Source organism: Sander lucioperca, chromosome 2 (genome assembly GCF_008315115.2).
Source record: "Sander lucioperca isolate FBNREF2018 chromosome 2, SLUC_FBN_1.2, whole genome shotgun sequence".
NCBI classification, from domain to species: Eukaryota; Metazoa; Chordata; class Actinopteri; order Perciformes; family Percidae; genus Sander; species Sander lucioperca.
Genome location: NC_050174.1, coordinates 7,284,365 through 7,425,569, shown reverse-complemented (window position 1 = coordinate 7,425,569; position 141,205 = coordinate 7,284,365). Strand labels below are relative to the sequence as shown.

Here is a 141,205-nt window from a genome sequence, read left to right as displayed (position 1 = left end):
TAGTTAAGAAAGCGAATCAGTTTACTGCCAGATTATGATGCCGTACATGAAAGGTATGTCACGCTGGCTGTCAGTGATATTCAAAAGGTACCTCTATACATTGATAACAAACACACATAAACTACAAACATATAGCAGTGACAACATACAGCAAACAGTAGTTTCTTCTATCTATTGCAATAGGTTTCACAGGGTAAACAAGAGCATCAGTGCAGGTTTGAGGAGTGCATAGCACCCTAAAATGAGATGAGAGAATGAGATGAGTGTGTACATACATTTGAGTATAAAGACTAGTGTGCGCACACACACACACACACACACACACACACACACACACACACACACACACACACACACACATACTAGCTACTGCAGAGTAAATATGCTGTATACACAACAATTTCACTAATACACATATGTGCATTAAAAACTAAGGTAGTAAAACAACAAAGCTAATTTACTATAAAATGACCAGTTCTGAAGAATGGTGGACTTTAGGCCCAGTTTGTGCATCTTACATGATGTTTTACTCTTGAGACTCTGTATGTATGTATATATGTTGACTTTCTTTTATGTATGTATGTTGACTTTAATTACTTTCTTATATTATTGCAATCAATTAAACATGAAAAACTACTTTAAGTCACAATCAACACACAGCACTTCAAATAATAAGCCTTTTAACTCCATGTTGTAATTGTAATAATTGTTTGTACATTTGAAATGTTTTCACTGAACTACACACTGCATATATATATATATATATATATATATATATACACATATACTGCTGCCTAATTTAAACTTAAAGTGCTCATATTATGCTCATTTTCAGTTATATATATATATATATATATATATAAATATGCCATGCAGTTGCTGAATCTGTCTTCATTTCAGATCAACAAAGGTCAGTTTAAAAGATTTTCGTCAGATTTTGAGAGGCGTCAGTCAGGCTCATCCCGCTCGTCATTTCCGGGTTAGCGCTCCACCAATCAGATTGGCCATTGAGTCCGACTGCCCACCTTCCGATTCAACATGTCAAATCGGCCCAAATGAAGGCCGATGGCCCCTCCAACGGACGACGGCACGGAACACACCGAACACACTTGAGTCACTGACCTCGCCAGACTGTCCGACGGCCGATTATTGGGTTGGTGTGTCAGGGCCTTTAGGGCGTGCCACGCTAGCAGCTAGGCGAGCATTATAACGTGTTACAAAGTGACGCACGTTTGTCACGGAAGTAAAGGCTGGACTACAATTGAGCTGTTTGGAGCAGTTTGTGAACAGTGTTTTCTCTGGAAGATGGTAAGTGCCTTTGGGGTGGACTTTGGGCTTTTTCACTTTGTAAACCTATAACGTGAACAAAAAGATATATAGGCCTAACAAAATAAAGGAAAGGGAAAAAGCCAAAAAGCATAATATGAGCACTTTAAAACAATGCATCATTACATTAAATTGGAAAAACCTTGTTCTGCAAAGTAAGTTGTGAACTTGAAATTTACCCTTTTGATATTTCCCTCTGATATGCTGTGGTCTTACTAAAAGACATGTCTCAAGGCGAATGCATGTATCGCAAAGTTTTACAGCAGTAACGTTACTAAAATATAGCTACTTCACTAATATCCACCTTGCTCCCAAAAAACACAAATCATGTAAATGTAAAAAATCTGATAAAGACGCAGTTTCATGATGAAAGTAGTAACATAAATCATCCCCAAACTAGTGTAACGTGTTTGCTAGTGTCCATTTATGCACCAAATCCCAATATTGATACATTTAAGCATGTCTTCCTGTCTCTGGATTAGGCTACAGGTATCTTAACGTTACGCTACTGAAATGATTATTTGTCTCTGAATTGAAAAAAGCCCACCTTTGTGTTTCTTTTATAAAAGAAGCCATTGTTGTCTGTCGCTTTCTGCAGATATTAAAATCCAGAGTTGAAAAGTGTCAAAGCAGCAGCAGCATCCTTACACTGTTGCCATTCCTTCTTCCTGTTGTCACGAGACGACTCACGTGACAGTCAATGCTGCGCGAGAATGTGCAGTCAAAGAATTTCGAATATGGGCTTTGGTGCAGTGAAGTACAGGACAGAGAAAATAAATAAACCGTAGAGATAAATAAGTAAAAGTGTGTCACTGATGTATTCTAATACAACAACGGTCAAGACAAAAAAAATCCTTAACAACGCGCAACTCTGGTTGAATAGTAGTTTGCGTAAAAGCTGCGCATAAAGTGTGTGCTACAAGGGTCACTACGGAATAAGCGATGGACAAACAGAGCCGGTGATTTGCCCTCCGCGGGTGCGCGCGCATAAGCATCGGTCGCCCAGCTTATATACATTCTAGTTGCTTTTATTGCGTTTTTTTGTAGATATCTTTAGAGCACCAACCCAATAAGGGATTGCCGCATCAACCTTGTCACCAAAAGGTTATGTATGCCTCAAAATGACTTCATTTCATTTGGGTTATATACAGTGGTGGAATGTAATGAAGTAGCCTACATTTACTCAAGTACTGTAATTAAGTACAAATTTGAAGTAGGCTACTTGTACTTTACTTGAGTCTTTTCTTTTCATGTTACTTTCTTCTACTCCACTACCTTTCAGAGAGAAATATTGTACTTTGTACTCCACTACCTTATTCTGACAGCTTTAGTAACTAGTTACTTTCCAAATTAAGACTGTTGCACACAAAACAAATAGTTTATAAAATAAAATGTTTTATTATACATTAAACTACCCAACAAAGGCATACAAGTACAGCTGAAATGATTAGCCGATTAAACACTTAGTTGATTAACAGAACTGTTCTGTTCGTTTCCAGTTTCTAAAATGTGAGGATTTTTCTGCATTGAGTACTTTTACTTTTAATACTTTGGTAACATTTTTCAGATGTTACTTACATACTTTTACTTATGTAACATTTTACAGTGTGGTATTAGTACTTTTACTTAAGTAGAGGATCTGAATACTTCCTCCACCACTGGTTGTATAGCCCACCCAGTACTTTTAAACACACAAAAAATGCCATGTAATCAGAATCAGAAAAGGTTTTATTGCCACAATAATACACTTATGTGGAATTGGGCTGGGTGAAAGGTGCATATACTGCACATAAACAAACAAACAAATATATTAAACGTGAATATAAAATAAATAATAAAGAAATATGTAATGTAATAACACTACCCAAAAAGTGAGTGTCTATGGTATGCCTCCAAATGAAATGATTTATGGTGATTTATGATCCTGCCAACTAGTTTTTTTTTTTGTCTGTACAAACATGTAATTTAATTTTATATTTATATATTTTGTATTTGCATCAACTTGATATCATTTTTAGTTGTTTTAGGTTTTAGAGGTGACACACCAACATACATTTTAAATGATGTGTTATATGGTAATGGAAATGATCAGTGCCCAAAGGAAGGTGGGCAAAAAAATGCAGTTTTTCTCATCTTATGTATTGTATTTTAACAATAAATTGCCATATGTTTAATAACATTTTGCATGCAGATGAAATAGCTCAAAAGGACATCAGTTAAATGAAGTAGTCCCCATCCCTAATTGAAAGCGGGAAGAAAAAAATAACTTAACTCCGCTGTTGGAACTTTACAGTGTGACATCCAGCAGAAGTAAACAACACAAGCGCTAGTAGCGTTATCAGCTGTATTATCTGCAAAATGTACTTAAAGAATCAAAAGGCAAGAGGTTACCACTTTTAATATGGCTGTATGACCATGGCTGTGGCCATCACAACATGTAAGAGCATTTTATTGTTGTAGTTTGTCAGTGTGGTAGATAAGTAATATAGTACTGCATTATGTATAAGCATATATGTCTTTATATACTGTATAAAAAGTAACTATAAGTGTCGAATAAATGTAGTGGAGTAAAAAGTACAATATTTCCTCTGAAATGTAAAAGTTGTAGTAGAAGTAGAAAGAAGCATAAAATGGAAATACTGGAAGTACCAGTATGTCAAATTGTACTGTTAAACAGTATTTGACTAAATGTACTTTGTTACATTCCATCACTGCTTACTAGTAGCCTACCACTCTCTGATAAGGCACCCTTTATAAAGAGCTTAAAGTCTAAACTAATGCTTTTGTTAAAATTGTCAGTGGAGGAAATAATAAGAACAAGGTTATTACAAAATCCCACTGGCAGGTGCTTAGTCTTTCTTTTTAGTAATGAGTTATATGTTGGTAATCCAATACTAAATGCTTATGGGTTTCTCACTTTCTAATAAGTCATCATTAAGCTATCTGCAGTCATTAATAAATCAAGTTTGCAACTGTAAGTATTTTAGCGTGTTAAACGGATCATCTGCAGCCCCTATCTACAAATAAGTGTTCAAATGGCAAAACAAGGCAAGGAGTTTTCACAACCCAAAATGTTCTTATCAACGGCTTATAAGTGATCTATAAAGCATTAGTGATGGATTTATTAAAATTTACAGTAATCATTTACATTGTGTAAACTGTTAATAAAAGCCACCTTAGAAAGTGGTACGATTTACTAATGCTATGTTTCACTACATGTCCCTCACCTAAAGTGATGACCGGACACACGCTTTTAGTATTGTAAAACATAACAATATAATATACATATATATGTATTTAAAGCAGCCATATTATGGTCATTTTCAGGTTCATAATTGTATTTTAAGGTTGTACCAGAATAGGTTTACATGGTTTAATTTTCAAAAAACACCATATTTTTGTTGTACTGCAGTGCTCTCTCTCACTGCTGCAGCTCTTCTTTTCAGCTGGTCTCTGTTTTAGCTACAGAGTGAGACCTCTTTTCTTCTTCTTCTTCTTCTGTACTATCTTTGATTGCACATGTGCAGTAGCTCAGATGTAGATCATGTCAGCTAGCTAGCTTCATAGACAGTAAAAGAAAGGCTGTTTCTCCAACTTCGGTCAGTTACAAGGCAGGATTAGCTGGGAGACTTCTAAATGAGGGTGCACATGTAAGTAGTTGTTTTGTAGATTATGGTGAACTTGTGTGTGTTGTAGCAGTGCTTTGCTATTGAGAACGAGGTAGCATGCTAGCGTTAGCATGCTAGCGTTAGCATTAGCGTTAGCATGCTAACGCTACGAGCTAATGGTTGCGGTTAGCCTGCTCGTTTCGGCTTGTGACGTCACAAGCCGTGCTGATTTTGAACAGCTCACCCAGAGACTGAAGGCAGGACACATTCAGAAACCGTATCTCACTCTAAACAGCATAGATGGATTTTTTTCAATGTTTGTATGTGTGTGGAAGCACCAGAGACACAAAATAACACCCCCAAATCCCAGAAAAAGTGATTTTTTTTTCATAATATGGGCACTTTAACACATATTAATAATATAAGATAATACAATAAATTAAGGCCAACACAAAGGTTGAGTTTCGACAGTTTATTATGTTGAAAAAGAAGAGAAAAAATCATGCACAGATTAAAATTAAGATAATTTTTTGATAAGACATGATAAATCATTTAAAAATATTTTGCATACAAATAAGAAAAGAGAAAATTATGTCAGCATATATATCCATATTTCTGTCACACAGCATAATATAATATTCTATGCACTGATTTTACAAACGAGCTTGTATGACTTTCAATACTGTAGCAGACCTGTTCCAATTTGGTATTCAAAATAGTTTCATGCTCTTTCCTCCATTGATTGATTTCTCTTGCCTGGAATAACCAAACCAATAAGACTGTCCAAAAACGTCCCAATCTGCCGTGCCTTTTCTTTTAAGTAAACACTGGAGCCAGTGAAATTATTTCCGCTACAGACTGACACAGATCTGTACTGTAGCAGCTGAACGTCAAGGGTTAACCTCCAGCGAGGCAGAAGGAATGTACGACAAATAAATAAATACTTCATTTTTCCTTCAAACAGAAATTCAAAGCACGTAAAACATTCTTTTCTCTAATAGGAAAAACAAAGAGATAACACCAAAACCAGGAGTGTCAAAGCACACAGTACCTTCAAGATGTATATTTTTGATAAACGTTTTTGTAAAGGTTTTGGTAAACAGATTGCATCACGGTAAACACTGGCTGACATCTGCAGCTTCAGGATCTCGCTGCCACTATTTGAAGGAGGGTAAATTTGGCACTTTTATGCTGATGTCACCAATGTTGATGTTTCTGGGCATTTCCGGGAGGTTCATGTTCTTTACAGCTGATACGGCACGAGCAGGCGCTCCTGCAATACCGGCCTATATACACACACACAAAAAAAACACACACATGGAAGGTTGATAAGATATAAATCAGCAAATCAAAAAAACACCTTGTACACGACAACACACTGAACAGTGACATTAGACACACAAACACACACACACACACACACACTGCTAAACAGAGTAATAGACAAAAACAGTCAACTGCTGACAAAATGCAAAAGCACTGACAGCTACGAAGACAGACATGTGCAAATGTACATTCAGATGCCTTCATAGCTTCATATGCACATGCATTATTTTGTTCTATAATGATTTACATCACAACCAGAGCCAATTATGAATCAACTGTGAGGACACACTGTACTAGAACATTCACTGATTTTGATGTACTGAGCAGTACTGAACGTTCATCAAATGGACAAAAGGCAGCATTGCTTGGAAAGTGAACCCACCGGACTCTTGAGGACCGATAAGGGTAAAAATGCAAGGAGAGAATTGGGTAAAGCAGAAAAAAATGGATTTGGATATGAAGACGGAAATTATGTTTTGGATAGATATGTATGGATGTATAGAATATGTGCGTTAAATTAAAAAAAACAAATAAAAAAAAAAAAAAACATGTCAACATAATATTAGCCATAATACAGATGACACTGTGCTTCTAGTGGGTTAAATTACTTCTGGAAAGACTACACATGACTGCAGCTATCTAAATACATATTTGTGAACAGAGGACCGAGAGTATCTACCAATAGTGTTAACTACTAATGAAATGAGGAGGTCCTAGTAGTACTAAACTACAATGGTAAATCTACTCTCAGGGACAGACGAGGCACTTCACTCTAACACAATGAATCTCAATGTGAAACTGTATAAGAGCAGTTCAGCATTTTTAAGGAAAGCATCAATGTAGTTTAGCTTTTTGGAGCAATAAAACACATCTATGAAGAGTGAATGATTTGATGTTTTGGTCTCAAGTGTGAGCAGACATTTGAGAATCACTGCAGTTAGAGATCCCCCAACTGAATCTTCAGAAGACAGACCCAAAAATGACCAATAGGCTTAAACTGCAGAGAACTGTATGTTCTCATTGCCTCATTGTTGTCTCTCACATTCAAACAAGTAGCCTTGAGTGATATGACACACATAGAGTATGTCTGGAATGTAGATTTATCTACTTCACTTATTTTCACAAGGTTAGTTCAACAGACTGTTTGTGTTATGGGGCATTCCTCCCTCTGCCAAAAATCAAGGAGACTTGTGTTAGAAGGAAATATGACCGTGGTGTTAACCGAGAGGAATGCTGATCCAGCACATGGGCTAAGTATTCAGGAGTCAGACTCCAGATATTTCTTTCCTCACAGTGGGTAGCCTGGAGACCCACTGTGCATGTCCATAATAGTGGGTTGTTAATCAAATGCTGGGTGACTAATAAGTCCAGAAATAGTAACAGCAGCTGTGTAATGCAAGACAATGGCTTGATTCTCTGCTTCCATGTAAGAGAGTTAGATGAGAAACTTGATACCACTCTCGTGGCTGTATGGTAAATATGTAGTTAGCACAAAGACTGGAAACAGGAGGGAACAGCTAGTCTGGCTCTGTCCAAGCTAGCTCTTCTAAAGCTCACTACTGTAATTGTTTGACCTGTACAAAAATCTAAGTGTGAAAGTAACAATAGCCATTTTACCTGGGGTTATGTGTCCACAATTTCTTTGCCAGGACCAGTAACTTCCTGGCTCCACTGGTAGCCTGGCAACTTGTCCCGGCCAACAAATAGTCTGGCATATAACCCCCCAAAATACAAGATATAAACTGTTAATAGGCAAGCTTTAGAAGAGCTTGTAGTTCCCTTTGGACAGGGCCTGGCTAGCGGTTTCCTTCAGTTTTCAGTTGTTATGCTAAGCTTAGCTAACTAGCTGTAGCTACATATACCATACAGATATTTAAGTGGTATCAATCCTCTCATCTAACTCTCAGCAAGAAAGTGGATTAGCATATTTCCCAAAATATCAAACTATTCCTTGAATACAGTGCACCACTTTAGGCCAGAGAAGTTTTGATAGTATCACAGTTACATGTGATTATAACACAAAAAGACAAATCTCATTAAATAATTAACATTTTCTAAAAACGGGTAAAAGAACTCAGAAGATTATAAATAAAAGGCCTTTCAAGAAACATCTAAAACAAGAGATACAAAGAGTTATGTAGCCTCTCTAACCCGTAGATTCATATATCTTTAAACTACAGTGGGTTGACAATATAATACGTACACCTTACATGTATAATGCACCGCCACAAACTACAGAACTAACAACCACCACGAACAACCACCTCTCTGACACAGTCCCAACAGCAGTTCAACATTACAAACTTAACAAAGATAGTATTTATTATCTATTTTAATAGATTCGCCAGTGGCAACATTTTTGGGTCTGCCATGAAAGATTCCTACTGTATGTTAGTGACATCCGTTTGCTATTACATGGAGGGCCATATGGTGAGACTCGGGGAGTGAAGTAAACTTCAGTTAAGGTTACAGCACTTGGTTGTAAATTTAGCAGTACCTGTGTCTACCTGTCCTGCCTGGTAGACTGAAAGATAAACGTCTGTAAAGAGAGAGAAGAATGGAAAGAACTAGACAGGGTCAGGAAAAAGAGGAATGAGGAATGTTAAAGCAGATTAAAGTAATTACAGTTTATCTCCATAGTAGAGAATGATAGGACCTATCATAGACCACATATTTAATGCCAGAAGTGATCTAAAGCTTTGCCCACAATTCTTCTTTATAGCAAAAAATAAATTAAAATATTAATTGAGAAAGTTTGTTGAAAAAACACTATTGCCACTTCATTAGTCTTTAGCCAATCTGGGAGGAGAACAGCTCGTTCCTTGCTCCCGAGACACTGACCTATAAATGGACAATGTCATTTTGAATTAGCATTGGTTTGAAAAACACACTGCAGTCTAGGGTAGGTCCAAGAGGAAAGGACAGAGCAGCTCTGATGATTGTAAAACGGTAAAAGACTGCTTGCAGAACATCAATCAAAAAGAAGATTCTGTCTCATTAAAGCACACAATGCAGGTCAGATTATTAGAGAAAGTGTACTTTGTTAACACTTAAATACAAATGATGAACACACAATTGCTGTCAGCCAGTTAAAACCCTGGCAATGTAACCCTTCACTTCATCCTGTAAGCAACAATATGCAGCAAATTTGTACAAACTTTGTGTCAGCATTTCTCATTGCAAACGTAGAAAAAGGAATACCTAAAAACATTGCCTCAATGTTAAGACATCATTGCAGGGCGTTGTAAGTAATTTAAACACAAGGCCAAATCCTTAGTGCAGTTAAGATTTAGGACTAGCAGAGGCTAAAATCCACATTATGCAAAACAGAAGTGATTTCATGAAATTGTCTCTGGCTGTCTGTCTGATTAAAAGTTTCCAATAAGTAAATTAATGTTTATCTGCTAGCAAGAGGCTGTAGGGCAAGCAAAGCAATGTCCTTGCATAGAGCAAATATCTAAGCAAGGACACTGGCTTATAGATGTAACAAAAACACATTTTCTCCAACAATAAATAACAATTCACATTCTCCTCTAGAATAATAGGACTGTAAAACACAGCCTACAACCAGCCTGTTTTCATGAATATATGTCAAATCTACATGACATAAATATCACATGAGTGAGTGAGAGATTCAATGGGCACAGATTCTGGAGATGCACTGGAAAATGGTACAGTTAAGTCTCCATAATAATAACAATAGTGATGACTATGATGCTGTATTTCATACTGAGGGATACGGGAGAGGATATGTTGATTGTTGACCTGTGTTGAGAGCAGTGCAGCAGCAAGAGGAGAGGGCGAACACAAAAGCACAAACACTCAAGAGTAGGTGGGGAGCATCCACATGGTCACTGGAGAGTAGCATGCAGGGTGCAGCATACACACATGCCTGCATACTGTATATGATACCGCAGAGTATTGGAAGTAGGGTCAAGTCATACATACAGTGGACGGGCAGGGTCAGGCTTACCTCAGACTTCTCCATCTTGTTCTGGGCATCCACCTGTGTGATGATTTCGTTCATGTTGGTCTCCAGGACCATCCCACCCATCACCATCTCTGCCAGAATGTTGTGGACCTGAGATAAATAAGATGTGAATCATGTTTTAATATCATTACACAAATATGAGTTTGCATGTGCTTTAAATCCCCTTATTTAGCATTTAGAAGAAGTAAACAAACATTTAATAATAACATACTATAATGTAGTTACAAGCAGATATAAGGACATTTTTACGTGTTTATCAATATAAAGTATTCACCAATTATAATGTCTCCTCTGCAGATACATTGAATACTATTACAATTGTGTTTTACTATATTGTCATTCATTATCTGTTTATAAACCAGCCTCCACTTACCAGTGCCCACAGGAGGAGTTGACAAATACATTAATAAACACATATATCTGCTTACATTGTAATGTGGTAGGAACCATTGTATAATATACTGCTTAATGCTACTGGACAACATTCACATTGGAGGTGTGGTACTCCAAAAAGACTTGGGCCAACCCTGCTACAAGACCATAACAGCTGAAATCAAAATGGCAATAAGGCTGCAACTAATGATTATTTTCATTATCGATCAATTGGCAGATTATTTTCTCAATTGAGATTTTTCTTTCTATTTCTATAAAATGTCAGAAATAGTACAAAATGTACACAAATTACAAGAACATTGTGTGGCATTTCAATTGCTTATTTTGTCCAAGCAGCAGCCTAAAACCCAAAGATTTTGACTTCACATAAGATCATAGAAGACAAAGCAAAGCAGTAAACCCTCCTGAAGATGAGTGTTTGGCATTTTTGCTTGAAAAATTACTAAAACGATGAATCAATTAACAAAATAGTTGCTGATTAACTAATTGATTAAACCAATTAATGGACTAACCATTTCAGCTCTAAATTGCAGCATACAAGTTGCTTTTAACACATAATACAGTATGTGTAATCAATTGACAAACTCAACTTGCTCAACTACAAAATCTGGGAAGTCACTGAAAATCCGTTACAGCACAAGACACATGTCATCAGATGGGTGTTGAGACAATAATAACTCGGGCTGAATGGTACAACTCATTTCTACTTTCTAGGATTAAACATTCAAGCTGTTTTATAAATATGTAACATCACAAAGAGGCAAACAGATTAAAAGTACTTCCTACCTTGTCTACATGGAAAATTAAGTCGAGCTCACAGACATTCTCAAAGCATTTGTCCAGCGTTTCCACAAATACCTGATAGTAGAAGAAATGTACAATGTTAAAAAAAAAAAACAGACTTGGCATCTATTGTACCTCAAAAACAAACTAAGAAAGACACATGGTAACAGATACACTATGGTTTACCTGGATTAAGTCTAAAATTCCTAGTTCACTCTCTGAGGAGTCCACACAAAACACAAAGTACAGTGTGGCGTAGTGTCTGTAGATCAGCTTGTAGTCTGATCCTCCAATCAACCTGAAACACACGGGACAAGGAAACATTACGCCAATACCTGTCCTGAGTGAATACATTACATGCTAAAACATAAAATACAATGATCATTACCTAATCACTGACTACAGCACATTTACAAAAGATCTTTGTTTCATTACATGCTGTAAACAGGTTATGAAACAGGAGGAACATCGGGAGAGAAACAACAGGATGTTTTTACTCATGAATCAACATATGTCAAGATAGGACATGCTAACATGAGAAGATATGAAAGTTAATGATTATTCAGTCATCCTGACATGTTGGTTGATGTGATAACACTCAGTTGTCTGACGCTTAATGAACACTATAATACAATGTTTGTTTTGACCATGTTTTGGCTCATGGCTTTGGTGTCACACAATTTAAGGCAACGGAGAGGGGAAAAAAAGTAAGTGCACGCGGGGAAGATTCACAAGGTAAAACAACAACTACTTTGTTCCTCATTCATGAATGATAGATGAACTTCAAACAAACGTTACAATTGATTGGCATTCATAAAGCCCTCTGAGCTTTCCTTGGGTGAAATTAATTCCCATGCTGCTGCGTCAGAGTAAATGATTCTACTTTTATGTATTTACTTACTCTTGCATTTAGACACAGTCACTTGCTTATGCACTAGTAGGCCGAGCTAATGCACTTTCACAACTTACATTCCCCCTTCTAGGAAATTACAGACGTTCTCATCTCTTTTCGAGACCAAGTGGAAGGTTTCCCTGATGATCTGTTGCTCTGTGTCTTCATTCTGCAGGAAGGATGAGGAAACAGAGATTGTCAAACGAAGAGAAGATGGTAAATAATGTGTTGTTTGTGCACCTAATTGCTTCCAGTGAACCGTTTCATTACTTCTATCCAGAAGACTGGGTTGATGGGTAAATAAATGGTTCCCCTCACCTCTCTTTTTCTAAAATATATGTATTAGTTCTGAGTGAAAAATCATGATTTACATACTAATAATTCTTTTTGTCATATCTAAACATAACCTAGTGCCCACAGGCTACACAGGCGATGATGTCATTGTACAAGCTGAATCAAGGCAGGCTCATCTTATCGCTTGTTAATGGATGAGATTCTGTTTAAAACCTCAAATATCCTTGGGCATGTTTGCAAGCACTAAAAGGCTTGAAGTTTGGACTCACAGTTGAAGATTCCCTGAATTAATAGGGGGTCCCAAAGTCCCATGGCACAAAAAACAGATCCAAGTTTCATGCGGTTTCTAAATATCAGACTTTTGTGTTACATTATTTTGGGGATTTTTACATAATTTAGTTGATAAACATGCCAATGAAAATGCACAATCAAGGTCCAGGAGAAAGCATCCAAAAACTTATGGTCTGACGTAGGGCTGGGCAATATATCGGTATTCCATCGATATCGGTATTTGAGGCTAGATATCGTCTTTAATTTTGGATATTGTAATATCGCAATATGATAAAAGTGTTGTCTTTTCCTGGTTTTAAAGGCTACAATATAGTAACGTAATGTAATTTTTTGAACTTACCAGACTGTTGTAGCTTATCTATTATTTGCCTTTATCTACTTAGTCATTATATCCACATTAATGATGATCATTTATCAAAAATCTCATTGTGTAAATATTTTGTGAAAGCACCAATTGTCAACCCTAAAATATCGCCGCAATATCGACATTGATGTATTTGGTCAAAAAGATTGTGATGTTTGATTTTCTCCATATTGCCCAGCTCCAGTCTAACGTTTTTAATCTAACCTTAAAATCCTCAATCAAAAGTCAATGGTGATTAAAACCTTGTTGTGTGCCTCTCTAACACTGAGCCAGCCTCACCAAAGGGTGCTAATGTCCTCTTGGGGTGCATAAGGTCAGTGAGCACAAGGAGAGAAGAGGCTGTCCAGTATGCAGCTGACTAGAAGGCTGTATCGGTCATGTGGCTTGTAGCATGACTTGTAGCAGGGTTACAGTACTCACAGTTTAATGATACAGCTGTAAGACTGAAAAGTCTTAAGCAGCATCTTTTAAAATTCTCATCAATATGTTTCTGGTGTTAAGGGTTTATGTTATTTGGTTTTAATGGACTGTGGTTCCCATGCCTATGGACCACATTTGGCCTTCTGAACCCGCAACTTTCCTCTAAATGTTGGCAAAGTTTAAACAGCCAGTACCACCCGTCTTCCCTGATTTCATTGTGGAAGAGTTATATTCAAAAGGCATGCAGTAGGGCTGCACGATATGACCTAAAATCAAAATCACGATTAATTTCACATTTTACCTCGATAACAATAAATGAATGATAATTAATCACGCTGTTCTAAATCATCTTTTCTGAAGCCAAAATGTTTCCAGGCGACGGACACTGCGTTTTTTTGGGGTACAAGTTGCTCTGTTGACTCGGACTCTGTGTTTGAGTTATCCTCCATTATGCTTTCCATGCGGCTGACTGGTCCGGGCAAAGTCACGTCACTTCACACGCAGTAGAATGTTTTTAAGGAGAAAGTAGGCCTATCAATAGGAATAAATTATCGAAATTATCGTTATGGGAAAAATACGTCGATAACAGCTTCAGAATTTCGATGTCAATACATTTTCGATTAATCGTCCAGCCCTAGCATGCAGTACAGGTGGCCTAATGGTTAAGATGCGCACTATATAACGGCAACATCGCCACTTTGTTACATGTCATACCCCTCTCTCTCCCCGCTGTTTCCTGTCTGTATCTTGACTGTAAACTGTCCAATAAAGGCCAGAACATTAATCTTATAAATACTTTATAACACACTAATATAGTTATAAGCACATATAAGGACATTTTTAAGTGTTTTTATCTGTTCATTCATACACTATCCTCCACTAACAGATGACCAGAGGAGGAGTTATAGTTGCTTACAACTACATTATAGTGTGTCATAAACCATGTATTCAATGTTTATATACTGCTTATGCATACTAAAAAGGGGGGGTTAAAGTAAAGTGTAACCACAAATTCTAAGCTTGTGATGGCTAACAAAGATTTGCAGCTCTAACATTGTCACTTTCTGTATATATTAGATTTCTTTATACAATAAAGCACTGGAGCCTACACAGCACTACAAGTTCATAACGTAACTGGTAACTCAAATAAAGTGACTGCTAAAAACAGTAACACAGCTAGCCATATGTATGAAATGTTATATCCTGCCAGCCAGTAAGCCGACACCTCGGCTTTTAATATAACAGATGGTGTCTACGTAGCCTTTTTATAATCCGATCAATTACAATGTATCAAATACACCATGTGCATCTTAATATATAGATACTGGGACATGCTTAATGCAGCAACTGTGTTCTTCCTTGTGTTTTTAAGTGAAGACTGTAGGCCTGTACCTTTTTCAATTAATGGTTTCATCTTTGAAATATTCCAATCACTGTTTCCCAGAGCCGAAGGGGACATCTTTAAATGTATAATGTTAAATGTACCCGATCTACTGTCCAAATTCTAGATCTGAAACAACTTGTCAATAATCAATTAATTGTTTGAATGATTGATCAAGCAACAATGTCAAACTCATATCTGACATTGCTGCTTGTCTTTGTCTTAAAGCCTAATGATAGTAAACTAAATCATTTTGAGTTTGGTACTGATGGTCGGACAAAAAACAGCAATTTGAAAATGTTACCTTGAGCTCTGGGAAATCTTTTGTAGGCTTTTTCACAGTTTTCTGACATTTTATAGACCTACTGATGAATCGGTTAGGAAAAAACCAGAGATATTCAGTGTACTAACCTACAGTGGTGAAAGAAGCACTCATATATTGTACGTGAGTAAAAGTAGCAACACCACAGTGTAGAACTACTCAGTTACAAGTAAAAGTCCTGCTTTAGCATTTTACTTGAGTACAAAAGTATTGGCATCAAAATGTAGCCTATCAAAGTACCAAAAGTAAAAGTACTCATGTAGAATGGCCCATTTCAGAATAATTTACATTATATTATTGTATTATAGGCTAAGTAATGCATTAATGTGTACAACACTTTAATGTTGCAGCTGGTAAAGGTAGGACTAATTTCAATTAATTTATATACTGCTGGGTAGCTTGAAATATAACATAATTTATTTGTTGATTATATTTTGTATCAGAAAACGGATATACTCAGTAGAAAACGGAAATACTCAAAAATGTACTGAAATACAGTACTTGAGCAAATGTTTTACAGCATCTGTGCATGAAAAATGACTATGATTAACTGCTTGCTAAGTCAACTTGCTATTGTAGCACCAACATGGCATGCAGCCAACCTTGACATTAAAATCCAATTATATAAACAAGCCCACACAGCATGACCAACAAAGCATATTACATAACCTGTTAGTTGCTATACCTGCATGGAGCTTATTTGTTGAGTTTCCCGACAGTGCAGGTAGGTAAGGACAGAACCAGTGAAAGTCTGGAGGGAGCACGAGACACTCACAAGGGCGTTATTAAAGAAGGCATGTGACACAAACAGAGGGAACTCACTCCACTGTGCTCATCACCAACAGCTGGATTTAACATGACAAGTGGGCACAATCCTGTTCATACAGGCTCGGCCCGGGAATCCGATAGCCTCGCTTCGGCTTGCACACGTTTAATTATTCATATTCTTAAAAGGACAGTGGTTCAGAATGACATCTTCTAACGTTACACCAGGGTCAGTCTGAAACAACAGCACATCACGGGGCGGTTGTAAAGTCCACACACCTTCCCATTCAAACAGTTTGCAACAACATGAATGCATCTTTAAGGTATAGCTACGTCTGCCTTGGTTTGCATTAAGAAAACAAAGTATCTCAACAGCCATTGCTTGAGGTTTTTAATTCGCTGCTTTCATCTTGGCTTATCACAACCTTTATGAACAATGAAACATGTAAATACATAACATGTTACTCACATAATGCTCGTAGAATTTAGAAAGCCTTGGTTTCCCATGGTTGTTGAATATTAAAATGGCTTTTATCATGATTGTAGCTGAGCGGAGGGAGGCGGGGGAACAGAAAGGGGTCAGTCTGTGAAAGACTGTTGCCTGTCAACTCCCGTGAACCCAGATACGAGTGGGATTCAGGGCTAAATCCCGTTTCGATTTGAGGTTAATACGGGATAGCTTGGAGCTACACGCTACTCTTCCATCGTCTCTTTACGGAAATATTCCACGTCAAAGGATCTATTGACCAGTCATTGCTCTCCTCCTCCTCCTGCTACAGCAGCCGCGATGGTTCAAACCTCTGCCGTGCGAACCGCAGAGGGAACACGTGATTATTTCTAGAGTGATACTCAGATCATCCATGCGGAGGCGTAAAACCGAAAAATAATTTCAAATATGTCAAGCCTTGTCTCAATTTCTGGTGTTTTGAAAAATATTCAGTGTTTTATTTATTTCTACATTTATTTAAATTATTTAATTTTAAGTGGAAACTTGTTTTGACCCCTACAATGTAAACCTATTTGGTTCATTAATAAGCAAATAAGTTGACAATAAACACATAGTAACTAGAATTGTACTTAATAACGCATTTAAAAAAATATATATATGTGAAGTGTGACAATTTTTCGTGCTTTAATGTCACACAGATGGTTTAGAGATGCATAAATGTTCCCATAAATTGAGAAAAGTCTAAAGTTATGGATATGCCATTTCCCCAAGATGAAAATAAAACCATGCATTCAGAAAAGTAAACTACTTTATTAAAAAAATTAACAAAGAAACACATGTGTCCAAATTGTGGGTGTAATATTGCTTCTATTTCAGATATACAAACCCATGGGGATTCCTGGATCTTGCAGACATAAAATGTGACGTTGTCAGAGCAGTATGAGACTAAATAATTTACTTGTATTGCATAAAATGGCTCATATAGAGTGGATTTAAGTAATCTAGAAACCCTTGCTCATTTTCAGCTAAACAAACATCATATAAAAGCTGCATTCTTTTTTTGAGATCTACAAAACCATTAAACTAGTTTAAATCTCATTTCCCATTAGGCCAATTATTATGTATTGATGTCCTAAAAGAGTGTCAGTTTAGTATCTCCCGTCACCGGTGTGGGCCTTTTTAGATGGGTAAAGTCGGTTTAAGTTTTGGCCACAAGGTGGAGCAACAGTACATCTGGAATTGATGATGTGGCAGCTCAGAAGAAAATTTGCCACAACATCTGATTTAAAGAGCAGTCTCCCCATTTTGTCTGTAAACATGAAGCCCTGAATAACTTCCTCAGCCAGAGAAGATTTCCCTTTGACAGACTGACACATGTTGAGATTTGCTGCTGGAATATCCCAGCTCAACTGTGGTCCTGACCCTTCTCTGTGGTAACCAGTAATATGTAGACAATTTTAACTTATCCATTTCTGGAAAATGTGAGAAGTGTGCTCTTCCTACTGAAGCATTGTCCTTTAATTTCTCCAATATTCCTGGCAAAGTGTTCTTCAGCAAGACTTGTACATAAAGTTCCAACTGAGCACTCTGACATTTGCAGTGGTATTTGATATGTTGTTTTTCTGAGCAACCACTGCTCAACAGCATGCAACAACAAAGACTTTGTACATTTATCTGAACCATTCAGTATATGACCTACAATAACTGAAACTACTGCATGAGGTTCCACTAAGATGTTGTTTTTCTTCATAGTGAGTCTCCTCCTTTTTAAATGGGCGGAGTACCTTAAAGTGTGAATGACTTGTATGTTTACGTGAAGGAATGCTTATTCAGAATGATTTATGGTTTACTGCTGTTGCAAGAGCTAGACTGGCATACGGTGCCAAGGACATGTCCATAACAAGATGTTGGATGTGATATCAAAATCATGGAAAGGAGCATCTCTCCCTGTATCTGTCCGTCCGTCTGATTTTGTACATAAGTCCATCTAAAAGTTTTTTTTTCTTCTTAAAAATACACGCACAATCGCACACAGATGCACACATGCACAGGCAGCTGGCAAGTCAAAGAATTTACTCAATGTGCCTCCTGAACTGAAACTTCAAATTTCAGATGGAACTGACACAAATTAGACCACAACCCCCATCTGATAAGACTTTGTCCCAGGGTCCCCTACCTGATAGAATTTTTGCTTTTAGATGTTTTATTACAGAAAGTGAATGAAACCCATGAGGAAAATGATCATACATTCTGCCATAAATTCTTCCCCTTTTTGTTGGGGACCCCCTGGAACCCATGGGACCCCACTTTGAGAACCACTGCTTTAAGGGATGATCAAATGATCTTGTTTGGTTTGACAATGTTCCTGTGTGAAGTGACAAGGACATGAGTTTAAGTAGCCTAAACCATTATGAATTTCTAGTGTTGAATCACTTTCCCTGTGTTCTGTTCTTCCCTTTAGATATTTTAATAGTTAGCATTTTCATCCTTTTGAACATTGTTCATGATCTAGAGTTCGGTTGACTACTTAGTGTATCCAATAAACCTTATTTAACCAGACAGGCTACATGACAGCAAACAAGACTTTGTGTTTCTCAAAATATTTCTTCATACCATTCAATCTTATGCTCTCCACATGGGTGGAGAAATGCCTCAGTGAGAAAGAGAGAGGGAAAGGGGGAGGTTGTGTGACAACGTGGTGGAATTGGACTGAAAGAGGATTAGTCCAAGTTCTTAATGTGTGGAATGAGTGCATATTTTGATGAAAACATGCATAATAAAAAACAGAAGTTATATATTTTCTATAGAATAAATGTGGTAAGATCCAGCCACATATTTTAGCAATAGTTCCTTATGTGCTAATAACAAATGTATTTAAATTAGACTATGTGCTGTGGGAGTTCCTTGTTCCATAATGGTACAGTCCAACACCAGCTTGCTCCCAAATTGCGGCGCTAGCCTATAAAAAGTAAGCCACTGCAGAAAGTTGGTAAGAGAAACCTTTTGTTTTAACTGAACAGAAATATCTGCGAAATTACCTTCTGCCGAGAGATGGAGCACACCGAGGTGGTGAAGCCAGAAACTCTGGATGACCTGATCAAGATCTTGCATAAAATCTTCGAGAGTGACAGCATCAATGTTGAGGAGGTCCAAGGCATAATGGAAGCATATGACAGCAATCCTCAGGACTGGGTGAAATATGCAAAGTTTGATCAGTACAGGTAAAAACAAGTTTGCTTGATAATGCTTCTGATTTTTTACAGCAACTTATTAATCAAATATAACTCATTTATTATGTTGATGCACTTTGCACTCTGTAGCCTTGCCTATCACCTTGGCCTAATGTGTTGTTTTAACTCGTTTGTTTTCAATCACATGTTTACTTCTGTGCACATGGTGTCTGAATTGTATGTCTGCTGCTCTTACTTTTTTATTACAAAAAGCACCTTTGATGGCTGCTCTAAAAAGTCAAACTGCACTTGGAAAAACAGGTGAATATAATGAATGTAGGATAGGTTGTTTATAAAGTTTACAAACTGAATGCATTTATAAAATCCATACAATCAGTTGTTAAATGTCTATAATTTAAAAAGCATCGTTCTTATATTTGAATGAAAACCAGCTGTTGTTTTCATACAGAATAGCTCTTTTCTTCTTCTTTCTTCTTTTTTATCCGAATAAAATGTTTGTTTAAATATATGCGAAGAAAAACTCGACTTGTCTGCAGAATTCACATGAATGCAGTCTATTTAAAGCGGCACTTATACTTTGAGCTAATAACCTCATACAACAGCTTGTGGTAGGCTAAATGCTTAACTCTGCAGTGGGGGGTGGGGGGACGACTTCTCACAACAAATTTTGGGAGCTCTATTCAAAGGTTCTCAATAGCTCCAGTGTTTTGATTAGTGAGGGATCAATGGAGGGAGGGTGAGTGGGCCATCCAATCAACACTGAGAACGGACACACACCCGACTGGCTGGCACTGTCTGCTGTCTACCGGCGGGCGGGCTGCAGCTGCCTCCAACATATTTGGAGACTGAGTATCGACAATATTTAAAGACCAAGCAATGACGCAGACTGGCCTATATGATATGAGTAGGTTATCTGTATGGGAAATAAACTGAACATACACTTTATTGGTATCAGTGACCCCTTGTCCATCTGGATTTTAGTGCGGGGGACACATATATATATATATATATATATATATATATATATATATATATATATATATATATATATATATATATATAGAGAGAGAGAGAGAGAGAGAGAGAGAGAGAGAGAGAGAGAGAGAGAGAGAGAGAGAGCGTATAATATAATTAGGCTATATTTTTAACAATAAGTAGAGCATTGTAAGTAATCAAACAATAGGGTTACTGTGTCGAAACTGGAATTAGCCATATAAATGGAAATCAAATGGGCGTAATTTGACATAAACTTTATAATGCTTGAATATTGGTGCTCGCATTGAGATTTAGGTTTTTCTTAAAATGATTGGAATTAATTATTCAATGTAAAGCAGCACGTTTCTACTGGTTTGTTTCATGTCTCAACTTTAACTAAACATTTTCATTTAATTTACAATTTTTGACAAAAAGCTCTCCTCTGTACTCCTTTGAGACTTGTTCAATGCCTGTATGTCTCCCTGTGTGTTAAAGGAATCGTCCTCTTTTGCAGGTACACAAGGAACTTGGTTGATGAGGGTAACGGAAAGTTCAACCTCATGATTCTGTGCTGGGGAGAAGGCCACGGCAGGTGAGATGCTTCCACATGCATAAGTATAATTAACATGGCAAAAATAACTTTAACATGGTCATTGGGGTGGTGATGGCGCAGTGGATATAACACATGCCTTTGGTGTGGGAGATCTGGGTTTGATTCCCACTGCGATACATCAACCAATGTGTCCCTGAGCAAGACACTTAACCTCTAGTTGCTCCAGAGGCGTGCAACCTCTGACATATATAGCAATTGTAAGTCGCTTTGGATAAAAGTGTCAGCTAAATGTAATGTAATGTTGTTGCTTATTGATTGCAAAATACAATATTATCAGATTGAGGTTTTGCTCATTTTAAGTTTGTATCAAGGTATTAGAGATTACAGCACATTTAAACCTATTACACCAGTTGCTTAAACTCTATTGCAAATTCAAGTGATTTTCTCTGGCAATTATTGTGTCACGTTAATAGAGATAAGAGAGTCCAATGTTCTACAGACAGACGGAAAGGTTGTGTAAATAGACTTTATTTGATGATATCTATCGCATGTAGCACTTTGTCAGCAAATGTCACCTGAACACCTGAAGTATAGAAATGGAAAGATTCCTTTCAATCAAGTTTGTTATGAGTTGATAATATCAATGTCTTAATAATATTGATTACATGTTATTTGACAAGCAGCTGGCACAAACATACATTAAGAACTAATGGTTACAAACATGACTATTCTAGTGGTAGGACAACCATATTTCACAAGAGCGGCTTCCACATTTTATGTAATTGTTATGGTTTATTACTTACAAGATTGTAATTGCATTACGTTATATTATGCATGGATCTGGTATCTGCCAGTCTGAAGGAACAGTCAGAATTTTATAACACAAGAAGAAGAGATCCAGAGTTTTGAAAACTGTCTCACCTTTTGACCAAATCCCAGAAATTCAGGACAGATTTGGAATGTTGCTTTTGGTCCGAGGGTCATGAAGATGACATATTCTGACACTGTATGCTTTTTTGTTTCTTTACAATTTGCAGTAGCATCCACGACCACACAGACTCCCATTGTTTCATGAAGCTGCTGCAGGGTCAGCTAAAGGAGACGCTGTTTGAGTGGCCGGACAGTAAATCACAAGGAGAAATGGTCCAGAAGTCACAGAGAATTCTCCAAGAAAACAAGGTTGCTTACATAAACGGTGAGAAACCAGACAATTGTTTCTTTTCTTTTCTTTTCTTTTTTTTTATTAGAGTTGGCCATTCAGTATTAAAATGTCTTGATACTATTAATACTTGTTTGTGTGTGTGGGGGTAAGGTGAGAAACTGCTTCTAAATATGGTGAAACATTAACATTATTATGCTGTGTTCAGTGCAATAGAACAACCATCCTCTATATGTTCTGTCCCACATGAGATATGTATTATCTCTGAAACTCTGACTGGCTTCAGTCAGGAGTCTTTGCAACTGTGTAATAAGTGTGTCACTTTTTACAGCGTAAAGTAATACCAAAGTTCCAACCTCTGTAATTATGTAATGCCAAACTGGTCTCACGGGAAGTAATGGCCAGTTGTAACTTTACAATGAATAGTATTCAGGTCTCCTCCCCCCAAATGTCTGCAGACTGAGTATTTCCCCAAAGCCAGCAGAGCCCTGGTGTAATGTTTGGTCTCAGTTGTTGGTTACAGCACTGTCAGGAATGGCCTGTGAGCCCCATTTCACAGCATTCAAGTTGCAAACGCTGTCTAAATGAATGTTTTTTATGTGTGTTTGTGCATATTCTAGACTCCATTGGCCTGCATCGTGTGGAAAATGGCAGCCACACAGAGTGTGCAGCCAGTTTGCACCTGTACAGTCCCCCTTTCCAGTCCTGCCAGACCTTTGACCAGCGGACAGGGCACAGGAACACTGTCAAGATGACCTTCTGGAGCAAAAAGGGCGAGAGGACTCCATTTGTAAGGGAGTTTTTATGGCTTTAATACATACATATTTATTACAATTTATGGTAACCAAGGAGTATTTCTTGTTCTTTGGACGCCCAAAACTTTGCAAAATCAAATTCTGTAGGAGGAATTCATGAAACTGTAAATGTGGGAAGTTAAAACCCAGAGATATGTGATGGTATGGCAATATGCACAGTACAAAAAAAAACTTTTGCATTTTATGCAAAACACTAACATCCTAAAGTAATGTCACCGTAGATGTTAACAACTGAACGGAGAAAGACAAAGACTCGGTACTATAGAGGCCAGAAATATTTTTTTCATATTAATACATAACTGCAAGTACACGTCTGTTAATGTAATCATTCTTACTTTAGATATTATCACATATTACCACCACACATAGGATTACTACAAACAGTTAATTGAACACACATACTTCCTAACCCCCTGCCTTAGGAGCAGGAAATGCCAGGTTTTTATAGCATTTAGCTACTCTCATTAAGCACAGTCTATAAGCAATTAAAGCAGTACCCCTTAAGGTTTCAGGGATTTAATAGACATGTTCCATTTCTTTACCATTACATGTGTTTCCAGTTACTGCTGCTCAACAAAAAAGTTCCTTTAGCATGCAAGAAATGTTAGTTTTTTATGTTCAGGGAGAGTAAAATGCAATTAAGTCCAATTAACAATTTAGATATAATGTTTCCTTTAAAATTGTAATCCAAAGACCCGCACATAATTAAAAAAAAAATTACAGACAATGAAAGTAACACAAAGAAGTAAAAACAAGAGCACGTACAGTATAGGAATGTTTCTGGCACCCGTTCAACAACAGTGGTCTTATCTGAAATCTACAAGTTGTATAAGCATACCTTGTCCATAACACTGTCAAATCAGTGCATTGGATTGCAACACCAAACAGAGGAGATAAGATAGTAAAAGTGCGTAAGTGAGCGTAAGTACACAACGAACTTAACTTACTATATGCCCCCAGCTCTCAACAGTTGTTGTGGTCTCAGGTTAGGTTTTTTTGGACCGATGACCAATTAGGTGCTGTATGACATTGGAAAACGTAATTTAAATCTAAATTTGAACCCTGACTTTGAACAATCCTGATTTAGCTTTGGGCAAGACTTGCTTAAAGGACAAGTTACTGTATATGTTTAATTCAGTGATTAATGACCTGACCCCACAGGCTAACTTGTTCTGTTTTCTACTCTTTTTTTAGGAAACCACATTCTCACAAGAGAACAACTAATAGTCACCAAAGGAAGCTCCAGATGAGGAAGACAGTTGTGTTGAAAATGACAATGTTGTTATTCAAGGGAAACTGCTGGGCAAGTGAAATGTGGACCTACTATGACTAAGCAACCCATTTAAAAAATCAGGAGCGGTCCAGTTCAAAAGGACAACCCAGTAATTAGAATGGCTTTATCGCTGCCCAGTGTGAGCTTGGCAAATACTGATGAGCACAGGACGAATGCATGAATAGGCTTGGACATGGATTGAATCTGCCTTTTGTTTGCTAGGCCTGAGGAGACCCTTTTCCAATAACAACATTCCTGTCCATCCACGACCTGTGTAACAACACTTTTGTAAAATTATGGCCCATAGTCAAAGAGCTGAGCTTTGGCATTTTCAAAAAGGTGGGATATATTGTAATAGTGTTTAAATTTCATATCTCAAGAAAAGGAAAATAGTAAACGATGGAGCATTTTTATAGCTGTATTTACTGTCAATTTAGACCACTCAAAATTGTCTTAACACCTGTTGAAAATTGTGATGATGTAACATTGTTTGTATAATCTAATTAACAAAAAGTTTGTACCATTTGCATTGGGAAAAAAGAAATGTAAAGCTTTAGAGTTGTGTTGTTTTTAAAAGTGCTATGGTTGTAATTTATTTACAGGGAAGAGAGTGTTGGAATCAGCAAGCTTCCGTGTTACTCCTTAATGTATTCGTACTTAAGTTTTGACCAAGAAAGTCTTTTGTATTATTAGCAGACAATATGTTCAGTTAAAACACATACCTTTTCTCAGGATTCTGGCATATTTTTAATTGTAGCTGTATTTATATAGTGTGTAGTTTTTACAGCATAGCATAGCACTGTCAAATGCATAAGTGATTTCCGTGATGCAGTAAATGATAAATCTGGCCATAACTGTAGACCATTAAACACCATTACCCTTTCACAGAACTTGATTTTCTGTTGTCTTCATTTTTCGTGTTATGTGTTTTTGTAATAGATTATATGTGTCTCATACTGTACAGTATGCAACAAGCACATGAAATGCACAGAGCTTGTTTGGTAGACCTGTAAAACCTGCAAACCTGCAAAAGCGTCAGTGTCAAACACCAAAATAACAACTGATACATGTGTGCCTTTTGGTGTGGGATGCAGTGTAAACGCTTACATTTGTTATCTTTAGTACCTCTTACATATAGTTAATGTTGGCTAGCAACTTCTAAATGTTCATTAATAGTCACATAAAAGTACATTATAGCAGAGATATTCAACAGGGGGTCTGTGACCCCTAGGGGGTCCTTAGAGTAAGTGCAGGGGGGCCGCCATATTATTTCTAAAATGTTTTTGAAAGTTTCTTTTTTCAAAAATTCAAATATGTCTGAAAATATACAATAATATGAATCCTACCTATTATTAGAAAAGATAATTTGGCCTATTTGTGAAAAAAACCCCATTTAATTTACACATTGAAGATAAGCTTACAATAGGTAAAGTAGCCACTATGGTAGCCATACAGTTTACCACTTAAGGATTCACTGTGCCTTCCACATATATGTTTAACATTAAAACATGATGTATAAATAATATATATCTATTCATTTTCATCCACCCGGCCCAGTTTAACATGCAACTCAATTTTATACAATATATGTACAGTAGTAGGGGGTCCCTACTCCGTCTCTCTTTCAGCTAAGGGGTCCTTGGCCTAAAAAACATTGAAGACCCCTGCATTAGAGTAATTCTGGAAATTGTTTAACAGATAAGCTCTGCCTGGCAAGCAAACTAATGTGTGCATTACCCTCTGTACTTTGATACAAAGCAAATATTGATTGCTCAACTTTTTATTAACTTGACCAATAAATATTACATTAACAAACATTAATCTATTCCTTAAGTATTGTAGGGTGTCGACTTTATAAACCAATGGCCTCTGGCCTCTTCAATGGCATTTCTTTCTTTTTTATATTGTCTTTTTGAATAATTATGTGAAAAAAGGGTAAATGCACTGTGTAGTCGTGATTTTTAAATGAGCTTACATAAGTAGCCGTATGTGGACAGGAAAGTCAGTAAAAATGGTTGCTCAACAGATCTCCGTGCATCGTTTGCAGCAATATAAAATAAAGTCTGCAGTGACCGCAAGACAATGAAATTGAGTCAGCCCAGCTAAAAGTAGACAACAGGAATAACTACTCATCCAAACTGAATTGTGGATGCATGCATTTGTGTGGCTTTTAAAATGTAAATTCTGTACAACCCTGGATTTCACTGCCTTTATTCATGTCCCTTCTTAGTAAATTTCAGAACATCTTGTTCACTCATGCCACGAATGGGCAGTTTGGTCAAACAACAAACAATGTCATTAGTTACATTTCATCATTATTTGCATTTGCTGGAAGCACAAAGTGTATAGGGGGAGGTGAGTTTGATAAATAAATATCCTCAGGCTTTCTGTGTACATGGTCAACCATGGGATGGCCTACAGCCAGCTTTACGTAATAATAAAGCAACAGCCTTGAATGCCCTGTCAAGGCACCTGTTTTATAAGAGGACGTGATGATTACCATGTGCCAAGCTGGATGGAAGCTGATCCAGAAGACCTTTATCTTGAATTGATGATAAATTCTGATATTTGGCTCATTAATTTAGTGATAACGGTGAATCCTATCAGAAGATTAATTCTTCAGTAAAACAGGAACAATCAAGTGTCAGCTGGGTGTGGACTCATCAACATGAATAACATACAGGGGGGTGTTGAGCTTTTTGTGTTGAGACAAGGCCCGTTTTCACAGATTGTGAACGCAACAGCAGAGCACCTGCCGTTAGCATTCCATTGACTGCCATTCATTTTGGAGTCACTTTGACAGCAAATAACTTTACATCTGAAGCGTTTAAAGACTTTATTTGTCCATTGTTTATTTCTAAAGAAACACGACAATGTATAAAAGGCTCCATTACCTTGTACCTCATGTTATGGTTCCGTAGCAGGCGTTTTTGTAAAAATAGACTAACGATTGTGTCATAACCACGTGACTTTCTGTCGCAGAGTAGACAAATTACCGTACAGTCAGGAGAAGCTCGCAAGCAGTTTCGACTTACATTAGCTGTTTAAGTTTAATTACTAATGTTAACTAGCATTTTAGTTAGCAATAATTAGCCTGTGCTTATGTTATCTCCTAACATATACCTATGCTCTCCGTCTCTGCAAGATTTGGAATGATTGAGATTTCTTTTGGCACAGCTACCCATAGACTGTATATAAGAATGGACCAACAGATCCCGTTGCTCTGGACGGAGACCAGTGAAGGCCGTTAGAAGCACTTTTCCGGTGAGCGCTGAGCGTTACTGCGCAGCCTCCAACTGAGAGAGACTACGTAAATGTGCCGTGAGCAACATGTCTGAAAGTTGGAAGTCTTCTGGTAGCTGTGCCAAGAGAAATCTCAATCATTCCCAATCTTGCAGAGACGGAGAGCGTAGGTATATGTGAGGAGATAACATAGGCACAGGCTAATCACTGCTAACTAAAATGCTAGTTAACATTAGTAATTACACTTAAACAGCTAATGTGAGACGAAACTGCCTGCACGCTTCTCCTGTACTATACGGTAATTCCTCTACTATGCGACAGTAAGTCGCGTGGTTATGACACAATTGTTAGCCTATTTTTACAAAAACGTCTGCTACGGAGCCATAACGTGAGGTACAAGGTAATGGAGCCTTTTATACATTGTCGTGTTTCTTTAGAAATAAACAATGGACAAATATAGTCTTTAAACGTTTCAGATGTAAAGTTATTCGCTGTCAAAGTGGCGCCAAAATGAATGGCAGTCAATGGAATGCTAACGGGGGGTGATCGCTTTGTAGCATTAAAATGGCGCCATAGGAGGTTCGCGGTCCGAGGAGAAGCTTACTCCCTTGCAGCTACCAGAAGACTTACAACTTTCAGGCAGGTTGCTCACGTCACATCTACGTCGTCTCTCTCAGTTTGAGGCTGCGCAGTAACGCTAGCCGTCACCGGAAAAGTGCTTCTAATAGACTTCAGTGGTCTCACGCCGCCTTCACACTGGCAGTTGAAATCAACTCCGATACGGCTTTGAAACGACCGGAAGTCATTCATTTCCTATGGAGATTCGCAGACTGCATGCGAATGGGTCCGAACTGGGTCCGAACGAGTGCTCTTGCGAAAGGTTACGGACGGTTTCTATCCGACAATTCCAGCGTTGCTATGGTACTGATAAACAAATCTGCTAATGCTAATTAGTTAGCTAGCAACAGACATCGACCTGTTGACATAATACCGCTATATCACATTTAACCGACGTGACATGTCAACGTCCTGGGCAACTTTTCTCCACGCAGCAGCCTCTGTCATAGAGAATCGTACATTCAGACACTTATCAGTTGTTATAGTCTCTCTGCCATTTTTGTGAGGCGCTTCCGAAGCTTTTCCACGGTGTAGTACGACGTCCGCTGGGGGCGTATTGCGTATTACGGAGCTGATTTCAACTGCCAGTGTGAAGGCGGCATCAGTGGAAGTCTATGGCGTCGCTTTGTCCTATTCTTTAACTGTCTATGTTTGGTGGCTGTCATGTTGAATGTAAACAAAAAACTGCTTGCCGCTGCGCTATCGTCACCGTGTAAAGGCCGCCTCAACGGTTGTGATTGGTTCCTCGATTTGGAAAAATTGGAAATGGGCTTGAATGGGCTCTTGGCATAGGCTCTTGGCCATACTGTCTATGCTCTTGGCCAGACTGACTTGCAGAGCAAATCTCAAATTTGCCGGAAGTTCGTCAGGGTTTTCCCAGGCTACAGAGTTACTGTAGCTTCAGAGCACTTGCTTTATTTACATTTGCAAACCTGCCCTCTTTTAATGACTATTTAAAGTCAATAACTTGATTTTGTTTGTCAGTGTTTCAACTGACATGAGCAAATACAATTTTCATATGTGAGTGACCTATTCCTTTTAATTATTTGACCAATACCCATGCACTTATCATTTGGCGCCATTGGAGCTCACAAAGTGAGCAGATGCAGTCAGACATACTGCTAATATAATCACAAGTTGCATTTTTAAAGGTTAATTTTTTGGGGCATTTTAGGCCTTTATTTCCACAGGACAGATGAAGACATGAAAGGGGAGAGAGAGAGGGGAATGACATGCAGCAAAGGGCTGCAGGTCGGAGTCGAACCCGCGGCCACCGCGTCAAGGAGTAAACCTCTATATATGTGCGCCTGCTCTACCAACTCAGCTAACCCAGCCACACAAGTTGCATTTTTATGTTACTTTTCATGTGGTGGTTCCTTTATATTTATTTTATCTAGCTGTTGTGCATACAGAGTTTGAATGCACTTACTGTAAGACACTTTGGACAACAAGAATGCAGAATGAATGTAATTTTCTCAGTGTAGATGTTGACCTTGGATGATATCTCTTGCTGGCACAGAGAGAAGAAGGTTTGGCAAGAAGGCTAGCAACAATGGTTTACTGATTTTGTCTTACTGAAATATTTGGTTAGTGTGTCAGTTTTCACGTTGGGTTTCTTTTGTTGTTTGTTGACAGCTTTGTCACACCACCTCCACTTTGATTTTTTTTTTCTCTTTGTCCTCTTTTCCTCACACACTGTTATCTGTTAGCGCTGCTACAGTAGGCGCCATATCTGTGGAGCAGCTATAGTTAGGGTAAAGATAATAAAACATGACAGCAATTTTCACAGTTTTTCTAACCCCTTACTTAGTTATGGCGGTGCTGAGATTGAAAGTGCAAAGTAGAGTCTGGGATTGTTTCCTGTGATGATAACAATAACCCAGTGTTGTAGAATCTCCTAGGAAACCGAAAGAAGCGCAAGAGCTTTGATTATTTACTTATCGAAGCAGCCTCAGTACATTGATAGTGAAACACTCATTCATCCAGCAAATAGTACTATCAACACTGTGTGGCATGACAGTCCATTGTTTTATTACATGATTGATAAAGCCCTTGCTCTGTACCTTCAAGGCATTTCAGATTTCCAATTCTATTTAAATTCTGAGCTGTTTCGATTTTTCAAATACTTCCATTTGTGGCTTTTTCAAAATGGTGAATCAATCCAACTTTAGGGTTAAAGGGTCAGAACGCTCATAAAGACAGAGTTAACTGAACTGACCATTTTCATTAGTCATTTCACCTTAAAAGGAGGAACTTCCCTTAATGCTCTATGGCAGGGGTTCCCAACCCTTTTTGTGCCAGGGACCGGTATATGCATAAAACTTTTTTCAGGGAACCAATGAGACGCTAAGCGATTACAAGGCTGCCGCTCAAAGAAACACATTTTGATCTAGGCTATTTATTGTTTATGTTTTGGATGAAATAACATGACTGTTATAGCACTTGAAGCATTTTCAAGGCCCGGACCGGTACTAACGGGTCCACAGACCGGTCCGGGGACCAGGGGTTGGGAATCGCTGCTCTACGGAATGACAGACTAGGAACACCACACCCCAGGTTTGCAAACCAGAAAACAACAACTTCAGCTTCCTGTTTCCATAAACAAGCCTGGGCCTGCCACCTTTTCTAAAACTCATAATTTCAGTTTTTTTCTGAATTGAGAGTAATTAGAGTCAGATATCTCAGCCTTCGGGCCTGTGTCTTTTTTGCCAAAATTCCCTTTCTCCACATGACTTGCAGTTGTATGTAAACTTACACATAAACAACCAAATTAAGAGTGTGACAAATGACAGCATTTCCATCTAAAAATATCAGTCTTAAAAATATCAGAACATTATTTGCCAAGCTCTTTGAGGAAAAAGTACCACAAAAAAACAAGAACCGTAACAAGAATAGAAGATTACGTAACACTGAGAAGACATTAAAAATGAAATACTTGATGCACTCCTAGTGACATTTGCAGAGCTGTACTGTTGGCTTTTACTGCTGTTTGGTGCTCACTTGTAATGAATAACACGCATACTCCAAAAGAACAGTGTGTCCTGCTGTAACCCACAGAAATCATGCTTTGGTCCCATTTCTTCATCTCTCAGGACACAGGTCCAAAAGAGACCGTAAACAGCAAAATGTAAACAGATTTTGGTCCTGTTAAGGGAACTTGTGTACATTTTCCACAAAAAAAGTTGTTGCATCTAGAAAGTTAGTAGATGCAGGTCCAAAACGTTTCCTGGCACGATTCTAGCAACACGCAGGAATGAGTTTTTCAGGGTTTGTGTCACAACACATTGATTTTATTAGTGAACATTTACTTCAGTATTAGTTGTTAGTGTTGCATGTGTTAATGGCATAAACAGGGTATATCAGGGTCAATTTTGAAACTCTTCGGAATGTGAAATTCACAGGTAAATTAGGGCAATATACCAGTTTCATAATGCACTTTGATGGTGCATTTCTAACATTTCCAACTTTGAAGTGACAGACAGCTTTTTCAATTTAGAAGCTCAGAAACACATTTTGAAACTGCTAAGACGTTTATTTAAAAATATAGACTTTATGGAAGTGCAGAATATCCTAACATGAACAACCAATGAAACAATCAGAATTCACCTTTTATTAAAAAAAAAAAAAAAAAAAAAGATAAGGCATAAAAAGAGTAATGGTACACATACAGAATCACAGGATCAAATTGGGAGGAACTTGATTTGCTGATTTGAAAAAGGGACTTGATTGAGGTGGGGTTAGCTTGAAAACCCAAATATCTACTATCACAATTTACTGAATTAAAGTGTTTTACTGTACATACCCCCTGAGTGCAAAATGGGTAAAATGTAAATACAAAAATATACATAGCATTTTTTTTCCACACATTTGTCTCAATCCGTAACTAAAATTTGGTAGGACATTCAACTCTGTGATTTGGCTTCAATGCAACAAGATGATGCGCTCTCCCTTAAATGAAATAAGTAAGATTGAAGATGTACAAATTCTCTTGCTTCTTCCAAAGATTTAAAAACAAATCTATACTTGAAATGTATACAATCTACATCATACATAAGAAATAACAGAAAGAACTTAAAGGAGAATGCACTGAGATCAGACACAGAGAGACAAATTGTTTTATATTTCTCGAGTCAGTGGGTCAGAAGGATTCATCGTCTGACTGCCCTGCCAGAGCGCCCAGAGACCTGATCTGAGACTCCCTTCCAGGAAAGGCTTTTCCCTCGGACCCTTCTGACCCTGACTGACCAACTGTCACTAACCTTCTCATTCTCCTGTTCCCTGACTCCAATGATCCCACAGACTCTGCCCTGTCACTGATAATGTCACTAACACTTGATCTTACTGACAATCCACCATTAGACCCGTTGCTATGGGAAGAAAGACTGCGAGCATAGCTGTTGTTGAAGCTGTATCCATGGGAACCGTTGCTTCTGCGAGAGTTGCTGTTGCTCTTGGGGTGGCTTGGCTGAGTCTGAAAAGCTTGACTAAGGGAAACCTTATCAAAGGATTTTTGGCTACGTAAACTGTGCTCAGAACCGGAGTCATGTTGGGTATCAGGCTTTGAATGTGTATCTGGTTCTCCACCTACACCAGGGTCTTCTACAGGTCCAGAAGCCTGAATGAAGGTCACATCTAGTGGCCTGTCTTCATGCAAAAACTCCCTGACAGAGGATGGAGTTCTGGGAGTGGTGGTCTCAGTCGGTCTACCAGGGGGAGCAGGCAGGACACGGCCTACCTGAAGACAGAAATTGGAGGTTTGAAGAGAAAAAGGGAACAGACACATTATTAAATTAACCTCTTCATTAATTGGATACAGCCTATGAGACACTTAGGAACTCCAGTATAACAAATCAACAGAAGACACGATAATATAGGCAATCCTCAAAACTCAGGTTAATAACCAAGGTTATTTGTTATTTGTGATTATTGGAGATAATTTGGCCTATTTGTAAAAAAAAAACACCATTTAATTTACACATTGAAGATAAGCTTACTATAGGTAAAGTAGCCACTATGGTAGCCATACAGTTAGGCTTAAGGATTCACTGTGCCTTCCACATAAATACAAAATAATATATATCTATTCGTTTTCATCCATCCGGCCCAGTTTAACATGCAACTCAATTTTATACAATATATGTACAGTAGTAGGGGGTCCCTACTCCGTCTCTCTTTCAGCTAAGGGGTCCTTGGCCTAAAAAACGTTGAAGACCCCTGCATTAGAGTAATTGTGGAAATTAATTGCCAACTATTTTGATAATCGATTAATCAGTTTGAGTAATTTTGTTTATAAAAAAAAAGTAAGATTCCAGCTTGTTAAATGTGAATATTTTCTAGTTTCTTCTCTCCTCTGTGACAGTAAACTGAATATCTTTGAGTTGTAGACAAAACAAGACATTTGAGGATGTCATCTTAGGCTTTGGGAAACACTGATCCACATTTTCACCATGTTTTGACATTTTATAGATCAAACAACTAATCGATTAATCGAGAAAATAATCAACTGATTAATCGACTATGAAAATAATCGTTAGTTTACAGACACAGTATGCAACAAGCACATGAAATGCACAGAGCTTGTTTGGTAGACCTGTAAAACCTGCAAACCTGCAAAAGCGTCAGTGTCAAACACCAAAAAAACAACCGATACATGTGTGCCTTTTGGTGTGGGATGCAGTGTAAATGCTTACATTTGTTATCTTTAGTACCTCTTACTGATATATAGTTAATGTTGGCTAGCAACTTCTAAAGGTTCATTAATACCGGTAGTCACATAAAAGTATATTAGAGTAATTGTGGAAACTGTTTAACAGATAAGCTCTGCCTGGCGTCAGCCTGGCAAGCAAACTAATGTGTGCATTGCCCTCTGTACTTTGATACAAAGCACAAAAGTATTGATTGCTCATTAACTTGACAAATAAATAAATCCTCAACAAACAATCTATTCCTTAAGTATTGTAGGGTGTTGCCTTTATAAACCAATGGCCTCTGGCCTCTTCAATGGCATTTCTTTTTTATATTGTCTTTTTGAATATGTGAAAAAGGGTAAATGCACTGTGTAGTCTATGATTTTTAAATGAGCTTACATAAGTAGCCGTATGTGGACAGGAAAGTCAGTAAAAATGGTTGCTCATCAGATCTCCGTGCATCGTTTTCAGCAATATAAAATAAAGTCTGCAGTGACCGCAAGACAATGAAATTGAGTCAGCCCAGCTAAAAGTAGACAACAGGAATATCTACTCATCCAAACTGAATTGTGGATGCATGCATTTGTGTGGCATTTAAAATGTAAATTCTGTACAACCCTGGATTTCACTGCCTTTATTCATGTCCCTTCTTAGTGAATTTCAGAACATCCAACCTCTTGTTCACTCATGCCACGAATGGGCAGTTTGGTCAAACAACAAACAACGTCATTAGTCACATTTCATCATTATTTGCCTTTGCTGGAAGCACAAAGTGTATAGGGGGAGGTACGGAGCCCCCCTGGTCCCACTTTGTCAAAAAAAATTAATTATAACTATCTCGTGGCCTCAGGATACTATCTTGTGGCCTCAAGATAGCTATCTCGTGGCCTCAAGATACTATCTCGTCGAACACCGGCATTAAGCCGGCTGGCGGGGGCCCTCCGATGGCGGGTCACGTTTGCAAATCGGTCAGTGGAAAGTGTTGGAGAACCGCAGTTGCGTTATGGTAAAAGCTGTCAAAAGTGTCCGGCCGTGGTCTCCAGAGGTCGGTTCTCTGGAGGCCTATGTTTTCAAAAACTGGGTTTCCGAAATCGTGCAGAAGGTGGCTGGGAGAGTGAGCCGGGCTTCTTACCCATTTAAAGTTTGAAAATAGGTTGAGATCGTTTCGGCCCCAAGACCTCTAATCATTCGCTTTACCAGATAAAACTGCGAGACTCTGAGCGCCAGCTATCCTGAGGGAAACTTCGGAGGGAACCAGCTAGGGGGAAGTGTCAGACGTGAAGTGGTGCACCTTCCCTGGGGTAAATGGAAGGGTGCTTCGGTGGGAATTCCTTCCAAGTTTTTGGACCGGAGAAGGGTAGGGGAAAGCGGCAGACCTCTGCCCGCTTATGGTGCACCTTCCCTGGGGTAAATTGAAGGGTGCTTCGGTGGGATTTTCTTCCAAGTTTTTGGACCGGGGAAGGTCCTCCCTGAGCTCGCCTTAGGACACCTGCGTTACCGTTTGACAGGTGTACCGCCCCAGTCAAACTCCCCATCTGCCACTGTCCCCGGAGCGGGTCACGCCCAGCAGGGCTGGGCGCTTGACACCAGAAGAAATCTTGTAGGCTGCATATCCATAGTCCATTATAATTCTTCTTCATATTTTATAGCCTATATTTATACTTTTTACATGTATATACTTGTTTATTTACCAACTTCTATTATTATTTATATTCCTTTAAATGTCTTGATGTGCACATCAACTGTGACACAAGAATTGTCCCCCGGGTTATCAATAGCATCAATAAAGATCAATAAAGTATTTCTGTTTCTGATTTTAAGTTGGCCACGAGATAGCTATCTTGAGGCCACGAGTTACTATCTTGAGGCCACGAGATAGTTATAATTAATTTTTTTGACAAAGTGGGACCAGGGGGGCTCCGTAGGGAGGTGATTTTGATAAATAAATATCCTCAGGATATCGCACTTGCTATTGTTTCCCAAACATTGCTTTGCATACCCTTACCAAAGATGAAGCATCAGTCTTCGCCCGAACATCCCGATACTCTCCTCCAGCCAGTGATGCACCACCTAAGTGTGGTCCTACTGTCGAGGAGAGCTGAGGTCTTCCTGGAGGGTGGAAGTCTGACTTGTCAATTCCAGCCATTGAAGCTAATTGACCAAGGCTAAAAAAAAAAAAAAAAAAAAGATGGAATCAATTAAAGTTAAGGGCACATTCATTCACTACTGAAGTGTATGCTAAAAGAATCTGAGATAGTGAATTGGTTAATGTAAAAAATGCTACTTTACATACAGGTTGCCTTATTTCCACTGCAAATGTAAATTAAAAGCCACACCCATTTAGATTACTTCAAGATGTAATTAGAGAGGTTTATTACTAGTAGTAGATGCACTGGTCAAAACACTGAATGGCATCAGCAGCAACAAGAGTCTTTGCGCATATGGCTTGCTCATACTGTGATCTTCCAGTCATATAAAGCAATATTTTACTAACAAAATGATTAAAAAAAGATTTCTGTTGTGTGGACCCCCTCCTTTAAGATGTTTTCAAAGAGTAGCCACAACAAGGTAACAATGGAGATATGGGTAAATGGAGACAATAAGTGCTGCAGAGTAAAGGGCTGTAAAGTATACTGGTGTGATTCTGTTAACTGGGTAAAAGGATAAAATTGTGGGGAACATGAGGAACCAATGAGTCAAAATAAAAGAATATACGACTGTCGGGTGTTTTTATCAATGCAGGAAACCCAGTAAATGCAGCTGTTCACTGTTGATGAAGGTAACAATGATGGCAGCACAGTAAGACATGGCCATGTTTAAGGACAATACTGGGTACATCCTGGTCCCCACCCATTTACTGCACCTTATGGTTTTAGAACAACTCAGCACCCTGAGAAATGGCCCTTGAGGATGAATCAAGGTAAATAATCAAGGAAATAAATTCAAATCAAGAGAAGGTATTTATGACCAAACAAAAGGCTCAAATAAACAAAAGAAAAACTGGTGATACTGTCACAGTGAAACCCATCCTGTCAGAGAGAAACTCATTTGAACAGGGCTCAGTAACAGGTTTCTAAATAAAGGAAGTAAACAGAACCAGAACAAATAGCCCAGTGTTATTAAAGGGCATCTCAAAATGAAACCGAAATCCAACATCACATCTATGGTAAAGAGTCAATTTACAAAAAGTAGCCCAGCCTTTTGCCATCTTACCCTCAGTCACATGAGAAGATGTCCTTTTCATCATTATGAAAACACAAAAAGTCTTAAAAGACTTGACAGTTCCACATTGACTTCTGATTATCATGCATTTCCAGTATAATAGACATTAACTACACAGCAAATTTCATGATGTATCAAAATCAGGTCTTCTTTTTCTATTATATATATATTTTGGAATGAATATTACAAAATACATCTATTGTTACATTATCAAAACAATTTGAACTATGATAAATGATAAAGTTGATTAATCAAGTAGTTGATCAACGAATATTACAGCTGCATGAAGAGATGTTTGTCTCGCAACAAAGCCTTGATAGACAGTATTATGGGCTTATGGCTGACATGTTAGCCAACTTAAAAAAACTAGCAGACAAGGAGCAACACCAGTATCCCATTGGAGTTATGCCATTGGTGGTGATGGCGCAGTGGATATGATACATGCCTTTGGTGTGGGAGACCTGTGTTTGATTCCCACTGCGATACATCAACCAATGTGTCCCTGAGCAAGACACTTAACCTCTAGTTGCTCCAGAGGCGAGCAACCGCTGACATACATAGCAATTGTAAGTCGATTTGGATAAAAGCGTCAGCTAAATGACATGTAATGTAAAGTAATGTAAAATGTCCACTAATGTGCAGATGATGTTTAACTCTCATCCGTCACTAACTTTAGCTATCCCTCATTTTGTGCTGAGCAGGTAGTGCACACTTGGCTTGTCTGAGCTTATTTACTTTACACAACTGCCTATGGTTTTCTATTGGGAGTTTAGGGTGATCTGTTGGGAGTCAACAATACAATCTTTGTGATACTTTGTAAAAAAATAAATATCAAACATTGGCTACTTCTTTCATGCAACATTTTTTTTTTTTTAAAGATACATTTTTTATTGTTTTTTTTATCATTAGACATACAGAGAAACACAAAGCACAGCCAGCGCTGAGCTATCATTTTCTTGGTTGCAGTTGAGCCGGCTAGCCAAATCTTCCTCTGTCTCCCAAGCAGGTGTAATTTAGAGTCGTCATTAAGTAACAAAACAATCGGGTCAGCAGGAATTCAACATCCTATCCCATCAGATATTATTGTTGTTTTATTCCAGAACTCATGCACCTGTTCACACTCGCAGACCATATGCAGGAAAGTTCCAGTTTGTTCAGGTTGACAGAACGTGCAATAGGTAGTAGGAATGACTTTAGAGACATATCTTTTCTGGGGAGTCCAGTATGTCCTATGACATATGTTGAAGTGGATATACTGGTGATTTGGGTTTTATATAACATTTAATATGTACATGACCATCAGCAGTTTTCTAATGTTGGTTGACAAAATAAGCAATTCTAAGGCATCACTTTGGCTTCTAGTACCTTGAAGATTGTTTGATAACAACAATTGTTATTGTGGTCCTAAAAGAACTACATTCAAAACAAAATTAGAAGATAACGGAACATATGACAAGGGAAGTAGTGATTCAATAGTTTAATCAAATTGAAACAACTTTATATGGGGATTCTGTCAGAATGAAACTCTATTTTGAACCAGGGTGTCACCAAGTGGGAAAAGCCAACGTGACCCAAATGATGGAAAAACTGAATGCCCAGAGATGCATAATGAAACTGAAAGTTGTGAAGTTAAATAAAGACATTCTTTAAACCACCTAGACCCAGAACTAAATTGGCCGTCAAAGTAAAAAGAGAAATGCTGTACTGGCCAGGTTTAAGAATACTCACCCAGCATCCTTAAGGAGATCCAGGAAAGCATGGAACTTGGTAAATGAGCTCTCGATGCTCTCGAGGACAACCTCGTCTTCAAGAGCACCGAGAGCAGGTGGTGCTGATGCAGAGCCAGTGGCTGCCAGCGCCTCTGACAGGGAGAGGTTGGTGTCACGCAGACGGGCATTCTCCAGCTCATACTGAATAGAACCAAGAAAAAGACAGAATAAAAGGGCATCTTGAAGCCAGTCTCTTGTTTGTTAATTTACAAAACCATTTATATGAGCGTACAGTACTGTATCTCAGACCCTGGGACTGTCTGTTGGTTTTGAGACATGACAACATTGGGGGAAGTAGCCCTTTCTACATACCATCAAAGGAACTTTCTCACAATTTCAGATTGAATTGAATTTTGAGTTATAACGACCATAATTATCCAAAACCTACTTCAGTTTGGCTGACCAATCCTCAATTTATATAATGTAAACGTGTCATAACAAAGTTTGCTACTGACAAGATCTCGAAAACTAAGGCTATAACAATGTCCACAAGCTGCAAGAAAAGGCAAACTGATGACTGCTGCACAAACATTTTTTTTTTTGCAGTAGAGGGAAACAGAATAAAAATAAATAACAGACAAAATCATGTTAGTACTTTTTGAGATTACCATTACCTCCATGAGCCTTGACTCAGCTTTCAGTCTGGCTCTGCGCTCCTCTGCCAGCCTCAGACGACACTCTTTTAGCTCCATCTGCAGGGCATGCATCACAACACACACACAAATACACAGCCTGCTCCAAGTTCTTCAAAGTAAACTAATGAAGTCCAAAAGCTTTCCTGTTGTCCTGTCTACAAAACTTAAAAAGTTCCAGAAAGTTTTAAGTTGGTAGGCAGCCTGATGTGACTAACCTGCATATATTCAAACTTCCGTCCAGTGATCCTGTCCTGGAGACTGAGAGAAGATGGTCTCTCCTCCACTTCCACTTCTTCATCCTCCTCTCCCTCTGAATCAGACTCCACAGTAACCTTCACGGTGGCTGCACCCTAATGAAAACCATGTATTTCAACAAATGATGATACAATGAAAATACAATTGGATTACACTTGGCAGGGTTCTGATCCCTTTTCAAATTTCAGTCATTTCTACAGTAATACACTTTACTTAACAAAAGAAAATTTACCTGGAAGCTTTGATCTATCACACAAACTCCAGGAGGCATACCTCTGCAACAAAGGCATCCAACATAATATTAGTCTTTGATTCACTGAGCGCCATCACAGCAATACCTGGTGAATGTTTTGTGGTTGGTTGACGAAACATGTTCCATAAATGTAGCCAAAAACTGTTCAATCAATGTGGCAATTAAAATAATACATGTAATACATGTGAATACAGTGTTTTATTTTGAACTAAAAGTAAATTGGTTGGTTGGTTTGCCAACATGTCCTCACCTCTGGCGTCCAGCTCGTGCAGCAGCACGCCAAGGCACACAACCGGAGTGGGAATAGGGCTTCTGTGTCAGAGCAACACCTGAAGGAGAAGTTCCTTTACGAGGGGCTGCACCAGAAAGAGAGCCATGTAAAGAACTGGAAATTCACAAACGGAAAACTTTAAGCCACACAGAGTTTTTCTGGGAACACTGGCTATTGGCCTCTGTTTTAGAACACACAGACAGGTGGTAAGGAAGTGATATGCTGTGTTGATCCATTGGGTGCTTTACATCTGGAAAAAGCAGGTTCTAAACATCACAGGCAAAAGAGAATTAAGGCTGACGAGTCCAGCAGAAAATTATTTTAGTTACTGCATCAGTTACAAGACATCCTGGCACTCGTCATCTTTTGCTTTTGATATTTACTAGAGGGTATCGAAACCCAAAGTATCTAAAAGTGTTGGCTTTGGTGTCAGGCGAAGACCTACAAAATGTTGTCATATAAATAATTCTATTGAAGACATCTAAACCATATCAAACACTTGTTTGCACCAGTCGGCGGAGCTGTCTGGAGTAACAAAGGGAGAACAGGATAAAGTTCTTACCATGTCTCCAGATGACTAAAAAAGCCAAAAGGTGAGAAGTCAGAAAAAGACAATATGGGTATGAGATAATAGACGCTATATAAAACAGAACCAAAGAAATCCAACACTTAAGATTGTTCTTGCTTTTGCACAGGCTGGGGACTTGCAGATTTGCATTCCAACTAAATACTAAATACCAAGTTGGCAGTTTGGGAGTCTGAAAATGTTAAGATTGTTTGACGCTAGACAGTTTATGTCACTTACAGCAACAAAACTAGATCTATTTATGAGCCTGATGAAGTGCTGAAGTAAAACCTTTCCCAATGTTAATAAAAAAGAAAAGATTAAATATATTTGTGTGGGCTGATTGTGTGGCCACCACCACAAATATCTGTAGTACTGTATGCTTTGTCTGACTAGGGATACAATAACCTCGACTGTTTGAAATCACAGACTGGTGCCTATAATTAATGTAGCATTGTGAGAAACAAGAAAAATATATACATATACCTATCCTAAATGTAGTTTTTCCTCTGGCTGTACTGGGTTGTGCTCGCCTCTTTGGACCAGAAGTTCTCTGTGGCTCTGAGGCTGCAGGCTTGATCCAGCAGTACTACAGTACAACATTAGGAAGACAAAAGCCATGGGCACAACTTTGTAACAAATACGAAGCAAGCATGCAAAAAACCACCATCATTCATTTAGACTTTGAATGAAGAAATTAGCTAAGGACACTCACCTCTGGTGACTGTCCATGAGCATTCATCAGAACTTTCTCTAGTATAGTTTTAATTAGGACCTTGTCTGTAAAAGAATAATAAAAAAAAAGCATTCACCTTGAAAAAATATTTGTTGAGATTTATATATTTGTTTTTTTTTTTAGATATGTTCCAAACAATTATAGTACTAAATTAAGTATAGTATTAGAGAGCAATTATGGAATTTTTTTCCGGTATGAAAACACAACATACTCGAAAACTGGTTAGGATTAGTACAATGCAATACGCTAAATAAAAATCTAACAGTGCACTAGCTGCGCCTAGAGGCTGCAATGTTTATTACACCCACAATACAAAAGTGATGTGTGGAACAAACATACCAATAATTCCAAATCATATTGTTCTATGCAGTGTGAAAAAAAATCTAGAAAATGTTAAGACTTTGGCTGAGGTTGCTTCTTACCAATTAAAGGGTTACTACGAATATCCAGTACACAAAGAGCGGAATTTGTTTTCAAGGCTTCTAGCAAACGACGAGCTCCTTCGTTGGACAGACCACACCTCTGTAGGTCAACAGCTGTTCAACAAGTCACAAAACAGAAACAGAAAACCTGAACAAAATTCCTACAAAAAGGAAAACAGCCGCTAAAAACAAACTTCTCTTTGTCTCATTGCATTTCTCTCAAATCCACACACCTACTAACCTTTAACCCAAAGGTCCTCTGCCAGTTCATGCGCAAGAGCAGCAGCACCCCGGTCCCCAATCAAAGTGTTACAGTTCAGGGTGACACGGCGGAGACCTCCCATTCCCTCAAACTGTGGCTGTCGATACCTCAGAGACTCTGCCCATGCAGTGCCATGCCTCTGCATTCCCTGATGCTGAGAAAAACTTGCACTCTTATACAAATATGTATTTGTTTATTTTTTAATACAGGCCATTTTTGAAATAGGGTCTGGGTTTACAATTAATGATAAATTACACAAATTGGCACAAAATAGTATGCCAGGAAAAGTCTTCTTAAATTACATATTGCACCTTGATGATGTTGGCCATATGCTCTGCCCCTCTCCAGGTGAGATTGCATCCTGTGAAATCTACCGCCCTGATGCTTGTAGAATACTTCACACTTTGGCAAATGACTGAAACGTGAAAATGAAAATCACAAAGACAACATGCTCACGTACACTACAATCCTGAGAAGGCTTTCCGGACAATAAAAGGAAATAATACTGTAAATATACATACCCTCTAAGCCCTCATCAGAGATTGGACAGTTAGCCAAAGATAGGTTTTCCAAGGAAACACTTTTTGAAAAACCCTGGAATTAAACAAAACATATAATAGTTTTTACCAAATTCCACTCTTAAACAGAGCGTCCGTTTAAACCAATATTCACCCAGGTTGTATATTCACTACAGTTTATCGTTAGTTAATTCTCAACACTCACAGCTAAGAAATTGTCCCCACTGCACTGTGTAAAGAAAAGAAGTGAGGGAGTAAATGCTAATGAGCTTATGATTCTGTGCCAGTCTCGCTGAATAAGTAACAAAACAGCAATAGAATGATTTAAACATGACCGTTTCCACTGCAAAATATATTCTCAGGCAATTGTTTACCTTTGTCAGGGTGATGAGGTCCCTCTCTCTCAGTGGAAGTCCATTAAGCTGCAGAGTCTTGAGGTTGGGAGAGACAGTCATACACTCTCTCAGGGCCTTGCACAACTTAAATGTCATGTCCTTAGAGCGAATGGCTGGGATCCTCTTCCTGAAGCTAGACTTATAGTACTTTCTATCTGAAATTGGTGGTCATATGATTAATGTTTAAATGCAAAATTGGTAAGTCATTTAAGTTTCAAATGTAACTATCTTGTACATGTTTCAATAACATTGGGTATTAATTAATTAGTAACAAGTAATTAAGAGGGTATACATTTTTTGTTTAAACTCCCCCCCCCCCCACTATTTATTGATGTACCAGGTTCACATTCTGCCTTACCTGCGTCTCCAGATGCAAGACTGGCTTGGTATGCGCTACTTATTGCAATGTGGTGCAGGTGTTTGTTAATGCAGATAGAGTTGAGAATGGGTGGCCAGTCTGTGAGTTTGACCCTGTCTCCATTAAAGTCCAGCATCCCTTTGTCAAGGTTCATCTTAACAGCGGGGAGAGGAACTGATTCCTGTCTGGCACAGGCAAAGTCATAGTATGCCATAAAGTCCTGGGCACCATGCCGCCGAATGTGAGCACTGTCTTGAACCATCTTTGACCTAGGAAAAAAAAAAAAGTCAAGTTTTTAAAGTCATTAGGCAAACGTTTCACTAGTCAGAATTATTCAAGATTAATAATACCATGAGATTAAATACTGCTGTGGTGCTGGTGGGAAGACTGTATTAAAACGTGATTAGACATTTCTTCCAGTGTGTGTGAAGTGTTTCTGGTCGTATTAGTAAATATTTTGATAGCTGTTACCAAAAATAGTTGTTAGGGAAAAACTCAGGAGCAGCACAACTCATTTCACATACTGTATGTGAAGAATGTTTCGGGAGACTTTGATGATTTACACAAAAGCATTTAATGGAATCTCAATTGAGGAGAAAATGTAGGCAGGCAGTACAGTTTAACCACGATGTGTTATCATGTCGTGCTGTCCCAACTCTCTCTGAAGTTCCTGTCTTCCTGAAAGTGTATTTAAACTCATGCTGGAGGCGTTAAGTTTAGCTGAACCTTCAATGTAAACAAAGATATTGCGGGCACTGTAAACTCAAATGCTTAACCCAAATACCTCAGCACAGACAGAATGTGTTATGTGTACACTTTCTCCATGACCTGGGCAGGATGGGAGCGCTTGAGGCAGCACTGTTATCATACAGCTGTTACGTCTCCTGTCTTCTATGGAGACACAGCGTTGAACTACTCCTCTGCCTAAGAAAGGTTATGCGATTATGTTGGACACTGACCTGAATGAGACCTGGGGTACCACTGTCTCAACATACATAGCTTAGTTCGTAAGCTGGAAATTCCACCACAATGGTGGTCCCATATGCATATAGGGTAACACAATTTGATTGGTTTTAACTAAAACGGTAGGGAAACGTAGGAGTACATATTTTGGGTATACGTGCAGTTTAGTGTCCCAAATTCCCCACACAATGTCCTAAATTATGAACCTGCTAAACCACCTGTTTAACAGGTGTTTGGGTTATGGTTATGGTTAGCTAGGGTTAGGGCAACCTGTCTCAAATAAGACCCTCATCATTTGGGACACTCAGTTTTTGGAAAACAATTTGTGACACTAAACTGCACGTATACCCATATGTTGATAGCTTTGATATTACAAAACGATGGCCAGTAGTAAATAGTTCTGTCTAGCCAACACCTCTCCAGTCACTATTTGGTCAACTTTCCTCTAGCTGAGATAACGGGGGTCACATATCTCAATGTAACGCATGAAAGTCAACGTTAAACCTTACAGTAACTTAAAAGCGGACAGATAGTTTGGTTGGCTAGCATTAATTAGAAACTAAGTTGAAATGTACAGTGTAGCTTAGCTAGTTAGCTAGTAGTCAGTGGTAGTTCCGACAGTGGCGTTAGCAAGCTAAGCTCCTAGCAACCGTTGGCAATGAAGGAGACTTCGTTAGTACTATTAACGAGCCGCGGCGATCGTTTTTAGCTGTACTTTCATGCATTATTAAATAACATTTAATCGAACTAAAACAATGTAATATACCTTTCACGTGAAGATTATATTGTCGTGGCACTGTTCTCTCGGTTGTCCTTGACCACTGTCTACTTGTATTATTGTTGAAGATGTGGACAGTGGACAAGCGCTCAAAAGTGGCGCTGTTGTGCCAGCAAAGCCTCGCCCACCTCTCTTCCTCACTGTGTTCTGTGTGAGTCCATCCAGAGCACTGCTGCCACCTATCGGAGCTGAGACACATGGGAATAGGCGGTATGCACACACCCTGGTATCTTCAATTATTATAGATGGCTGTAAACTGTGTGACAATGCCAAAAAAAGGGAAGGCAGAAGGGAAGGCTCCATTATTTCCATGCTGTGTTTAAAACTTATATAAATGTATTTATAGATGACAAGTAAGTGTACAATAAATTGTGTATGCTAAATCCATCTTTAAGTCATTCAAACAGTACAAGCATCAGTCAGAATTAATTTGATGGAGATAGTTTCTTAAAAAACAAAAAAAGAAAACACTTACTAAGTGATATTGATAAATCTATAACCCTGATTATTGGGGAAAGCTGACTTATATCAATAAAATCAGAATTGTTTTATTGGCCAAATGTACAATGTAGCCTACACAGGAAATTGACTTGGTGGTACAGTGCAATAAAACAAGAAAATTAAAAGTTGAAAGGTTAAGTTAAGGAGTTAAAGAAAGTTGAATAGAAAAATTATATAAAGTTAAGAATGATAAAACAAATTTTATTTAGGATACTTTTTGGCATTGTATGCAAGTTAATAATAAATATGCTGCATAATGCTACATTTGCACATATTGCACAGTACTGGCAATATATTGCAAATATTGCACATTTTGCACAACCCATAGGGGTTCTTCTGAAACCATACTGTTAATTAACTTTCGGTAGAATCATATGATATTTTACATCATCATTATTTATGGCATGCACTACGTACACATATATTTGCACAATGCATGTAAAGTATTGTAGGCTATATATGTGCATAGTACATCTTTTTGTAATTTCATTTCTCTAATTTATCATTCAATTTAATGTATTATATATATTTTATTAGTTCGTTGTCACAATCACGCAGCACGACAACGCCCTCTCCCCTGTGAAAAACAGTTAAGTGTATGCCTATTGGTTAGTGCAAGTGTCAATCAAACGCCTGGTTCGCTCTATTCCAGTAATCCCAACCTACTCTCATTGGGAATGGTCTAACTACTCAGCACGGCGGCAGGTTTTTTAGGACTGGATTATTGGATATATTTAGCAGATACCTTTTTAACAGCTCTGAAAAGAATTTCTTGCTGCATCAGAGGTAATGTTGTCGTTATTTGAACTTATAATAAACGCTTAACGTAGTTTGTAGATGACAGCTAACGTTACTGTAACGTTAACGTTAGCTAGCTGTTTTTTTTTCCAAACAACAGTGGCCTCTTCTGCGTGTGTGTGGTGTGGTGGGGTGCTGGCTGCTAAGTGAATTTAGAATTACATTTAACTAATCTTTTCCAATTGTGTCTCCCTTGATAAAATGTTTTTTACCAAAGCTACCTAAATGGATGAAGTGTATTCACCGTCTATCAGTTGTTTATGATAAGACTTTATACTCATTCACGTGCTCATTCTCATGCTGCCCAGTTGCTAATGCTAATGATGCAAAACGTCCTGTGATGATGCAGTTTGGGATACCTGCTGTATTAGCCACCTTTTCTGTAGGATCAGAATAAAAAAAAAGCTATTACACATGAACGCCTACTTTGTGTTTGTGTTGTAGCAGATGATTATTATTATTTGTATGTAGTTGGGACCCCAAATGTGTGATATGACAGTATGATAATGTATAATTCGTCATCATGGTTGTTTTGTTCACAAATTGAATAGTCAGATCAACTAATCTTTTATGATCATTTCGTAATATTTAGATTACCCAGCCAGTGTGCTCCAGTATGGATCATAGGCTGTTTTGTAGGACCATGTAACACTATATTGTGATCAAATCAGAATCAAAAAAATGATTTATTGCCAAGTAGGAATTTGCTTTGGTGGATGGTGCGTACATAAATAAACACATTAAAGGAAATGAATGTGAAAGAAACTTTAAAAGAAAATTTAGTGTGTTGCTTAAATATGGTATGCATGCACAGAAGAAGAGTTTTTTTTTTTTTTGTTGCTGTAAACATAGTATCTTCTCACAGAAAACTGGGTGGGGCGATTTTGTCATTAAAAAAAGAAAATGTAATAAATAGGGATGTCACGATACCAATACCAGTGGAATTTCGCGATTCTCGATAACCAATTAAATACCACAGTAAAAAACAAAACAATAAATCCAATGTACTCCCTTTATAATGTGTATTTCAGTGTAAGGATTTCAGTTCACCTGGAACTTCAAAACAGCAAGTTAAGTCTGTTAGCACAAGCACTAATGTTAGCTAATGTTAACATTAGGCTCTGTGCGATAAATAACGGCACAGAGAAACAGACTTACCTGAGGTTTTGGAGTTTCAGGTGAACTTGTGAAAGCCGTTGCTGTAGATGTACAGTACTGCAGTCAAAGATGCCCTCTGCAGTGGTCAAGCCGTCATTGTGCACCGTGGTGTGTGAACCATGGATGTATAAAAAAAACCTAGCTACAGCGCTCAAAGCGCAGCCTTGTTCATTCCTGATTCACTCATGAAGCCAAAAAAGTTCAACTGCCCCATATATTATTACCTGGATAATCAGCGCTGCTTCTGCACTATCTGCACTAAAGACCTCCGCCGGCTGAGCCTGCTACTTCCAGTTTACACTAACTTGAATCATGATTCAATTATTTAATCGTGCGTCTCTTCTAGACTTTATCAGACCAAATGGATCAAATTCTGATAGCAAATTGAGTCATTTCGTGGGGGTTGTGACGCTCAGAAATATGTATCCATTGATTTACAGATGTCTCTTTTGCCATGTAAGTCTATAGGAATACGTATTTTTGGGCCCCATGGCATCACATGAAGATAAGATAAAACTGTTGGTGTGCTTTCCTTGGTACCAGTCACTTGGTTGTCTGTGCTAAACAAGATCAAACTAGTTTGTATATTTCATTCAGGGTTGGACTGGCATGCTTTTGACTCTCACTATGTGTATTTATTTATCTTAAGATAGTAATTTAGAAGCAAAAATCTAAAAGCAAATTGTGTATTTATAAAGGGATTTTTTTATTCACTGTTGCTTCAAAGATTTAAATTTACATTCATGAAGGCTTACAGGGAAAGGGAAGGAAGGAAACGGATGTTTGGTTGAGGTCCAAAACCTACACACACAGGACTGAATGTCCCTTCGCCACTGAGGTCAGAGCACCGACATTTCACACAAACACACTCATCTGTTAACTCTCTCTGTTTTTTTCACTTATTCTCTTCCGGTCTTCCTCTCGTCCCACTCAAAGGTCAAACATAATTAGCAGCAACTTTAGCTCATGTTTCAAAATGTCACCACACTTACATCAGTACACAGAAGAGGCACTGTGTGCTTATTTTATTCGGTGGTCATCGTATGACAGCGTAATGACAGCGTTGCTGAGTGTAGGCTGAGAACAGCCACACTTAGGTTTATCCTGAGTTTGGCTTCAGCTGCCATCCTACACAGTTTTAGTAGAGAAAATAGTATCAGAGGTTTTGTTCTTTGTTTTTTAAAATGTGGTTTTGATAGTAAGGTGCTTTAAGGTTGGTGGTTGTTCTGTAAAAATGGATGAAGATTTTTAAAAAAACCACTTGGACCATATCTACTACTGCCTGGGGCAAAATACATATGGAAAAACAATACAGCTCCCATATAAAAGGTTTCATCACAATCTGATGTCTAAGCTTGTTGTAGTGTTTTCCATGAGTAGTCTTTCTCTCTCCAAGATGTGGAGTAATTGTGTACTTAGAGTAATTGTGGCTGTTGTTGGTGGCTGTGTTTCCAGTTCACTTATATTTTTGTCCTGGTTTTGGCTCGAGCGGGGATAACTTTACACTTTATACATAAGATGTCTTTTAGACTGAAACTAGCGTTGAAATAGTTGCTAGATCAAGAAGTAGGTTGACTAAATGTTCAATCAGTGACTTTTTCTCTCTCAAAAATATCAATAGATTAATAAATAATGAACCATTAATTCCGAGGCAGCTGTAGCTGAAACACAAAAAAAGGCTAGTTATTATGGGAAGTAACGTGCCGCAGCCAACACAAACACACACCTACACACTCAAAACAAACATATTGCATAATTTTGCATAGGCCAGTAACTGTGCATATTTTCTGACTTGCACGATAAATAAGTCTCTGAATTAATAATGGAAATGGGTATGGTGTGTTGTGCATTTCCTGACTGAGTTTGTTCAATATTTTACTACCACCTTGTGTTTAGCTACTGTGGAATTAGTGGGGACAAAGAAGGTCTTTTGCATTCAGCAAATTTGGATTCCGAGAAATGATTGCATCACAGGGTAGTCAGTCCTGCACAGTATTTTTTTCATGCGAGTATACCTGGATAAAGGCTGCCTTACACAGTTGAGTAGTCAAACAGAACAGTGGCAAAGTCCAGTGTGGAGAGAGGCAGTGTTTTTTAGGTAAGTCCTTTCTTTCCTAAAATAGGACTACTGCAGGCATACAGATGAGGTTTAGACTGGTTTTTAAGTAACATCAGTATCCCTGTGGTTTTTGTTTGTGGTCACACTTATTACTGCTACAAGGACAAGGACCAGAGCCCAGCATAGAAGTATTGATTTGTGTGATGGTGTGCATTTGTAGCTATCAGTTTCTTGGTTAGATTTCCCAGAATCAAGGGCTGTTTTTACCACTTCCCATCAGTGCACTATGTTGTTGTTTTTTCATGCCTCAGATGGTCTTAGGAGATATTGAAGGTTGTCAAATGTTTCAGCCTGGTGCTGAAGTTGTGAAAAAAATATTTAGGATCCAGGACCCTTTAAACATATAACTGCTCTTTTCATGCGGGGACCTGCACCAGGCTCAGAATCCATTTTGGTTTAGGCACAGAAGTGTGTGAAACATTGACTCCACACAGCTGTATTTATGTTGAGCCATGCCTCTGAATTTCATCTAGAGGTGATGTTTTTAAAGCCAGGAATACACTAGAAGAAGTTTAAAATCCTAGCCAACTGTGGAAAGACCCATCAGCACATTTGGGTTAATAAAAGCCCAAGTGTTCAGATGTCCTTGTTAACCAAGTCAAACTAAAGAAATCACACTAAGAGTAGTGAATGTTTAGCGTGTTTTTTGGCTGCAGAAAAACAGTAGTTGCTGGATAGAGGCTCTGCATTATCTACATAGTAGTATTAATAGCAGCAGCAGACCAACTTTTACACTACCATAAAAATGCACAGTCAAATCTATTTTTGTGCATTCAAAACCAACAACTGGATGGATGTGACCATTAAGTTCATCCATGTAGGTTTCATGTCTGAATAGGAACTCGTTTAAAACCATATGTGAAACCACTTCAGGAACCAGCAGTAAAAAACACATCCCAGATTTGAAATTCTTCTTTTACTCTTGCTTCTGCAAAATTATCTAAAGGAAAGGAAATGTTATAGTGTACCACATAATGATTGTCAAGATGTTCTGTATAGATTCCTTTAGGCTTCATGATGGACATGCTGTGTTTTGCTGTCATTTAATGGTGTTAGTTCATTTGATGGTAGTTCAATGGTGGTTTTTTTTTTATATTTGTTTTTTTACTTTAGTTCTTTTTGTTTACTTGTTTATAACATTTGTCTTCCTGTACTAAAAAGGTTTTCAAAAGCCCCTTGGAATATGTTTTATTTGACCTACACACGTTTTATTTTGTCCAGTATCCTCTTGTTTTTAGTGTTGCATTTTATTCCTGTGTTTTCGTTCTATCTCATTAGATAGAGTCTAGATAAAAATGAAACTAAACTAACTGGCGATTTGGAATAAAACGTTGAGCACTGTGATGGCCACAGCCATCTTAAAAAGTTGTAACCTTGTGCACTTTATTTCCTTTGGCTTATGTTTTCTTAAAGGTGCAATATGTAATACTGACAGCTAGTGTTTAAAATAGTTACTGCAGTACAAATTCAAAATACTAGAGAGAGTCGTCTCCCCCGCCCCCTCCTCCCCAGACTCGAAGTTCACGGAGGTTGCCAGGCTGAGACCGCAGCATCCACAACAATGTTGCTAGACGCTTGTCTCACATAGCCAGACATTACTTCACAGCACAGCGGAGTAGCTAATGTTAGATGCTGGCTATATTGACAGTCATAGAAGCCCGTGCTCACGTGGAGCTCTGTACCCAACTGACAGACACACTTTTTCGGCTTAGAATTACGATAGGAACCGCTAAAAACACAACAACCTCGCCGTCCTCTCCACCCGACGGACAGACATACTTCCTAGGCTTAGAATTACGATAGGAAATGCTAATCAAATGGTCCTCTCTTTCCGATTTACAGCCCCCCTCTCTTGGCTTAAAATAACTCACCGTTGTCGGCTACAGCCGCTGAACAGGCTACACGTTGTAAACAGCTGTGGCCCGTTTACCTGGTCCTCCGGTAACGTTAGCAGGGTTAGCATAGCGGCGTTAGCCAGGACCAGTAGGGATCATTTTACTGACTCAATTGTTTTTGCGAGTAACCAACTCGGGTACTCTAGCTATATAATTCAGTGTGAGTACTACACAAATGTTGAAATGACATAAAATGCCCGTCCCTTGTAGCCGTGATAAATTAGCCTGAAGCTAATGCTTACCCGTTCAGGAGGAAATTAGCCAACTCGGCGTTCTTTTGGGCTCTAAGCTGTCTCCATCTTTCAAATACATCTCCAATTTTTACCCGGGTTTGCAACGTCTCTGGTCACGCAACTGTTAGAAACATGCCGGGGTTTTTTATAGGTCGGGTAGAATCTATCTCCGTTGATCCTGTTCATTTGTTTGCTGCTTTCATGGCTGTACTAACGTTACAGCTGTAGCGCGCTGAGTTTACGTGTTTACAGGTATATCTGGCAACCCAGCCTGGCTGACAAACTGGGCTGTTGATAACAGAAATTCCGTCACGGAACGGAAATTTCAGAAGGAGAAAATACTCGAGCAATACTGTCAGAAACAACAATGCTATTACAGTTTTATTACAGTAAATTTACATGTTGGACCTTTAAGATTGGTTCATATCATTTTCCAGATACATACACATGCTTTTGTTTCATTCAAACATGTATCAATTACAAATAATTTACAGGACACATGGTTTTGTTTCACATACATATACTTTATTTAGTTGACAGTACAAGGTATCTTGTTGGTAGTTAGATAAGCAGGCTACAAAATGTGTTCCTGTCCTCAATTCCCATAATGTAAGCTTTCTCTTCTCTGAAATGGAAGTATTTGGAACCTGTAGCAGCTTGATTTGCTCACTGCGTTCATTGTGAAATGAATAGGGATGACACCTCTTAGTCGATTAGTCGACTAATCGGTCGTTTTGGTCTTAGTCGACTAAGATTTCTTTAGTTGATGATTAATTTTTTATGTTTATTCATGCTTAATTACTCATTTCCAAGAAACTTATGAGCACATTTCTGGTAAACACAAGATTTAAAGTGGTGCTTTTGCAGGATTAATTGTGGAGAAAGTCAGTTTTACAGATGGTTCATAAACTACATTTATATTGTGCTTTTCTACTCTTAACCACCTCTCAAAGAGCACAGCTTTGTCGATTACATCAACTAATCGATTAATCGACAAAATCATATAAGTGTTAGTCGACTAAGAATTTCTTTAGTCGAGGACAGCCCTAGAAATGAAAACAACTGTATATCATCCACCATGTTGTGGGAAAAAAGATTGTAAGGCTGCAAGGATTTGAGACCAGGTTTGTGTTTTATTCTTGCATCATGATTTCATACCGCTTTTAGGATGAAAAGATAGCTTTTTTTTTTTTTTTTTTTTTCAACCTCTCTATTAGCAAACACTGAGTTATGAAACCAGATGCAGAAAACATATCTCCTCATTTGCATAATGTTTGCAGTGACCATATTATAAATGAAATGAAATAACCTGCTACGATTATATTAGAGTCATACTGTACTGTCTGACTGTCTGCAATGCATACTCTTGCGTTGTCTTGTCTGTTTGACAAAGATGCTTCAGGTTAGGGTTAGACTCTTTTGTTCAGGTATCTTAATCGGGTTTTGCTTGGGTGTTGTCTCTGTGTATTTTGCATTCAGGTCCTATTGTTGCAGTACTAGGCTTGGCAATACAAGAGCATTGTTTTATCAAGCTACCAAACAGTTTGATGCCTGTCCCAGCCTGTCCCAAGGGAAACCAGAATAACTGCACTGCAGCTTCTCTGTCACGGTTAAACACACAATAGCAGTGATTACATACACAAACGTGCACATGCAGGTTCATCAAAGCCAAGGCTCAGAACAAAATTGCAACATCTCCTTTTTTTGATGGAACAACAATCGCATGAATTACAGGCTGGGCCTTGACCTTGTGTCCCCACCTAGATGTGTTTTTAGAAAAGCAACTTGAAACACTTTGTATCTAGTTCTAGTCCCTTTGTATCGCCATTATTACATTAGTGTTGCAGTATTATTAATGTGGTTTTGTTGAATCAATCCTTACACAATTATTGCATTGCAGGTATTTGGTCATATTCTTAATTAGGACTGCAACAAATAATTTTGTTTCCATTGTAGAATAATCTTCTGATTATTTTTGAGTCATACTTTGGTCTAGCTATAAAATGTCAGAAAATAGTGAAAAATGCAAAAAGCCCTAAAACCCAAGGTAATGTCTTTGAATTGATTTTTTTGTCAGGCCAACAACCAAAACCAAAATATATTTAGTTTATTATCGCATACTGTAAGACAAAGAAAAGCAGTAAATCCTCACAATTAGGAAGCTGGAACCACTTGATTTTTACCTGAAGGGGAAAAAAAGTATGCGGTTGTAGTGGGCCGCCAGCTACAGCCAGTGAAGTTGTGGCAGTGTTACTTTCTGGCTGTCTGTGAAATGAGATGTGTTGACATTAGAAATTAAAACACTGTGAACTTTTAATTCAGTATAAATCAGGTAGTGCTGGTGGATGAATATTTCCCTGTAAAAATGTAGTTCTTAATGTATCTACAACTGTATCCTCATTGCTTCCAGCTGCCTTTAAATAGGCGTGTTTGTGTCTGTCATGCATGTAGTACAAAGACAAGCTTCTATATATTTAGAATGTAGCTGGTGATTGAAGAGTTTGTTAAGTGTACTTTTTTATTCGTGTAGTATCTTTTGTCTTGCAGTACAGTGTACATTTACTTCCAATTCCAAAGGCTTTACGTAAGGCATCATGCATGGGTTCGTCGTCATGCTGAACCCACAGCTGTCATCTGTCTTTGTCCTTAGCTTTACTATCCCTGTCTGACTGGTCTCCATCTGGCTATTCACAATACTAGTAGATAGTAGCATTGTTAGTAGATAAGCAGCAAAATGGAGCGTACAACATTAAAAAACTACACAAGTTGAGATTAGTACACGTGAACTGGATAAGGACAGGGGCGAGATTTATAAAAACAGCATTTTCTGACTAGAGCAAACTAGCCAAACCTTGAGAGACATTTTATGAAATTACTGTGTGCATGCCAGAATATTCCATGAATAAGAACATTATGTTTGCATGACTCCAACTTTACAGTTTCCCAACAGCTGCCCTCATCTCAACACCACCTAAATAGTATAAAACAGCACTGAGGTCTTCAGGACAAGAGTTTTATTTAAACATTTTTTTTCAAATTAGCAACTTTATTACCATGAGTTTTGTTGAATGTCCTTGCAGCTTACTTGGTACCTTTCTCTTTGGCAGCTGCAACAGCAACGCGGGTATTGTTTTCACCTAAGGACGCTAATAGTAAGAGTTCTGTCTCAACACTAACAAAAAAACAAAAACAAAATTACATTCACTGAACCTAACGTCCTGAACTAAAGAACAACATTAGAAAACATGGTTAAACGAAAATGGCGATTCAACCCTACTGCTCAGAGCTATCTGTATAAAGTATTTTATTTATTTACAGAGTATTCACAGTTTGTTTGCAGTACACTTAACATTAAAGCTAAGTTAACTGGCTAACACCAGCACAGGACTGAACAACAGTAATGTTAGCGTTACAGCCACAGCTATTAACTGACTAACACTCAGAGGTTAACATTATCACAGCTCATGTATCTCATCACACAATAATCACAGAACTAACAAAGTCTAAGCACGGAGTTTGAATATAAATACGGCTCGGGCCGTAACACCCCCATTTTACCACTAACACAGAGGCAGACACTAACAGAGGCAGTTTTGAGTACTTTGCCAGGTGTTTATATTTCTGTCTGTGGACAGATTTCTTCACTGCGATAGCTTCATAAGTTACGAAACTTCACAAATGTGTAGTGAAGAGTGTAGTTGAGATCAAAATGAAGGCCGAGTTGAAGATGGGTGTGGCCAGAGCAAGGGTGCTGGAAGTACCCACACACTTTACACCCCTGGCCCGGTTTGATGTCGCGGCTGGTGTTATCCAATCGCAAGATGGTCTCTAGTTAATGTGTGTGTTTTACCAGATCTCTATTGTATTCATTGTACATTTACCGTTTGATTCTCTCTTCTGCTGTCTTTTTCCACAGGGAAACCTGTACTGTCTTGCTCTCAGGATGTCTAGAATGGTGTTGCTGTAGTGGAGAGGACCACCACCTTAGCATCTGCAGAAAGTGACCCGGCCAGTTAAACACCATGCCTCGCTTAAGTGTCAGTCCCAGTTCAAAGCCTAACTGTAGCCCTGTCTGGCTCATCTCTGTTCTCCTGGGCCTCTTGGCTATACACACTAATGCCAAAGATGGTAAGAACCAAACTGCATTAAGGGCAAATTCCACCCTCGACATTTTGATGAATCAATAATCTGCAATGCTCAATGCACAGGCTGTTAAAAGTGTTGACTATTGATGAAATATAGCAGGTCCATATGGGAAGGTTTGCTCTTTTGTTCTATGGGGTTGATACTAAAACCATGTTTGCTGATTTAAACTTACACTGTGTGTCTGTGTACTTTGCCATTTAACTCATTTAATCCTGTCCTGTCTTTTTTTTTTCAGTCCTTACTGTACCCCAGCAGGTGAGCCTGTCAGCCAACATGTATACACAGCATCTAACCATATCCTGGCTGGGGGGAGCAGCCACAACCTTTGACCTCATGATTCTAAGAACTGAACTCAATGAGACTGTCTTCTATGTAAGAGCATTTCTTTCTTTTTTTCATGCTTTTCTTAACGTACGGTTATGCCACACGTTGGTTAGATTCTCATGTAAAAGGAGCTCTAGCCTAACCAACACAGTTTTGCGCAATTGTATAAATAATTTTGGATAAGGTTCCCTTATATTTGTTTTTGTCTTTTAAACAATTGCAACCAAGAAATGTACTCTGTAAAACATTTTACAGTTGGAAAGTACACTTAAGAAACAAATCAAAGTGTGACACTGTTTCTAAACATATCTTTGGCATTTCTGTACTTCAGTTTCTTGTCATTTATTGGCTGATATACGCTGATACTGCAGATATGTCTGCAATGAGCTAATATTAGCCGATATTAATGGTCGGACTCTAAAAGGAGCTCTCAAAGCCATAGTTAGTTTATTTGCCTCTGCAGGGCATTCAGTTATGACAGTTTATTTATTTGATATTATACATCAGTACAATAATAATTGTTTATTTTCCTGCTTAAGCTATGACTGTCATCACCAACAATAATTTACCATTTGTTCTTTCCCTCACTGTGTTTTCTGTGTATTATCTGTAGGAGACGGTGTCTGTGACGATGAATCAGGTGAGTGGTCGGCACCAGTGGAACTGGACCTCAGTTGAACCTCTTCAGTGTACCTCGCTGTCGATCAAAATCCGCTCACGAGATGGACAGACAACAAGTGAATGGAGCAACACTCAGATACTTCAAGGTCAGAGGGGCAGTAATTACACCCATATATAATATATTATAGGACACCAATAACTAGAGAAACATAAATTGCTGCTTTACCTGACCTGACAATTTGGGATCAACATAATGCATTTGTTCATTTAAGGCAGTGGTTCTCAACCTTTTTTGGACCAGCGCCCCCCTATCTATTATCCAGGTCCCTTGCCCTGAATATTAATGATTAGGTCCTATTATTGTTATGATAATTGTTGTTATTAGTCCTATTATTGTTTTTACTATTGTTATCAAAAATCATCAAAAAATCATATCATTGAATGAAAAATGTTCGACAGCTATGTTCATAGACTTATTAAAGATAAATAAATAAAATGTTTAATATAGACTATAAAGTTCATGACAAGACCGATTCATAAAGCTGCAGTACGGCGTTTATATAAGATAATACTCTGATGTCCCGTTCCCATGAAGGCAGCACGGATCTGCACCACACAAAGCCTAAAGAAACACTAAAGAGAAGAAGAGTTACGATCCACCGTGTCGCCCAGTCGCAGTGGCGTAAACTGGCAGGTTTTAAAGGGGTGATAGAATGCAAAACCGATTTTACCTTGTCATAGTTGAATAACGACAGTTCGGTGGGTAAATAAGACATACATAGAAGCTCTAAATCCCATTGATACCCCTATCCTCTGCAAATCTCACATTTTGAAACTGCCGCTGAAAACGGGCGAATCTCAACAAAGCTAGATGTTGACGTCATGATCTCAAGTCACGCCCCAACATTTGCATAGGCTACACCACTGATCTGAGGTCAGCTTAGTCTTCTGAATCTAGCTAGGTCATGCAGATCTCCAGAGGTACGCTATTTAATTACTAAATTCACTTCTGAGACTTTTTTATGAGAGAAATCAACTACAAAAATTGATGGCTAATTGCAAATTTTGTCCGACTGTGTGTCACAGTTCAGCAGGAGCTCAGCAGGCTACGTGACAGCGGCCGGTGCTACATCGCCGCCCGGCGTGTCCTACTTCATAGACTTGCTGTGAGCTAGCTGGATCTCCGTCACGGAGGGAAGCCCACGGCGATCCATACCGCGTAAAGTCACCGGTTCTGGGTTACTGGACTACAAAATACCGAGGCCCTGATGGAGCTCCAGGGCCTGCAGCTAGTCGCGATCTTTAGCTACCCATAGGATGAAGGGACAGTAGCAGCTAACGAAATCCCTAATGTTCACAAAAATGCATTAAATTGAAATCCGACACCATAGTTAGCTTTATAAGACATTGGGGTATATGGTCTATAAGTGGCATGATGAAATTCAAACTGTAAATAGACTTTAATTATGCTGAAAGTGAAGCTAACTAGCTAGCTGCGATCTGTACACATAGCTAGGATTGAAGGGACAGTAGCAGCTAACGAAATCCCTAATGTTCACAAAAATACATTAAATTGAAATCGGACACCATAGTTAGCTTTATAAGACTTTGGGGTATATGTTATATAAGTGGCGTGACGAAATACCAAACTAAATATACTCTAGTTATGCCGGCAGCTGGCAGCCAGCCAGCTCCGCGGAGCTCCATATTTGAGCTTTATATAGTTGATTTCTCGCATAAAAACGTATCAGAAGTGAATTTAATAACGAAATAGCCCGACAAACAACGTATAACTTTGCAGTGTCTGAAATATGAGACCTGCTGTCTCGTCTCCAATGTGTTTCTATGGGGTTCGCTCAAACCAATCAGCGCACAGCTCATCTAAATATTCATGAGCATACCATATTTGGAAGAAAAGCTCTTGTTCCAAATAGAGCCATATTCACAGGGTAGTTAAGGGCCTAATAAAATAGCATTCGGGCAATTTTCAGCCCAACCAATGTTACATACCCTATTAGGAGACCTTAAGGAACAGTGTGAAATACCCTATATAATCATTCTATCACCCCTTTAATGTTGCACACCACTGTTTTTTGCAAGTAGTTTAAAGTGTAAACTCGTATTGTTGTGAACCTTTGGTGTAAACTCGCCTTAAAACAAATGCCCCCCAAAGGCACCTCAACGCCCCCCTTTCCACAATATTGCTTCCAGTGCCCCCCCCGTCATCCGCTGAACGCCCCCTGGGGGGCTGTACAACCCCTGTTGAGAAACACTGATTTAGGGGGAGCTGAAGCCATTTCAATTTAAAGAGTTTTTCCTCTCTAAAATATCTCTCTTAAGCCAAACAGATGTCTATCTTTGTACCTAAATATACTGTAGATCTCTATTTATTTGTCTCTTATTTCAATCTCCTCTTTTGGCTATCATTTGACAATTCTAAACACTCTGCTCTCTTCTTTCTCCCTCACTCTTACCAGGAAGCGATCTCCCGAGCAATGAGGAATTGCAGATGTACCCCCAGGACAGAATTGTACCTGTGGGGGCCAACACCACCTTCTGTTGCATTGTGGAAGAAGGGAAGCTATTTGGTACCATCCGCTACGGCAACACAGTCATGAACACAACACGGCTAAGTAGGCGAAGTTTTGCCGCTACAGTGGTTAATCAGGAACTGTCCGGCAAGACGGGAACCAACGTCGTCTGTTTTGACAACCCGAAGACAAAGCTGACTGGAGCAGTGGTGTTTGTTGGATGTAAGATGAATAAGTGGATGGAAAAGAAAGAACTGAATTGTGAATGATTGTCATATTTAAGATGGGTGAATATGCTTGCAGTGGCAGAGAAAGGCAGTTAAGAATTATTTATGTCTATGTTAACCTTTATTTATATATGTATGTGATGAAGCATCTAAGTTTCTGCTTGTTGTCCCCTTCCCCAGATCCACCACTGCCCACTGATTTTGTGTGCGAGACTCGTGACTTAACCTCAGCTGTGTGCCAGTGGAACGAAAAACGAGACACAAACTTATATAGAAAACGAGGAACACGCTACTCGCTGAACAAGAGGTTGTTAACTTGCAAACCTTATTTGGACTTACACATGTACCCAACAAAATGGCTGTAACCCGACCTGAAACCTTATGCTGTGTTGAAAACCGTAGGGCTCAGGTCTGGTAGCAGAACTGTACACACGTGCTCATTCACAAAAGGCTACAGATTCTAAAATACAGTATATGGAGTAGGACACAAGCTTGACACATCTATGATTTGGAGATCAGTTTCTTAACATTTTGCAATCAGCAAAATGATTTAATATGAGCGTAGCTTATAATATGCATGCTTAAATTACATATCTGCTGTCTCAAAATGCTGTGGTTGATCTGGTTTGCTTCCACACTTCAAACCAACAGCACCATAGTTAGTTGGAACCAGATGCACCTTTTCAGTACGGGTGGGAATCAGCAGGGGCCTCACGATACGATATAATCACGATACTTACGTCACGATATGATATTATTGCGATTTTAAACACATTGCAATATTCTGCGATATATTGCAATTTATTACCTTTTTTCCAACTTTAAATTTTTCTGAATTTCAAATGATGTCCCCAAAAGGAAACTTTGTCAACATCTGTTTTATCTAAAAAGATACATTTCTCTGTTTGTTCATCTCACTTCAATTTTATTGCTGCAAAATGGGATTGTCAAGCAGACAAACTGACCAACACATATATAATAAAAGATCGATACTCGGCGTCTGTGTATCGATACAGTATTGCCACGGAAAATATCACGATACTATGCTGTATCGATTTTTTTCCCCCACCCCTACTTTTCAGGCAGTCTCAGTTCAGTGTTCACATCACCTAATCACCACCTAAACAAACCAACAATTGAACTGCTTTCGTTTGAAAACACCTAAAGATATTATCACCATAAGTAAAAAAAAACAACAAAAAAAACAACTCAATAATACAATGGTATCTGTATCTGACAGTATATTGGAAACTCACAGTGGAAAGTCATAATTGTCTGGGACAGAGGAGGCAATAATGGACAAGCCAGGATGTGGTACAATGTGACTGTTTTTGAAAAATCATCCTTGCATTATTTATGATTGTTACCCCTGCCTTTCTCTAAAAATCATTTTCTGCCCAGAAATAAAATCAAACAACAGTGAGAGGATGACAAGAAATATAAAGCACTTAGTCTTAGTAGCCGCTGGTTGTCTGCCAGACCTTTTACAGGAATTGTCTGTAGGCTGGCTTGAAGAGAAGTTACATTATGCATGTGTTTGGGCCTGTGTCTGCATCTATAGGTTAGATCTAGTATCGGAAGTCATATTTTTATTTAATTTGGTTGTTTTTATTTTCACATTCTTAGCAAATCTGCTGTTTATTTTTTATGTTGTTTATGTTATTTTTTCTTTAAAGGAACTGTACCTTCAGCAGCCCAGAGGAGAAGCAGAAAGAGTGTAGCGTGGCCCAGTGGGAGGGTAACTTTACACTGGTAGCTGTAAACCCTCTCGGCCAGTACAGCCTCACTGACTCTGCTGAGATCAATCACAGAGGTAGGTGTAAAGTCAAAGTCAAAGTCTCTTTATTAGTCTCCCTAAGGAGAAATTCGCCTTGGACAGAGAGAACTTGCCTTGCAAGAGTAACAACATAGACACACATCACAAGGTTAAAAAAGAAGTTAGAGAAACAAATGAACATGAAGCATCTAGGCTTCTCAAATAGCTGTGCAAATTACAAATTACCATATTATAAAAGCTGCTGTATGACCCTTACCTTCTCAAAATCAATGGATGGATTTATGATGGATCAATCTGTCAAAGTAACGGTAAACATAGACATGAAATACACCAATAAAAGTTGTTTTTTTAGTTTACTGATTGTTGTTTCAACTTTCTCCTCAGTGCACCCAGTTGCACCAGTAAACCTAACCTTTGTTGTCCATGCCTGGAATGCCTCTGTGTTGTGGCAATGGGAGTACAACAGCTATTCCTCTCTGGCTCTTGACTGCCAGGTAGAGCTTGCCTCCCAAGGGTACAAAACAAAGGTGAGTTGTGTGTGTGTGTGTGTGTGTGTGTGTGTGTGTGTGTGTGTGTGTGTGTGTGTGTGTGTGTGTGTGTGTGTGTGTGTGTGTGTTTTGCAGGGGAGGACCACTTTTCTTATTTGTTTGCTCTGTCTCAATGTACAGAACCTTCTTTCTGTTTTTTGGTCCATCTTAAATGGGTTGTGTATATGCAATATCAGTCAGACATATCTTCCACTTCCTTCCTTCTACCACATTTCCATTACACATGATAACATACTAATGACCTACCACATTACTTTCTGCAAATGCAAGCTTGTACTGGCATGCTCTCTCCATTTGTGTGACCATCACTGTACCAAACAGTAATATATTCTCATGCATGTGTGTCTGTCCAGCGTACCTTCTCTGGTGTGGGTCTGCGGTCGGTGGTTCTATCAGACCTGTATCCTGATGAGGATTACAGTGTTCAAGTCTGCTGCGGTGCCCAGCAGAATTTCTGGAAGTGGGGAAGCTGGAGCAAATCATTTTCCTTTAAAACCAACAATTATGGTAAATGGTTTATTTGAGGTATCTCTTTATTTTAGCAGATATTTCAGTGATTTAGGGCTGAAACTAATGACCATTTTCATCAGCATCAATCTTGTTCTTATCGTCGGTGAGTGGTTTAGTCTATATAAGCTATACAAATAGTGAAAATGCATATTACAAGTTGTCCCAAAGTGATTGTTTTTGTTTTGTCTGAGAACAGTCCAAATCCCAAAATAGATTTTTTTTAAAGTAGCAAATTCTCACATTTTAGAAGCTGGAACTAGTTCATGTTTGGCATTTGTGCCTGATAAAAAAAAAAACTAAAAAAAAACTTAAATGATCAATTAATCATCAATTGTTGACAACAACAGATCGACTGGTTGTTTTAGCCCTACCATAAATGGGCATCAATCAAGTGCCTTACCAGGATTCCCTGAGCCGTTTATGTTTAATGACATAGCAAATCATTAATGTTGCTACATGCTGACTTAATCTTAACTATATATATATATATATATATATATATATATATATATAATCTTAGAACAATTTAGCAATTTTTACTAATTGTTCTAAGGTATAACTACATTTTTTCTCACTTCTAAAATGTCAGTTATAAAAGACGGTTGGGTAGACATTTTATTACTGTTAAAGCTGTGTAGGTTTCTAAGATCAATAATGAACTTTTCATGTAATCTTTTTATTGGTCTGTTTCAGTAGAATTGTCACTTAATTGTAATTACAAAACAGCAGTAGTAGTGCCATTTTTCTTTTTCATTTTTCTTTTTTTTTTGCTTCACTCAGTTCCAGATGCTCCTGATGTGTGGATGTGGATGAACAAAGACTACACTGGGCAGGTCATTTGGAAGGTATTTTTTGTTTTTCACCTTGAATTGAATTGTTATAGATTTTGATTGTGATTGCTTTTACTGCAGAGAGCAGCGGATTTACAGCATCCTCACATAAGCCACAATCAGATGACGCAAGTGCATTGCCTGTCAGTGTTCTTCTGTTTTAGTCTTTATTCTTCATCTGTGGCTTTCTTCCTCCTTTCTCATTTTACTCTCTTTCTCCATTTTGACATGACGCTTAACATGTTGTGAATATACATCATACAAATGTCTGAAATTGTAAGTAAAAGGGGACTTAAAATTGTCCCTGTCTTTCTTTCTCCCTCCTTCCTTCCCTTTCACTTGATTTCTTCTAGCCTCTGACACAAAGACAGAGCCATGGTCTGATCACAGGTTATGAAGTTACTCTCTGGAGCCCTGAAGTAAATTTCCAGCACACAGAATTTTTTTCACCGGATACTTATGCTGTACCAGTCAACCTCACACAGATCGCTACCCGCAGCAGTGACAACAAGGTCATGGCAACCGTCATTGCAAAGAATGCTGCTGGGGTGTCTCAACCTGCAAGTGTACTTATACCTTTACGTCTGACAGGTATGTGGAAACAGTGTTTGGGAGGTTTTTAGTAAGAAGCACGTTAGAAGGCAAAACGTGATTAGTTTGTTTATTCATAGAGGCACCAGTTTAAGTTCATTTGACAGATATGTGTTCAGTCAGTTAAGTTTTTAGGTACTGAGAGCAACTGGATGATTTTTCATTTGTTTGTTTTCACAGTCATAAAACTCTTTGTCTCACTTGATAGCAGCAGTCACTTAATTATATAAGGATAATATGAAGACATGCAGTTTCTACATTGCTGTATACATATTTTCTTCTTTCCAGATGTGGAACCCCTTACTGTGTCCAGGGCAGTTTATACCGACAGAGGTTTCCCTCTGTTCTGGCAGCACAATGCCAACGACACCTGTGCTTATGTGGTAGAATGGTATGAAGCTTCCTGCAAGTGGGACTGCCCTGTGGAGTGGATCAAGTTGGCTGCTGGAAACACTAATGTCACCATTAAGTCAGGTCTGTATTCCTACAGTCAGTACAGGGTAAAAACTCCACTATCTTTGTCCCACTGCTATTCTTGGCTATGAACAGTGTTTAGTAATTTAAAAAAGTTAAAAGGAGTTTCACCTTCCCACATACTCAAACTTAACTTTAATCTCTAGTATCTGCCGATAGGGGGCTGTTAATTGAAATCATACTGTAATGTAATACATAATAATCTCTTTCTTTGCCATCAGCCAACTTCCAGCCAGGTGTGAGGTACAACATTTCCCTGTACAGTAACTCCTCAGAGGCCCCAGAGCTGCTGCAGCATTGGCAGGGATACATGCAGGAGCTGGGTATGGATAGCACTGCATGTGAAAAGCTTATCCTTTTCGAAGAAGCCATGACTTCAGAAATCATACTCTGCATTTTAACTGCTAACTCTTTGTTCGATTATCTTTGTTATCCCTCTGACCCATCGATTCTGTTTTCTTTCCTCCCTTCCTTGCTGCTTCCACAGTCCCTTCCAGTTCTGTCCTCCTGTCAACCACTCAGCAGGACTCTGATATTCTCCTTACCTGGAGAGAGATCCCGCTGGTCAACAGAAGAGGCTTCCTCCTGGGCTACAACATTTACATCAGTGGTGGCTCCCAGCTCACACTTCTAGGTAATTGTATACACATGCATGCATGCTTCATTATAACATTCATCACAATATGTTGTAGAAAGTGCATTTCGTATCCTGTTAAACTCACACGTTTCTTCTTATTGCTTTCCATTCCCCGCCTCTCTCTGGTTTTTCACCCTGTCCTTTGAACAGCCAATCTGTCAGATCTAGAAAGCAGGAGCTATACAGTAAAAGGTCTCTCTCAAGGCCTCTATAACTTTACTGTCAAGGCCTACACCTCAGCAGGCGAGGACAAAGGCACCACTGCCTCCATAACGCTGGAGCCATACAGTACGTGAATGTATAGTTATATATGTATAGCTACGACTGGAAATAAACAATTGTGTTTATTCTACACAATTGTAGAATAAACACAAGTATTACTTTTACTATTATTTGAGGCTACAAAATATGCATGTATAAATATATGTTGTATAGATAAATATTGACAGGTGACCACAGGAAAAATAATCATCTTGCTCTAAGTCCAATATCTGTAATATTTCCACTGTCTTGTCCTGACAGCGGATTGGCTGATCCTGGAAATCTTGGTTTCCCTGGGAATCACAGCCTTACTCCTGGCCGTTGTCACCGTCATTTGCTACAAGAAAAGAAAATGGTGAGACTGTGATGCTTTTATCCTGTTTCTCTCTCTTGTTTGTGTGTGTTCCATGAATAATGAAACAATGAAACAAAGCAACAGATGTTGAAAAATACCATATTGACGAACACCCAGTATAAGCAGCAGATTATTCTCTACACTGTATTGAAGACAAGCTATTAGGAGGTATTATTTTCATTTGTTAAGGCTTTTTATGATAATGTATTTTGAAGTGATATTTTGCTTTGTCACCAGGGTGAAAAAGGTGTTCTATCCAGACATACCTGAGCCCAAGCTGTCTGGTGATTGGTCCAGGTCACAGGTACAGTATTAGTCTAATTCAATCTGACCCTCACCACTAAACTCATTGAGTGCTAATTCTATATATTGAACTTACAATTGACCATTCCCTATTTTTGTGTTGTTGTTTTTTTTATCATCCCTTGTGAGAAGACTATGAGGCGATTGTCTCCCGTTTAAACTGACTCAGTAAAGTGTTTAAACACTGTGTGTCTTACAGGGGCCGTTGGATGTGAAGCCATCTCCCCACAGTTTGGTCCATATGGTACAAAAGCCTGAGTGGGATTCTAGTAAAGAAGTGCTCGTCGTCATTCCTGAAGAAGACGAGGATGAAGAAGGGCTGGGGATAGGAGACGAGCCAGTTGACACAGATGAGCCAACGTCATTACGCTACTACAACCAAGTGGTAGATGAGCGGCCCATAAGACCGCGTTTCCCAGACTCCTCTGATTCGTCTGCATCTTCTTTGGATTCAGCATGCACTGATGTGACGTACACCGGGATCCAGACCTCAGGGTCTTCTTTGGTCTTCCAGCTGGATCCACAGGGCTCTTCTGAGGGCCACCAATCCCAGGCTGATCTGTCTGTCTGTGGAGGTGGAGGAGGAGGAGGAGGAGGAGGAGGAGGTTACCGGCCCCAGATGCAATCTAGAGCCCCAAGTGATGACATAGGCCTAGCATCACCCGAGCCTTTCCTAGAGCCCCAGGCTGCCAGTGCTGGGGGCTACAAACCCCAGAGCTCCTGGCATTTTGACTCCCCCGTAGAGGCTGGGGAAAGTGGGCGCCTGGCACCGTCTCTTGGATCCCCCACCTCAGTTGCTTCCACTCAGTTCCTCCTCCCTGATGAAGAGGAATATGCAGAAGAGAAACGACAGCCGTCATCATCGGCAGCAACCTGGTTCACCAACCTGCTGTCATCTACAAAACCATGATATCATCTCTCTCTCTCTCTCACTACTAGCAGCCAGGCCAGGGGGGGTTAACATAAAACTTTCAGATTCATTACTGTGGCATGAATCAAACAAGCCTAACCCATATGGTCTAGGTAAATATCCCCTCTGATGTAGCACTACATTCTTACAGCTGTACTTTAACAATAATGCTATTTAAGGTGTTATGATGTAGTTAATTGCATTGCAATGCAAATATAAATCAAAATCGGTATATTTATATATCAAAACAGTTCTATTCTGACAACAAAGATTTCTTTATACCTCTTTTCAACCATATGTATGGCACCCCCTGGCAACCTGGTGGCTGTTACGTCCCCTCACTGTCTTTTCCGTGACAAACTATAATGGGCATTTAGCAATGGTGTATTCTGTGTTTCAGTTGATTATCCAGTTTTTAGCTTGCATTTCAGATGTTTTTCTTTCTTGTGATGTGAAATTTACTTCACTACAGAAGAAAACTGAAAGCAAGAAAGTTTTAAACCAAATGATGGAACAATAACAGTAAAGGACATTTTTGGAAGAACACTACAAAAGAACAGTTTCAATAGAAGGTAGCAAAGTAGACAGAAAACCTCTGTTTACAGTATCCATGTCTTCTGCTGGTCTGCCATTGGGATATTCTTGCCTGTTTCATGACAGCTTATGAGCTACTGAAAGGAAAAGAGGCCTTTGGCTGTAAATAAAAATGATACAATTTTAAAGGTATGTAAAGATGGCACTCTCCTGGATCAATACTAAGGTAGCTCCTATCATTACAGACGTGATCTATTTTTCCCAAATTACTTTCTAAACAGTGAGATGTTGGATGAAAGATGCATTTGTGAATGAGAAGAATCATTATTTTCCACAGGTACAGGAGTGGTGCTGTCTGGTATGGTCTGGAATTGTGTGGGTGATGAGCCCCTAGATATATACACTGATATAAGCTAGAACATGAATACGAAATATGAGTTTTTTTGTAGTATTTCCTTTTCTTCGTTAAGAAATGCATTTCACAGTCAGGCCAGTGTCTTTTTAAATGTTGCTATGTGTCGTACATTATCCTCAAGTTGGTGATTGGTATTGAACAAATTATGAGAATTAACGTATTTACAGTGTTAAATTGCCTTGATAAATGTAATGCTTCCAGTCATTTGCACCATATCACCTTCCACACACTGCCTTGCTCCTAAATGTTATGTATAATGAATAAGAATTACTTACAATAATGCTGTTCCGAACTAATCAGAAATGTATTGTATTGGACATATAGATTCCACTGGCACTGAGCGTGACGTACAAAGGATGTCTGTTTTTAATCAATTTTAGTTAGTGCTGAAATTTCTAAAGTGTGGTTACATCATGATTGCCATGATTTTACTCTCAGCCCTCTCAGTATAGCGGTGTGATTGTGAGATTATTTTTTTTTCTTTGATTGCTTTATCTTCAAGCTCAGAGAGATGGCCGACAATGCATTTGAAGTTGATTTGCTGTGCTAAGGCTTGTTTATTTTTAGGGAGATCTAAGTCTACAATACATACACTTTTTTTTTTTTTCCAATGTGACTATTTATCTTTTTATTGCAAATGAATTCCTGAATTCCCCTTGTACATTTTGTGACTGGAAAAAAGGACCATGGGGAAAGCATATATTGGGGAACTAGATTAGACTAATTTCCAGAAATGCTATCACTTTGCTTTTTTTTTTGACAAAAATGTGTGGAAATGACGTGAATATTGGTCGCTTGACAGCACTTTGGCATCTCCATTAGGGTGTCAAACACAGGCCACTAATTGCCCAAGTAGACTCCTCATACTTGATTTGCTCTCCACTCATGTGTACAGTGTGGGTGATGCACCATTGGCAAGGCTTCCCAAAAGGATCATTATGCAAAGATTATCCTTTGACATTCTAACCCAGTGGTAACCCGAATGTTTATTTTATGTTTTTTTAGAGCCAGGCCCTTGCTTGCCTGTGTGGCAGCCTGTGGATTATTGTTTCTCAGTGCCTCCAGCCAACAAGCTTTAAGTAAGACTACTGTGACATGAATGATGACTTAAGACTAATTGCAGTCTGTATAATGGATGGCTTCACTGATGAACTGATGACAGGCAGGCAGTCCTCTTTGACTACTGAGAAAAATGTATCGCTCCTTTCTCTTTGTCTTGTAACACTGATCTGAATTTTTACTTGATTATTGGGGGAAATGGTTAAAAGAATGAATCAAAAGCTACATCTTCTGGCAGTTAAATTGAGTAAAGAGTGAACCAACCAGTTGCATTGTAAGATCAGGGATCAATTCAAGGCAGTGGAAAAGGATGGATATAGTTTTGAGTATTTAAACATGGCTGCAGATTGTTTTCCTTTGAAGCCTGCTTTCTCAAACAAGCACGGCTTTGGAGACTAACCTATGAATGCTATGTGTTACATGCTTTTATGTTGATTTGCATCAACAAGATGGCACCTTTTTTTATACAACTAACTGTACATAATTGTACTTTTCTTTCATTTGTTTCCTTCTTACAATACAAAATTATATTCCCTGTACTACAACAGGCAAAGTTAATGTTGACAATACCAGCTTTCTTGAGAGAATAAAGGCAAATGTTTGTGTTGACGACACCAGATAGATATATATATATAGTCCTATGAAATGTAAATGCATACCACTTTGACTTTAAACTTGTGTGTTTAAACACATGGGCACCTTTTAAAGTGTGTCTAAAAAATCATGTAAACTGCATTAGAATTGTGAACCTGTCTTATAATAGTTTAGCCTGCTTTGCATTCCTATCTTATCACTGCAGTGTCACTGACACATTGTAAGTAGGACTAGAGTACTTATGCAGATTCATATAGTACATGGCAACTGCTGACATGCAATTTTCCATTTTTTTCCCATTGTCCATCCTCATTTTTATTTGGAGCCTATGTTTACTCTGTAGAACATTACTTGTTTGTCTTTTATACAGCAAGGTATTCTTGCTGCCTTACACATCTTCATCTCTGGCCTCAGATGTTTTTGCGAAACAGATGCATGTTGTATAAACTATTTCTAAAAAAACAGTGGCTCATAAATCCTTTAAACTCCATGTTTATGTTACCCTGTAGCTTTAAAACACTAACACTGACTAACGTTGTGCACAACAACATGGATGAAGTATTGTGCACCTGAAAAAGGGTTTCATTTCTGAAAAGGCTTCACATTTCATGATATTTTGCAGAATATTTTACTATTGATTGAATTAAAAGAGACAGTGAAGTGCTTCTGAGTGAAAAAAAAAAAATGTTAACACTAATAACACAAATCGATTGAAATGCTACTTGTTTAAAGGCAATAAAGTCATTTTTCTGGCCACTTGTCAGTTTGTCAGTGTTTTTTTGTGTGTGGCGTTTGGTGTAGCTTCATCGTCTGCTTTACGTTTACTTGGCAGTCCTTGCTTTGATAGCAGTGCAGTAGAACCACGCATCATTTATTCATGTTTAGTCTCGCCGCGCCCGTTGTAATAACTCCGGGGCCCCACTGCCATTTAATGTGCTCAACATTGCCGACAATTACCTTTTTAAAGTTATTCTTTTCCTTCGTTCCCTAATTAGTGAAGGATGGCTGCAGTGGAGTGTTGCTAAAAATACAATCGTACCTGCTGACCCTCTTAAGTGTGGAATTGAGCAGGTTCTGGATCAGTTTGCAGTCATTACATCCCCGTTTTAATCATCTTGGGTGCAGACAAGATAACTGATCCAGGGCCAACTGGGCCCGCCCATACAGTCCTTGGGCCCGCCCGCTCTCCCATGAGTGCCCCCTCATGTTGACCTGTCACCATGGCAACAGTGCACCTCTGGGATTTCCTCTGCTCCTGTCTATTTTTGAGCCGTTATTAGCGCGTTAAAGAGTCATACTTGCTATTACCTAGTAACATGTCCATTATTAAAATGGAAGTATATTGTTCGAGTTGAACTTTAAAGAAAGAAGATGTCGGATATATTGTGCAGGTGGCTAAACGAGGAGCTCCGGCTGTCAAAAGCTGTTGGTAAGTGTGACTGAAGTTACCGTTAACGTTAGCTAGCTAGCTACCTGTTAACGTTAGCTTAACCAAAGGCTTAGCTAGCTAACTATGCTAACTCGGTGGCACACTAGGAAAAAAGCATGTGAATTTACAAAGCTGACAATATAAGCTGTTTTAGAAGCTACACATCGAAGTTGATAAACAGTTACTATCAACAGGCATAGGGTATTTATTGTAGGGTGGGAGATGTTATGAGGAACGCTATTTTAACATTAAACTTAAATATGGACCAAGCGTTTTTTTGGAAAAATCGAAGGAACCTATTACCAACTTAATTGTTAGGTTGTCGTAACGTTAACAATCTGAAATTGTCCAGACAGGAGCTCAAATGAGTCATTTTAAATATTTTTGATAACCTTTAACGGGTTGTCCAATATGTTTTAAGTTGTGAGCAACATTAACGTTAGGAAATATAACGTTGAAAATGTCACTGTTTGCGTAACTGACATGCATGTTCATATTCACAGACCCAAAGACCTTTACCAAGGATTTCTCCAGTGGTTACCTTATTGGGGAGGTTCTGCATAAATATCAGTTGCAGAAGGACTTCAGTATGTTTATGAAGAAAGAGTAAGTTGCCTTCTCTCTTTCTCTAGCTATCTATCCATGATCATTTGCTTTTTGTTGCTGGACAAATAGCTGTTGCTTAATTCTCCAGCTCATTAATTCATGATTATTAAAGTTAATTACACCTTTTTTTATAGCACCTCCATCTCCAGACTGAATAATTTTACCCGCGTTGAGCCTACTCTCCAGTTACTGGGGATCTCTTTTGACATAAACACAGCCCAGGACCTGATGCAGGAGAAGCAGGGTGTTGCCACACGCCTGCTTTACCAACTCTACGTCTCACTTGAAAATAAGAAGAAAGCGGAAATCAGCGGCACATTGATGGAAATCATGCAGCCTGCAGCCAGTGCTGGCCTGCACAAAATAGAGCATGAGATCTACACTGATGTAAGTGGGGGTTGTATGGATGCATGTGTAGTATGTGCATGTGATTCGGGGCCGATCTCTTTGGGCAACAGCATGTATGGTTCTGTAAAAACCTAATGAGATACAGTAAGTAGTCTTTCCTCTGTGCTAATACTGACAAACAGTATGGCAAAGTATGGCAACTGACTGTCCTTTACAGTAGTCTTTCAGTCTTTCAATGTTTTTTTTTTGTTTGAAGTTCACATTTTTAGTTTAATGTCACTTAATTATCTTCTGAAACATGTTTTTTAAACATCTTGCTGTCTTTCTTTTTACACAGCAACTGCATCGAGTTGTGAAACGTGATGCAGAGCTGAAGCTACAGAAAATTTCTCAGCACTATGAGGAGAAATGCCAACAACTGAACGACAGGTTTGTGATGCCCCATCCCACCCAGCAAAGGAGACAACTCAGAGTCCAGGATGAGAAGAGAATGAAGAATATTGAGAAGGTACTGGAGACCATGGAAAATCAAATGCAGTATTGTAATACATTTCCCCCGTATGACCAGACTCTAAGGCAGCCTACATTTTACATCTTTATCAACTTTTTACACATTGTTTCTCAGCCTCAAATGTCACACAGTTACAATTCTGTGCTGGATTTTGGTGTTGGACATTACTATAATACTATGACAGTACTGAGTGAAAACCTACAATTGAACCCTGATGCTTGATGATGGAATAAAGGAAAGCTCATGCTAATGACAATGGGGAACTGTGTATGTTACAGCTGCGGGCGTGTCGTCAGAAGCACAATGACATCATGTCTTGTAACCAGGCCACTACTTTCCAGGTGCCCAGGCCACCTCCGTACACTTCACAGCTCAACCTAAAGAAGAGACAACAGCAGCAGCAACGTAGAGAACAGCAAGCACAGGTGTGATCCAGATTAAATAATGATGTGATACTTTTTTTTTTTTCCTTAATTTTGGCTTGTTGACGTGGGGTCAGCTATAGAGTGGTGCCCACAGTATAGATAGAGTTTGTAGAGGCTGATGCTTGCTGACAATGGGCCTTAAGTTCAGAATGGGAAAAATAAATATCCAGGAAATCCAGGCCCAAGAAATTTGTTTTTGTTCTCGAGTTCAGCAGATGTTCCCAGGTCTTCTCAAAACCAATAGCTTGTTATTGCTTAACACCTGCCATTGTTTACAGAGGGGCGATTCATTCGAATTCATTCATTTGAATTCATTCATTTTCATTCATTTTCTCTGCCAATTAATTACAGCACATGTGCCATAATTGAAAACAAAGGATTAACATAGGTTTGTTTGTCTTTCTGGTATTATTTCAATTTCTCTTCATTTTGTCCATGCAGACGGTCCAGACTGAAATAGCCAAGTTTGAGACAAGGAAGAAACTGGTTACTTGTGGTTTTGCTTCTTCAAGGTGAGAGAAAAGGAAACATTCACTAAATCAATATTGTATTCATGAAGTATTATTATGTAGAATACATGTTTGTATTAATGGAGTTTTACAGCAACCAGATATTCACTATCATACATTAAGACACTGACTTCATATGTGATTTAAACCTTTTCATCTCTAGTGGTCAGCCCTTCCCTGAAGATTTTCCCCTTGGTGGCAGCGGCCAGGGCTGTGTGGTCCCAGGAAGTGGAACTAAGCTGATATTACAATCCAATACCAAGTACATACAGGATATCCGAAAGAGGCTGGAGGAGAATGCCGTTGCTCGTGAGCAGAGAGAGAAAAGACGAGACAGATTCCTGGTGGAGCAGCTCAAGGCCCATGAAGCTCAAGAGGTGAAACTTGTTACAGCAATAGATCTAACGTTAATAGAGATCAGTAGTTACTGGTGAGACGTGAGAATTCATTCTGTTCAGTCTGTTTCTCTTCCTGAAATACATCTCACACATCCTATTCTTTTTGACCTCACCTAGTCCGTTATTTGACATCCGTTGTTTTAACCCAAAATCCTGCCTCACCCTGCAGGAGGCACGGCGAGAGGAGCAGCTGGTGAAGCGTCTGACACGTCAGACTCAGCAGGAGCAGAGATTGGCAACTCAGCTCCTCCAGATACGCTTACAGAAAGATGTGATCCGGAAGAACCGCCAGTTCAGAGAGCAGCAGTACCAACAGCGGAGAGAGAGGGACTTCCAGGAAGCTCTGGAGAGGGAGGCGGTGAGATAGGATGAATAAGGAAGAAGAATAATCCTCTCTATTGTAGCTTTGTATTAGGCTGTATCAGTGATAGTATGGGTAGTGTCGTTGGGAGAGAGAAAGGGTGGACATTGGTAGTTTGTATAGTATCAACAGGGTATTTGGTATTATGAAGAGAAAGAGAGAGAGGGGGACTTCAGAGACAGACAGATAAGCAATACAGTAAGACTGTATGAATATTGACATAAACTACTATATGTTTATCTGTTATTTCCCTCCAGTGATCACACTATATTGTAGATGACTTGTTTGGTTGAAAAGAAGGTAGATGTTGCTATGGTCCAGCATGGTTTCAGTGTTAAATATTCAGTAGGTTGTAGTAAAGTATGGTCATGGTGTTATTATTATTGTCAGGCAATTCCAGAGCAAATTGCCGCACTGTTAAGTCTCAGATTATATGGTCATTTACCATTTACTCTAAAGAGTGAAAAAGAACGTTTTTTAGGAGATGATTTAGGGAGAAAATCATACAATTAACGGGGTATTATTGATTAACTGCTGTTTAACATCAGTTATACAGTAGGTAAGAAAGATTAAAATGTCCCTTACTTGTTTTTTCTGCAACCCCCAACATCAGTAATGTACTAATTCCAAAAATTGATGTCTCTTAGTTTGTGTCTCTTTAAGACTATTTTCCACCACCAAGTCATGTGTTTTGCACAATAAATGACCTATGTAACATCTTTCATCTTCCTTTATTACTTGCAACTGTGGTGATTAGCAGGAACATTTATGTCATGCCTTCTCCACTCATTCAATCTTTCTGACTGGGGCCTGGTATAGGCTTTGGCTCAGCAGGCTAAGTTGGACCTTGCCGAAGAGATCAGAAAGGAGCTTGAATTCTGTAACAGGATTGCTGCTGAGCGAGCTCAGATCAGATACACGAAGCACTTTAAGAGCTGCAAGGACATTTTGGAGCAGATTGTGGACTTGGCCACCAAGGTTGGAGAATATCGACTGCTCACTGGGAAGTACGTAACACAATTGCTTTTAATGATGCAGTAATAATATGCACGTGGTATTTGGGCTTAAAACCTCCAAACTGACTCTTGGTCAGTCAATTAATAAATATGTGGACATTTCAAAATTGTTTATAAAAATCACATCTTTTGGTAGTTTTATCAGAAATAATTGTAAAAGTTAGTTAAGCAGTCTAATTTGAAGAGTTGAATGTACTGTAGTTGTAAAGACATTTCAACTTTGGCCACTTCGTGATAAAGTACTCTGCTACATCTGCACATTTTATTTATGTATTTATGCTTGAACAAAGTTCATATTCAAGCACAAAACATAATAGTAATAGTAAACTTTTTTTTTTTTTCTTTTTTTTTTCAGAATAGAAATTGACACTTTTGTCTTTTAAAAGAAATAGACTCAGAGACAGAGTTGGTAAAATAAAGTTCATCAACAGAAGGAAATATGGGCAAATATGAACTAACACTGGATGAGTGACAGACTTGAACCCAAAAACATGACACAGAGTATTGACAAAGTGAAATCTGACTGAAGACTGAAATCTTTTTTTTTTTAATATATATAAAAACTTAAGCATTGCTGTGCAATGCTAATTCAGATGTGAATCAAACACCTGTGAAAACATTACCATTATTAGAAACATTCTTGCACAACTGACCAGTGGTCAAATAAAACCAGGAGATGTCAACGTCCTGTCTGCTTCTTCTCACGATCAAATACTTAATGTTCATGTGTAGGTACTGCCCACACAACCCTGCTCCATATCACTTTGTATGTATCCTGCTACCTAGGTTTTACATATCCACTACATCAGCTCATCTAATCATGGTTAGATTAAACATTTCTTGAAATACAGTTAAGTTTAATCATTTTCAGTCTCAATTAAAAAACAATTAGATTTTTTTTTTTAATACATTTGGACATTTGCACTCATTAAATCTAGCGTTGCCTTCTGTCATTTTTTGTGCTGTCATGTCCAGTCTGATTCCAGAGAAGCCGATGAGAGAGTGGAAGGAATTGCTGTTCAGGGGTCTGCCTCTCTATGAGCCGATAAAGTGCCAGCAGCCAGGGTTTGAGTTCTCTACCCCACTGGACCCTGTAGAGCTTAAGAAGCAGGAGATATTAAAAAACCAGGACTATGATGAATATACTGTGAGTTTAAAACATGAGTGCAATATTTTTTTAATTATGTTTGTATGTGTGTGTTTGCCCGCACACTTGCATTTAGCTTGTCTGTGTAGACTGAATAACTTGTTGCTCAACCCCACATTTCCAAACAAATGCTGATTTTACTTTCGGTATCAGGCATGATTAGACATGAAGATGGGAAAGCCAACAAAGCTATATTTTTCAACACAAAAAAAGTTTGAATTGTCCCTGAGCTGAAGCGCTGAACTGTCTGAATGCTGAAGATCCTCTTTGTCTTAGCCTTATGTCATGTTTTTATAGAACATGGTAGGTGAGTGGGCATGGCCAGAGGAAGCAGGGGAGATAAAATTAACTCTGGCCAACAACAACATTCTTGGACATGTTGTCCTGCGACTGAGGAACATTGTTCATCCACCCATCACGGAACCCTCCTTACCATCATTTCCTCACTTTACCATCAAGGCCTGTGTCCTGGGCAAGTTTTGCTCTGGCAAAACCACCTGCCTGGCCAAGCTCGCTAAAGGTACACGGCATGCAATCCAAACACAGATGCAGGCATACACTCAAACACAATTCCACACCACTTAGATATGTATTTAATGAAATTATGTAGTGTATAAATATATACAATAAGATTGTATGACTTATTTTGTTTGCTGAGTATGTGTGTTTTTCCCTGCTTTAGCCCATGGCATCTATGTCTTATCAGCTGACACACTAATTGAGGAGGCTCTGAATGCTTACCAGAATGGAGAGGAGGTTTGTCAGACACAGTATAACAGTATTGTAACTTCACTAGTATCACTTTTTATTTGATCTTGCCATATAATTGTGCTTTGAAAGGACTTTTCAGGACCATGACATCTCACTAGTCTCTCCTGCCGGTGCCAAAAATGTATAAACCTGTAATTGCATGGCTTTAAAGGGTCCTCAATGATCTTTAACATTTCACCTTTTAAAACATCTCTTTTTGGACAGGATGTACAGGTCACAGAGCCGCAGGAAGAGAATAAAAATGAGCAACTGCTCACATCTTCCACATCACTGAATCCTGGTGGGTTACTGAAGCCAACATGACTCTATTCTGCGCTATTTCATAGTACTATGTTTTTTTGCTCCATTAAAAAAAGCACTACATATGAAGTTGTTTGTTTGATGTAATACAGTACGTGTCACTCATAATGTCATTGTTTTTCAGATACTGACACTCAAGCTAAAAGTAGAGACAGCAATGTAAGTGTTGTTTGTGATCTTCTGACTCTGATTTTGTATTTATCATACATATGGAATTTATGTATACATAATATCACTAACCAACCTGATTTAAATTGGCTTTTCTTGCTGATAAAATAATGACTTTTGGGAGAATGTAATCAGTAATGAGTAATAATGAGATTTTTTTCCAGAATGGATGTGTACCTATTTGAAATGAAATACTTAACTCTTTTCCTGCTTACATGTGTTCCTTATCCAGTTGTCTACCCGGGCCATGCAGGGAGCAGCTGCAGAAGAAGAGCTAAGGAAAGGCAACGCCATCCCTAATGAGCTATTAGTGGACATCATAGTAGAGGCTATCAGGTAAGCACACAACCTGTATTGCTATAAGATACTGAATATGAGATTTAGTCAATTTCACCATATGCAATTCATTTCACAGTCAATATTTCAGAGAAATCTCAATGATACAGTCTTACTTTTATGTACAGTGTGGACAAAATAAACAAACAACAACAACCCCACAATCCCTCCCTAGACAGTGAAATATGTGTTGTGTCCTTATTAGGCAGGTTCCAGCTCAGTCAGGCTGGATCCTGGATGGCTTTCCATTTGACATCACCCAGGCTTACCTGCTGGAGAAAGCCCTGGGTGGGTCTGTAGATGTAGGGAATGGCGTTGTAAGCAGCAGGCCAAACCTAGCTGCTGATCCTAATCCACCCAAAACTCCCCCACCCCCAACTCCTGCACTGGACCTGGCTCTGCTGCTGGATATCCCTGATGAGCGTGTGATTAGTCGTCCATTCAGTCAGACGGGTATGTTATACTAGTGGTAGTTTAATGGTGTGTATCTGTGTGCACCCATACATTATCTGTTAGATGGTGTGTGTATATATACATGCACAAGTAACAATAAGTTAAATGTAAATAGTATGCTTGTGTGTTTATGTGGTTCTCTTGCTTCCCAACCTGGTGCAGAAACAGATAAGTCTGCTGCTACAACCTCCCATCCCAAAGACAAGAACTTGTATCTGGCACAGATCCCACACAGGTAAAAACAGAAGCATCAAATGGAAAGCTAAACCTAAATCAAGACATTACTGCTTCTGCATGACTGTGTATCTAATATCTAACATCCTTTACCCCCCTCAAGGATCACAGCTTTTCAGGACACCTGGCCAAAACTAGAGAAATGGTTTGGTGAAAAGCAAAACATTTTGGTCCGTATTGATGCAGATGTAGATGAGGAAGAGCTTTACAAAAGGGTGGAGTCTGTGCTGCAGCAAGTTATGATGCAAACACAGGAAGGTAACTGGTTGTCATTTATATATATATTCCATCAGATTAGGTAAAAAAAATGTTCTTCCCTGAAAGAAACGCAATTTTACTCACAATACTTACTACAACTCCTCCCATTCAAGATGTCGTGTTTGACAGTGGGGAAGCTCCAGACTCCTCCTTTTCAGCTACACCTCTACCATTAGACCAACCTCCGGCCCTCGCAGACGAAGCCCCTGGCCCCACAGAGTCCTATTCCCGCCTTAACGAGGAAAAAGCCCAAAGTGTGAAGTCACTTTCCAAATCCAACACAAACTCCCCCCGAGGTGATTTGATCAGTAGTCTGTGGATTACACATTTTAATTGTTATTATTGTAAAGTCACTTCTGGTCACAAAACAAAATTCTGCTTCAAAGAGAGGATTTATAACTGATATCGTCTGACCATAAACATGATGTGTGTTGGATGTGTTTTCCAACTCATGACTTAGTGGATGGTACATGTGTTTTTTACATAAAGAAAATAGACACACTTTATATTTCAAATGTACCAAACTGATGTTATTTGGATACAAACTTCATCTGTGTGGCCACTAAGTCTGTTTGAATTTAAAAAGTTGAACCCAAAGAATAGGGTCATACATTTATTTTTCCTAGCTTTAATAGCATTCTAATGACACATTTTGACTGACTTGTTTAAAGGGTTGATAGAATGCAAAAGATTTTACCTTGTCATAGTTGAATAACGACAGTTTGGTGGGTAACTAGGACATACATAGAACCTCAAAATCCTATTGACACCTCTATCCTCTGCAAATCTCACAATTTGAAAGTGCCTCTGAAAACGGGCAAATCTCAACGAACAACGTATAACTTTGCAGTGTCTGAAATATGAGACCTGCTGTCTCGTCTCCAATGTGTTTGTATGTGGTTCGCTCAAACCAATCAGCGCGCAGCTCATCTAAATATTCATGAGCATACCATATTTGGAAGAAAAGCTCTTGTTACAAATAGGGCCATATTCACAGGGTAGTTAAGGGCCTAATAAAATAGCATTCGGGCAATTTTCAGCCCAACCAATGTTACATACCCTATTAGGAGACCTTAAGGAACAGTGTAAAATACCCTATATAATCATTCTATCACCCCTTTAAGGTAATTTAAATATCATTATATATGATGCTATGATTATTATTAATCATTAATTAACATTCAAGAAATATGAATCATTTTACTTTATTATAGTGATGATGTATTTTTCTTCTGGCTAATCAATAGGGCACTCTAGGAAGGCGTCAACTTCCTCATTGACCAATGAGGAAGTCCCCAAGAACCCACCTGAATCTGCTTCTTCCTGCTCAGGTTCATCCAGCTGGGTCCATATGGACCAACCTCTTCCTCTAGTAGGATACCATTTCTGTTTATGTTTGTTTGTGCATTGGTAATCTTTTCTTTAAAATCGGGTTCTGTCAGTGACATGTGACATGACATTCAGATGCACTCACTGGTGGTTGCCACAAGGTGGCCCTCTAACATGATTTAGCCTTTTGCTAAACTTTCAGAGTCTGTTTCAATTATATGAAAATACATGTCAAGTGAAATCTTTTCCAATGCACTACGTCTTGTTTTGATTTATCGTCCTCTATCTTCCTGTGCCCCCTGCTTTTTTCGTCATTTCTTCTCTCTATCTCTATCTCTATCTCTAGGAGATCACAGAGTACCTGTGCTCCCACTGGGACACAGTGTGTGATTCTTATGTGAACAACGTAAAGACAGTGATGCAGCAGCTGCGCTCACAACGCACTGTTCTTAACCATCACCTATTCAACATCAGGTATACTGCCAGGCCCTTGAAGTAGTGTGAACATGGTTTATCTCATGTAGTACAGAAAAGCACATAACTAAGCATTTTCATAATAAACACCTTTCTGTGCCTGTCTTTTTTCATTTTTTCTTATTTTATAGCTTAAGGTACACAATAATCTACTTGGACATGTCTGAACATGCATTCTTACATCTGTATATCAGATAACATGAAAAGCTAGCAACACATTTATGCCCTGTAAATCTAACAGTGTGGGTAGCCATACACACTTTTACAGAGCCACTAATATCTTGTTAGCTACGATTGATTTTATCCTTTTAATACAAGGTTGTGTCATTTTGCAGATGCAACATGAAAGTTGAACAACAGTATCAGTCACAGGTTGCCATGGTTATTGTTTTTTAGTACAATTGGATGTGACCCAAAATTTCATGCCATTAATTTCTTTGTCAGAAATATTTTACAAATAAAAGAGAGCATTTATGTTAATAATAATAGAAAAATATTAAATGTATTACTATGTAAGTATTACCTGGTTCCCTGTATCTGTAGAGAGGAGTACAAGCATTTCCTGGGGCGTCCAGACTTGAAGCAGGAGTTAGTGTCTCATTGGCAGAAGGACTTCAACAGCATACCTGATGATATGAGAGAAGATGAGGATACCAAAGCAGAGCTACATCTGAGACTTGATGTAAGAGCAATTTATAATATAATACCATACAAATATTCTTTAACTGATCATGAAAATAGTGTAAAAACCTGCTTCCAAATGAAAATATAAAATATATGGAGATGTTCTACTATGTGTACAGGAACTACGTGAACGTTTGTGGGACATTAGTGACAAACGTAAGGAGGAGGACGAGCAAGAGAGGGCTGCTCTCATGGGTAACGGCTGGTTGGAGAATCTCGTCAACTATCACTCTGTACTTATGCAGGTAACTTTTCTGTTTCTGTGTAACCATTTGACTGAACAACCGTCAAATTCTGTAGTTTATAAGCTCATGTTATAGACTATTCCCTTTATTCTGTGTTTTGTACATGTTCCATTGCTTCTTTTCCATCCTCTTTGTGTTCATGGTGTAAAGTAGAGACGTTCCAATACCATTTTTTTTCCTTCCTGATGCCATTTCTGATACCTGAACTTGCGTAACGGCCGATACTGACTAATGATCTGATACCAGTGTGTTAAAAAATACAAATATTTTATTATGTTTTAGCTATGGCTCGGGTTAAACTCTTTGTGAAACTTGAAAAAACACAGAGAATAAACATCATCAAACTTTCTTTTATTATCCAGTTTAACAGCGACTCATAACGGAAAAGAAAAATAAATTAACCACTTTAAAGTAGATTATCTTCTATTAACCACTTTAAAGTAGATTATCTTCTATTAACCACTTTAAAGTAGATTATCTTCTATTAACCACTTTAAAGTAGATCGAGATAGAGTATCTTCTGGGCTAAATTCCTTTGTATCAGATCAGTGCATAAACTCCAGTACTTGCCGATACCGATCCGAGCATTTTAGGCTTGGTATCTGAACATCTCTAGTGTTTAGGCATGTACAGTGTGTATTTCATGTATCTCTTCAGTGTGACTTAGTTTTTGGCAGAACCATAATCTTGGATTGATTGTTTGTGTTGCATAGGTGGAGTTGGATCGTTTCCAGGACACACTCTATATTCTCAGTGTCTACTTTTTGAGCATGTACAGACAAGTGCTGCCTGAGCTTCCCCCCAAGTTGGATTGTATCCCCCTACTGAACACCCCAGTAATTAAGGATCAGAACGAGAGGCAAGAAACACACTATTAATAGCAACCTAACCATGTTACTATTTGTACAAGATAATAAAAAAGAAAATAACGATTTTATTTTGCTCCACCAGTACTGAGCCAGCGGCCACAAGTGTGTGTAGTCAGATGGATGACGGAGAGGACAAGAGGAAAACAAAACTGTAAGGGAGACGCACTATCGCACACAGTATTTCCTTTGAGTTTTCTGTTTGACAGATGAAATGGATGTTTCATTTCCTCACAGTACAAATGCTCCCAAGTACTAACGCATAAACAATTTCCTCCTCTTCTCCTGTTTTGTCCTCCTCCACAGACATCCTGACTCCAAGACAAAAAGCCCCAATCAGACAGAAACTGTTAAGGTCATGTCAAATCCTTTTTTTTTCTTGTCTCTCTTTATGTACCTTTCATTCATTGTCATTATTTTTAGTCTTTCTCAAGGTCTGTAACTGATTTTGCTATTTTATAATCTACTCATAAAGGACTACCATAGATATAACAAACCCTGATATTTTCGGTTATTTTAGTTGTTTCAGGTTTTAATACCTTATACAATAAGACAATTGTTTTTGGTTGACGAACCCATAAAGTGTTGTTGTTCTTACAGAATTTAAATGTAATTTGTGAACTGTAATTGTAATTCAAAACAATCCAAAATACTTACATACAATTATAATTGGTGATAAGCTGATATACAATCTTATAAGAAGAGATATTAACCCTTTTCATTGATAACTCTAGCAACCCCATGAGAAACTGATCTACGACTACGAGGAGGCACTCACAGCCATCAGCAAATTGGTAATGCTTTGTGTATGAGAGTAGCATGGATATTATGGAGGTAAAGATATGCTTTTTTAATTCCTGGCATGTTATACATGTGTGTAGGTGTCAGCGGAAGCCTACCAGGTAGAGACAAAAGAGCAGAAGGAGAGACTGCAAGAGAAGGAAAAAGGGAAGCATAATCAAGAAGTCAGAAACAAAATACATAAAGAATATGCAGCCGCACTGGATCACGAGGGTATGCACAAACAGAGATTCAGTAGTTTTATTTATATCACAATATATTTAATCGTCGTATTAACATATTGTGAAATTTATGTAGACAACAAAAGTGGTTCTGTCTAAGAACTAGTGTAATATGAGATATATGCATGAGTCTGTATGTAAAAGATCAATATCAGCTTATATAGTTGTGTTCCTCTGTTTGTCTCCCTTTACGTGTTTTCCAGAGAATACAGCAAAGGCGCGCATTGCGCTGGTGAAAGGTCATGGTCTGGTGATGGTGCACTCCCTGCAAAGCAGAGCAGAAGAGACATTAAGCAGCATGGAGAAGTGGTTAGAAGCACACTATCTTGCAGACATGAAGAGGTATGGTACAGTACAGTGTGGGTTCATGTATGGTATGATATGGTGTAGGCTACGTGTGCATATTCAGATCTTTATTTTTATTTCGAACAATTTAAAATAGAGGGACACGATTGTGAATGAAGCAGCAATAGTGTAAAACTGCACTGCTGACCCTGTTTTATTAGTGTTGTTGTTTTGATTAGTGTGTGATAAATGCTATCTGTATTTTATCTCCATGTCATGTCATGATGCTATATGTGCATGTATGTAAACATGAAAGATATTCAAATTAATGAAAGCCCTTTAAGTGCTCATGAAGTTATTCTGAAGCCATTACTTGAGAATATAAAAATACATAATGCTTGTAAAAAAAAAATGATGTTTTGGTACGTAATTTTTCATAGAAGACTTGTTTGACGGTTTATCTGTGTGTCTCTTTTTCTCTAGTATTGACCAACTATCAGTAGTGGTTCGCCACCACATAGAGGCTGGTGCTAAGTTGCAGAATGAGCTGGTGTTGGTACGTAATTACTTTATAAATGTGTTGATTGTTGAACATTTTTATGTTCCTCAGGTAGGTAGAGTTTAGTGCTCACTGGTTACATAGTAGCTACTGCAGGATGAAATCTGAATTGTTATTCCAGCGTGTGACATTTGACGATGGACCACAGTCTCGTTTACTTACTCCTCCCATTTTAAGATTCTCTATATTCTCTTCAAAAGGAATGTACTGACTTCTACCTGAATGGAGACTGCCACATGGTGGCTAGCCCGGCTCCCCCTCCCCGCCCACCTCCTCTGGAGAAACCCACACGGTCCACTCCAACCATCACTCAGCTAGAGTCACTCCACCAACAGCTATGCATTGTTGCTCCTTCAGGTTAATACAGGGGAGACAAGTTGTAGTGTTATTGGGTCTACTCATTCTGCTATTCATCCATCCATGCATCCATCTATCCATCCAGCCACCCATACATCCTTTTCCTTCCTTTCTGACTTTCAGGCCTCATGTCCAGTTCAGAGTTCTCCAGTTTACTCAGGAATATCATCTCTGTTAACATGGGCAGAAACACCTTGCCTGAGGCCTGGATTAACAAGAATGAAACACAGGTACTCTGCAAGTATTCCAGAGACTCACAACACAAAGTTGGGTATCATTTATTTTCTCTTCACCTAATAACACCAACTTCTTTTCTCACCAAATTGACAAAAACAAAACAAAATCACATAATCAAATAGCACTCTGCTGACTGCAGAGAAAGCAAAGCAAGACACAAAACATTCCTGCATTATTCTGTCCGGTTACCATAAGAGACACATTACATGGCTTACTGTACAGGAGCATTGTGCTTTTCTCTCCTGTCCCCAGTTGATGGAGATTGTATCTCTGTTTATGGACAACTATGAGCTGATAGACTGGCGTCGGTTTCTGCTCAGTGCTGCCCTGCCTTGGCCGTTTCCCTCCTTATCACAGCTGCTGGCTGTGCTACAACTTTTCAAGGCAGCAGATGCCGGTGACACAGGCTATATAAACGAGGAACAGTACCTACAGGTCTCTACACACACACACACACACACACACACACAGATTCGTACACATATAAATTCTGATTCTGATTCTCTGGTCAGACATTCTAACTGTGTTTTAATTCACAAAATGTCGTACTCTGGATAAACCTGTATCTTCAAGTTATCTATCCACTCACACACCTCCATGGCCCCTCTTCGCTCTTGTGGCATTACTATGCACTGAGACTCTCTTTCCACAAGCATGCCTGGGTTCAAGTCAACGTCACAACACATATGAGTATATATTGTATACTTAATATAGTATAAAGTGAAAGCTGTAGCTCTCCGAACATTAAAAAAATGTTTAAGTTGCTCCTCTTGCCTTTTTTTCTCACCAGACAGAGTTGTGGTTTTCCAATGAGAGTGTCCAGCCCGTCCCAGAGGACCCCTCTGAGCCTCTACCTTATGACCGTCTGGCTAACCTACGCAAGGTAACTACCTGCAAAGCCTGCTTAATTCCAAGTTAATGTAAATCTGTATTATTCCTGAAATGGGAAATTCAAGTGGTCATGGTACACAAACATAGACTGGGTAAACCCAGCCTGATCTGCCAGTGATTTGATTTCGCCCTGCAGCTCAGGCTGGAAACCTGTACATTTTTCTATCCTGCTTCCGTTACAAATCTGCGGGGACCAATCACAAACTGGCTTATCCACCTGGCGCGCTATTGGCGGGTTTAACACGATGACGATAGAGAAGCGACAGCAAGCAGTTTTTTGTTTACATTCAACATGGGGGTCACCAAAGCGCAGCAACCCATTGATGCTGCTGTCACTGTTGCTTTAAAAGATTTCAAAGGCAAGAACGTCACCCGGATCGTTGGTCTGATTGGTTGAAGGACTATCCAATTGCGTACAGAGTCATTTGAACTATGCCCGTTGATCACATAACACAGACAACTTCAAAGACATAAAAAACACAAGTAAGTAATGCAAGAACATAAAGGTACAATAGCAGTCATTCCCAAACTGTGGTCCGCGGACCACTAGTGGTCCGTGAGGGTACTGCAGGTGGTCCGTGGAAAAGCAAAATAAAATATAAAATAATAGTTTTTTAACCTTCATTTTACCAGTAAATTCCCATAAACAACTTTTTTATTTTTAACCAGGAGTAGGCCTACTTTGTTTTTATTAAATGTGTGTAGGGCCAGAGGCAAAGAATGTTGTCATGATCACATCACACGCATAGCATACGGCCTACATTAAAATGATGTACACGTTAATGCTTCCACTAATTATAATCAAATAATATAAATAGACATTGTTCTAAAATGGGACATTCTGCATAATGAGTACTTTTACTTTTTGTACTTTAAGTATATTGTTGTGCCGTCTTCGGTATTGCTCTCTATACACTGACAGCCAGCTAAACTCTCTCCTAACATCAAGACTCTGAAGACAGTCGTTCCCACATCCACAGGTTTAATGACGTTGCAAGGAAAGTGTGAAACTGTAACATACAAAGACAGACTAATCAATTCTATGCTAGCTTTTAACATACAATATAGCCTAATGTTTCATCAATTCAAATATTTCCTTTCTACCGTTACACCATATAATTCATGACTATTAAACTGATAGTGAGTGTGATTATGCTGCACAAAGACATTTTTACATGTAAACAATATTACGTTCATTCATACGAGTGTAGCCTGTCCTATGACTTATAGTTGCCTAGCAACCATGCAACGTTAGTCACAGCACCAACGCCAGTGATCACGGACATTTCTAATATAAACGTAGCACAAAATAACACTGACATCCAACTAATGATCTATCAACCAATGTCATTATTTAAAAACAGTGAATGAATATATACCAGCGATGCTACTCTAGGCATAAATGTAGGCAAATGTAACTGTAGTTGGCTTGCTACACTACAACCATAAATCACTGAACCGTTTGTAGCGTTCGTTTCCTTCCTAACTACGGCTCACGCGACATAGCGGTTACCAGCTGAGAGTCTTAGTGACAGCATCATAAATAGAGAACTCATTAAGACTAGAGGCAAATTAACTTCTTACTTTTAACAGCTTATTTATAACAAAACAATTGTATTGCTAATACTTTTGTATTTTTTCTTGAGTAATATTTTGAATGCATCACTTTTACTTGTAACAGAGTATTTTAACACTCTGCTGGTACTGCTACTTTTACTTAAATGAAATTTCTCAGTACTTCTTCCACCACTGCTTACGTTTATCTTAAGTACACATTTATGTTGTGTATTTAAGCTGTGCCATACACTATGATATACATTATTTATTTTTAGTTTTTCATAAGTAAGTCCACAGTGTAATGTTGGGCTGTTGCTGAGTTATGTTTTATCATTGTTATCTCTCATGTAGTTATTATTTCATCAAGATAATTAAGTTTGACAATTATTCCAAAAGTGTTGAACAAAACACATTAATAATCCCAGGCTACATCTCAATGGCTGGGTGAAGTCCCAGCCTATTTGAGGTGATGGCCAACACTCGCGTTTTACAAGTCCAACCTACTGAGCTTTGTGGTGTGGGCCCAAGGTGCTTTCTTCGGGTCATCAGGTGGGTACCCTCCTTCAACAGTGTTTCGTCAATTAACCCACAACACCTCCAGAGGGCTTGACAGCTAGCCCCAGCATCCTGGGGGGCTCCACAGCCAGTGCTCTTTTATGTTCCCTCCCTACCCGGTGGGTTGTTCCATCGCTTGCAGCGCTTCAGCCACAGCCATCTCAATGCTGTCTCTGCTCGTCTTGTGCTATTCGCCACGAGCCGTCTCCTGCTGGGACCTCTTATTCCAAGTCTGGACACGGCGCTCCAAAGTGACTGCCCAGGAAATCCTCGGCAGCCTATTTCCACTGGCAAGTTCCATGCCCGCCTTCCCACCTGTTGGCACTGTTGGGTGAGTGGTTGGTACTTCCCAAGCTTTCTCTCATGGGCCTCTTCTATCCTCTCCTCCCATGGCACAGTCAGTTCAAGCAGCACCACTTGTTTTGTTGTTCTGGACCACAGAACTATGTCTGATCTGAGAGTTGAGGTAGTGATCTCCTCTGGAAACTTGAGCTGTCTCCTGAGGTCAACTCTCATGTCCCAGTCAGTAGCAGATGTCAAGATTCCTGTGCCAGTTGATGTCCCGCTAGATCTCTCCCCTGCTCTAACAAACCTGATCAAAACGGGGTGCTGTCGTCCTTGTGCTGTTGTGGGCCTTCCTTCTCTCTTCTCTAGCTCGGCAAGTATCTGGTCATGCCTCCATCTGAACTTGCCATGATGAAAACACATGTTCAAGGCTTGCCGGTTTCCCACACAGCGTGCAGTCTGGGAGCTCAGCCAGCCCCCAACGATGGAGGTTCACTGGTGTTGGTAGGACATATATGTGGAGCACAGGAGGAATTTGATCCTCTTCTCCTCCATGCCCCATATATCCCTCCACCCCAACGGTCTTCCTTGGACACCGCCTCAACATGTCCACCTCCCCTGGTTTTTCATGGCTGCTGCCCTCGCTTGCCTTTCCTCCTTCTCCACTATACAGAGCTCTTCCTGGACTAGGCTGCCGCGACCTTTGGCATTAGCGTCCCTCCACCTAGCTCTGGTTATGACTCCATTTTTTTTTACCTTTATTTATCCAGGTCAGTCAATTGAGAATTTTCTCATTTGCAACGACGACCTGTCACATTCACACAGTCACACATTCATACCTGGAAGCTGCCCAGTACAACCACAGTCTGATCTGCTGGCCACTGAGCAGCTCCACTGGAGCGGTTGGGGTTAAGGGCCTTGCTCAAGGGCACCTCAGTGGTACTTCAGTGGTAGTGGGAGGGACAAGCGCTGCTCTTTCACTTTCCCCACCCAGATTTTATCCTGCCGGTCTGGGCATTGAACCGCGACCTTCTGGTCCCACGCTCGCTTCTGGTCCCACGCTCGCTTCTGGTCCCACGCTCGCTTCTGGTCCCACGCTCGCTTCTCTAACTTTTAGGCCACCACTGCCCAACCTTGCCTCTGCGTCCGCCACAGCCCTGCTTGCTGACCATTTCCGTCCTGTGCAGATGGTGATATCTGCTTGGTGGACCAATTCACTACTGTCGCGAAGCATTATTACCTGCCGGGCTTTGGCCACCTTAAACTCTTCAACAACAGATGTTAATGGCAGCTGTAGTTTGCTTTCTGTACAGGCCAATACAGCTCAGGAAGCAAGCTACAGCTGCCATTAACATCATCAATATAAATACTCATTATATTTCTGCATTAAAAATGAACTAAATTAAAAATACAAAACTTTTATCAGCAAAATGTACTTATCAAAAGTACTAATTATGCAGAAGGGCCATTTTCAATAGTGTTATATCATTATATATAATTTAACCTGTAACTGATGCAGTAATATTTAAGCAATATTTCAGTGCCATATCTGGCCAAGGTTCATCTAATTTATAAACTTTTTAAAACATTTCATTGACTTTGGGGTAGAACTCTATGACATTGTATCATATTTCATAATCTAAAGATATATTTTCTATGTAAAACAATCTGTAGTAATAATGATCAAATATATGGTTGTAGAGAATAAAGTTTATATCATCCTCTGATGTGGGGTGGAAGTATTAAGTGGCATGAAATGGTACAAGTAGCCTATCCCTCAAAATTGTACTTAAGTATATAATACAATACTTAAGTAAATGTACTTAGCTACTTTTCATCAATAGAAATCAATATTAGGATCCTACTATTTTTTATAGATACCATTAATTAATTAATACCATACGGCTAGTGTATGCACAATCACAAGTCACAATTTTAAACAGAAATGCATCTAATCAAACTGCATGTGAAATAAGGGCTAATTATTAAATGTCTGCATTATAATAATATGAATAACATGACATGTGGAAGGTAATAGTAATTACTGCTGTATGTCTGTTCATCTCTTACCTCCTACAGTTTAACTTGCATTTAAATAAAATAAAAAAGCTGTGGTAGATAAAAATCGTGCATGAGTCAAACACAAAAAAGGTCAAATGTATCAGATTGAGAAATACAAGTTGGCTAAGTTCCACTGAAATGTATCCCACTTACTGTAAGAACTAGTTGAGTCAGCATTATGACTTATAATGATTATTAGTGCAGGGGAACAGTCATGCAGTTTAAAAATGGCTCCCCCAACAACACCCATCCAGGTTCAACTCCCAGTCACAGAGCTTCAAGATTATCTTGAACACAACTGGATCTGGTTTTTGTAACAACACAAACAACTTCTAGTCCGTCTAAGCACCTGAAAAAGAACCACACTTGGTTCTTTTTCGAGGCAAGAACAGCTTTACATACATACATCACCTTGCAGTAATCTATACAGTGGTACAGCACAACATTCAAGAGTCTGATGCTGACAGAGCATCTGCCTGGATGGGTAAAAACAATCCATCGCATCAAACTGTGGTTTGGGCCATGCAAAGAGCTCAAAAAAGGTTATTGAGAAGTGGTCTGTATAGAACAGAGGAACACTAGCCAAGCCAACATAGACTTCATAATGTTACCAACATTTTCTCCTCAGACAGACCCAGGCTCTTGGTGGGCAGCCATCTGCTGCTGCCAGCTGGGACACAGAGACGGATACAGATATACAGATAAAGAGAATTAAGATTCATAATAATTATACCAGTTGGTATGATGAACGGTGGCAATTATAGTAACAACAAAGATAATGGAACTATGACTAGAAATAATAGTTGTAGCAGTTCAGGGCGTAGCAGGGTGTTGCGGGGCATAGTAGGGCATAGCAGTGTGTTTACATATGGGGGTTCCCATGTACCGTCTTCCCCTGCCACCCTGCCAAGATCTCTCGCTACCCCTTGCCACCTCATGTAAAATTTTCTAAATCTGCCACTGGCGCTCAGGCCCTAATGAATAAGGCCTATTATGATTTTAATTTCCAGTTAGTTTCTTGATCTCGTGTTTCTGAAATGTTTTGCGGATGTGCTGTTAAGTGGACAATTTCACATAGCCTACTTTTTGAGGACTTGTAAAACTCTGAAGATTAATAATCCCCTAAAATCGCCAAAGGTTTTGAAATTTTGACTATATCCAAGTGTTCTTATTACTGTATAGATTTAATACTCCATTGCTATGGAAATAAGTTAATAATAAGTTGTTCAAATGAACCTGATTATACCCGCTCGGGCGCTTGATTAAATAATTACATTAAATATGTGGCAGCCGTCGTGTATATGTGTATTATGAGGTGGTCCGTGAAAATTTTTGATTACAAATAGTGGTACACACACACAAAAAGTTTGAAAACCCTTGCAATAGAGCATTACCCAACACTTTAAACAATTACTGTAAGAGTATGTTTCAGCTGTTTTCAATTGTATACCTTTTGTAAACAGAAATTAATCTAAAACACATATTTATCATCGCAATGCCATGCACTTTGTTCTAAACCAGGTATCAAACCTTAAAGCAGCCATATTATGCTCATTTTCAGGTTCATAATTGTATTTTAAGGTTGTACCAGAATAGGTTTACATGGTTTAATTTTCAAAAAACACCATATTTGTGTTGTACTGCAGTGCTCTCTCTCACTGCTGCAGATCCTCTTTTCAGCTGGTCTCTGTTTTAGCTACAGAGTGAGACCTCTTTTCTTCTTCTTCTTCTGTACTATCTTTGATTGCACTGCACATGCCCAGTAGCTCAGATGTAGATCATGTCAGCTAGCTAGCTCCATAGACAGTAAAAGAAAGGCTGTTTCTCCAACTTCGGTCAGTTACAAGGCAGGATTAGCTGGGAGACTTCTAAATGAGGGCGCACATGTAAGTAGTTCTTTTGTAGATTATGGTGAACTTGTGTGTGTTGTAGCAGTGCTTTGCTATTGAGAACGAGGTAGCATGCTAGCGTTAGCATGCTAGCGTTAGCCATAGCGTTAGCATGCTAACGCTACGAGCTAATGGTTGCGGTTAGCCTGCTCGTTTCGGCTTGTGACGTCACAAGCCGTGCTGATTTTGAACAGCTCACCCAGAGACTGAAGGCAGGACACATTCAGAAACCGTATCTCACTCTAAACAGCATGGGTGGATTTTTTTCAAAGTTTGTATGTGTGTGGAAGCACCAGAGACACAACATAACACCCCAAATCCCAGAAAAAGTGATTTTTTCATAATATGGGCACTTTAACATCTTATGTTTACTATTTGTCCAAATGAACTGCACTGTAATAATAAATGAACAATTACATTTGCCTGTGTTCTTGCTTTTAAGTTCTTTTTCCAGTTGTTTGCGGACCACTCCTTCTCCCCCCCTCGACTGGACTATTTGTCCATGCTGCAGTACTTTGCAGCCGACCCTCACCCCAGACAGGGCTTCATCAGAGCACTTAGTGTAGTGCTGGGGCGACATCTCAAACACTCCTCACCGGCCCAGCTTGTCAAGGTGAAGTAAATTCATGTACAAAGAAAAGTCAATGACATTTTCACTTGAAAGTCATTGCAAAAGCACTACCTTCCTCATCTTCTGTCATCAAACACATTATAATTTTCTGTCACCAATGTTTTCAGATGGTCCAGAATTATAATAGAATAGTGTCAGGTTTTTCTTGTGGTTGGTAATTTGTTTTGGAATGAATCATATCAGAGTTAAGTTTGTCTTCGGCACATCAGCAGGGCAGGATCATTATGTGTTGTGTATACAGTCTATGCCCAGTATAGAAGAGGCTACAGAGCTCAGCTCCTCAGAACTCGATGGAGATTACAAGGAAGAAGAGACTCAGTGGCCATCAAGCAGTTCATTGGGGGAGCAGGTAGTGTCCATCCCTGCTCTCCTTGCTGTCATCTGCCACAATGTCGCCAAGATGAAAGATGACAAGCCCCTTCCTCCAGGCTGCCTGAGTCAGGAGGAGCATACTGAGGTACTGTATAATCCTATGCAAGTTCAAACTGGGCTTTAAGGAAATACATACCTAAATGGTTGAATTAATTAAGGAAATATACTACTTTTTGTGTTAGTATTGTTTTTTTTTGTGGAAGTAAAAGCAATAATGATATGTTTATTTATTGTTTATTACCAGTGCATTGAATAAAATTAAAAAAAAATTAAAATAAACTAAACTACTACTAAATGTAGTAAAATATGTAAGGTTTAACTTGCAATTCAGCAGAATGTATTTTTGATCAGCAAAGATTTTGTTTTCTGTTATGCTTTCATCATTCTACCATCAATGTGTATTTAAAGGCATGGCTTTAAAATGCAACTGTTAGGGGTGAAGAGCAAATCTTTATGGGTTTGTATGAGATACACGAGCTGTGGGCATTTTACAGGGACAGTGTGTGGGACAATCCATGAGGTTTTTTTTAATGCCACCATAATTTCGATATTTAGGGGACAGTCTACACCTTTTTACATAATTAACCTAAAATAAATTAGGCTACTTACTTTTTTTTTCACGATTGGGGTAAAGTAAAGGCATAGCCTCTGAAAAAAAAAGTAAAGTTTTAGTAATATTTTTTTTATGGGTTCACTGAATACCTTAGTGCATTTTAAAGGCTCCATACTTACTTCTATACTTAGAAATTAATTTTGTAAGCAGATGCATTAACTATATTAATAAAATGAAACTCTTCCCTCATGTTACTCTTTGTCTCTGCTGGCCTCTAGCAACTGGTGCATATCTTCCGAGAGCTGGGCTACAAGCCTGAGGACTGTGTCTCCTTCTCCCGTCTCTCTCAGCATCCTTTTATCCAGGGCCTGATGGAAACCTTAACACACTACCAGCTTGTAGTACGTCTCTGCGTTGACTCATCTGTTTTTCTTTATTTGTTCCCCTACAACAGTGTACAGTATGTGAGATAGATCAGAATCAGTTTTAGTGTGCACACATGCAGGGAATTTGACTCTGGCCATTTGTTGCTCTCAAATTACATACACACAAATACACATACAGCTTAAAACAAGGACAACAAAGCTGAAGGTAAATATAAACATTTGACTACTACATACAGATAGAAGTTAGTATATAAAAAAGTGAATTTATACATATACACATACATATGCAATGATAATCTGAAAATAGCACATTTGTCCTCTGCAGGACATCCAGACTTTCCCCCATTATTATATTATATTCCACCTTTGTCTTTTATCTCTGTCTCCCTCCCCGCCTTTTGTATCCTTTTTTCATTTTAAACCTTTATTTATCTCTCAAACTTCTCTATCTTTCTTTGTCCCTCAGAACATTCATAGAGTGCTAATGGCCCATCAGGATGAAGGAGAGGCTAACAGCTTGACAGTTTCCTGAAGGATACAGTAAATATACATACTTAGGAAATGCAAAATACATTGCTTTTGCCATTTTGAAGTACTCTCTACTTTTACCTTTGAAATGCTTGCTGAAATGTATTGCTTACTTCAGTATTTAATAAATACATTTGCAACCACAACTTGTGTCAGTATGTAGAAATGTCTAACTGATGACGGTTGGAATGGCAACATAATTGGAATGACAACAATAACATCAATGATGGCAGGTTGACCCCTCATACCCTTTTTCCCTGATACACTCCAGCAGTTTTTCTGACTGACTTGTTTTTCTAATGACCTCTCTGACACAAAAAGGCATTGGTTGTGGCTACAATGAGTGCATTGTCCAGGATAACCTACATGTCAAGCCTGACTTGCCCAGTAACTGCCTGCCAGGGCACCCACAACCCTAGCACAGTCCATAAAGCAACGATGGCTTACGGTAGCTACTCTATTCAGCAGTCACTGTTGCCTTTCTACCAATCAAGTTAATGGGCATGCTGTTTAGAAAAAAAAAATGAATTTATATTTAACAATAGGGTTCAGTGTTGTTAGCTAGCTAGCTAGGTTTTCTTGGCACTAAAGGCAACTTAATAATAGGGGTGCACCAATCCAATATTAAGATCGGATATCAGTCCCGATATTGACAAAATAGCTGGATCGGGGATCGGAAAAATTAACAGATCCACAGGCCGATCCAGTTTTGTTAGTTTTTTTCCCTCTGTCGCACGTGTGTCATATGCTGGAAGAGTTGAGTGTACAAATAAATAATAATTCAATACATTACATCTATGTTATTTTGTCTTAGTTAGGAAAGTGATGTTTAGTTAGGAAAGTCTGGTGCCTTTAGTCTCTTCTACATGGTGGAAGGAAGGTATAAGGTGGATGGTATACAGTGTATTATTAATTCAACAACGGTATCGAATCGGTATCGGGTATCGACAGATACACAAAGCCCAGGCATCGGTATCGGTATCGGGACTGAAAAAGTCAGATCGGTGCATCCCTAACGCATCATTAGGTACGTGTGTCACAATAAATATCATTATCATCAATAAGTGCCTTTCTGTACTTATTGATGGAGGGGGTTACATTCTGCCAGCAGCCTTGAGATAATGTAACTCCTGTTAATATTTCCATTTGCCTCCATTCGAGGGCTTGGGGAACTCACCCCCCACCCTCTGACCCACCTCCCTTTCTCTATTTCCCTCCCTTTAATTATCACTGCAGGTCCAGTGTCTGACTTTGAGAGAAAACAGATCTGCTCACGTGTCCTATAGACAGAATCATACTTGCAGACTTGCATCCAAAACCTCTTGAATAATAAGGAATAAATCGGACCTTTTACATTTGTTGCAAGACAAAGAATACTGGAGACATCCCAGGTAAACTAAATAAGGATTTGGGATTTCCCCAATTAACTTGACACTGCAGACTATAAAATAATCTTGACTCATGGCTCAAACAGACAAGATATCAACAAAGAAGACTTTCAGGACATAACGTGGTGTACTGAAAAGGTGATTTTATCAAGAATGTGAATTTGCTCAGTTTTTTGTTGGTAATCCTGCATTTTGATTTCTTGTGGAAAATGTGAAAAAATTGTCTGAATCACAACTTTGTCTGGATCACTGTTTAAGGACATGTTTCCCCCCTGCTACTTACTGGATCTAACTTTGTTGCTGTATTACAATTAAAAGGACAAATCTTCTCATAAATAATTCAGTTCACGCAGAAAGGTTTTCATTACAGTTTTTTTTTTTAATTGGAAGACTATTTTAAGAGGACTTTGGCTGCAGGTCTGTCTGTGGTACTCTAATAAATCAACATGGGGATTGCATTTTTTTGCATTTTTTCTCTTCTGGCTCTTCCAGTACTTCAGTCTGCCAAGATCCTGACTGTCTGTCTAATTGGTAAGTAGTGGAGCAGTGATTGTTAAAGTGCCCTTATAGTAATAGAGATATTGATTGTAAAACTTTGTTCAAAAATACGAGAAGAATAAGCACCTCCTTGCCAGACTGGTGAATCCAGAAAGTACAGTCAAAGGTACAGGTTGTAAAGGAGAATTGCTTCAGTATGTTTCTAAAATGCAATTAATGTAGTATGTTGCAAACAGCGAGCCATTATGTTCAGATAGCATGGTGATAGCACAGTTTTTTTATTGTGTCTCTTCTTCTTTCCTCTCCTCAAGGAGGAAGCCACTACTTGTTATTAGATGAAATTTCTCATAACTTACACCAGCATGGCCATGAGGTCCGCATGCTCTTACAACTGGGCAACCCTGTTATTACAGGTAAACTGTAATACAGTACAAGCATATATATACAGAATACACACAAACACTCATCCTTTCTTCGATTGAGTCACTCTAATTTTCATTTAAATGCAAATTTCTGTTGAACTCCTCACAGGTTTTTCCTATGGAGGCCGTGCAGACAGTTACCAGATGAGCACCTGGTCCTTAGGAGAGAAATACATCCAAGAATACAATGGCTGGTTCCTAGAGCAACAAACCCAGTTTTTACTAGGAAGGTATCATCACAGATTTGTAGGGGACTTGGTAACATTGATTGAATTATGTTGGGTGAAACAGACAAGCTCTTATAAGCTACTTAATCTTGTTTCGATCTTGAGTCTGGTTTTACATCCGCATTTTGAGGCTCTAGAATTTCTCTTCAAAGGATGTCCAATTTGTCTCTTAATTTAGACTTCTGAACCTTCTTGGATTAAAGTGAATAGTTGAATATATTTGTATTTAACAGCATTGTACTATATATCAGATTTAAATGACTTCTCACTCCCCTTGCCACTCTGTATCTCTCTTCATTCACTGTCATTTTTCCTTCCTTTCTCTTTCTGTCAGGGATAACTTTAATGCCTTTCTAAACTTCACGTGGCACCTGTCCTATCAGTGTGACAAGCTGTTAGGGGACAAAAAGATGATAACATTCCTCCAGAGGGAACACTACGACATCACCATCCTTGATGCTTTTAACCCATGTTCCTTCATCCTTGCGCACAAACTTGGTACATCGGTTGTTCATATCACTTTGGTTTATGTCATAATAACTATCATCCTTTAAATCTTTACAATACTACAGTTATATACTACTACTCATCAATACCTTTCCACTTGTATTATTTGCAGATGTTTTTAAATGTGTAATTCAAACTAATTGTGAGCCAAATGTATATAGTGTCTTATTTTTAAATCTATTAACAGCCATGAATACATTTACAGCAGTTCCATGCACTTTTCTCTTGATTTACTCCAGGGGTCCACTACATAGCTTTCTATCCTGGCCCTCTGAACGGTCCTCTGTCCATCGCTCTCCCCAGTCCAGTCTCCTACATCCCAGTCTTCAGCTCACAGCTGTCGGACCACATGAACCTCTGGGGTCGTGCAAAGAACCTCTTTTATTCTTTCTTGGCTCCTGTAGGTAAGAATGGTGTTGCATAGGAGATCACATATTGTCATGGGTATTGTCTGGCTTGCTTGATAACACACATCTTCAGTGTACACTGTTATAGCCCTCTAGACATTAGGGCTGCACGATATTAGGAAAATATCTTGTTGCGATTATTTTTGACTGATATTGCGATTGCGATATGATTCACGATATTGGAGTGAATGAGCATTTTTGTATCATTATTCTCATTTTCATTGAAAAATATAAAAGAAAAAGAAAAAAAATGATTGAAGTGTGATTTTTTTTGCAAGTATCTGTACCAAAAAAACATTTTTTCTTTAGTCCGTAGGATACGATTTGTAGGCCGGGATGTCTCTGCAGCACCACAATACTTTATTTTAGAATGGTTTGACAAATATTGTGCCCCCCTGCGATTTGGATATTGCACCAGTTCATATTGCAATTTCGATAACATTGCGATTGATTGTGCAGCCCTAGACATATAGATATTCTAAATAAGCACATTTTTTGATATCATGAATTTAGGTTTTTACATCTAATCTCATTCTCCTCTCATTTATAATATACTGACTTTATATTTGTACTTTTAAATCAACACTAACATCATCTTAATACAGTAATCCATATTTTTTTATCTTTCATCATTTCATCACAGATTAAATTCCTCCGTACATTTTTGGCTAATAATCCATTTAAACTGATTGTACAAGCGGTGAGAATGTTCACATTTGTTCTCATCCCATTGAAATATGTCCACTTTGATCAATGCTAACATTGTTTGCATCTGCAACAGCCAACTATCTACGTTGGCTAATACCCACTGGCGAGAAATGAGTTATAATAATTCAATCTGAATGGCTTTCAACAAATGTTAAGCATACAATGCTGGTGCTTTTGGATTGTGTCTCCTTTCTTATATCAAGGCCAGGAGCGTGTATGGTCGACATTTAGGCAAGTAGCTGAACGCCACCTCGAGTCAGGCTCACCTCCTGGTGGTCTGGATGAGTTACATCAAGGAGCTGAACTCTGGGCCTTCAACACTGACTTTTCACTGGAGTTCCCCCAGCCCCTTATGCCCTACACTGTGCTGGTGGGAGGTCTGCTGAATAAACCTGCAAAACCTGTGGAGCAGGTCTCTTCTCTTGATACACATATCCAAATACGTCAGTAAGACTCAGGTTTTTAAATTAACTAGTTTTCTTCCCATGTCTTTACCTTTCTACTCCCACTTCCCTCTGGACTTCCCTACTCTCTCCTATGCACAACCATCTCTCTCTCATCCTGCCTTACTCAACACTGCACATTTCTCCATTTGCATATTTCCTTTATTGCCCATACCCCAACCCTTTTGATCCCTCAGGATCTTGAGTTGTGGATCTCTAATTTTGGAGAGGCAGGTTTCATTGTCGTGACTCTGGGATCAATGGTCTCTTCAGTCTCTGTGGACCCTCTGCTTGTAGAGCTGGTGGCTGGCTTCTCCAGGATCCCTCAGGGCGTGCTCTGGAGGTAAAAGCACGACACAATTCATACAGGCATTAAAAAAATAGCACTTTTAACATTCTGTGTCACAGATCAAAAATTTTTATAAATGGGGGGTGGGAAAGCACACATAATTTATTTTCTCTCACTGTCATGAAAAGATAAAATCAACCCCCAAAACAAAGTGTTTGCTTGCAGGTATGACCACAAGCGATGGCCATCAAACCTGGACAGACCTCCCAATCTCAGGCTAGTGGACTGGCTGCCTCTTAATGACCTGCTGGGTAGGAACAGTCTACCTCTCTAACCCTTAGTTACAGACATAATGGCATGTTACAGGACTGTCTGAAAGAAGACTAAAACAATGAATGTCATAATTCCTGTCAGACACTTGACCAGGACTGCAGCAGGCAGAGACTGGGTCACTGCAGCACTGCAGCTCCATTCTTTCATTTTAACTTTTAATTATTTTTTTCTTCATATTGAAGAAATACTACAAGACTCAAGTGCTTGCTTTAAACGTTCAGTAAATCTGTTTTATCTCATTAAAAGTATAGACAGAGGAATATCCAAATACAGCATGAATGATCATGAATGTACAATCTGCTCATTGCCCTGTGGTTTAATTTTGTTAATGCTTTGTTTGACAACATCATGGCACATGAAAATGACGTGTTCATGTGTGTACATCCACACCCATCCCTAAATTGTTGACAGCGGTTTGGTCCGCATTGTTTAAACCCTAACCTATAAGCTAGACTGTTTTCATCTGTAGGTTTTATCAGTCTGAAGTACACCCAAACAATCTTACTTTTTTTACTCAGTAATGACGTTTTTTTTATCTATTTTCTGTTTACCCCAGGACACAAAAAAGCATGTCTCTTTATCACCCATGGTGGACAAAACAGCCTGTTCCAGGCATTGTACCATGCGGTTCCTGTGCTGGGAATCCCCCTGTTTGGAGACCAGTTTGATAATGTGGTGAGGGCTGAAACAAAGGGACTTGGCCTCACCATCAACCCCACACAAATCACCAGGGAACTGCTCAGCTCCACCATTCAAACACTTATACAGGACGTCAGGTATGTGGATGGATGGCTGAGCAACATTTGTGATGCCAGTAGAGTACAGAAATGTCTGTAACTACTTCTCCCTTCTGTTTCCTCAATTTTCCCAATTATTTCTTCTTTTCTAGGTTTAAGTCTTCAGCTTTGTCTCTTAGCAGGATCCACAAATCCCATCCTGTCCCTCCAGGCCTTCGACTCATTCAGTGGGTGGAGCACATCCTGCACAGTGAAGGTGGAAGTCATTTAAGGCCTGCTTCTCTGACACAACCATGGTACCAGAGATACCTGTTGGACTTGGTGCTTCTCCTCTTTCTGGGGCTTCTTGGACCTGTAGTTCTCTGCTGGACTTTCTGTAGGAACAAGAATAGCAGGGACAAACACAAAAAAATACAATAGCAGTACTAAGCGTTTCCTCAGGGGTACTTCAGATGTATACCTCAGTTCTGTGTTGCTTGTTTATCTTGGACTTGAATGCTGTACCCATATGAGAAAATATAATGATGTACCCTAAAATAATGCAGTTATTCAATACATAAACCACTCTTGTTGTAACTGATTATTACAATTCTTCTCTAAATACATAAAATTAATGAGAGGAGGAGACCTTTGCTTTTACACAAGCGATAAATTCAAACTTCCTTTTCTGCTGTAGCCCCACCAGGCCCAGAAAGATATCCCTTCAGGACAAAAATATAACTAAGAAAAGGGTGTTTTTTCCAGAACATTCAGTTTGATTATCAAAAGGAAAGCTGCAAAGTACTGCAAAGTGGTTTCAATATTAGTGTACAAAGAAATGCATTTAAAAACTTTTTTATGCTGTTGCATAATTTTGTTTTCATTTTGAGTACTTTTTGTATACTGAAAAGAGTTTAATTTTCATTATTACCACTTTCCCTTCAGTTGAATAGCCAAAATGCTAAGTGTCCTGCCCTCTACCCTCCAAGCGCCATCATGTCTACAGACCCTCATTTGTACTGCAGCGCCACATTGTCCAACACTCTGTGCTGCTTTGACCTGGCTGTGTTGCAAGCAAAGGGTGGTGACAGTACGCATGCAAACACACACATACACTATAACTAAGCAATGCTTTTGTGCTTTTGTATTGCATGTTTCCAAATGGCAGCAAGCCATGTTAGGGTAGATGGATGAATGTTGACAATGGTTTTGTGTGTTTGTTTAGTTCAGGTACAAAGTAGACAAAGTATGTTGATAGTCATTGAATATATCTGAATCATTAAAAAAAATATGCTCTGCTAGCAACGTTTGTATGTGCCTCTGTGCATGTGTGTGTTTGGGGCAGCGTTATGGTCTACTGGCTCTTCAATTATTAACCACCTGCAAGTCTCAACTCTGACCCATACACCCTCCTCTGCTGGTTTCCACTGAGTCTCCTTCCCCTTTCTAAACAAGAGACAAAAGCGAACAGCAATGTTCACGGTCAGCGCTCAAGCCACTGTTGAGAGCAGGCCTTGGAGGACCCCCCCTCTCTGTTCTGTCCTCCCTCCCACTCCTCACATCTGTGTGTGGGGTTAGCAGGGAGGAAAATATAGATTAGCAAGGAAATAATGACCAATTAGGACGGCTTGTACTCTGTCCATTCAGCTGTCCATTCTTTCATTCCTTTCCTGCATTTCATTTGTCTGTTTGGCTGGCAGTTGCAGGTGCCACTGAGTCTTCCTCGGTCTCGCACGCAATCCAAAACAGACACTGCAAAGCAGCCAAAGCATGACAGGACCGGTGGAGGAAAAAAAGAAAGAGGCAAAAAAGAGAAACTTTAATGAAGCAGAAAATGGACACAACAGTGCAAAATAGAACAGAGAAGCAGGAGAAACAGAAGCTAGAAGAAATAGTTAAAGAGTACCACTGTATAAAACAGACAACATATAATGGTCCAAAGAGTAATAAACTGTCTCTTTTGGCAATTATAATACTAAAACTGCAACTACAATACATTTTGTTATTCATTTTTGGTTTAAGATGGAATTGCAATCATCTACTTAATTGTATTAACAACCATGAAACTTAGTTCAAAACAGGTTTACTACAGGTATCCTGCAGTGACAAGCAATATCAAATCAACAAAAATAAAATGACATAATAATAATTGCATCACACATTTGAAACATTAGTTTAATGTGCTCTTTTGAGGTCACATGGGCTCTGATGTAAATTTTGTATAAGCGTGGTAAAAAGGATGTTTGAATATACTTGTAGCTGGCATTAAAAGTGGATATGCTTGGGGCGATCTCTAGCTAACCCAGTAAAGTGTGCGCCCCCTTTGCTGCATGTCGTCCCCCCCCCCTCTCTTACCTTTTCTGTCCAAGAAGCCCAAAAAAATCTTTAAAATAAAAAAGTGGATATGCGGTTGCACACTTGTCAAATGGCTTAATAGTACCATGCTCCTGTCTTGACGAGTTGTGTCTTAGTAGCAAAGAATGGCAGCATAAATGAAGGAACTGGTTGTTTTTAGAGCAAAGCTTTGTGGCTGAATAAGTACTGTAATTATTGAGGGTCAGAAAATTGTCCTGAGTATAATGGTACAGTGAACCTTTTGGAATGTCATTGTTTTCTGAATAAATTTGTCATAAAATGTGATCTGATCTTCATCCAAGTCAAGGGTATTGACAAACGTGTCTAAAATAATAACAAACAAATTCTGACCTTTCATGTCTTTATTGAACACACTCATTCAACATGGCAGTGGAAAAAGTAAGTGAACCCTTAGAATTAATAACTGGTTGACCCACCCCCTTGGCAGCAATAACCTCAACTAGGCGCTTCCTGTAGCTGTGGATCAGACCTGCACAACGTTGAGGAGGAATCTTAGCCCATTCTTCCTGGCAGAACTGCTTTAGCTCTGTCATATTCTTTGGACGTCTCTTGTGTATGGCCCTCTTCAAGTCAATCCATAGCATCTCTATTGGGTTGAGGTCTGGGCTCTGACTTGGCCACTCCAAAAGGCAGATTTTATTTTTCTAAAGCCATTCTGTTGTGGACGTGCTCCGATGTTTTGGGTCGTTGTCCTGTTGCATCACCCACCTTCTACACAGTTTCAGCTGACGTACAGACATTCTCACATTATCCTGAAGAATTGTCTGATATACTTGAAAATTCATCTTCCCCTCAATGATTCCAAGCTGGCCAGGCCCTGATGCAGCAAAGCAGGCCCAAATCATGATGTTTCCTCCACCATACTTTACAGTTGTGATGATGTTTTCATGATGATATGCCGTGCCGTTTCTACGCCAGATGTAGTGCTGTGTGGTATTTCCAGATAGTTCAATCTTAGTTTCATCAGTCCACAAAATATTTTGCCAATACCGCTGTGGAATGTCAATGTGCTCTTTTGCAAGCTTTAGGTGTGCAGCAATGTTCTTTTTAGTAAGCAGTGGCTTCCTTCGTGGTGTCCTGCCGTAGATACCCTGCTTGTTCAATGTTTTACGTATTGTAGACTAATGAACAGAGATGTTAGCCAGTTCCAATGATGCCTTCAAATCTTTGGCTGTTATTCGGGATTGTATCTAGACCTCATTAGTCTTCGTTGTGCTCTTGGTGTCAGTTTGACTTGGTGCCCACTTCTTGGTAGAGTAACAACAGTCCCAAATTGTCTCCATTTGTAGATTGTTTGCCTAACTGTAGACTGGTGAATTTCTAAAGTCTTTGAAATAACTTTGTAACCCTTGCCAGCCTTATGTAAATCAACAATTCTTGATCATAGATCCTCTGAAAGCTCTTTTTGGCAAGGCATGGCTCACATAAGCGTGTTCTTCTTGTGCAAAGCAAACTCGAAAAGTTTGAGGGGTTTTTATCAGTCAAAGTAGCTGTAGTCCACATCTCCAAACGCATTATCTTAACGAGACTCCAGGTGGGCTTAAACCTGACTCCATTTAGCTGTTTTGAGGTCATTAACTCAAGGGTTCACATACTTTTTCCACAAGCACAATAAGTTTTTTTTGGTTGTTCTCAATAAAGACATGAAAGATCAAAAGAATGTTGTGTTATTATTTTAGACACATTATGTTTGTCAATACCCTTGACTTAGATGAAGATCAGATCACATTTTATGACAAATTTATTCAGAAAACCATGAAATTCCAAAAGGTTCACATACTTTTTCTTGCCACTGTAAGTTCAAAGAGGAAATGAGAAATACATTTTTATAGGCTTTAATGTAAACCTTTGCTATTGGCTCAGTGACTTCCAGTGAGTTAGTAACAGGCCAAATGGGAAGACAGTAAGGGGACTGTAGAAAGGGTATGACTGCATGGATGTACTGTATGTGTTGGAGTTGCTGGGACTTTAACCAGTGTGTTCTAAAGTTCAAATCTGTGTTTGTGGATTAGAGCCCCATCTAGTGACCTGAGAAAACGATGTAATTGAGAGTGACATTTGTGATTAAAAATGTTTGATGTCATGGACAAGAATTAAGTCCAATTCTAAAAATACTCATAAGTAGAAAATAAACAACCAAGGAAATGTATTCAAATACTGTTATCAAAGTTACAACAGCTTTCAGGATCTATTTTGTTACTATGTATTACTGTAAACATTTTGTGAAACCTTACACTACTGCTTCACTAGATTCACTTTTTCTGATTTCTGTATTTGGCTACTTTGCAGATTAAAATTTTACAAAAACACACACACACACACACACACACACACACACACACACACACACACACACACAGTTGCAAGCTGATTAAGTCCTCCTGGTCTAATACAACAGTCCTGCAATAAATTCTACCATCATGAAGGTTATAATGTTTTAAATCAACTGGATGTAGTTTGTTTATGGTGGAGTTGTGTTGCATTATAACAAGATGTGTTTATAATATATAATCATTGTTTATAGATCGGGTGGCCAAAATATTAGAAACACCTCTAAGAAACTGAAAAAACCTGAACATTACAACCTTCATGAAGGTAGGATTTATTGAAGGGGTGCAATTAGACTGCAATTTGTTTTAGCTATGTGCAGTAATAATAAACAGGCAACTGAGAGTATGATGAAGTAAAAAAAAAAAAATAGAAACACTCTGAGAGGGGCCATTGTGCATAATGACTACTTTTACATTTGACTTTTTTGTATTTTGAATAGGCCTACAGAACTTTTACCTGTAGAGTAGTTTTAGTGTGGGAGGCCTATTGCTACTTTTATTTAAGTATAAAGGGTGTGAGTAAATCTTCCACCACTCTTTATTTTTTAGTTATTAAGAGGTGATGTACGTTAAAAGCATAAAATAAAAAGTCATATTTAAGAGTCCATCCCAAGATGGCGCAATGTAATTTTTAGAGGATGTTGCTCATAAAAGTCGTGTGACACACACAAACCTGATTCGTTAAAGAGCTGTCGTTTGATTGGTCAGTGTTGACAATGTGGGCGTGGTTAGACGTCAATTGTTTATGTAGCTCGCTGTCTCTCTGCGCTGGACTCCGCAATGTGATTTCCTGATATTGATTTGTTTTCATATCATTTTACCAGCTGGCTTTACCACATTATGCACCAGCCGTTGACATGAGGAACCACTAGCAGGTGAAACACGGAAGAAACCGAGGGAAAAGCCGGAATGGCAGGCGCCTTCAAAGGCTGCCAGAAAATTCGAGGTCCGCAGATTAGAAATCTGCTTGACGCGAAGGACTTCATTCTCCTCGACTGCGACGGGGTCATATGGCACGGAGAGAAGGCGATAACGGGAGCGGCGAAGGTGGTGAATTCGCTGATACGGCACGGCAAAAACGTAGTGTTCGTCACCAACAACTGCACCAGGCCCCGGGAGAATTATGTGCACAAGTTCTGCCGGCTGGGCTTCACCGACGTGATACTAGAGCAGATCTTCAGCTCGTCGTACTGCTCGGCTCTCTACCTGAGAGACGTCGTCAAGATCCGCGGCCAGGTGTTTGTCATGGGCTGCGACGGACTGCGCAGAGAGCTGGATGAGGCGGGCATCCCCTGCGTAGAAGAGGCAGACGACCCGGACGCCACCATCTACGACTGCGCTCTGGCTCCGGACGTCAAGGCAGTGCTGGTGGGACATGATGATAAAATGACTTTTCTTAAACTGGCCAAAGCCTCGTGCTACCTGAGGGACCCGGACTGTCTGTTCCTGGCCACCGACAACGACCCGTGGCATCCTCTGTCTAGTGGAAGGATACTGCCAGGTATGGTGGTGATGAGGCTCACTTTTTGGAAGCTTAGGCTATTTGTATTAGTGCCTGCCAACCATGTATGGATTACTGAAAGGGCTAATTGGGCACAGGCCCAAAAGGTCAGCTAGAGCTAGAGCCTCAGTTTGTAGTGACTATTATAAGCATTTCACATAGATTTTTTTTTTTTTAATAATGTTTCTTGTTTTCTTAATACAGCTGTACATTGCATACTTAAGCAACAGTAAAGCTACAGTATATGATGAGTTAGTAAAGCACTTTTAATGCGATACAACTCCAGTTTCACAAAAATGTAACCTAACAGTAGTTTTATTTAATATTTATCAGCTGTAGTGTTTTGTAAGATATCTGTGGAGAGGAGTGTGCTGTGACATAAAGGTTAGACAGCATATTTTCATCTCCAGAATGAACAAAATAGTTTCAACTAACAGTTAATGCATTTCTGCTGAGTTACACACTTGTTTTGTTTAAAATACAAATAGACATGGTGTTTACTGTGATGATGGCTGAATAGGGAGGTCCCCATTGACTATCATTCTTCTTACTCTGTGCATTGTTTATGTACCCCATCACCCCACCATTAACAGTGCACACTACAGACTACACATAGCAGCTTCATTACAGTATATTACCCAGTATTATCCAGTAAACCCAGGCTTAAATACCAACTGGCCTCAGGTTTGTGTCAGTTTGATTAAACACAAATGTATTTAGGAATGAATATACATCATGTAAGAGCAACATGAACTGAGATACTAAAGGTATTAAAACAATTTTGCAGGGCCTCCATATCAGGTGAAAATGGGGCAGCCTAACTTTTCAAGGCTCATCATTTAATTGCAATCACCCTGGTTCAAATCCAGCCAGGGGCATTTTGCTGCATGTCATCCCTCCTCGATCTCTCCCCTCATTTCCTGACACCTCCCTGCTGTTGCTATATAGACAAACATGCTCCCAAAAGTATTGAAAAGATTAGGCTCTACATAGGCCATATACTGTATGTGATTGGTAGTAGACTAGCACATGCAAAACCATGGTCACAGTACTAAAACAGTTAATCATCATTGCAGAATAAATCTCCCTCCATCAATCTTTTGTTTTGGTGTTTGTAACAAAGTGTGTGGGTTGATGTGGCCTTCAGGCACACGGACATAGCAGTCACTGTAGATAAGTGATGCATAGGGCTGGGCGATAATTCAATATGATGATTTATCGTCTTTCAGTGTAATCGTATCTTGATGAAATGATATATCGAGATATCGTTATATACAATTACGTTGTCTAAATTGATAAAAACAAGAACAAACTCCATTTTCTCAGCAAATCTGTTGTGAAACATTTTGAGGGAATATGATTTAAAGAATTGCAGATTTGTTTTAACATCCCACTATTTTTGTGCATGAATGTAAACAGTATATAGCTGGGAATTGTTTTTTATTTTTTCTGTATAAATTTCCTGAAACTGTTTACATTATTTATCGAAAATCTCACTGTAAAAAATATTTTGTGAAAGCATCAATTGTCAACCCTACGATATAATCGCAATATCGATATCGATGTATTTGGTCAAGAATATCGTGATATCTGATTTTCTCCATATCGCCCAGCCCCAGTGATGCATAATACACAATATCTCAATTGCACCCAAACATATTTGAAGGAGACGGGTTACTGGGTGGTTGGAGGAAGGGATGTGTCCTAAGATTCACTTTAATTTTTCAATTTTATTTTTTTGGACATTATTTTATTTTGATAGGACAGCAGAAGACATGAAAGGGGAGAGAGGGGGAATGACAGCAAACGGCCGCAGGTCAGAGTCAAACCTGGACCCGCTGCGGCGAGGAGTAGACCTCTATACATGGGCGCCCGCTCTACCAACTGAGCTATCCGGGCACCCAGATTCACTTCAATTTAACCTTTTGTCTCATCTATACCCTGGCAGGTTCTGGGTCCCTCATTGCAGCCCTGGAGGTGTCCTCAGGTCGCAAGGCTACTGTGATCGGTAAGCCTAGCCGCTTCATGTTTGAGTGCATCTCCAGTCAGTTCAGTGGGGTGGACCCCGCCCAGTGCCTGATGATTGGGGACCGCCTAGAGACAGACATGCTGTTCGGATCCAACTGCGGCCTCGACACCATGCTCACTCTCACCGGTGTGTCTCAGATCGAGAAGGCCCAGGAGTACAGGAATAGTGAGCTGACCACCAACCACAGCTTGGTGCCCGATTACGTGGTGGACACCATTGCTGATTTCTTACCTGCTTTTGAGGAACTGGGCGAACCGAGCAACTGACGAGTCCTTTCGCCTCCAGTACAGAGCATAGATTGCTTCTACTGCAAGTGCAATGCTTAGTCTGGCATTTGCAAAAAAAAATACCTATCAATAATTATCAAAAACTAGAAATGTTCCTCAGTAACAAGGCGCTGTTGATGTTGACCAAGACATGCATAGGACAGAATATAAAATAATCAGAGTAATTCAGTGCATACCTCATTGTGTCTTTTAGTGTTGTGCCCATTTGTGACTTGACAGTTCCTTGTTGCTGTAAATGTTTATATTAATATATGAATATACTGCACTCTCTTCTTCAAAAAGTTAATCGGTCGTGTTTGATATTAGGTTTTGAACATCCAGAGGTATTTTTGTAAAGCCATGAATTGTTCTGTAATGGCATTAATGTGTTTAGGAGCTGGTTAGTGTTGTTGTTTTTTTGCCAGAACGCAGACATGCACTTGCAGAATTGTTTCCTCATATGTAATTGCCTGGGTGTGACTTCTCCTTGATAAATTCATGGCAAGAGGAGATAATTTAAAAACTGTGAGCTTTTCTCATCTCTGATGAAGACTAAGATGACAATCTGCCAGTCAGACAGGTGAAGTGTATTTTCACCTTTCTGTCACGTCTGTACTACTTGTGCCAATATTCATCGGAGTACTTAACAGCTTACTAAATCTCATAGTTAGAAAACCAGTTACACATTAATGGTGGCCGGTTATACTGCTCTGTTGTGAAATTTAAATGTTGTCAATGATTACCATATAGAGCATGCCAACAACGGTAACCACAATAAATACCTAAAATAATCTGTTGAAGACAATCTGTTACAAAGTCCTTATCTTCTGCTTGTTTTGTGTCTCCGTATCTACATCAAGCATGATAAGAACACCACAATCAAAATATAATATTCTTTTAATCGTTTAAATCCAGCAGTAGTTCACATGAAGTCAACACCACTTCACTCAGTACTATTGCAACTTGATATCCAGCATCACTTCAGCCTGGTTTAGTTCCAACAAATAGATCAGTTAGTGTATTGCAGTGAAAGGCATGAAAAGCAAAGGAACCTTACCATCATTTTCTTCTATGAAACAGAGCCTCATGCTTTGCATTGCAAGTGAAGCTCAAAAAATAGGACTAAATTTAAAAATCAGATTATGTTGGGTTAAGCTGGTATAATGTTGAAACCAAGGTTTAACAAAAACAAGAAACCTGTAAGGAATAGTAAATAAGGAAACCCTAGACACTATTGTTATAGCTTTGCTGAAGATATCCCTTTAGTATGAACTTAAAATACAATTACATCTAAAAAATAAACATATGTACATTTTAACAGGCTTTATGCAATACTTTATTCTACATCATGTCTCATGTGGCAATAGGTTCTCTTGTGCTGAGGAACAGAGTTAAAGACACATACTGATCTCCAACAGATAAGGTCTTTGGTTGCAGTGGTTGAGTTGCTTCATGTCACTCTGGTCCACCACGCTGTGAAGAAGAAATAAAAAAAGAATAAGAATCTGTAAGAAAAAACAACTTATATTTACCCATAAGGAACATGGCATGAAAGCTCCTCATACATGACACTGCACATGCACTCTCTAAATAGTCTAACGTTACTTACGTTTACATTTCAGTTTCTGCAACTAGTTGTAAAATGTTCATTAGATGATGTAAATCGATTAGAATTCCTTTATGTCAGTGCAAACCAAATCTTTTGGAGATCACTGGAACATCAACTACCTATATATACAGTACCAATGCAGACAGACGTTAAAATCTATTGGTTTTAAAAGGCATACTATGTAACTTTTCCCTCTTCGGTCCCCCTACAGGTTGTCTCATTGGAACTACAGCTCACGCAGCTGTAGTTCCAATGGTTTATCTTAAATCAAGGACAAAGATTATGTTCTCGCTGATACCAAAGTTAAAAGGCCAAATTGTCAGTGAAGTGTTCTGGATATAGTTTAAGATGTAGGTGATCCCTCACCTGGATGTAGTCCATTTCATCCACCGCCATCGGTCTCCTGCGGTACCTTGCAGGTAGTAGCTGAATAGAGGCCAGGGTGTCTGGCGTGCCAGAAATGGGGGTCAAAGGTACATGAGGTCTTGATAAAGGAGGCGGCGCTGGAGCGTTGTGTGGTGAGGCGTTAACTGCTAACGTTTTCAATGCCTCTTGGACTAGAAAACAAACGGGGGGAAAAAAATCATTACAGATAAAAGGCAACTCAAGAAGCACTCAGGGGATATCAGACATCATACATTGGTAAAAGGTAAAAGCAAGTTGTAGGTGTAGGTTCAAATTTGAGTTGTTCCATCAAGAGTCGATTTTAGGGTGGGTTCCTTCATTTATGTTATGTCAACTATCTGACCATCATTCACTTTCTTCATACTCACCATTGGGCCTTGCGACATCTTGTCTTTTGGGGAACTTGATCAGAGGAGCGTGAGGCCGAACAGCCTGCAAACACACGCGCATTAAATCAAACAGCTGTGTGAATTAAAGGTCCACTCAACCCTAAACAAAAAGATATAGTCCCATTTCCCTCATGAGGTATCTCAGCAGTCAGCATGCAGATAGTTTTGGCTTTATATGCTGAATTTTTTAGGTATTCGCCCAGGGAGACTGATAAACCATATACAGTGGAGGTAAACAGATGTTTGTGGTGCTAAAAAGTGGGGGGAAATGACAAGTCAAAAGCAACTTGTCTTCACAGAATGAGCTTGTTTTTCATGATAGTTTATCCACCTCTGTGTGGAAAGATTTGTTTTAACCTTTCACAGCAAGTGCAAAGAGCTAGATTACCTGGGTAACTGGGACCTTGTTTCTTGAAAAACATAGCTGTTGACCTTTTCAAATTATTATTATTATTATTTTTTTTAAAGCTTGTGCACCAGATCATTTTAGTGGCAGACACCTCAACACATGGGCAGACAATTACTAGTTTTTTTTGTGATTAAAGTGTAACTCTTCAATGATGACCATAACCTCTGACTGTGACAGGAGACTGATACAAAATGTACGTATGATGACAGTAACATTGATCCATACTATGGCTGAAACAGCAATCATGACAGAAAACTATTTCGATAATCGATGAATGGTTTAAGTGTTTAGGTGTCCTGGTCCTAGCTTCTCAAATGAAAGAATTTGCTATTGTTTCCATTTGATCTTGCATAATAACAGAATTCAGTTTACATTGTCATTGTAAATGTAATATATTTGGGTTTTACACTGAACAAAAGTAAGCAAATTTAAAGACAGCAACTTTGTCTGATACAATTTGGACAGGCATTCTTTTAAATCTAAAGTTAACTAGTTAAAAAAGGCTGTCAGATCTCTGTCATTGAGTGAGAGAGAAGAGAACAAGAGGACTAATACTGAGTGACTGAATAAGTTAACTGTCAACAACAACTTTCTGTCCTAACAGCTATTTATTTAGCTAAACTTCATCGATCTAGCTAACATTACATCCTGAACAGATCGGACTCCAGCAAACAGCTGTGACAAACTGCGCAAACGGCACTGTCAAATAATTAAAAATGAATAACCGTTAATGTTAATTTAGTCTGGAAGCCTTTTCTGCTTCTGTCTCAACATGATAACATGTCTGTGTTTTGCGGTTAAACAAGGACATCAACAAGGGTAACGTTACGACGGCATTTGTCACCCAAAAAACGCCTCACTTAAATAGGCCATCAACTGTTCAGAACAACAGAAAAATGAGATGTTTACTTGACATCGCGAATCTCACCTCAACACCCTGATGTCTACAGTATTTACAACCTCAGGAGCAACATTACCTGGATAACTCGGGCGGCGGGTGCTGCCATTTTGGAGCTGACTTTGCTTCCCATGACGACCTCACAGGATCACTTCCGGTATAAAGATCTCCTTGTAGCTGCTGAAACACACCACAAGATGTCGCTGCTGTCATTATAAACAGTGAAGTCTATACCATAACACACACAGCGGTCCAGAGAATGCAGTTCACGGTAATGGTGCAGAAAGATAAGATGCCTCTCACAGTCTACAACACGGCATCAGTAGGGGACTGATCTTTAGACGATACAGCAAGAATATTAAACTTCATAACGCGTGTAATTAAGACTAGAAGGTTCATAATAAAGCTACATTTGTGGTATTTTCATTAGCAATATCTTACCAATAGTTCTGTCTTTACCTTTCTGGGGATAATGGAAACAACAGACGGGAGATGTGTTGACCCAGTGATCGTCCTGCGAGGTCAGATCCTCAGGCCATACTGCAGCCCTATCATTCCGGGTACGTAACGTCAAGTTAGCCTCCTGTCATAAAAGGACATACAAAAATAGAACAATAAAAGACCTTAATCCGCATAAAGCACAACCAGTCGAGGTCAAGCGAGACTCAAGGCTTGTATTTCTCATAAAGCTATTAAAAGGCAATTCTATAATCTGTGAGATACCTTAAAATGTCAATACAAGACTACTGTGCTAGGGCAAAGACAAATATCATAATTTCACTCCGCCTTAGAAAAAAAAAGGGATAACCAGGTCAAGTGCTCCTGGCTTGTCCAATCAATGACGAGGAAAGCAACAGAGATCTTCTACACGAGGAGATGTGTCACCAGCAGAAAACTCACAGTGCGCTTTAGACATAATTAAGTTAGAGCACGACTCTTTCATACGGCATTCCAAAAAAAAAAAACATACAGGCATAGGAGATACACATCAAATTATCTCACTATATGATTACAGTATCAATACAAGCTAGTCTAATTAAGTATAACTTAAATTGCCCTTCCATAATGTTCAGGATCAGGATACAGGCTATAAGAGACAGATTTTAGTATTATTATTTTAACCAATAATGGTCAAAATCAAAGCAGCAGAAGTTGCATCTCATTAGTTTTTGTCTCTATTAAGCCGCCTACACATGATCACAGAGGCAAAGCGCAGCACAGGTAGCGTCAGTTTCAAACGGTGCGCCACACCAAGGTTAGCACTTCCTCTGAGTTGTTCGCCACCGCTCTCCCCATAGGAAGACAATGGCACAGCCAGCACAGAGCGGTTTTATGGGTTAAAATCCTGTATCCTACAATTTACATGATGTAACCTAATAGCATCTTTGGGCCCACATTTGGTAAATGTGAATGTCTTGTAAACTCCATCCCCTATATGTAACGCAGACTTGCTTTTAAAAGGCCAAGCCCAACATGAGATAGCCTAACCCTGATGACATCACCAGGATCATGAAATACTTGTTTTTAACTATTTTCTGAATATACTTTGTGAAGAGTAAAATCAGTGGAATGCCCCTTTAACACAAAAGGTAAAATCTTTGAACAGAAAATACTGTACAGAAGGTCTTGTGGAATCTAAAATTCAGAAAACACTTGGAATAAAGGATAGCTTTAAAATTAAAATAAAAGAACACAGTCACAAGTTTTACCACTACTGCTAACTGGTGGAACATCTTTCCTATAAGGCTCTTTGTACAATAAGTGTGGGCAGGCATGTGGACCATGATATCACAACACCGCCGTCTACTGGATCCATCAATAGTTGCATGATTCTTTAAAGCCTTGTAATGTTTGGTGTCTGTTTACTCGTGTAATTCCACATTCATAAACAATAAAGCCTATCTCCAACCCTTAAACCACAGTGTGAGATTAGGGGTTTTCCAAACCTTTATGGCATGTTCATTATATGACATTATATTGTGCAGACTGCAGAGAGACACTTGAGTGTTAATATGTTAATATGTGTATGTTGTTAAATGTTGCCTCACTTACATTGGCCTAATCATTAAACGATACTTTTCATTGCATTGAAGCTTTGCTCTGTTTCAAGACTTTTAAGTCTATATTATATTTGTCCCTGCATTATAGTTCTATCCAATGGTAAATCTGTTTGCGTGCATGGTGTCATGGTTATCACATATCTACATGGAACTGATGGACATCCACCCACCCATCCACACAAGAAACTACAACCCAACAGTAAAGTGACCAAGTCACATTTTATTAGATCATTTTTTATTAAACAATCTGGTCCAGCGTCCTGGAAAACAAAAAGATCTCGATCTTAACATGGGCTGACTCCTGCCTTGAGACACTACTGTGGCCACACATAAACTACAGTTTTACAGTCAATATATTGCACAGGACAGTGACAGTCTCAAGTGAACATTCGGCACCTGGCATCATATGTGTTAGGTGCAGCACTGTTTAAAGATAGTGCACACCACTATGCAGCGTCAGTTGACTCTGTCTGAAGGAGACAGACTGACTTAGTGGCTCTTTGACCTGTCAAACAGCTGTTTGAGTTGGTCCTGAGAGGTGGCCTCTTTCTGCTGCATAAGATCAGTGTGGCCCTTGGTAACACCCCAGCCATCAGGGGCAGACATGGAGGGACACTGGGGACGACCAGAGGCTGGCTTCAGGTTCTCCCAGTAGTCACGACGGGCTCTAGAAGAGACAAAAAGTAATAGTAATTAGTACTCACTGGTGCTGAAGAGCCAATAGTTCACATTTATCTTAGGTGTATATTTATAGTTTTTCAGTGACAGATCAAAAGTTGCCTCTGACCTGGCTCTGACCCAGGGCTTGGTGTGCATCTCCAGACCAGCACCCCAGTTGCCATGTTTCTCTGACGCGGCTGGGAGGAAGCCTCTCTCGGGGCCCAGCTCCTCTGCCACTGCCCTGATGTGATAAGGCTCAAATCCACAGCAGCCACCAATAAAGCGAATGCCAGCATTGAAGGCCTCTCTGGCATACTTGTGCATGTCCCAGCGGGACAGGATCCTGGGCTCCAGACCTGACAGAAGATGTATACACATTTGATTGCAGGGTGGTTGCTTATGATGAAATTGCCTATTTATGTGTCGAATGCTTGACCTTGCTGCAATGTGATGCTGTACACCAACAGCACGGTGAGAAAGCAATTATTTTTAAGGTGTAATTTTATAAATGATTACATTAATAAAATGGTCAAATTTAAATGCAGCATAGTATATTATTACCGAAGGGGAATTCTGGCAGATCGATGAATCCCTGACAATTGCAGTCGGGGGTGTGGTATGCCAGGGGCTGCACCATGTAGTGAGCCTTCAGCCCGGCCTTCTCCACTCCCTCCTTCATCATCTTGACAGTTTTCACGCAGGTCATGGGGTCAAAGTGGCAGTTGACTCCAACAATCTGGGCACCTACATAAGGACATGCATTGGTGTGAGCTGACTGTTACAGATAAGCAAAGAAAGAACACAGGTTCAAGAGACAGCACCAACTGTGGTTTGCAGTTGTGGTTGCAAGGTTTAGGTTGAATCTATAAGACATTTCGAATTTGGCTGAGTCCTCTAGTGGTCAACATTTTGGTGCTTGTGACTCGACGAAGCAACTACCAGAAACAGTTTGGCACGTCAGCTGGTCCCAGTTAATAATTCATAATACCAGTAGACTACGAACAGATGTGTCTTATCTCATGTCTACCGGTTAGAAATTGTGTCCTTGTCATCTTAGGAAACATTGCCTAGGGAGTCACACAGAGAAGACAACATGAGCTCATATCAACAAGTTTAAATTGAACTCTCACATTGTATGCTTCTCTAACATTTACTTTCAGTATCCAATAATAAGTTATCATGAGTATATTATAGAAGACTGCACCTGCTTTTACAAGCCTGACAGCACACTCTCCAGGTGAGACACCGTGCATGTCTCCGTCTGGTCCAATGCACATACTAGCAGCCACAGGCTTCCCTGTCTCCTTCAGCACCTCCACAGCCCATACGGCCTCTTCAACATGCTCAAAGTACTGCAGGACAAAGACATCATCACTTTCATACTTAAGGACATCCACAAAAAAATGCATAAAATATTAAAAATAAATTTGGTTAAGTGGTTAAAAAATCTAATTAATCTCTACCTCAGCAATCAGGAAGTCCACGTTTTTCTTGATGAAAACATCCAGCTGTTTCTTCAAGATGCCCTTCACCTCTGTCTCACTCTTGCAGCTCAGGTAGGATGGAGTCTGACACACTCCTCCGGCAACCATTGCGTCGCCCTCGTTGGCAACCTCACGGGCCAAATCGCAGGCGGCCTCGTTGATCTGAGCTCCCTGCAGAACGAAGCCAAATTATGGTGAAACAAAGGTGAGAATCAAAATGACAACCCTGATACACATAAACAAAATATCACTAGAGTTTCTATGAAGAGTGGAAATTGAGATTACCAGTTTCTAGACGCTGCTAATGAGCATTGCTTCTACATTTTTTACTTTAATACTTAACATTGTTGCTGGTTTGAGTCATTTTAGTTTCTGTTTGAAGGTATGAAAGAGGTGTGATGTCCCATTTAACTTACAGTGAAGGTGACTTTGTTGCCTCTGTTCTCCAGTTTGTCATCACTGGCGTAGAAGGTGAAGGTCTGCATAACATTGGCCCCGGCCCTCAGGAACTCCCTGTGCAGCTGTCGCACTGAAATCATCATTCAAACAGATTTGCATGATAAGGCATACAAGAAAATAAATTTAAACTGTGACACATAAAACAGAAGGAAGGGTAACACCTGCAGATGATAATGAAGAAGCCATTTTAAGTTGAAATGGAGTACTAAAGTTGGTAAAATAGCGTGTCCTCACCTGCTTCAGGGTGCTCTGCGGCGGCTTCAGGGGTCCAGGGACCGGCCTTCACGTAGCCTCTTTTCTCCAGGGCAAACACAAAGCCTCCATCGCCAATCACAACCTCCCCAGCGTCAAGACGCTCCAAGATTCCCTGTGAGAATGGTTCAGTGTAAGCTTAGAATAACTGAGATGAAATAAGTCAGGCAGGCTGGAGATGAGCCACTGAGGCCAAAGGGTCTGCAGGTTTACATTTAAAGTGACAACAATTGACGCCAGTATCCTACGCTTTTCTAGTAAAGGCCCTGTACAGCATTATGGCCCGACTCTGGCCAGACTGACTCTGTTTACCTTAATAAATGCCAATTAGGCCAGAGGAATGTAGGCACTAGAAATAAATACAAATTTATATCTATGCGTATACATTGTGGTTTCCCAAATCCAGGGCTACATTCCCTCTTCTCCCAGTGACCCTGAGTCATCAAGATAGCAGCACATGTCAGAGAACAGCTGCACTTCTCCTACTGACTGATAGACCTGAACCTTTGATTCCAACATGCTTGGCTGTCAAAGTAAAAAATATCAGGCTATCAATTTGAAAATACTAAATATAAATAATATTTATTTATTACATTTTAGACTGTGTCGGCAAAATGTATTTCCATCCAAATTCATACATAGAGCGTAAACTGTTGAGTAAATAGCAATCACTGTACTAAATTTGAATTCACTGCCCTAGCACTGGATATTTATAATTGGTTGTTTTTTTTGTTTGAATCTAAGAAAAGCTCCACCTGGTATGCACTCATGTCATGGACCCTCACCAGATCCTCCTCGGGTTAGACCACACTGAGTCAGAATGAGAACAGAGTCTGTCCCTGTAGTTTATGAAAAATCCACAAATAAAACTATAACAATTTCTTGATCATCTAAAATAATAATAAAACAGTAATAAAAAGTAATTCCTCTGTTGTTAACTAATTTTAAGAATAAATACTTTATAACAATTATTATAGTCACCATCTATATCGTAGTGAGTTGAAAAACAGGTCAGTTTTGTTTCTTCCAATGTCAAGAGTAACAATGAGCGGTCCAGAGGAGTTTTCTCATGTCACTTTTTAGAGTGGCTTTACTGGTCTTATGTCTCCATGAACAGTTCAGAGCTTCAGTAGTCAGAGACATAACACCTAATATGCCAGTTGTGCAGAAGATGCATTAGAAAGACTATATCCCTCTGCCCAGAATACACACCACACAAAAACACAACCATAAATATGCAGTACAGTATGTCCCGCAGTCTCCCCACTTCAACCATTTACCTCCAGTGCATTGGGATGGATCTCAGACACAAATATCTTAAAACCTGCCAAATCTTCACTTTGGAGCTCAAGAGTCTTTACAATTAGACATCATACATTATAATTATTGGCATTCCCCCAAACTACCAGTTTTAATTCCCTGCATCATGGATATTTTGCAGGACAGTCCTGATAGCATACTTCGCAGTTTGACATAAGTTCACACATACCTTCTTTCCTGGTGCCATGGTCCTGCAGCTGTTTGGATCCCTGACTGCTTAGACTTTGAGAGGCTGAAGCTACATTAGAGTTGAGCAGAAGGCCACTATAAATCTCTCTGAAGCAGGGGAGGGGTCTAGGTAAGAGTTGCTCTGATTGGTAGCTGCCAAGTTACAAAACTGAAATGTTTACTCGTTTCCCTGCCCTCTTTAACTGAATGATAGTATTGTGTGTGTACCGGTTAAGTATGGTTGTTGGTGTGTTTGTCTGTCCTACTGTAAGTTTGTGGGTTCCTGTTTTTTGGACCCTGAATAGACAAACTCACAAAGTCCAACTTGCTAGTGGGCAGCCACTTTTAACAAATCAGTAAGGATTGAGTCACTTCTACATCAGTGCATATGTAAAATGTGTGACATATTTATAGTTACAGACACTGTTTTATACACTCTTTGAATGGTTTGTGTTTGTTGTAGCAGTCCAATAGCACTCATTCAACATTGACAACACGTAGCAGCAAAACTAAGTTACAAACTCAGGTTTATTGTTTGGGGTTTACATAGTAATACTCCACAAGTGGAGCATTGCTGTTACAAGTACTTTTTTTTAATCTCCAAACTGAACTTGGAAAGACTTCATTCCTTGCCCCTTGTTCCTCTCTTGTTGTCCGACTGAAGGGATCGGTGCCTTGGTGTTCTTGCTCTATCTTGCTCACGCAGAGGACTTGGCCATCTTCTGCATCTCCAGCACGTGCTTCATTTCCTGGGTGCTGGTGGCCTCTTTGTGCTGCAGCAGGTCAGCGTGGCCCTTGGTCACACCCCAGGCCTCTGGTGTGGACATGGACGGGCAAGTTGGACGGCCGGATGCGGGAGAGAGATTCTCCCAGTAGTCACGACGGGCCCTAGAGGGGGTAAAGCCACAGGTTAAAACAGAGAAGAAAAAATGCACCAAATAATATTACTCATTAAATTGTGAGCGTTTCAGTATATTGAATATTTTGGATGGTTTACCTGGCTCTGACCCAGGGTTTTGTGTGCATCTCCAGACCAGCACCCCACATCCCATGTTTCTCAGAGGCAGGGGGCATTATCCCTCTCTCAGGGCCCAGCTCCTCTGCTATCGCCCTGATGTGATAAGGCTCAAACCCACAGCAGCCACCAATGAAGCGGATGCCAGCCTTGTAGGCCACTTTGGCATACGTGTGTATGTCCCAGCGGGTCAGGATCCTGGGCTCCAGGGCTGAGGAAGGAAAGAGTAGACAATTGTGAAAAGCTACCAACTACACAGCTGTCACTTGGTGATGTTTTTTGTTTTCTTTTAATGTCCAAGCAGAACATATTACCGAAGGGAAATTCTGGCAGATCGATGAATCCCTGACAGTTGCAGTCAGGGGTGTGGTATGCCAGGGGCTGTACCATGTAGTGAGCCTTCAGCCTGGCCTTCTCCACTCCCTCCTTCATCATCTTAACAGTCTTCACGCAGGTCATTGGGTCAAAGTGGCAGTTGACTCCAACAATCTGGGCACCTGGAGAACAGCGGGAAATGGTCATTGTCATATAAGAGAACACAGCTAACTTTCAATTAAAGAAACCAAAGGATAAAGCGTGAGATCATGTGGGGTAAATTAAATACGTACCGGCCTTCACCAGCCTGACAGCACACTCTCCAGGTGAGACACCGTGCATATCTCCCTCCGGCCCGATGCACAAAGAAACAGCTACAGGCTTTCCGCTGGTCTTCAGCACCTGCACTGCCCACTCCGCCTCCTCAACATGCTCAAAGTACTGCAATGACAGAAACAACACAGTCACCACTTTGCTCCACTAATCATATTTCAGATTAAAGTAGCATTGATATGACATGACTTAAAATAAGACATGAATCTACCTCAGCAATCAGGAAATCTACATTCTTCTTCATAAACACTTCCAGCTGTTTCTTGAAGATGGCCTTCACTTCTATTTCACTCTTGCAGCTCAGGTAGGATGGAGTCTGACACACTCCACCAGCTACCATTGCGTCTCCTTCGCTGGCTACTTCCCTTGCCAGGTCACAGGCGGCCTCATTGATTTGTGCCCCCTGAAAGAATGAGGCAGGTCATGTGTTTGTTGATGTCCATGCTTTGTACAATAGGCTACACATCATGTTTATTGATAAATATACAATTAGGGTAAAGTGGAATTTGCAAGATCTGCACAGTCTCGCCAGAGCCGGTCTACGGAGAGCCATTTCACTCCCTATTTAGCCCCATTGTACCGAATTTGGTTGCAGTTCCACCAGAGTTCCACTGGGGGTGATCGCAGGCGAGTGCAAAATGAATGGGACTCTATGGAGCTAGATGGCTAAATTTGTCTCTTTCGCCTGATTGTCGTTGAGAAATCTCAGATTTGATTGTAGTTTTTATAAGTTCAACATGGATTATAGGTCGAAAGTTGAATGAACGACTACTTATGTCCTTTCGATTTCTTACAGGTTGAGTCGTTGTTGCCCATAACACGCTAGCATTCTGCTAATGAATATATTAGTGTATGTACAATATATGTGTGTATGACGTCATTGACATTTTAAAAGGCTTTTTAGAACAAAAAAGCCACTTTAAAAAATCTAACACCCAGCAGTGTGTATTTTCTTAGCCTCCCCTTTCGAACGCAACATTCAAATTACTAGACAAAAAATTATATCCTGAGCAAAGTGGATTTTGAGGGGTATATTTGAGTGGAACATCTTCCCTTATTAGAAATCCTTTGTTCTCGCTAATGTTGGCTGTAAAATACAAATAGTTGGGTACTCACAGAGAGTCTCAAGTTCTGACCCCTGTTCTCCAGTTTGTCATCGCTGGCGTAGAAGGTGAATGTCTGCATGACATTAGATCCTGCCCTCAGGAACTCCCTGTGCAGCTGCCGCACTGATGGAAACATACAGATTGGTCATTTTAAAGGTACAACTTTGTTTTACTAGGTTTGTGCACCTTCCCTTCACATGGTTTTGGATACAACATGTGTGTGTGCTGTCTTACCGGCCTCAGGGTGTGTGACGGAAGCCTCGGGTGTCCATGGCCCGGCCTTCACATAGCCTCTCTTCTCCAAAGCAAACACAAAGCCTCCATCGCCAATCACAACCTCCCCGGCATTCAGACGCTCAAGGATACCCTGCAGGAGTTGAGGGAACCATGCACACACATCACTTGAGTTCCACACTGGATGGTGTACACGCTTATTAATATTTTGTACTTAATATCTCTAGAAATACAACAGGGAAGAAGGCAAAGTTGGACGGACAAAATGTATGTGATTTAAAGACAATATACAATACAGGCACAGACATGTGATGTCACACAGTTCTGCGACATTTGTTGCAATTTGCAGTTAATAAATATATGAATGTCTATGTGTGCATCAAAATGTTTTGATTTTGTATGTGTGTATGTGTGAGAAGATGCAGTTTGGGTGCCGAGGAGCAAAGATCAAAGCAGTTTTTAGACTATCCAGACTCTCCAGCTGTGACCGCTTTAGTCTAGCTATTTCACAAACCACACACACACACACAAATGCATGCCCACACATGAAACCTGCACTGACAATTTTCCTCACAACAGCACAGTCCATCAACCAACAGGACAACTCTGACCCACAGTATGTACTTACATTGCATGATGGTAAAGATTTGCATGCTGCATCAACAAAATCTCTGTTCTCTGCAGCATAAGATTGAAGTAATATACATGCAGTATCGTCGACAGACAGAGTTATTTTACCTTCTTCCCAGGTGCCATCTCTTCTTCCCAGTTTCAGTTAGAGCAATAGGCACTTGGTAACAGCAAACCCCTCTTTTGGCCTGAAGAGTGCATATTGTTGTTCCTAACCAGCTTTATACTCCTGGGTGAATATGGGAGGATTTCATTTCGGTGCCAAATTCATAATTGCCACATGTCTGTTTGGACATTGTGCTAGTCTGGCTCACAGATCAATGAAGATGGCATAGGCAGCAGTTGGTTCAGGTAAGATGGGGACATGCGGTCATTATATAAAAGAGAGATCGGCCAGTTACATGCCAGTTATATTAATATCTCTAGTTTAAACATTAACATACTCCCAAACCATTTGTGCTTTGCTGGCAAATTGTGGGCCACAGTCACAAAAAAGGTTTAGTTTAACAGACCAGTAATCTTTGAGTTTGCAAAGTAGTTTCCTGCAAATGAGCTTAAATGGTAAAATCTTCATACATTGTTATTGGTTACACAGCCTGATTATATCAAACCAAATCATTCAGCTGGTTATCTTCTTCTTGTGACCCTGAAATGACTGATGCAGTTAGGGACTTTACAAACAGTCTCCTCACAGTTGGAACTGTCTGCAAAGGCCTGTAGAGATTGGAGTGTATTATGCACATCTGTCCAATTCAAGTCTTATCAGTCTTGAGACACTTAAGACTGGCAATGATTCCAACTCAAGCCCCAGTGCAATGTGATGTGACAGCTTCTATGTGGTTTCATATGATGATCTCACAACAGAAGGGAAAGATTTGGGGTTTGTGTATTTTAACTTTTGGCCGTGCAAAGAAGCTATAATAAAATTTATAAAACGGGTAGCTCAAATCAAGCAATTTGATTGGTTGATAACCGTGGTTATAATAACAACATATCACAGCTTTGACGTCTAATTCCTTTGCAAATTCGGTATCACTCAGTATCAAATCTTTCCCTTCTGAGAAAAAAACGTAAGACTACCGAACTGATACAAAGTAACATAAAAAATGTGGAAAGTTTGTGTTGGGCCGAACAATGCCCCTTAGCTGTGATGAAATCACAAAATATCACGGCCTAAAATGAGCTATTGCTTTTCGAAAATGGTCATCAAGTATGGCAATACAATTACTGATGTAGAGCTGCAACAATTAGGTGAATAAACAATTAGCTGATTGACATTAAAATGTATTTTTTTGATAAGTTAATTGTTTAAGTCATTTTCAAGAAAAAATGCCAAAAATGAGATAGTTCCAGCTTCTCCATTGTGAGAATCTGCTGTTTTTACTTGTCCTACACTATATTAAATTCAATGTCTTTGGGCTTTGTACTGTTGATAGGATACAAGAAGACATTTAGTTACATCCCTTTGGCCCAAAGATGTTGCGATGGTCATTTGAAACTTTTTTTGTCTTTTACACAAGGCGATTAATTAAGAAAATAATCAACAAGTGAATTGACAAAGGCAATACTCATTAGTTACAGCTCTTAACGGATAGGTTTTTAAAATTTCAGTCCAGCTTTTCCCAGAACCAGAGCCCCTCTGGACCATTTGTCTTGTATGACAGAAACCAGTATCAGGGTTCATACGTTTTGAAAAAACCTGGAAAAGTTATGGAATTTGAAAAATGCAAATTCCAGGCCTGGAAAGCTTTTGGAAACATAAAAAGACACAGAAAGTTTTGGAAAAGTCATTTTTTTTAACACAGCATAATAATATGTGATTAATAAATGTATTTCACGTCATCTTAACCTCAACGTTCTATTCGGGGTATGATATTACGAATCCCACTATGAACCACATAAATTATCATTCATTTTATTATTAAACCTCTGAGGGTAAACTTTAACACAGATTTATATTCTTATTGTGTAATGTTGACTGACTTTTTCAGGAATACATAGTCATGGAAATTTGCCAAAAAGTCATGAAAAAGTCACGGAAAAGTATTGGTTAAAATGCGTATGAACCCTGCAGTATTACTCAGGATTTTTTTTAAAACTGCTGCATATAGATCATTGCTTTTATCCAGGTTAAATATTAACATCTCCTGTCCTGCCCACAGTCTTTACAGCTGCCCTTATTTTTTCCATACACATTAAAACAGACACACATTAACACATGTACAAATACACACACACACACACACACACACACACACACACACAGATACGGGCTATTGACCTTCAGTAGAGTGCTGCTGTTTATCGTCAGCTCTGGGTCTATCCGGTTTCAGAATGTTACAGATAGGCCTCACTAAGGTGTTTATCAACAGAGTCTGAGTTCAGAAGAACGCCTCAAATCTGTAGTTCACCATAGGATTTAATCTGCTTGTATTGAAGTTGCACAGATCATGTTACCCTCTGCTGATGTAATGGTGCTGTGTATCATCGGTCACCGGTATAGTTATAGTAGGCTAAATGGAAAAATGCTTTAGTTTTCGATATACCCCTACCAGAAGTATGTCCAACAATGCTTATCCTCTTAAGTCTCCACATTGGAAATGGATTCTTGTATAAACATATTTTACTGCAAAAGTGGTTAAACTATCAGATATTTTGAAATAAATAATAAAACAATCAAAATAAAGCCAGGCCGAAATTGGACATAATACAGCTGAACTCAAGTAATTTAATGATGCAAATTCTGATTGATCCCACGCTTGGTGTGATAGTGGGCAGGGAGTTCATCTACATGTCCGAAAAAACAGAATGTGAATATCTTGATGCATTGCTGAAATACTATAGATACAAAATCACATCTTGGGTTTGAATATGCCCCTCAGTCTACACCATATAGCTTTAATGAAGAGAGCTGGAACAAGATGATTTCATCAACCTTAAAGCTGCTATGATGTTTCCTCTTTTTTTTCCAGGCTTTGTACAAACTAAGTTAACTGTCCCCTGGCTGTAGCTTCATATGAGAGTGGTATCAATCTTCGCATCAAACTGTCAGCAAGAACATTTATAAGCGTATTTCCCAAATTGTCCCTTTAAGCCAAATACAAAATGTTTATGGTTAGACTATGTTCCACATCTGGATAAAAAAGGCTCTCAGACAAACAAGAGAAATATAAATATAAAGACTGGGAGTCTGTCACATTTGGCATGTAGACATTTACCAAACAGAGCAGCCAAAAAGAAAAAAGGTTAATAAAAACGGTTCACCACTCTAGTGGGAAGGTGATGACTGTATCTTGCATACTAAAAAAATGCATACAGAAGAAATACTTTCTCCAAACAGGCAACTGAGATGTTTTTGCACTGGCTGTATTTACTATAAGGCATATTCGTTTAACTTGCAGAGACAGCACAGCAGCACCAAAAGGAACCTTCTGAGGAACCTTCTTCTTTCTCACCCTCAGGCACGACTGTTTAAGTGTGGTGCATATGGGTTTTTTTATTGAGCGTTTTATTTACATGTTTGCGAGTGTGTGCATGTTATGTGTAAGAGCAAAAATAGCTCTAACAGGCAACTGCCTTTTAATGTGTCAAGTGACACTGAAGTGCTGAGTCAGGCAGCACATGGTGGAAGACACCCCCAAATTCCAAGTGCACACTGAACCACAAGCCTGTTGTGAAAAGAGCTCCAGAATGCACCAAAGTGAACACTGCCCACATTACATCATGTTGACTGACCTAAAGGCTTCTGCAACACGCAATGAGGGGACCCAAAGAATCTTGGAATGATACATTTTTTGGGGATTACTTTCCTCCAGTGATCACCTTCTTTTGGACATAAAAAATTAGATCTTTGTGTCTTTTTGTTTTTCCACATCTTCATTGACTTCCTCCTTCTCTTGTACTATTTTAGAGTTATTACATGTGTGACCATGTGAGGTTGCAACATAGATTCAGTTCTACGAATTCTATGTACATGGTTTATATCGACCATATCCCATTTCTTCTGAGTTATTCCAGCTATTCCAGTTAGAGTATCAGGAGTTGACCAGCAGCTGTACTGAGAGGCAATTTCTCTTTGCAGCCACAACTATTCTTGCAGGCTGAAGCTGAAGTCTGATTTGGAGGGGGAGGAACTCTTTACAGTGGGCCGGAATGTGTGAAGGGGTGAGGTTTGGGAGTGAGGCTGGCTGGGAAAAAGACCAGATTTAAGGCATGAGATTCTGTGGGTGCACAAAATTGCAAGTTTGCAAGGCCGGTTCTTTTTGTGGGGGGGACACATTTGTTAGGTGAATGACCTGGGCTGACACTGATAAAGTTGGGGTTAACTATTAACTCCTAATGAACTGATAAAGTGTTTGACTTGTCACATGCTCCTTTGGTCAGGTGGCAACAGACGTAGAACAGAGAAAAGTTGTTGTAGCACCCCAAATTGTTATTCTTGAAATGGGATTATGTTTCACATTGAAAACTGCATTGCAAGTTATTGTAATGTTGCTGTATGTTGATTATTGATGAGCATACCCAAGTCTGCAATTATGTCATTGCACGTCATTGCATGAGTTTTGTGTGTGTACAGTTTGTGAGTGCAGTGAACCCTGAACCAGAAAATTAAAATTATGTGTATCAGAGCATATAAAGCCAGCACTAGCCCACTTTTTTTCTTCCTATATAACCTTTACACATGTTCTGTTTTGTGTATTGCTTCACTCTCTCCTCTCCCTGTTTTGGAGGGACTCCCTGCCACTGCAGCCCCCTGTTTACCTCCACCCCTTCCTCTGGTCCAATCACAGCTCAAGCTGAAGAAGACATTTTTGCTGAAACTGTTCATTCTTTGTGGATTTGTAGGCCACAGAAAGACAGAGAGACACTGAGTGAGTGAGTGAGTGAGTAAGTGAGTGAGTGAGTGAGTGAGTGAGTGAGTGAATGAGGGAGAGCACTCCAAATAAACTCGCTGTAGTCTTTGTTGGCATGTTTCTTATCTTTCTTATGTTTCATTAAGGCACTGGTGGTAAGAAATAGCATTTGGTTGCAATCCACTTATCATGACCTACTTCTTAGGTAGTAATAGTTTTAAATTTAAATAAAAAGAAGGTAGTAAACATGATTCAATGTAATACTACTTTCAGACACAAGAGGGCACAATAATGTACTTTCTTCAGTTAATGCAGTGGCAGTTCTCGCTTTTGTACAGAGAAACATAAATCAGATGCTTTCATATAGGAACCAAGAGGTCACTGAATGGTTTGGTCAGTATTACAAAGATATGAATGATATGTTAAGGCCTTTGCTGTCACCAGATCTCAATCCAGTTGAAATTGAGGTGAGGTGTTGAGGTGTGTGCTCTCCACCCATCACTGTAATAAAGCAGTGGCACAGCTTTTCATTACCTTCTTCTTTTCATTACCTCTTGGTGAGAAGCCATGTAGTACTCTGTAGACGGTTTACAGTAACTGATCTTTTAACTGCTCCTTCTAATTTCACAGTAAAGTTTCACAGCATGACTTCACAGTGAACTGAACAGCTACTCCAATCAGTGCAAGATAATATATCACAAAATCCTGGACTTTTGGCTAGATCATTGATCACAAAACAATGCTCTCTATACATTTGTGTGTACGTTGTCATCACAGCTGTATGATTATGAAAAGCATTCTTTAGGAATGACACTCTTTAAATATCATACTGACTTAGCTGGTGTGTGTTGTTTCTCTTTTGTTTGTTAGCAACCACAGACGTGTTGTCCAAACTCGAGTCACGAAGTCACCTGCATCCAAGAGTTTTGTCTATTTTGGCAAAACAAGCAGCAGTGTAACATTGTTGATGCTAGTTAGAGTTAGGTTTGAATCTTTAATGTGATTTTAGGAATGAGTCAGGAGATGCTGCTGCGTTCTAGATCATTCCTTATGTCTGGAGGTTGATTAATATGTTGAGATTAGTAGAAGAGGGTTTGTCAAATGAATAAAATTTGGATAAGCAAAGAGTCAAAATGTTTGTAAAGCACGTGGTGAGCCACAAGTAGTCTTCAAAATCACCATATAAGATCATCTCTTTAGGTATTTGCGTGCACACTTATGAGTCAGACACAGATTGAATAACCCCGCTGTTTTTGTTTATTAGATTAAATTAAATACAATTTAAGTATCCATCATGGTGAAATTGTGTCACAGCAGAGACGTCAGAGCATTTTCTGTCTTATAAAGTCTTTAATTGCTTGGCTTGTCCCAGCAGGGTCTGTTTGCTCTGGTATGTCCTTGCTGGGTTTTTGTTTTTGTGGTACAAAGTCTTGTGTCACCTTTATGTCATACTTTATTTGTGTCTTATGTGTGTCTTGCTGTGACCTCATTTCCAACATCAAACTGTATTCTGCTGGGAAATCCCCCACAAAACAAAAATGGAAATGATGGATTCTCCTTTTTTCTAAATGCCAGTCCGTGACCACACTGCTGCCTACTGTATGTTTATGTTTACCTCACTGGACTGAGGCATTTTAACTCCTAATTAACTGGATTCTTTCTTGGTATGCGGACCAAGGACTATGTGGTATGTGTGTGTGTGTGTGTGTGTGTGTGTGTGTGTGAACAATATGAGTTCAAGGTATTTTAAAAGAAACAAATAATGTTCCATTTAAGATTGCACCTTTTTGTCATTATTTAATATTCAAGATCTTGTGTCTCGTGTTGAGGGCTTGAATCAAGTGATAGACAATTGTGAGGGAACCAAACCAACATTTAAAAAGAATCCTGCAATCATATTTTTTTTAATTGGATCTCCTGGGAATTGTTGTCTTTCTCCTTTATACCAGTAGTTTCCAACCTTTTTGTCTTCTGACCCCTTACTGTAAAATAAAGGTCTACTTGTGAACCTTGGTCACAGATATCAGAGATCCAAGAGCTATAGCATTTCGACCAGAGTTTTGAAATTGTGTCATGTGAATAATTAGTTGATGTGCAAAGAGGTAAAAAAGTTAAAACTACCAACACTGACCAATACTTCACAAAAAAAAAAAAAACTAAAATCCTAAACAAATATTTTTATTATTTTCCTTTCACATTAAACATCTTGTGACCCCTCAGATTTACCCCAGGTTGGGAACTGTTGCTGTTTGTTTATGTCGAAGTTGTTTTTGCATCTGCTAAAGTTTGTATGTGTGACGCAATCATTTATAAGTATCTATGGTTTGTTTCTAAATTATGTTCGGAAAACTCATAAACCTTTTCTTTGAATTTATATGAAACAGCACCACTTACATCTTAAAAAAATTCTGGCATGATTTATCTATTGGTAGTTTTAGAATCAGTACAGCTATATATATATATATATATATATGTGTGTGTGCTTAGGTGCTTAGAATTTATTTTAACATAACAAAGTTCAGGTTTTACCCTATAATTTTAAAGGTGAATCAGATGTCAGGTAAGTCCTATATCCTCATCTGCAGTATGTGGGCCATATTAAGTGACGCTGCTTCTTCATGTTTAGTTTTAACTCTTGGAACTGCTACATGATTTAATCCAGACTTATAGACAAAACAGGAATAGTTTAAACATTATTCCAAAACACACCAGAAGCCATTTATTTTTTCTATAATTCCATCCATAAGTACATATTTAAAGCCCTACTGCAATTACAGTAACACAATTATACCAGCACTTATTTTCACACACATATCTGTACACTCATGCACCAGGAATGGCATCATGGCATAATCCCACAGCCACTAACCGTCAAACCCAATCATCTCTCCCAGTGTCTGCATTTCTCATGGAGTTGCCCTGCAACTATAAGAACATCTTCCTGCCCCTGAGACCGGAGCGCTGTGGTGACTACACTTATCTATTTACAGACTTTTCTGCCTCCCACAGTGTTCTCACCAGGACGACACACAGACAGATCTGGTGTGGAAAGAGGAAGTCCTGAAGGCAGGGCCAACCAAATGACACAGAGGCTCGGCTGCTGTGGAGAAGCAAGGCACCGTGTGAGCGAGGAGACAAACTGTAGGGTATGAAGTTTGAGGCTGTGAAGAATGTCAGGAGGGCGGCGTGAAGAGCTGCACTCAACAAACTCCCACTGCAGCATCCCAGAGAGGAAATGAGAGCTGGTGTTAACAGGCTGGGAAGAGGAGTTGCTGTGTGTGTGTGTGTGTGTTTTGTATATGGCTTGTACAAAATAACAAAAACAGCATGCAGCGATAATGCAGTAAACACCAATGTGGTGAAACCCACAATGTTTGGGAAGCCTAAAAACGTCATGATGACAAGTAGACCCTTATGAATTTTGACACCTTTTGGGATCTGTGCTTACCATCATTTCTGATAGTCTAAACAAAAGCTGCACTGGATGAGTTTCACCAAACGTACATTACATGTGTTTAATTTAATGAGAAGGAAAAAGACGTCCAAATAATCACATAACGAGCTGACTGAAGTGATTTTAGTGCTTAACTAGATTTACTGCCTTGCAGTTGTATGCCTTTGCCAACCAGTGAAGTTGCAGTTTACATCCATGTCTGTCCAGACTCATATAATATATGTAGTGAGGACTTTGAAGCAATTTCATAAAAGGTATTAAGTGTATTTTTTGGGCAAAAAATGGATGCTTCACACACATCTTCAACCCGGCAGCACAGAAGATCTATACAATCACCACAGTTTCACCGTGGGCACCCAAGATTAGGGTCACCAATTCAGTAACCGACCAAATGTCTCCCATTCTATTCCTGAGTTATGGCGTTGAATAATGGCCAGAAAAAATGTCTGCAAAACATTATGATGTCACAGTGAAGTTGAAATTTGATCTTTTGGATAAAAAATATCATCACTTCATCAGATTAAGTGACGCTGCTTCTTCATGTTTAGTTTTTACTCTTGGAACTGCTACATGAGTTAATCCAGACTTATAGACAAAACAGGAATAGTTTAAACATTATTCCAAAACACACCAGAAGCCAATGCAGAGACCTGAGAAAAGCCAATTGTTTCCATCCTGCATATAATGAAAGCATGAACATGTTATTTCCAAACCTGTCTGTAAAGCATACCTCTGTTACTTTCTATGTTGAGACTTAAGTGACTCTAAACAGCATCTATATGGACTTCATTCAGCAATTTATCACCTTCACCATTTAACATTACTTACAAGCCACACAAATTCTTCTTCTCTTTGCCAGTGTTTTCAATGTATTTGCCCTCCCTAAAAAGTGTATATGCTCCCAATGGGACAGTCAGTCCCTGAGTTGTCACAGTTCCACAGACCACACTGTAATAAGTGTGGTTCATGTCTCTAGCTCAGCTTCCTGTGTGAGAAGAAAGGAAGGAACAGACACAGTTTCTTTTCTATAGGAGGAGACACAGTATGCACAGGGAAGCTTATCTGAAATCTTTTCTGGAGCCTCCCATGAAGAAAACATGGTTCTGTTATTACTTAGTGCTGCATGCCTGGTGAAACAACACAGAGCTGGAGACACTGCTGTCTATACCAGTGGTCCCAGGGGTCCTTGAGGGGGTTCCAGGGGGTCCTCAGCAAAAGGACCACAGTTGAAAATTAGCCGGCTGGCTAACTCTGGCACATTTACAGAAATGTTGATTAATGTGCTTTGTCCTTTATAAATAAAAAAAGTGGAATAATTTATTTTTACTATAATTTCATCCATAAGTAGCACAATGACAGAATGTATGACTATTTAGGTTTATAAGCTTTATGCACATTCTGTAATAAAACATCTTAACGCAAAAGGGGGATGAAAGTGGGGTCCGTGGTCTAATTTGTGGGTCCTTAACGTGAAAAAATGTGGGAACCACTGGTCTATATGATTCCACAAACAAATATGTAGTAAATATACAACTACAACCGGTAGCCCGTAAGCTTAGCGTAGCATAAAGAGTGGAAACAGGGATAACGGCTAGCCTGGTTCTGTCCAAAGGTAGTCTCACTTTGCCAGACCCTCCTTCATAGCACACGGAAGGAGGGTTTGGCTACTCCAAATAGCATTCGGGGATGGGAGGAAAACATGCTCTGGTTTATTGGCATTTCTTTATACCAATCAGAATCGTCATGGGCGGAGCTAAACTCCGCACAGAGCCGCTGCAAAATAGTCATGCGAGAGAAAACTCAGATTGGACAGATAGTCTAGCTAGCTGTCTCAATTTACCATGCAGAGATCTGATGAGCAGTCAACAATAGTCCTCATTAATCCACCAAATTTAAAATTTCAACACAAAGAAAGCGGAAGGAAACGGAAAATAGGCTATATGCATCCAGCGGAATTTCCTGCTCCAAGGGAGCAATCCCAGAAGTTGAACGTCAAGGATATAGTCTAGTCCAAAGGTAACAAAATCCACCTACCAGCACCTTCAAAGAAAAAACATGTTACATATTCTTTGTTTAATCTGTATAAAGCCAAAGTGTAAAAGTGGCATGTTGTGGTTTTACAGGGTGTTTTTGCAAGAAAGCAGATGGATGTATTTCCCAAAATGTAAAACTATTCTTTTAAGGAAAAGTCCAAGTAAAAAACAATGCGAGTCAGGTGTAGGTCTTCCAGGTATCTGAATGCTGACCATTATGACAAAAACATAGCTGAGATCCTTTCAGTACTTTTAAGACATAAGTATAATAATTTAATATGCAAGGCAACCAGCCTCAGTATTGTTCTGAGATTTTATCAGGTCACTCACAACTTTATATTTGAAGGTTTTTGCTTTCAAGACTCAAACAAGTCTTGACTTGACTTTAGGAAGTCAAGTCAAATCCTGGCCAAGTCTTAAGTCCTATTTTTTGTGACTTAAGTCTAACTGGTCTAACTCCAGTCCAAATGTCAAGGGAGGAAAAACGTGTACAAAGAAAAAGCTGAAAAGAAAGCGTGAATAAATCAGTGTGGACGCGTTTATTTGGAGGAGTTTATGGGAAGCGAATTTAAGGATTCCAGAAACTCGTCATCATCTTTCACATCATCTCTGCAACTTCTCTTCTGCTTCTTCTTTCTCTCTGACAAACGGAGTGGGGGAAGGGAAAAGGGGGAGGGAGGAGGGAAGAGGAGAAAGGCCGACGTCAGATGATAGTGGGCTGGCTTTATGTGAGTGGAGAATAACGTCCTGAAGAAAGGAGACTCAAGTGAATGAGCGTTGGGGCTGCACCGGGAAGAGAACCAGCGTTTCAAAACAAAGGACAGGGACAGCTTCTTCACGTTTGCGCCTGCAAAATCTCTCCACGTTGACTTCCCGTGAGTAGAAGACAATGCGATAACAAAACATAATTAGCTGTTTTAGACACTGATTCCACACATCTCCTCTTTGGCTGGCAGATATGACTCATGTTGCTGAAAGTGTCATTAATGAAACGGTTGTTCCTGGATTGATTTTTACACCCACACGCACACTGCACAAAATCTTACTTCTTAGTTCCTCAAACTGTCAGTAAAACTCTTTAAATCTATTTTCTCAGAATCAAGCTTTTAATTGCAATTGTTTATTCCCAGTTGGAGTTTGCATGCTTCACTGACTCTGAAATGGCCACCTGAAGACAATTTGAATGGTATTTAAACGTTTTTTTGGAGGGATGTGGATTGGGAGAAAGTGAGATATCTACAGTTGCAACTTTGTGTTCAGGTGCAACATCTGGCAGCAGTTGGATATCACAGTGCCCATTAGAGAAAGCACCTCCATGAGAAGCCTAACTACTTATTACACAGCACTTTTAAAAAAAATTGTTTTTATTTCTTACTCTGTCTTTTACACATGTCCATGCAGCAGCCCTTTGCTCTCAATTTTTTTTCTTTCCACCACAAGCCCATGTCCTTGAAGTGTAGGGAGGAGAGCCACCCATGGAGCTGTCTGCCTGATACACACTGCACTGAGAGGGGATGTGATGCTACATCATAAACTAAACAAAACCAGGAAAACGTTCAGTGTTTATTCTAGCTGAGTTCAAGGACAAACTACAGTGAAATGATGGTAGGAGGGAATTACTACTATCTTTCAGAAAGCACTCAAAAATGTTAACACTGTTACAAATCAGCTTTTTAATATCCAACAAATTCCAGGATTTATTTTATGGTAAACATGTGCTTTTATTGACTTTAGTGTGATTGCCCTAACCTGCCTTCTTTTCCTAGAATGAGTTTTGACAACCCTCAGCCGACAAGTGCAAACTTGTTACGTGTCACTGGATGGAGTAATGTGATGGTAGCAAAAGGAGATATTTTTCAGTAGTGAAAAAACAAGCTGTGCTTCTTAGTAAATGGAGAAAAACTGTCTTGTGGCTATATGTCAAATTGATTTATTGAGGTTTATACCAGACAGTAGATAAATGGGTAACTCTGCCTCTTCTGCATAGCATAACATTGACAAAATGTTTGATGTGATGGATTACCTATATCACAAAGTTTTTATATTGTATGGTAATTAATGGAAACCAGTAGCTGCCTGGAAGGTCGATATCTAAACCAATCTAAAATTATTTAGTTATAATTTAAGAAGTAATATGAAGTATAAGCAACTATCAGTTATTAGTAAACATGCAAAAAACACCTATGTGGTCCAAACATCACTGTAAAAGGGACTGGAGTTCATAAGAACAAGAACAAAGTTTGTGGTACATCCATCATCTTTGTAGAAACAGAGAGCAGAAGAAATGAGGAGGGGGTAGAGTAAGGCCATGTCATTCCTGTCTTTGTGTAAGTGAAATGTGAGGGTCACTGATGGGCTTTGTGTGTCAGAAACTGTGGGGCCACTACAGAGTCGGCGCAGGGAGTGAGGGGCCGGGGTGTTGCACAGATTGAAAAGGTTAGGGGCCACAGCGGCCTGTCTTTGAGAATGAGAGAGTGCATTCTGGGCCAACGGTGGCACGTCTTTGAGAGCTGAAGAGTGAGTGAGGGGGCCGGTGTCGTCACGTCTTTGTGCAGCCTTTGTTTGAGTTGAGTGGCACCAGATGAAGTGGGCTGATTTTATTCAGGCTTTCTGGCACATACACTCACAAAAACATGCGCACAAACGGGCTTGGCTGATACTTTCCTTTTGGGAAGTCATGCGTTTTAATGCAATTATAACCTGGACGAGTGAGCAAAGGCTGGCACCTTTTCACAGTTTATGGGTGTGTATTTGTTTTTTGTTTGTTCGTCAGTAAAGTGGGCTGTGTTGTTTCAGTACACTGTTGGAGGGCTTCTCCCTGTTGACTTGTTGTTTACATTTCTATGGCCTATTATTGTCATCGAAACCTCAGGACCCTAGTTGTATTTGAAAGCTAGAACTGTTGGCATGTCTTCATTCTTTATACACAGTCGGGGAACAACATTTAATGGCTTCTTACAGCTTGAATTGTTTTACAGTGTTTAATCTGGGTCTGTAAAATAAATCTAAACTAACTCTGGAGCACTAAAGATGCTTTTGATGGCCGCCTTCACTCACTGGCTGAAGTCATGAGACACAAGTTGTGGTAAATGCCTATCCATGGGAAACATTTTCTCCTCTTGCAACTCTTTCATTCACTGTTTATGGAGGGCTACCAAAGCAGTGGCTCAAATGGTTATGGTTAGCAAGAAAGAGCTCTTGAAGAGAGCAGCTCGGGTTGTTTCATAATATCTGGGAGGATTGAGAAAGCTTCATGTAAACCAAAGAAGCTGAACTCATCTTTGTGTCTCTTTGGTGCTTTGTATATTTGGCATGACTTACTGTTTCCTCTGTTTGTAGCATGCTGTGAAAGCAGGTGGCTGTTAAGGCTACAGATTTAGGTGTGGCAATCAAAGGCAGCCATAATGTACAACTCATTAGTTTTGTGTGCAAGTTCTCACATTTTTAGTTTTAAAAGTTTTGCTCAAAGGTTTGGCATTTCAAATCTGATAGTAGTCACGGTTCGGGTTTCACAAGTTCACAAATCTGCCTTTCAGACTGCTGGGGGCAAAGAAGAGCCGGGTGTTGTTCAGTAGATATAAATGAGAATTTAAGGGGCATCGCTGAAGGGCATGGATGTCTCTATTCCGGCTATGTTACGGCTTGCCTGCTGTTCTTGCATCATCCCCAACAGAACAGAAACTTGATGAAGACTGAGAATGATGCCTTAGTTGAAAATAATTAAGCAATTGATTGAGAAAGTTTAGGGTGTGATATTTCCTAGATATGTGGGAGGTGTATGCTCAGTATTCAAGCTACATTGCTTCATTCTCCCTCACTTCACCTGGAGCTCAACTGCATTCTTTTATGAACGAGGGATATGTTTGGTCCTGCCCAACCCTGACTGGGATCATACTAGTTTCACATCTCTTTTTTTTTTTTTTTTTTTTTGTATTTTCCTGATTCTTGGAAATACAGAGGGGGATTATACCCTCATCAGTGGCCTGTGATTCCCTCACTGTCCACATCTTGTTTGAGTAGCTGTGTGTAGCCCTGAAGATGGCGAAGCAGCCTCTTATGTGGTTTTGGTCGGAGGGCCTTCCTCCTGGCTGGTCCAGATGCATGACCAGGCGCAGCAGCTTAGGGAACAGATTGCCTTGGTTTGAGGTTTCCGGTTCAGGATCTGTGTGTTAAGAGAAAATGAGCTAATGGAGTCCTCCCAGCCCAGATCAACTGGGGGGTCATCTGATCTGGGTGGGTGATCCAACAGCTCAAATACGCTTTCCTAAACAGGGACAAGCTCATGCCCATTATAGAGAAACAAAAGTGTTTCCATCATCTTTCACAATTGTATTTATGTAAATAGATGCAAACTCTGAGGGCTCTGTCTAACCTCTTTATAGAACAGTCTGGTTCAACTGTGATGTGCTTTAGATCTCTTAACCACCCGCCTTCAGTCCTCATTCACTTTCACTCTCTAAAGCAGACTACAGTGGCCAGCACTCATTACCTCAGCAGTTTGGCATGCTACCACAGCTTTTGCTGATATCTCAGCCTAATTACTGTAGATTTACTACTCAGCGGGCTCCTTTTAACTAACGGCCAACTGACTGACCCACATATGCCTCGTATCCACTGCTTCATCTGGGGTGTTGAAAGGGCTTGGCTCAAACTTATGTTACGCTTCATTAGTAGAATTTTTTATTGAGCATTCAAGCTGCTTGGCCAACAGGTTTTCACAGCCAAACGTGTAGTCCACATGGCTGGCTGTTGGCCTGTGGGTTGTATTTTTTTGTAAATTCCATGAGAGAAAGTTTGTCTCATAGCAGCATGGAGACTGTTCATGTTGGCTTGCTGAATGAAGGATTGGAAAACTGTGTAAGTTGGCTTCAGGCCTTTACTACATGCATATAATCCTGTGTGGCAGGCTTGGTTTCTGTCAGGACAGGGCAGCGGTGTGGGAATGAGCAGGTCCAGATCAGATGCAGAACCACATTACTGCTTTCATATTGTAGCATATCTACTGTATCATCAGTCAAACTCAGCATCGTGGAGGAGTCATGAAAGAAGCATAAGACTCCATGATCTATCAGTGTTGGTTGTGATGATGCATATCTATGACGGTGACTCCACAGGCACACGCAGAGCTGCAGTAACAAAGATCTGACAGTCTGAAGATAAATATATATCAAAAGCAACTGGGAGGCTGAGACCTCTCACCCACAGTGCCTTGATCGCCTGGTTATGAATAAGTTATAATTCTGTGTCTGATGTGCCGTGAAGTGTAAATGGCTCCTCCCTCAGCGCTCACATAAACACGCAGAAAATCTTGACCTTCTCAAGGAAGTGTTGTTAAAGTACTTTCCCAGAAGTCTGTTCAACAACAAGCAAACAAGTGGAAAGTATTCATCATTTTCAGGATGTAGTGACCTTTCTGCTCGCTAAATGACACTGCAGCATGCACACTTTAAAACATGCACGCATGCAACCACACACATGCAAATCACTAGATGTGCATATTAGAATATCAAATGCAAATGATTGGAGCATTAATAACCTAGTGCTAAAGACATATTAGGTGTTTTTCCATTATCAGCCAATATGTAGCATTTGAACAGTACTGATACTCCTTTTTAGTATCAAATAAAGATGTTAAAAGGGGTCATTGTGTGTGTTAGAATCATTAATGTACATATATATGTACATGACATACTTCCTCAAAATGCTGTGCTCCTTACCCCACTATAAAAAGTCCCTTCAAGTTTTCACCTCCCTTTGAGTGCAGTCCTTAGTGAGACTACAGAGAACCATGATGAGGTATGAATGAAGAGATTTCCTGTAAGAACTGGGGGAGATCACACAAGGTGCCTGCTGACTGCCTCGACAAGGCATGTTTAGGCTCCATCCCTGTAGTTTAAAGAGGCAGAGCTGCTAATTTGAGGGTTTTGTAGTCTCAACAGACAGCACCATGCCTGGCCTGGATGGACTATAATCAGCTGTAAACAGAGGGCTCCACGGAGAAACCAAAACTGTAGCCTGGATGGCTGAAAATAATAAACTCATTCAAACAAACATGCACATTTACTGTACACACATACCTGTACACACATATGTTTATTCAGGATGCACACACTGAAAAAAATACATTTCTTTATTGTCATGGTTGCAATAAATAGCGCTCAAACACTGTGTCTGTGTGGTGAGTCAGGCTAAGTGAGTGCTGTTGTGTGAAACCATTGTAACAAATGCAGAATGGAAACTGTGATCACAATAAGGAGAGCCATGGTTTTGTGAAGAGGCCAGGAATAAACTCAAGGACTGTGATAGAATAGGGCACACCCCAAACCATTCTGGAATACATAAACACACTTCAAATACTGTACCTGATTATATTGTACTTTTCCTTGTTTCTGTAATTCTCTGGAAGTAGAATAACAAATGCAAACATGTTTCCCTTAGATATTCTTTTCTTATTGTCTGCAGAAACCTGTGTGATGGTCTAAATTGAAAGAAGATAGGTTGACAGGTCATCCTCACGATACATGCCCCTGAAATTCTGCTCAAACTAAATAGATGGAATGAGATGAACTTGACTGGGAATGTTACAGATAGGCATCACTTTCAAACTCAAGACAAAGCAAACCTGAGCACAACAAACCTGTCGCAACTACTGTCAAACTACTTTAAAACAACCATGAATGTCAGACATGACCGAATCCTGTTGAACTGAATTACACCCGCATCTTAAGTGTTTCAAATCTCTTACCTGCGCTCTTCAGATGTTCATGTCATGCCTGTGACTTTGTTATTGTGACCCAGTTCAGCTGGTTTCTACTCAACCCCGACCTCAGATGAATCAGTCAGCCTTTTTAGTCGCATGAGATAATGCTCTTTTGTGGCTGAAGTGTTTTTGCCTTGAACTGACTCAGATCGTTTGTTCATTCCCTAAAGATGTAGTGGGATGATTAACCACCTCGAATGGAAGCTGGCGGGGAGGTTATGTATAACCTTAACCATCCTTATTCTCCTCAGGGGATCAGACTAACTTGTAACTCTTAATGAATGTTTTTGTGCTGAACTTTTCATCACCAACAAAATGACACGTTCAGTAAGAATTAGAGAGAAAAGTTAAAATATTTTTGTAATTTGTGTGAATAGACCCATTGAACTTCTCACAACTTTTTTTGGGAGATCACTGACTATACCAGTGAGATCCCCCAAGACCGCAGAGTTGACTACGCTGTGTTTAAACTAGATCCCGCATATTTTCCTGTGTGTATCATAATGCTGGATGATGACATCAGAGGGCTTCTGAAAACCTCCTTTCTCCCATGAGACCATGGCCGTGCCGAGGCCAGTGTGTTCACAGCAACTTAATCATAACATAGCAACAGTATCACAATCACTTTGATTGGGACCTATACACGTTCCTTATACACACACACTTGAACACTGACGCACGCACGCACGCATGCACGCACACACACACACACACACACAGGACTGAGATCTCTGAAAATGTCATCTGTTACAAGTTACAAGTTATTTGTAATCAGGTTTTGATGTTATTCTGTTGAATAAAGAACAAAGAAATTAAATTTTTATTCAGTCTGTAATTTGAATAGTGAACTGAATGATGGAGTTCCAGCTGATGTCATGTGTGTTCTTAAAGATTATTTTTTGGGGGGCTTTTTTCCCTTTTATTATAGTGACAGTGGATAGACATGAAAGGGGGAGAGAGATGGGGGATGACACGCAGCAAAGGGCAGCAGGTCAGATTCGAACCTGCGCTG

The 141,205-nt window shown here is 39.3% G+C and overlaps 12 protein-coding genes across 31 annotated transcripts in view; 6 read left to right on the top strand and 6 right to left on the bottom strand.

The window, feature by feature from the left end:
• Positions 1 to 2,057, bottom strand: part of commd10 (COMM domain containing 10) — a 66,056-nt gene extending 63,999 nt beyond the window's left edge. For 3 of the 4 annotated variants that reach the window (XR_004106030.2, XM_035991529.1, XM_031305671.2), the window contains exon 1: positions 1,874 to 2,056. Coding sequence is in view for 3 of the 4 variants with exons in the window: in XM_035991529.1 (XP_035847422.1) it covers positions 1,874 to 1,902 (29 nt within the window). In the remaining variant the exon portion in view is untranslated. Of the gene's footprint in view, positions 1 to 1,873 lie in introns of all 4 variants that reach the window. The other variant, XM_031305673.2, reaches the window with a different exon arrangement.
• Positions 2,058 to 5,912: 3,855 nt separating this feature from the next.
• ap3s1 (adaptor related protein complex 3 subunit sigma 1) lies at positions 5,913 to 16,939 on the bottom strand. Of its 2 annotated transcripts, XM_031305515.2 has the most exons (7): positions 16,626 to 16,939; positions 12,397 to 12,488; positions 11,614 to 11,725; positions 11,431 to 11,502; positions 10,234 to 10,341; positions 8,758 to 8,799; positions 5,913 to 6,220 (listed from the first exon to the last, which is right to left on the bottom strand). In XM_031305515.2, the coding sequence occupies exons 1-6, from the start codon at positions 16,692 to 16,694 to the stop codon at positions 8,764 to 8,766; spliced, it is 489 nt and encodes a 162-aa protein (XP_031161375.1). In that variant the 5' UTR covers positions 16,695 to 16,939; the 3' UTR covers positions 5,913 to 6,220; positions 8,758 to 8,763. The 2 variants fall into 2 exon arrangements, with proteins under 2 accessions (XP_031161375.1, XP_031161374.1); XM_031305514.2 differs by lacking the exon at positions 8,758 to 8,799 and having other exon boundaries at positions 16,626 to 16,937.
• Positions 16,940 to 19,559: 2,620 nt separating this feature from the next.
• cdo1 (cysteine dioxygenase, type I) lies at positions 19,560 to 25,460 on the top strand. Of its 3 annotated transcripts, XM_031305511.2 has the most exons (6): positions 19,571 to 19,825; positions 20,048 to 20,095; positions 21,285 to 21,362; positions 22,361 to 22,518; positions 23,103 to 23,272; positions 24,492 to 25,460. In XM_031305511.2, the coding sequence occupies exons 1-6, from the start codon at positions 19,656 to 19,658 to the stop codon at positions 24,519 to 24,521; spliced, it is 654 nt and encodes a 217-aa protein (XP_031161371.1). In that variant the 5' UTR covers positions 19,571 to 19,655; the 3' UTR covers positions 24,522 to 25,460. The 3 variants fall into 3 exon arrangements, with proteins under 3 accessions (XP_031161372.1, XP_031161371.1, XP_031161373.1); XM_031305512.2 differs by lacking the exon at positions 20,048 to 20,095 and having other exon boundaries at positions 19,560 to 19,825; XM_031305513.2 differs by lacking the exons at positions 19,571 to 19,825; positions 20,048 to 20,095 and adding an exon at positions 20,579 to 20,699.
• Positions 25,461 to 27,175: 1,715 nt separating this feature from the next.
• On the bottom strand, positions 27,176 to 48,138 carry cep78 (centrosomal protein 78). 5 transcript variants are annotated; one of them, XM_035991499.1, is made up of 17 exons: positions 48,124 to 48,138; positions 45,509 to 45,621; positions 43,780 to 44,048; positions 43,401 to 43,576; positions 43,030 to 43,102; positions 42,820 to 42,923; positions 42,488 to 42,662; positions 42,247 to 42,360; positions 41,804 to 41,868; positions 41,575 to 41,677; positions 40,503 to 40,608; positions 40,232 to 40,274; positions 39,960 to 40,094; positions 39,724 to 39,801; positions 39,069 to 39,250; positions 36,124 to 36,283; positions 32,570 to 33,166 (listed from the first exon to the last, which is right to left on the bottom strand). In XM_035991499.1, exons 3-17 carry the CDS (start codon positions 44,039 to 44,041, stop codon positions 32,570 to 32,572), a joined length of 2,373 nt encoding a protein of 790 aa, XP_035847392.1. In that variant the 5' UTR covers positions 44,042 to 44,048; positions 45,509 to 45,621; positions 48,124 to 48,138. The 5 variants fall into 5 exon arrangements, 4 of the variants coding, with proteins under 4 accessions (XP_035847393.1, XP_035847398.1, XP_035847392.1 ...); XR_004895015.1 differs by lacking the exons at positions 45,509 to 45,621; positions 48,124 to 48,138 and adding an exon at positions 27,176 to 27,187 and having other exon boundaries at positions 32,363 to 33,166; positions 43,780 to 44,041; XM_031305510.2 differs by lacking the exon at positions 48,124 to 48,138 and having other exon boundaries at positions 45,509 to 45,697.
• Positions 46,683 to 70,631, top strand: lifra (LIF receptor subunit alpha a). Of its 4 annotated transcripts, none has more exons than XM_035991491.1 (19): positions 46,683 to 46,807; positions 48,727 to 48,815; positions 56,141 to 56,352; positions 56,606 to 56,742; positions 57,308 to 57,461; positions 59,793 to 60,068; positions 60,254 to 60,380; positions 61,750 to 61,886; positions 62,235 to 62,377; positions 62,752 to 62,905; positions 63,689 to 63,753; positions 64,092 to 64,329; positions 64,618 to 64,803; positions 65,025 to 65,126; positions 65,291 to 65,437; positions 65,591 to 65,728; positions 65,963 to 66,056; positions 66,294 to 66,360; positions 66,559 to 70,631. In XM_035991491.1, the coding sequence occupies exons 3-19, from the start codon at positions 56,247 to 56,249 to the stop codon at positions 67,267 to 67,269; spliced, it is 2,982 nt and encodes a 993-aa protein (XP_035847384.1). In that variant the 5' UTR covers positions 46,683 to 46,807; positions 48,727 to 48,815; positions 56,141 to 56,246; the 3' UTR covers positions 67,270 to 70,631. The 4 variants fall into 4 exon arrangements, with proteins under 4 accessions (XP_035847384.1, XP_035847380.1, XP_031161367.2 ...); XM_035991487.1 differs by having other exon boundaries at positions 48,705 to 48,815; XM_031305507.2 differs by lacking the exon at positions 48,727 to 48,815.
• Positions 70,632 to 71,041: 410 nt separating this feature from the next.
• On the top strand, positions 71,042 to 95,053 carry spef2 (sperm flagellar 2). 6 transcript variants are annotated; one of them, XM_031305661.2, is made up of 38 exons: positions 71,042 to 71,300; positions 71,804 to 71,906; positions 72,041 to 72,293; positions 72,592 to 72,762; positions 73,107 to 73,190; positions 73,632 to 73,702; positions 73,863 to 74,076; positions 74,267 to 74,455; positions 75,278 to 75,465; positions 76,450 to 76,621; positions 76,919 to 77,141; positions 77,304 to 77,377; positions 77,597 to 77,672; positions 77,817 to 77,857; positions 78,093 to 78,196; positions 78,402 to 78,649; positions 78,812 to 78,884; positions 78,987 to 79,141; positions 79,255 to 79,437; positions 80,389 to 80,513; positions 80,817 to 80,944; positions 81,488 to 81,626; positions 81,748 to 81,873; positions 82,587 to 82,732; positions 82,825 to 82,893; positions 83,046 to 83,094; positions 83,474 to 83,533; positions 83,621 to 83,753; positions 83,965 to 84,103; positions 84,530 to 84,602; positions 84,806 to 84,962; positions 85,086 to 85,192; positions 85,452 to 85,634; positions 85,990 to 86,082; positions 92,880 to 93,050; positions 93,310 to 93,525; positions 94,272 to 94,394; positions 94,846 to 95,053. In XM_031305661.2, the coding sequence occupies exons 1-38, from the start codon at positions 71,243 to 71,245 to the stop codon at positions 94,909 to 94,911; spliced, it is 4,983 nt and encodes a 1,660-aa protein (XP_031161521.1). In that variant the 5' UTR covers positions 71,042 to 71,242; the 3' UTR covers positions 94,912 to 95,053. The 6 variants fall into 6 exon arrangements, with proteins under 6 accessions (XP_031161521.1, XP_035847368.1, XP_031161519.1 ...); XM_035991475.1 differs by having other exon boundaries at positions 73,857 to 74,076; XM_031305659.2 differs by having other exon boundaries at positions 73,044 to 73,190.
• Positions 95,054 to 96,131: 1,078 nt separating this feature from the next.
• LOC116054405 (UDP-glucuronosyltransferase 3A1-like) lies at positions 96,132 to 102,680 on the top strand. Its single transcript, XM_031305945.2, has 10 exons — positions 96,132 to 96,826; positions 97,105 to 97,206; positions 97,325 to 97,445; positions 97,777 to 97,940; positions 98,189 to 98,353; positions 99,268 to 99,476; positions 99,705 to 99,850; positions 100,022 to 100,107; positions 100,686 to 100,905; positions 101,019 to 102,680. The coding sequence occupies exons 1-10, from the start codon at positions 96,742 to 96,744 to the stop codon at positions 101,284 to 101,286; spliced, it is 1,566 nt and encodes a 521-aa protein (XP_031161805.1). The 5' UTR covers positions 96,132 to 96,741; the 3' UTR covers positions 101,287 to 102,680.
• Positions 102,681 to 106,282: 3,602 nt separating this feature from the next.
• LOC116054093 (pyridoxal (pyridoxine, vitamin B6) phosphatase) lies at positions 106,283 to 110,138 on the top strand. The gene is made up of 2 exons (XM_031305427.2): positions 106,283 to 107,052; positions 109,001 to 110,138. Exons 1-2 carry the CDS (start codon positions 106,461 to 106,463, stop codon positions 109,345 to 109,347), a joined length of 939 nt encoding a protein of 312 aa, XP_031161287.1. The 5' UTR covers positions 106,283 to 106,460; the 3' UTR covers positions 109,348 to 110,138.
• Positions 110,139 to 110,310: 172 nt separating this feature from the next.
• Positions 110,311 to 113,867, bottom strand: mrps36 (mitochondrial ribosomal protein S36). Of its 2 annotated transcripts, none has more exons than XM_031305429.2 (6): positions 113,781 to 113,867; positions 113,499 to 113,640; positions 113,137 to 113,237; positions 111,730 to 111,793; positions 111,323 to 111,513; positions 110,311 to 110,820 (listed from the first exon to the last, which is right to left on the bottom strand). In XM_031305429.2, exons 3-6 carry the CDS (start codon positions 113,188 to 113,190, stop codon positions 110,803 to 110,805), a joined length of 327 nt encoding a protein of 108 aa, XP_031161289.1. In that variant the 5' UTR covers positions 113,191 to 113,237; positions 113,499 to 113,640; positions 113,781 to 113,867; the 3' UTR covers positions 110,311 to 110,802. The 2 variants fall into 2 exon arrangements, with proteins under 2 accessions (XP_031161289.1, XP_031161288.1); XM_031305428.2 differs by having other exon boundaries at positions 113,517 to 113,640.
• A 1,450-nt stretch (positions 113,868 to 115,317) lies between these two features.
• Positions 115,318 to 119,746, bottom strand: LOC116054168 (betaine--homocysteine S-methyltransferase 1-like). The gene is made up of 8 exons (XM_035991458.1): positions 119,462 to 119,746; positions 117,955 to 118,087; positions 117,678 to 117,790; positions 117,241 to 117,432; positions 116,982 to 117,129; positions 116,339 to 116,521; positions 115,905 to 116,133; positions 115,318 to 115,784 (listed from the first exon to the last, which is right to left on the bottom strand). The coding sequence occupies exons 1-8, from the start codon at positions 119,477 to 119,479 to the stop codon at positions 115,607 to 115,609; spliced, it is 1,194 nt and encodes a 397-aa protein (XP_035847351.1). The 5' UTR covers positions 119,480 to 119,746; the 3' UTR covers positions 115,318 to 115,606.
• Positions 119,747 to 119,970: 224 nt separating this feature from the next.
• On the bottom strand, positions 119,971 to 123,451 carry LOC116054167 (betaine--homocysteine S-methyltransferase 1-like). The gene is made up of 8 exons (XM_031305534.2): positions 123,202 to 123,451; positions 122,464 to 122,596; positions 122,240 to 122,352; positions 121,335 to 121,526; positions 121,084 to 121,231; positions 120,790 to 120,972; positions 120,458 to 120,686; positions 119,971 to 120,348 (listed from the first exon to the last, which is right to left on the bottom strand). Exons 1-8 carry the CDS (start codon positions 123,217 to 123,219, stop codon positions 120,159 to 120,161), a joined length of 1,206 nt encoding a protein of 401 aa, XP_031161394.1. The 5' UTR covers positions 123,220 to 123,451; the 3' UTR covers positions 119,971 to 120,158.
• A 10,661-nt stretch (positions 123,452 to 134,112) lies between these two features.
• LOC116054220 (LHFPL tetraspan subfamily member 2a protein-like) overlaps positions 134,113 to 141,205 on the top strand; it is an 11,415-nt gene continuing 4,322 nt past the window's right edge. The window contains exon 1 of the mRNA XM_031305651.2: positions 134,113 to 134,308. The gene's annotated coding sequence lies outside the window, so the exon portion shown is untranslated. The remainder of the gene's footprint in view (positions 134,309 to 141,205) is intronic.

Coding starts and splice junctions, on each gene's coding strand:
- ap3s1 (XM_031305514.2), bottom strand. CDS start 16,694: ATGATAAAAGCCATTTTAATATTCAACAACCATGGGAAACCAAGGCTT. Junction 12,489..16,625: donor CTAAATTCTACGAGCATTAT/GTGAGTAACATG, acceptor TCCTTCCTGCAG/AATGAAGACACAGAGCAACA. Junction 10,342..11,430: donor TAATTTTCCATGTAGACAAG/GTAGGAAGTACT, acceptor TATTTATCTCAG/GTCCACAACATTCTGGCAGA.
- cdo1 (XM_031305511.2), top strand. CDS start 19,656: ATGGAGCACACCGAGGTGGTGAAGCCAGAAACTCTGGATGACCTGATC. Junction 21,363..22,360: donor TGGGGAGAAGGCCACGGCAG/GTGAGATGCTTC, acceptor TACAATTTGCAG/TAGCATCCACGACCACACAG. Junction 22,519..23,102: donor CAAGGTTGCTTACATAAACG/GTGAGAAACCAG, acceptor TGCATATTCTAG/ACTCCATTGGCCTGCATCGT.
- cep78 (XM_035991499.1), bottom strand. CDS start 44,041: ATGGTTCAAGACAGTGCTCACATTCGGCGGCATGGTGCCCAGGACTTT. Junction 43,577..43,779: donor TCTTGCATCTGGAGACGCAG/GTAAGGCAGAAT, acceptor CACCAATTTCAG/ATAGAAAGTACTATAAGTCT. Junction 33,167..36,123: donor AGACTGATGCTTCATCTTTG/GTAAGGGTATGC, acceptor TTCTGTCTTCAG/GTAGGCCGTGTCCTGCCTGC.
- lifra (XM_031305507.2), top strand. CDS start 56,247: ATGCCTCGCTTAAGTGTCAGTCCCAGTTCAAAGCCTAACTGTAGCCCT. Junction 57,462..59,792: donor CAACACTCAGATACTTCAAG/GTCAGAGGGGCA, acceptor CACTCTTACCAG/GAAGCGATCTCCCGAGCAAT. Junction 62,906..63,688: donor CTTTAAAACCAACAATTATG/GTAAATGGTTTA, acceptor TGCTTCACTCAG/TTCCAGATGCTCCTGATGTG.
- spef2 (XM_035991469.1), top strand. CDS start 71,243: ATGTCGGATATATTGTGCAGGTGGCTAAACGAGGAGCTCCGGCTGTCA. Junction 71,907..72,040: donor AGTATGTTTATGAAGAAAGA/GTAAGTTGCCTT, acceptor CTTTTTTTATAG/CACCTCCATCTCCAGACTGA. Junction 74,456..75,277: donor AAGCTCTGGAGAGGGAGGCG/GTGAGATAGGAT, acceptor GGCCTGGTATAG/GCTTTGGCTCAGCAGGCTAA.
- LOC116054405 (XM_031305945.2), top strand. CDS start 96,742: ATGGGGATTGCATTTTTTTGCATTTTTTCTCTTCTGGCTCTTCCAGTA. Junction 98,354..99,267: donor TTCTTTCTTGGCTCCTGTAG/GTAAGAATGGTG, acceptor TCTTATATCAAG/GCCAGGAGCGTGTATGGTCG. Junction 100,108..100,685: donor GCCTCTTAATGACCTGCTGG/GTAGGAACAGTC, acceptor TGTTTACCCCAG/GACACAAAAAAGCATGTCTC.
- LOC116054093 (XM_031305427.2), top strand. CDS start 106,461: ATGGCAGGCGCCTTCAAAGGCTGCCAGAAAATTCGAGGTCCGCAGATT. Junction 107,053..109,000: donor TAGTGGAAGGATACTGCCAG/GTATGGTGGTGA, acceptor ATACCCTGGCAG/GTTCTGGGTCCCTCATTGCA.
- mrps36 (XM_031305429.2), bottom strand. CDS start 113,190: ATGGGAAGCAAAGTCAGCTCCAAAATGGCAGCACCCGCCGCCCGAGTT. Junction 111,794..113,136: donor CCGCCGCCCGAGTTATCCAG/GTAATGTTGCTC, acceptor GTGTGTTTGCAG/GCTGTTCGGCCTCACGCTCC. Junction 111,514..111,729: donor AGATGTCGCAAGGCCCAATG/GTGAGTATGAAG, acceptor TTTGTTTTCTAG/TCCAAGAGGCATTGAAAACG.
- LOC116054168 (XM_035991458.1), bottom strand. Junction 117,791..117,954: donor CGCAGAGCACCCTGAAGCAG/GTGAGGACACGC, acceptor TGATGATTTCAG/TGCGACAGCTGCACAGGGAG. Junction 117,130..117,240: donor TGGACTTCCTGATTGCTGAG/GTAGAGATTAAT, acceptor TTTGTCCTGCAG/TACTTTGAGCATGTTGAAGA.
- LOC116054167 (XM_031305534.2), bottom strand. Junction 120,973..121,083: donor TGTCAGGCTGGTGAAGGCCG/GTACGTATTTAA, acceptor GCTGTTCTCCAG/GTGCCCAGATTGTTGGAGTC. Junction 120,687..120,789: donor TCTGCCAGAATTTCCCTTCG/GTAATATGTTCT, acceptor TTCCTTCCTCAG/CCCTGGAGCCCAGGATCCTG.